The sequence below is a fragment of the Canis lupus genome, chromosome 7 (assembly GCF_003254725.2).
Source record: "Canis lupus dingo isolate Sandy chromosome 7, ASM325472v2, whole genome shotgun sequence".
Classification (NCBI taxonomy): domain Eukaryota; kingdom Metazoa; phylum Chordata; class Mammalia; order Carnivora; family Canidae; genus Canis; species Canis lupus.
The window spans coordinates 27466944-27611122 of record NC_064249.1 but is presented as its reverse complement, the minus strand read 5'-3'; the positions used below and the strand labels follow the sequence as shown (position 1 = coordinate 27611122).

At 36.5% G+C, this 144179-nt stretch overlaps 1 protein-coding gene and 1 pseudogene across 8 annotated transcripts; both read left to right on the top strand.

Annotated features, from left to right (window-relative positions):
- The first annotated feature begins 30185 nt into the window (after window positions 1–30185).
- On the top strand, window positions 30186–128795 carry MROH9 (maestro heat like repeat family member 9). Of its 8 annotated transcripts, none has more exons than XM_025430375.3 (22): window positions 30186–30316; window positions 32913–32989; window positions 35471–35517; window positions 46576–46655; window positions 60075–60210; window positions 60790–60876; window positions 62844–62948; window positions 84235–84370; window positions 92843–92961; window positions 96173–96322; window positions 99129–99283; window positions 101382–101547; window positions 102698–102840; window positions 103870–104007; window positions 105741–105861; window positions 113369–113506; window positions 115878–116054; window positions 120641–120793; window positions 120895–121011; window positions 121608–121710; window positions 126908–126970; window positions 128518–128795. In XM_025430375.3, the coding sequence occupies exons 2-22, from the start codon at window positions 32950–32952 to the stop codon at window positions 128715–128717; spliced, it is 2574 nt and encodes an 857-aa protein (XP_025286160.1). In that variant the 5' UTR covers window positions 30186–30316; window positions 32913–32949; the 3' UTR covers window positions 128718–128795. The 8 variants fall into 8 exon arrangements, with proteins under 8 accessions (XP_025286160.1, XP_025286159.1, XP_048968259.1 ...); XM_025430374.3 differs by having other exon boundaries at window positions 92840–92961; XM_049112302.1 differs by lacking the exon at window positions 60790–60876 and having other exon boundaries at window positions 92840–92961.
- LOC112648632 (spermine synthase-like) lies at window positions 117175–118772 on the top strand (annotated as a pseudogene).
- Window positions 128796–144179: the final 15384 nt, after the last annotated feature.

Genomic DNA, 144179 nt, shown 5'->3' with positions numbered 1-144179 from the left:
CCAACTCATACTAGAGCTTATTGGGCTTTGAGGCAGGGCTGGGCTCTTCTCTCCCTACTTTCATCTAGCATGATTGGTATAGTATACTCTAAATATAACTGAAGAACTAGCCTCATGGATAAGAGCAGTCAGCCTTCCTCAGCCACCAAGTGCAAGAAAACATACGGTCAAAACTATGGGTGAACTTTCCTTTCCAAATAAGCCAAAGCAGAAGCAGGGAATGGAGAAAAAGCAAAAGAAAAGTGTCATTTCTCTCCTCCACAAATGACTTCTCAGATTTTTCCTGGATCCTTTCCTTCTAAGATGAGTCCATGGATTGATGAAGCTGCTGTCCCTAAACAAGCAGGGCTACATTTCATGACTGCCATTCAAACTGAGACATGTAGTGAAATTGCAGATTACCTACAAAGAAATGGCAATGAAATTAAAAGCAGATTTTTAGTTCAAGCAACAGATATCAGAAGACAATGGCAATAATACATTCAAAGTACTAACGGAAAATAATTATAAATTTAGATTTTTAAAAAAACTTAGCTTAACTATTATTCAAAAGGTAAAGGGAAAACACTGTTTACTATGCAGTTTCTCACTGAAGAAAATTATCAAAGATTGTGTTTCATGACATTTTCACTTTAAGAACCAGATAGCTCTCCTAAGCCCTATGCTATAGCTCTTTCTGCTTTTTTTTTTTTTTGTGCCTCTACGCTATAGCTCTTTTCTGCTTTTTTTGTGTGCCTCTACCACAAGATAGAATCTATAGGGCAAAGGGGATATGCCCACCTTCTAGACCCTGATCTCAGTACCCAGAATGCCTAAATTCCCTGCCCAAACAGCCCTGAACCTACTTATAGATCCTGCATGGGTCTCTTTCCCTAGTTGTGTTCCAAGAGTGGAAGTTTCTACCACTGGTCACATCCCTGTGACCCAAGAGATGGCCCAGAGGTGGCTGTTTGCAAGGGTGTGGAAGGAGTTTGGATGTATCATGGGGAGAACAATAAACATGTATGGAAGGTTTTTAATTGTGTGGGATGGAGGCAGAGTGGGAGCAGAATGAGTACAAGCTGCAGAACTCAGGCCAGCAGCACACTCCCCCAAGCCATGATTTTCTGGCTTGAAAGTCCAAGAAATATGAGAAATCTGAATTTGAACCTAGACTTTGAGGTTGTTATGAAGGTATAATTGTTAAGAAGAAATTTAGAATAATAGGATATAGCACGCATTGAATCTACAAAAATCATTAGGTTTTTTACAGTTGCTGATTAATTAATCTATTGACATGGTTTTATTAATCTTCATACCTACTGTTGTTTCTTATATTCTACTCCTTCCTCTAAGTTCTCTTTCTCCTAGGCTTCCCTTAATATTTGCAGGGCCTTGAGCAAAAGTACAAATGAAGGCCCACAGATCCTATGCCTAAATATTTAACAGTTGTAAATAAAGCCTACCAATTATTAAGTAAATGATATTCTACACCAATAATGAATAACTTATATGCCATTAAAACATTTAAAGCTAGTTATACACAGTAAGACAATAGAAAGTTTAGGGTAAGCACTAAAGGAATAAAAATATTTAGTTTTGGAACTGAGAAAATAAAATAAAAGGGAAACACATGAAGCTTATTAAGCCTACACTAAAAGGAAAAAATGGAGCAAAGAAATAGTGGTAAACAGGAAAACACGAAACAAGACAGAAAGAATAAGTCCAAATTTTAATAATTAAGATAAATATAACTGCAATGAGAGCACCTATTAAAAAAGGAATGAACGGTTTGGATAAAATAAAGAATAAAATCCAGCTATCCGCTACTTATAAGACATACAATGGAAATAAAACCATGAAGGCTAAAAAATGCAATTTTGAAAAAACGATATTCCATTTAAACTCTAACACCCCTCCAAAAAGGCTTACTTTCTAATGTGAATACCAGATAACATAGAATTTAAGGAAAGATAGTTAATATAAATCAAGTGTAATACAACATAACAATATAAGGAGAAGTCAACCAAGAAGAAAGCATGTCCTCCATCAGAGTAAACCAAAAAATAAGCATGATACAGAAGATTTGAATCAAACATTACCAAGCTTGATCTAATATCCATATTTCTATTCTATATCCAGAGAAATTATTTTTCTCCCTTTAGTTAGAAAATATACATTGTTTCCAGGAACATAAAAAATACAATTAGCCACACAGCATAGAATTAAATGAAAAATTAATAAGAAAAAAATAACTAAAGTATCCTTTCTCTATGAAATTTTTTATAACTTAAAAAAAACCTCATGGTTTTAAAAGAGAATTTATAAAGAAAATAGAAATATATTCACAAGTAAATAATGATGAAAATACTGAGTTTTGTCATTTGTTAGAAAATAGCTAATGTGATGCTCACATGAAAGTAAGTAACAGAAAAGTTAACTCTATAAAAAGAATAGAAATTAGTAAAACTTAAATAGAACAATAGGGAATATCAGATAGGAGGATAGATAGATGGAATTAATTTTATAAGAATGGGATCATAGTCTTTGCAGCATTCTGAATAAAATACCCAACATTTAATTTTACCAAAAGAACACAAATAAATTCCTAAACACGAGATAAATATTTCTTCTGTATCACTTATTGGTTTTACAAATCCCTCTAATTTTAGTAGGAATATATGAAGAAAATTAAATTGACATCACTTTCTAAAAGCTACATTCCCAATATCAGACTGGTTTTCCTCTCTAATTACAATTAGTAATTGCTTACTAATGAAGCAATTATTATTGCCACATTCCCTCTAGTACCCCCACCTTACTAGTTTTGTTACTTAATTTTATTTAAGGGTTATAACACTTCTATTGTTTTGCAACCATAATTCCTACAATTGGGGTTTTTCCCCCTGTTTTTAAATGGATTCAATAGCCACCAGTATTTGTTTTTCCTTAATTTGACCAATTTTCCAATCTGGTGGTTTTAATTTCTTTGAAAATTATTTAATTGTCTGGGTTTTATTATTGAAAATTTTAGTCAAGAATCGTTCACTGAGCTCTATAGTCCTTTACTTTTTTCATATGTGAGATGTCTGCCTTTTCTCCTATTTCCTGAGTGGCAGTAGGTTGGGTTAAATATTCTAGGGTCTGACATTTGTTCCTACAAAAACTTGTAGACATGCGTCATTATATTCTGGAATTTTTTCCTCCTTTGGTGACTCACTTTTTCTGCCTAACTATCTAAAGCAATTCCTTAAAAAAAAAAAAAAATGGGGGGGTGTTGTGTGGGGCTTTTTGTTTTGTTGTTTTGTTTTTTAGTTCAGTAATTTGAAAGTAACTTAACCAAGATTCTAGACAGCACTAATTTTCTATCTTTATTTCTTAGTATGCAAAGTGCCCTCTCAAGCTAATTCTTTTTTTTTTTTTTTTTTGAATTATTTATTTATTCATGAGAGACACAAAGAGAGAGAGAGAGGCAGAGACACAGGCAGAGGGAGAAGCAGGCTTCCGGCAGGAAGCCTGACACCAGACTGGATCCTGGGTCTCGAGGATCACATCCCAGGCCAAAGGTGGCGCTAAACCGCTGAGCCACCGGGGCTGCCTTCAAGCTGTAAATTCTATTCATTCTTTATTTCAGAAAAAAAATTGTTATTATGGTATATCTTGAGTGGAAAGCTTTATCTCAGGGATGCCAACTGCCCTCCAATGCTAGATTATGTTGTTTTTCATGACTATCATCTACCCCTAATAGCTCAAATTTTTTGTCTGTGATTATTTCAACATATGCCTCCATGCCATTAAATCCAGTTTTTCACATGCCTGTTCATTTCCTTGTCCTTTCTAATTCATTTATGAATTCGGTAATGTTGTTATTAGTCCATAATCTGTTTAAATCATTCTACAACTTATTTTTTTATCTCATTCTTTTACCTCATCCTATCTTTGGGCTCATATTTTTACAAAACTATTTCCTGTTTTGAAGCATACACAGCATTATACTAGGTGAAAATGGCACAGAGGAGCAGGGGCACAGATAACATATATAAATATATATTATATAGCATAAATATAAATGTATAACACATATTATGATATATATTTTATATATAGGATTTTATGTACACAACTATTAAATCCAGATAACACAATGCTTTGTCTAAATTATTCTTAAGCACGGTAGGTTTGGAACAGACATCAAGAATTTTTCTATCGTATTTTATAATATATATAAAATTGTCATTTCTAAAAGGAAATTGAGTAATGCAATATAATTTCTATTAATTTCCTCCATTATCAGTTTATATTAATTCAGTCCAAGCCAAAGAAGCTCAGTTTAACTGAATACAACTACTTGTTCTAATCTTGGTCCACTTTTATACTAGCATAAGAAAGTAAAACTCCAGCCCTAGATAATGCAGCCAGTGTTTGCTCAAAGCACCCTCACATCCCGACTTACTCACTAGACCAGGTTTTTCTATCTCACATCCCATGGACCTTTGATCTTTGGTTTTGTGGCCCAGCTCCTATTACTTGCTTTAGATCCCTCTTTGTTTTGATAACCAATTTCAACCAGTTTCTGTGTCCTACCAATTTTAGCCTATTTCACTAATCTCTTCTTATGATCCATTCAAATTTTACCACTTGCAACTCAAAATAAGAGACATTTCAGCTAAAGACTAGTTCTAAAAAATTCCCTAGACTATGAATCTGTACTTTGACCTTCCTACCAGTGTATAATGCACTATGTTGCAATGAGACATACAATGGTAGAGAAAGACAACTTATACTGTAGACTAAAAAGGCAATGATGCCTCAACCTGTTCACCACTGTACTTCTTTGTCCCTCATTGTTACACCCATAGCTTCCCTTACTGGGTAAAGTCAGAAAGTCTAGCCCAACCTGGAACTCCTTTTATGTGTGCTGATTCTTAAACAGCTCATTGGGAGAAGCAGACACATAACTGAGGACCAGCATCAGTCCAAAATGGCTCAAAATAAATTACTTTCCAAATACTTCAAAGAGAATAAGAAGGCAGACAGACTATATGGCTGGTAAAAGTTTGGCGTCAAAGGCAGATGATGGATTTAAACCACAGTTCACTGTATTTTTATGCTTTGAGTGACGGCATAAGTGTCTTCCTGTTATTCTTGGCAAGGCAAAAAACTCCAATTTTGTCTGCGGTGTTTTTTCCCTACTTTATTATTATTTTTTAACTGTGCCAATGCAGTGTTTTCCAAAACTGAGAAAAAGCATTAAGTTATCTTCTCTATTGCTCTGGCCAAAGAGTTGTTCCTTATGATGTGTATTCTAAGACTTCAATAAACTTGATTAACCTTAAATTATGGTAATGCTCTCACTACTCTCCTGGGACATGTCTCCCAATCTAATGATTCTTATTATTAAATATTTCTTTCTGATTCTGGTTTTCCTTTCTTAATTTTCAAGATTTTTATCCATACTTCTCTGAACTACACTTGTGTATATTATGCCATAATCCTAACACAGGTTATGACTTTCACATTAAGAAAGGCTTTTAACCATTTCCTTTAGTTAATGTACTGAGAGTGGGAATAGGTATGTATAGGGGGGCAGGGTGTTACAGAATCTGAGTGAGGACTTCCCAAAACCCAAGATGTGATATATCTGTTTAAGGTCATCACTAGATGGTACCTTGAAAGGAAAATAAAACATTAAAGGCAGCTTGGTGGATAAGTGAATTAGGACAGTTCCTACTCTTAATTATGGTAGAGAGAACAGGTCATTAAGTAGGTTTAGCAATTATTGGATCTTTATTGACTGTTCTATAAGGTCTTTCCACTCTTCCTGTCCAACCCTGAATATTTTATCCTGTATGAGCTCTACTAGTCATTCTTTTCCAGTAATTATACTTTGTCCAGCCTTGTAAACTTTTGCCCTGAGAATGTGCAAGTTTACAATTTGGCCAAAGTTTCAGCATAGATTTCTGGAGTTGACAAAGAAACAGATCCACATTACCACTTCTATTCACCATCTTACTGAAGATCCCATCCAAATGACTAAGACAAGAAAAATAAATAAATGACATACATATTGGAAATGAAGTGATAAAATAGTCTTTAGTCACAAGTGACATGGAAAGTCCTAAGAAATCCTCAAACAGGGGCACCTGGGAGGCTCAGTTGTTGAGCATCTGAACCATGCCTTTAATTCAGGGCATGATCCCAGGGTCCTCTGTTCAAGTGCCTCATCAGGCTCGCTGTGGGAAGCCTGGTTCTTCCTGTGCCTATGTCTCTGCCTCTCTCTGTGTGTCTCTCGTAAATAAATGAATAAAATCTTTTTAAAAAAAGAAGAAAAAAAGAAATCCTCAAACAATCTGTTATAACTAATATATAAATTTAGCAAAGTCACTGGATATAAAGCCAATATACAAAAATTTAATTTTCATTCTATATACTAACAATGAAATTTGAAAAGTAAAATTAAGAAAACAACATTTACAATAGCTTCCAACAATATACTATACTTAGAGCCAAATTTAGTGATATATATTCAAAATCTATATATGCAAAACTATAAATACTGCTGAAGTTAAAGAGCTAAATAAATGTTGAGATATACCATGTTCTAGATTAAAAGACTTGATATTGTTATGATATCCATCCTCTTGAAATTAACCTATCAATTCTAAGTTTTAGCAGCCAAAATCAACAGACTCTTTTTTTTTTAAGATTTTATTTATTTATTCATGACAGACACAGAGATAGAGAGGCAGAGACACAGGCAGAGGGAGAAGCAGACTCCATGCAGGGAGCCCGATGTGGGACTTGATCCCGGGTCTCCAGGATCACACTCCAGGCTGAAGGTGGCGCCAAACCGCTGGGCCACGGGGGCTGCCCTGCTCTTTTTTTTTTTTTTTTTTTAATGAAATTGGCAAAATCTTTATAAAATCTATAGGAAAATGCAAAGGACCAAGAGTAGTTAAAGTAATCTTGAAAAAGAATAAACTTGAAGGACACACACTGATGATTTCAAGACAATATAAAGCTACAATAATATGTTATAGTAGCATAAAGAGTGTGATAGTAGCATAAAGATAGGTAAATAAGATAATGAAACAAAATAAAGAATTCAGAAAGAAATCCATGGGACACCTGGGTGGCTTAGTCAGTTGAGTGACCAGCTCTTGATTTCGACTCAGGTCATGATCTCAGGGTTGTGAGATCAAGGCCCCATCCCACCCCATCCCCCACCCTCCTAGCAGCATCAGGGGGCTGTATGCTCAGCAGGGAGTCTGCTTCTTTCTCTCTGTCTCCCTGCTTCCCCTGCTCATGCTCTTTCTTTCTAAAAATAAATAAATCTTAAAAAGAAAGAAAGAGAGAAAAGAAAGAAGCCCATATTTTTACTTTTTTATTGACTTTTTAAAACTAAGAATCCAAAGCAATTCAATGGGGGAAAGAAAGTCTTTTCAACACATGGTATTGGACCAATTGGCTACCTGTATGAAAATAAATGAGCCTCAGCTTACACCTCACATGTTACATAAACAATTATTTTGAGATGGATCTTAGACTTTTTAAATATAAAAATCAAGAGGTGCCTGGGTGACTCAGTCAGTTAAACATCTGACTTTGGCTCAGGTCATGATCTCAGGATCCTAGGATTGAGCTGCATGTCCCACAGGGCTCCATGCTCAGCAGGGAGTCTGCTTCTTCCTCTCCCTCTGCCCCTCCCCATGCTTGTGCTTTCTCTCCCTCCCTTTCATAAATAAATAAAATCTTTTTAAAAAATTAAAAAATATGTGTATATGTCAAGCACATAGTTTCTAGAAAAAAAGGCAAAATACCTTCACAGTGTTGATGTAGCAATAATTTCCTAGATATGACCTAGTAAACACTAATTATAAAAGAAAAAAATGTTAAATCAACTTCAGCAAAATTAAACATTTTGAAAGATTGTTAAGGCAATCTGAATATAAGTTACAGACTGGGAGAAAATATATTATATATATCCCTTTTTAATATATTAATTTTAATATAAATATTAATTTATATGTATATACACTTTTAAAAGGATATAATGCTTGAACAAATATTTTATAGGGAAATATACAAATGGCCAACTTGCATATGAAAAAGTACAAATTACTCTAGATCAGTCATGGAGGCAAAAGCAAATTAAAATCACAATGGGATACCAATTGATACTCAATAGAGTGTCTAAAATTAAAGAGTGATAACACCAAGTATCGATGAAGATATGGAATAATCAAACCTCTAATACACTGCTGGTGGGAATATTATATGATAAAACCACTTAGGAAACATTCTGACAGTCTTTGAAAAAGTTAAATATATACTTATCTATGATCCATCAGTCCCACTTTTTTGGTACTTCCCCAGCAGAAATGGAAACATATTTTAGAAAATGAATCTTCAAAGCAACTTTATTCATAATAGCTAAAAATTGAAAACACTCTGAAGTCCATTAACAGATGAATGAACAGGGCAGCCCCCGTGGCGCAGCGGTTTAGCGCCGCCTGCAGCCCGGGGCCTGATCCTAGACACCCGAGATAGAGTCCCACATCGGGCTTCTTACATGGAGCCTGCTTCTCCCTCTGCCTGTCTCTCTCTCTCTCTCTCTCTCTCTCTCTCTCTCTCATAAATAAAATCTTTAAAAAATATATATATATATATAGGCTACATGGGTGTATGCATTCGAGCAAACTCCAGCCCTTAAAATCTGTGCATTTTACTTGTTACGAATTATAATTTCATTTTTTTAAAAAAAGATTTTATTTATTTATTCATGAGAGACATAGAAAGAGGCAGAGACAGACAGAGGGAGAAGCAGGCTGCCTGTGGGAAGCCTGATGTAAGACTCAACCCCAAGATCCCAGAATCATGCCCTGAGCTGAAGGCAGACGTTCACTGAGCCACCCAGGTGCCCCTATACTTTCATTAAAAAAAAAAGATTTACAATGAAAAAAAAATTCATACTATAATTTTGTTCATTGATGCCATTTCTTCCTAAATGCCTACCTCTTATTTTTCCACTCCTGATGAGTACTTGAGTACGAAATTAAACATTTATTGACAAGACTAGTGGCTATATTTACTTAACTACAAGGATATATTGAGTACCAGTGCCAGGCATTGTTATATGTCCTAGAAATACAGCAATGAATTTTTTCCCAAGAATCAGCCTAGAGCCTTCTTATTTCCAAAGAAGGCAATCTAACAGGGGCTGAAAGCCAGGGGAAGAGGAGAGAGGTACATGCCAACCAGAGGAACTCTTAAGGGAATTCATTAAGGGAACTCTTGGTAGTGAAGATTAGAATTTTGATTATTAAATAAAATTAGACAAAGTAATTACTAAAATAAGTTTCATGAATAAAGGATCCCATTTGAGAGTAACTAAAAAAGTCATGGGAACTGCACTGGATTTCACTCAAGAAGTGGGGAACAGCAAACCCCAGAAAAACAATTGTATCTAGTAGTATGGGTAAAAAATAAAGATTCTGTTGTGCTGGTGTCTGCATTGATGATAATGGCAGTTGACTTATTTATTTTGTACTGTATTGAGATCTACTCCTTCAACATAGCAATTATGTTTCTGTTCATTCTTCACAGCAGTACTATTCAAAAAACTGTAATAATGAAAATATTCTAGAGCTGAGCTGTCCAATTTGGTAGCCACTAGCAATACATGGCTATTGGGCACTTGACAAATGTGGCTTACTGAGGAACTGGTTTTTTTATTGTATTTAGTTTTATTAATTTATATTTAAAAAAAATAAAAAAATAAATTTAAATAGTCAAATTTGGCTAATGGCTACCATATTAGTCAAGTTACCCTCAAAGATAGAAGTGTATTGTTTGATATACCTACAACACCCAATAGACCCCAAAGGCATTAAGTTCTCTGTAAAAGGTTGCCTTGACTCTAGAAAGTGAATCGGTACACTTTTTTTTTCTTTCTCCATGCGAATATACTTGACCTTTTTTTTTTGGATAGTATACCTTTTTAACCTCTGGATCTCAGTCTCAGGGAAGCTCGTGGCTTTTCTGTCCTCATTCCCTATGAAGCCACTGGGCTTCATCGATAAGGAGTCAAACATTCTTGTAACACTCATTTGTTCCTTCAGTGATTTCTGTGTGTGCCTAAGATGCAGGGATCAAAATGGGTATAGCCCCACCTTCAGGGAATTTACTTCCTACCTCTGAAGACTTCTGCCCAGAGAGCCCCATGCAAAACCAGATCTAGCAATACTACTCTTAATCTCAAGGAAAAACCTGTATTCTTCCCTTTCTACTACTTTATTCCCACTCCTTTCTTTTTCTTGGTATCCACACCTTCGGGCTTGTCTTCATGGATTTAATTTTTCTTTGCAGTAGTATAATCTAGAGTAACATTTCTGTCAGCTTTTTACTAAACATTCAGTTCATAAAACCATTAGCTTTTTATTAACTTGAAATTCAGTCATTAGAATTTTAAATAACCAAAACTCCTAATATTAATAATCATTTGTTATAATTACTATTTTATTTCAGGGGTATTATTTACAAATCTTGTCAGCCCATGTGTTCAACCATTGATCAATAAAGATAGCCTGATTCATAGGTCAGTTGATTTCTCCTGAATGTAATGTAGCCCAGTAGATAAAAATAGGGTTCCCATGATTAGAATGTTTGGTTTCAAAACTACTTACTGACTGACCATAAATAACTTAGAGAAGTGCTTCATTTTTTAATCTATAAAATATAGAATCAATCTCATAAAAGAAATATGAAGATTAAGTGAGATAATGCATGTAGTATCAAGAAAAGCCCAGGGTCCATTAGCATGAAGCATCATTTTATCACATGCTCCTTTTCTTCCTCTCTTAGTCTACTAAATTAGAAAAAAGAATCAACTCACAGATTATTAGGAATAAGCATTTATTGACATTCTCAGATAGTTCTGGATATTCATATTCAACCTTGAACCCAAGGACACTGAAAAGATTTCTCACTGAAATCAGTGCTGTGTGACATTGCCAAGTCAGACAGCTTCATTTGAAGTAGGGAAGAAAAAAATGCTTCAACTTCTGAGATTAAGGCAAATAGTTTCCTAATATGATTTTTTTGTTTCCATATAGCTGTGGAAAGCATGTCTTAGTTCTCTCTTGCATGTGTTACTTCGTTTGTCATGTTTTTCTTAGTTCTTAACAAATCATTGGTTTCTTTCTCCAAAGAATAAGGAAATCCCCAAATGTGGAATAATCAAGAGGTTTGTAACTGACCATAGGGTCAGCTTAGTCTTCTTTTAAAAATCCTAAAATCTCATCCTCAACAATGAAAATGCTGATAATGCATTATATGGCCCCACACTAACAGGTTCTGGCCACATATATGCTGAGTATGTTGCAGAAATACATCACCTGAGCAAGTATTTGGCAATTCTAAAATTGGCATAATAGAATTTCCAACCTCAAGAAGAAAGTTTTAATATCATTCCTCATCTCAGAACTTCTAAGTTGAGAACTTTAACTTGGAAGCCAAGGAACTTCAGTGTGTAGGACCAGTGCTGTGGTAGGTACTTCTCAGTGCCCTGCACAGAATGCTGAAAAGACACATGCCAGTCACTGTGGTTGAATCATGTCTCTATCCACACTTCAGGACTTCCATCAGTACTTTCATCAAGATCATGTAACATTTTGCTAACTATTAGCCACTCTGGGGGAAATACAATAATCATAAAGATACAGAGAAACAGCATTCTCTAGTAAGTTTCAGTGAAGTTATTGTAGTTTATCTAATTGTTCATTTTGTGATTTCCATAAACACCTAAAGCATTAGTGCTGGCTGTCTCAATGATTCAGGATTTAGAAATGGAGACTCTAAAGAAACAAAGACTTATGACAGACTCCTTGATTCGCCATTCCACCTGTGAGACTTCTCTGTTGTGTGCTCTCACAGCCCTATAAAACATGCATACAGCATATCACATTTGTATAATTATTTAATTTTTTTCTTTCCCACTATACTAGGACCCCAAAGGGAATGGAGACTATTTTGTTTGGTGTTGTGTAGCCAGTGACTGGCAGAGTACTGAGATCTTGCATATATAGTGAGATCTCAAGTCATATTTCTTGAACATATAAATGAGTAAGCCAGTCCAAATTGTAATAAAAAGGTAAGATAAAAATTTAATATGAAAACTAAGCTAAACATCTTTCATGTCTTATAATAGTTAATGAGTTGTCAAAAGACTGGCATACCAATGTTAACATTTCAACATTCTTTTTTATTTTACTGTTTGCCTTTTCCAAAATTCCAACATATGCATCTTACAGTAACTAATTTAAGTTGTACATTGCTTGAGAAACCAAAGGTGAGACGCATTTGTCAACCACATAAAGATAGGCAGAAAGATGTGTAGACTCTACCTTGAACTAATAGTTCATAAAGGGAGATTCTTTTTTGTATCAGAATTCCAGCTAGCAAATGTAGAATGAATGACATAATTAGAAATCACCATCTTGCAAACCTTAATGAAATAGTGGATGTAATCAATGGTTATCAGTGGATATTAAAATCATTAGACAAAAAACTAAAGGGAACCATTTAACAGAATGACTCCGGCTGACAACACCAGAACCCACCCATTTGAATATAACAAAAAGAAAAATGGCCAGGAATGTTATGGCTACTTGTGTGATACATAAAACATTCAGAATACATCTGCGAAGTATTCTTACTGAAAATAAAATTTGCATCTTATCAAACCTCTAGATCAAATTTCTAGTTTACGGGAACTGTAGGCTTCAGAGGAACATGTTAGTGACAACACAGAATGCAATGAACATATCCAGACCATAGGAAATTCTACAGAATAAACAGACCAGTTTCCTCCACAAGGATATGACAAGGGGGAGAACAGAGGAAGGAGAAATCTATGGTTTGAAGGAAATTTAAAAGATATATCAATTGAATGCAAATGTAAATGCTTTTGGGTTCTGATCTGAACAAACTGTAAAACAACAAATTTTAAACAGTTATCAGGCAATCAAAAAAGTTTGAACACTGACTAAATATTAGATCATATTAAGGACTTATGCGTTAATTAATTTAAGTATGAAATGGTATTGGTGGGAATCTTTTACAGATATCCACTGAAGTATTTATGGAGGAAAGATATGATACATGGGATTTGTTTCAAAATAATCTGGCTGGAGAAGGTAAAGGATGTACAAATAAAATATGTCTTGTCGTTTCTGATACTTATCGAAGTTGAGGACACATGTAGAGAGATTTATAATGTTCTTGCTACTTTTATATATGTTTTAATATTTACATAATAAACAGTGCAAAATGAGAGGGAAAAAACAAGCAAAAATGTATTTTGAATACAACACAGGGTTGTGGTTGAGAGTGCAGCTCTCTGCTACTTATCAGCTGAGTGAACACAATGAATATTTAAAAAAAAAACCACTTGTTCCTCAGTTTCCTCCTCCATTCAATGCAGGCAATAATAGAACTTGCCTAACAAAATTGCCAAGATTCAACGTATTAATACATGTAAAGTACTTAGAACTGTGACAGATACACAGTATCTAATACATGTTAAATATTTAAAGAGAAGTCATCCTAACAGGAATTAATTTGGAAACTCAGCTGGAAAACACTAATTATTTGGTAGTAGCTTTGTAAAGTCTTGAAATGAGTGTGATTTTGAGACCAAATGTAAGCACAGCAAAAGAAAATTGGGCTTAGATCTGCAAAGGTGGGGAAAGTGTATAATGGAGATTCTTGCCAATTCTTTTCTGTTGACCCCAAACCAAAGATAGGACAATTTTCATAAAGTTACAGAGCTGTGTAACTGGGATCTACTTTTTTCATCTCGTTGAGGAGAAAATGAGGGCCAGAGAGGTCAAGTAATGTGTTAAAAATCACATAGCTGGCATTTAAACTGCCCATAGAACTCAGATCTCAAGATCCTAGTAAGTCAAGTTATGTGTTTCTTATATTCCAGCATTGTATCTGTAGGAAAAGTCCATTCAACCATGAATCCAGTTATGACTAGAGCTACAAGCTATTTAATTCTGGGGTTTCCATAAATATTGAAAAACAGAGAAAGCAGTGTGGTGGGGCTGAGGAGGGCTAAAGCAGACACCAGAGTATCATTCCCTGGTTAGTAAGAAATGGAATCATTCCCTACCATTCATCTCTTTGTTTTGCAAGGCCAAGTTTCCAAATGATTTAATAATTCAAACCCTACACACTAGTACCTAAAATCTACATCTCTAGTTTCCAGGGCGCCTGGGTGGCTCAGTGGTTGAGTGTCTGCCTTTGGCTCAAGGCATGATCCCGGGGTTCTGGGATCGAGTCCTGCATTGGGCTCCCTGCCCAGTGTCTCCATCTGCCTGTGTCTCTGCCTCTGCGTGTGTGTGTGTGTGTGTGTGTGTGTGTGTGTCATGAATAAATAAATAAGATCTTTAAAATATATATATATCCCTTAAAAAAAAAAGATCTCTAGTTCCCTTCATGGCCAATGAGACCCCCTCAGAAGGGTCACTCCAAGAACTCAATAATGACAGTGGCATGGATTATTTTTGAGGTCTGTTTGGAGGCATCTGAAAATATCATTCAATTGCCTTGAAATAAAAGAAACATTTGTTTTATTTGAGAGTGTCCTAACTGTTCACAGGGAACATCCAAAGTAAGCATATTCTTTCCCAAAAGCAGTTTTCAAAAAGGGTGTATATTTCTTGCATTGCCAAGAACAAAGCTTTAATCTGTGAGGCACTTGAGAGCTAAAGTGTATTTCAAAGACATTTTAAACTTATCTGTTAATAGGTCAGTTCTTCTTGGGAAATTCCAGTGGCTGAATTAAAGAAATGTTCACAAGGAACTTAAAAATTGAGGTCATTATTCAAAATATTGTCTTTAAAATGTACTGTTGATCAAAATGGGCCTTTAGAAAGGTGAATCAACCCTTTTTATGTCTCCTCACCATGTAAATCGTTGATGGGAAAGAAAACTATGAACCAGTTACTGCTTTTAGATACCATCTACACACAAGGAAACACTTCATAAACTAAGCATATTTTCAACAAAGTAGTTTAGTGTCTTCAAAACATTTCTCTGTAGCTAATATCCTTGCAAAAGTACCACTATTATAATAATTATTTAACTTACCTATAATCCCCCTGACATCATGCCTTTCCATGTGACTTTTCACATATTTGTAGCTATTCTTTGTTACTATACAAAAATTTAATAAGCTGTAATTTCTTAAAGGTTACTTGCAATGTGGGATCTGAAATCATACCAACAAACTTTTCATGCCCTATTACATTAAAATCCATTTGTCTTCTTGAACTGTGAGGAGATCTTTCACTCATGCCTGATTTTGTAACATCATATGTTGGTAATTTGAAACATACTGATTTACTGAGTTATTCGGATCTTCCAAATGTTGACACAAAATCACATTTATTAATATCACCACCAATTTCATCAGAAAAGCCTTTATGTATTGGGAAGCTGTCAAAGTCATGGTGGTAGACAAAATTTTCCAAGATTCTAATTTTCTTTTTATACCTTTAATTTTATCATTGGCAACAGATACTTGTTTTCCCTGAAGTGACAAACTTACTTCATTTCTTCTTGAGAAAATGTTTGCCAAATACTCAAGTCTGAATAACCAGTGTTAAAAAAGAAACAGACACAAAATGGAGTCACTTGTGCTAAGCCAATGTCACCAAACCAAGACTAAATGCCTAATTTAATTGCAATTTCAGCCTCCCACCTCACCCCCAGGAATATAATTTTAACTAGTCAGTCTGGAATTCCCTGATCAGCACCAGTAAAATAATCCATCTAATAGTCCCTTTTGTCTTCCCAGAAAAGGTGACCTGACCCAAAATAATCCTTTTTTTTCCCCCATTTTTTTCATTTATTATTTCCTTATCCCACCTCCCCACCCCCTTAATTTTTTTTTCCTGTAGCTCTTTCGAGCTCCTTTCCATTTTCTAGATAGGATGCTGCCTAATTCATGAATTCTTAAATAAAGCCAATTTGATCTTTAAATTTATTCAGCTGAATTTTTTTTAACAATAGTGTGTGATTACCTCCTTCAAGTAAAGCAACAACAAAAAGTTTCATGAATAAAGTGGAGAGTTCAGCTTACAACTCAATCACATGTGTACTTTTCCTTAAAAATAAGAATTCATCTTATTTCATTATCTAGCAGAAGTGCTTTTGTATGCTTTACATTTCATTAAACAGAATATTGACAGGACATGTACTGGCTGTACTTGTTTGTTGTTTACTGTGAATGTGTACAGTGGTGGTGTATACAGTGGTGAATACAGTGATTGCTGGAACAGTGTAGTGTCACTGTATTGATTATGCTTTTGCACATTAAGTGCATTATTATGAAAATAGCTTTGATCTTTTGTAAGCCCCTGATAGGGTCCCAGAGGCTTACAAATCACCTATTGATGACATCTTGAAAACTGCTGCCCTATGGATATTAATTCTGACAGACTATAATCTGAAATAAAAATGTAATAAAGGAAGACTACAGAAGAGGCAAGAAGGAAAAGGCTCTGAAAAAAGAGCTTAATTCCTATTTGGGTTGGGTCAAAAGTAATCTTTAATGGAAGATAGAGGAGAGTATCATAAGGGCAGAATTCAAACCTGATCCTATAGTTCAGTGGTAAATGAAGAAATGAAATGAATAAAAACCTAATACAAAATAAGAAATTACATTAAATACAATAAAAGCATTTTACATCTGAAATGTGAAAAATAAATTTGGAATATCCCTATTATTACTTCCTTTCTACCATAGGACTAATTTTGATTGGACAATATTTCACTAGACAAATTTAGGAAAGACTCTAAGTTCTCTTACCTTATACAAGAATGATTATTTCTCTCTCTCTCTTTTTAGAGTTGCACTTTAACATTTCAAAGAAATGTAAAATCTGTGCCTCTTAGATTTTGGATAGCAACTTGGATAGCATCTTTATTACTAAGCTCATAACTGAAATTTTCCGAAAGTGATATAATGGTTGAAGTCAACTTAGGTGCAAATGCAACTAGTTTGATACCATAGGTATGTAGGTCACCTGGAAAGTACATTTTTGCACATTGATGCAGTAAATATTCATCAAGAAAACTTGGTTTTGAAGAGTTCTCAGATAAAACTTTGTTGGGCAGGTAATTACTTCCTATTTTTTTGAAACTATTTACTGGTTGTCTTTTCTAAGTGTAAAACTAAAGCTTTTTCCTCATAGAACATGTAGAAAGTGTTTTACATTTTTTTAGGACAAAAAAATAAAAGGAAAGAAAAAGGGGGGAAACACATAAATAAATCATCCTTAATGTCATGTCCATTTTGTAACTTACGGGGCTTTTTTTAGAGAAAAATACACATTCACTGTAAAAAGAATCATGTGAAATTTACTAATAAAAGTTGGCATATGGAAATAAGAATCATTACAAAAGTGGTAACCACTATAAACTTCCCTTTCTTTTTCCCTCCCTCTTGTTAAACCAGTTAGTCTGAATTCAGTAGAAATACAAGCATAAATAGTTTTTATATTCTTTCCTCATCATTGCTGGCTAGTTCCAGCTTTATGTCCTATCTCATGCTGATATATAGGAGAGGACACAAAGCTTTGCATTTTAATCTCACTGCTGGTGTGGACTTCAGAGACTTCAGAGACTCCTGCCCCCAGGGTCCAGCATTGGGCCTCGAGTCTACTGGATGGTCACACCCTCTTCATCCTTTGCCACTCCTTCCCAACTGCAGTCATTGTTAATGTTCTTTCCCTGTATTTTTGTCCTTGCTTGCTTTTTCTCCATATGAAAGGTTAATATTATCTAAGTATTTTTCTTATTTCTTTAAAAATTCTTTGAGCATAATTTTAATGCCTACATATTAAACTGTCATATGATTGTTCTATACCTTTCCATTATTGTTGTATTCAATTTGTTCTTATTAATCTGACTTCCATACATCAGATTCTTTTTTAAAACATGTGTACTTACTCTGTGTTGAAACCCCATAGCACCTTTTTTGTAAACCACCTCTTCCCCATAGAATTCTACTATGGCTGCAAAGATTTTAGTTGAGTGTTGTGTAAAAAAGAATTTGGCTGGTGTTTGTCCCTGGTCCCCGGGAGTGATCCTCCAAACATTTGGAATTTTCTTAGTGATAGGAGTGTCTGTTATTCATGATGAATCCCTGGGAACTACTCTGAGTTTATGCTAACAACATGACTCCACCACTCATGGTGGGCCCCTAGATAGTTTCTGGCCTTGCCAGGAAAACCAACTATGTTACTAGAGGGTGGAAGGAAGGGAAGAGTGGTTAGAGATGTAGTTCAATAACATGCTCAATGATTCAGTTAGTCTATGTAATGAAACCCCAATAAAACTCTGAGCATAGAAGCTCAGTTGAGTTTCCTTGTTGATACACATCGATGTAGGGAGATTCTTCTGTAGTGTTCAGTGCAACAGAGACATCAAGAGTGATGTGTGGTGCAATTGTCACCAGCTAGACCCCAAAGATCTGGCCTTTACTGCCCACCTGCTTGTCCTCACTAACCCTTGTCTTATATTGTCCCCTAAGCTCTTCTTTCTGGCTTTTTTCTTAACTCAGTGAAATAAAATCTGAACCCCCCCCCCCCAGGTGCAGTGCAACTGCACTGATAAGACCTCCTGCAGACACAGACCACTAAGACCAATTGAGCTAAACATGACTTGTGACTGTGCCTGTGCAGATGGACCATGGACTGACCTCTGGCATGACCTACAATTACCTTTACCTCATGATAATGCTAAATCCCCACCCAAGGAGGGGCCTCAGCCTCTTTTACATAACATGCAATGCATTTATAGGCATGTCTTCTTAAGGCACATGGTGACCTTATGCCCACTTCTACGTAGGATGACAAGGCTTTCCTACATAAATACTCATCCTAACCCTAAACAGAGGGAACCCATTTATCCTCTCTCAGGGAGTCACAGCTTTGGAAGCTGTTCCCTGTGATCTCCTTATTTGCTGCAAATACAAGTTTTCTTTGCGTGACAACCCAACCTGGTGTGGTTTCTGACCCACCAGGGAGCAAACTCATGTTGATTCAGCTACACAACATGTCCATTCCTTTAGATATGCCAATTATGAAGATCTTTGGCCAAGCTTATCAAGAAAAATTATAAGTGAGTGAGGTAAAACACAGGTTGAGAAGCATTTGAGAATCAAAGTATGGATAGTATGAGTTAATTTTCCTAGAAGCTTAGTTGCAGGGGAGAAGGTAAAATAAGTAGAGAGACAGAGGTTAAGGAAGGGTCTTTGAATGGAGAGTTGTGCATGTTTATACCCTGCCTGGAAGGCAATCATTGAGAAAGAATACAAAAGAGAGAAGATGCTCGATGATTCAACTTCTCTAAAGTGGACATTGGGATAGGGTCCAGGTAGTTGAATTGATTTAGGAAAGGAGGTAGGACAACACTTCTCTGAGATAGTCGAGTGCCTTTCTCTATAAGTGTTCATCAGATCAAGTTTATTCACTGTCATTCAATAGATTACTTAATTCAGTCCAGGAGACCATAATTCAATTCCTGATTACAAGGGCTACTACCAGTAAATTATTGTGAAAGAGGACTTCAGCTGCCTCTATTGTGACCTTGTTTCTTTCTTCTTTCCAGATTGTGTCTTGGCTCAGGTGGAAGGCCCTGAGGGCAAAGCATCCCCAGATGGGATGGGAACCAAAACTACCCCTGAACCAGCAAGATCCTGCCCTTGATTGACTCTAAGACAGTGAGAGATTTGACTTTGATTGTCTGCATGTACTCACCTTTGCCTCACATTTTCCTTATATCAACCTGGAAGTATTTTCAGCATGTTGGAGAGTCTTTGAGGCACTAGTCTGCTGTCTTCGCACTGTTGACCTCCCTGAAATAAATTCCTACCTCATTTCACCACCACTCATCTCTTTGCCTTTGGATTTTGTTAGTGGTGAGCAGCCAAACCTGGTCTGTTTGGGACCCCAGGAGCCAAGTACTCTTGCACTCCCTGTGCCCTCACGACCATTTTAGTTGTTACTGACAATCTACTCAGTCAGATGAGGTGATTTGTGCATCCTCCTAGGCCTGGAGCTCGTCATCATCTCCAGCATGGTTCTGGTAGTCTGTCTTCACCAAACTAATTCCTAGTTGCTTAGAGCTACCAGGACATTCTGATTTCCTGTTGAGTCCTATTAAGTATGGGGACCAACAAAGCAAATTATCTAGCTGAGATCTATTTACCCCATGAAGCTACATTCCAGTAATTTTCGTAGGAAATATCATGTCCTCTTTATGAGTGTGCTATCTGAGATAGGCAGGTCTAGGAACTTCTTCTCTTGGTAAATGGAATCATGTTTTAAAGGCCCACTGGAAATAGTCTTGGAAAACACTGTGATGAGTTAAGTGTAAATGAATCAGTAATATAAAGATAAGATTTCCCTGGAAATATAAATGGGCTGAAAAATGAAGGAGGGAAAAATTTCCACCCAGGTCCTTAAGAAAGCATTGGAATGTGTTGCCAAGAAATAGCAACCTGTTTTTCCAACACAAATGCCATTTGAATTCTCTGCCTTTCCTTTTCAGGTACCTGACAAAAAATGTTTTGTTGTCAGTTGCTTTATTCTACCCTGAAGTATGACTTTATTAATTCAACTAACCAGGATCCAGTCCTTCTTCCCATTACATAAACTAAGGGGGCACCTCAAGTCTTATAAGACCAGCTGATAAAGCAATGGAAGGCAGGAGGCTCTTGGGAAGTACTGAAATTCTGATGAGCCTTTGCTCACCAGCTTCTCAAAGGGCAGTACGAAATCCTGTTACCACCCAAAGTTAAGAAGAAGTTTCCATCACTGATAAAGCTTGCTTTTCTTGAGGTAATAGGGCACAAGATGTGCCCTTGATCTACTGGCTTACTTGCACCATTCTTACTAAGCATGAGAGCCTTCCTTTCCCAGATACTGTAATAATAGAATTCTGAGCTTCAGTAATTAAGTGTATCAATTAGTTTTTGTGATGTAACAAATCACACCAAATGTAGCAGCTTAAAAGAGCAAGATTTGAGATTTCTCAATACTGATTATTTGTCAATCCTATGGGCTGCCTGTGAGGTTCTCCAGGTCTGAGTTGTCTTGGCTGGGGCTTGAGGGTCTAGGATGGCCTCACTTACATTTCTGGATTGTGGAAAATTTCTATTGTCTGATCTTACATTTTTATATTGCCAAATTATGTATATTAAGTACCCATTAATTTTTTAATATGGAGAACTATTTTTGTCTTCTTTATTTTTCTTTAAAAAGTGTTTATATAATTAGAGTCATGATGTACATTGTTTGGCATTATGATTTTATTTACTAAAAAAATCACATTTTTAGAGTTTCCCTATCTTCAAAAATTCTCCAAAACAAGATTTTAATAGCTGCATAGTATTCTTTAATTTTAGGTATGCCTCACAATCAAGGTAGCCATCTTTCTTCTATTGATACTTACATTAATCCTATGTTTTACTGTATAAATCATATTGTGGTGAAGGCCTATGTAAATGAGATTTTGAATAAGTCTCTATCTCTTTTAGATCTTTTGAAGTGTGATTGTTGTGTCACAAAGTAGGAACTCTTCCAAGGGTCTGGATTTATGTCTCCTGATTTAGCGACAAGAACGCCCAAACGTGTTACCACAGTACTGAGTGAGATCATCTGAGTGCAGCCCCATCCCCTGCTCTTCTGCAGTGCTGCCGGAAATAAATGTTTTGACAAGCAAAAAAGAAGGAGGAGGAAGGCTTTGTAGTAATTTTCATCATTTTGATTATTGATCAGTTTGAGAACATAGAATATCTTTGTTGGCTTTTTTTTTTTTTTTCAATAAATTGTATCTTTGTGACCTTTGACTTTTTCATACTGGATTTTACTCCTTAAAGCACTGATTTGTCAAACCTCTTTAGATAAGACTATAGATCCATGCTTGTCGTATCTATGATACATTTCTTTCTAGTTTGTTATTCACATTTTGTTTTTGATATTTCAAATGTGTAGGTGCAAAATCTATTGATATTATACCTTTTGATTTTTTCCCCTTTATTTTTACACTCAGATCTTTTTCTATTCAGAGGTCAGAAATTTGCTCATATTTTCTGCTTTTATTTTTTTAGACATTTATCTCTTTAATCCAACTTAAATTTCTTTCACTGTCCTGTGTGAGTTTAAGTTCTAATTTGATTCTCCCCTGAATAATCAGTTTTGCCTGTACTCTTTGTGGTCTAATCTATACCATCTCTAGAGGCTTGTGATGCATTCTATATCATAAAATTGATTTATCACATCCTGTTGTCTACTCAGCATCTCTACTAGGACATCTGCATAATTAATGTAGAAAAACTGATCTCGTATTCTTCTACACCATCCTTTCTCCCCTCCATTCCAGGCTTCCCTGTTTTACAGAACGGCACATACATCCTTCTATTTGCTCATAACTTCTCTTTCTCTCACACCTCCACATCTAATCCATCAGCTAATACAATAGCCCTGTGCTGAAAACAGTCAGAATCCAACTGCTGCTCCTATCCACAATGCTTCCACTCTGGTCCAGCACTATCACCTCTTCCTTAAATTATTAAGAACACCTATGTGTTTCTGTGTTAAGCTAACTTCAGACTCTTCTCCAAGTAGCATCAGAATGATTATGTCGAATCATGTCCTTACTCTATCCAAAGCTCCCAATGGATTCCTGATGAATCTTCAGTCTCTATGTATTTATGCTTATAATCTTATCAAAGTGTTCTTGAATGTATTCATTCTATTAATGGTCAGGATAAACAACAACAACAATTCTAGGTGTCTAAGCATATCATATTTTTGAGAGTCATTTTTTGTTTGTTTTTACTGAATTTAGAAGAGTTTCTATGTTTTCTATTTACTTTTGAAATTTGGTAGTATAAAAGACCAGGAAAAAATTATTATGCAGTGTCCTGTGCCTTATATTTTACAAAGAGCTTTTTAAAAATAAACATTTGGTCCCAAGAATATCACAGATTTAAAAACTTTCATTGGAGAATCCTGAGCCCCTTCACAATACTTCTCAAATTTTACTATATAATGGGCAAAATTGTGTGTTACAATTGTTTAGGACGTTCCTCTTTTTTTCCCCCATTTCCCAATATAAGAATTTCATTCTAAATTCCATAATCTGTCCTAAGGAGTACCATGTCTAAATAAAAATGCTATATAAATAGCCCCCTCACCCTCCTTCCAAATTAAAGCCTATTGTTTGGGGAATTCTCTTCAGTGTGAAGGTAGGAAGTTTCTGTTTGCTTGTTTGTTTTGTTTTGATTTGATTTACCAAAACTTTCATAACTCTCTGTTAAAGTCTTAAGGAAATTTTTTCATTAATTAAAGCAAAGTCTAAAATAACTAAATGAAATAACAAATACAATGGAACTAAACTATAATGTACACGCCATAGATAGTGCCAACATGCTGCTTACTAGTTGGTTTTTCCATTAGGTATAGTTTTCCTCCAAGCATTATTTTTAGCTTCATATATTTATCATTCCTATAATTAAATGCTAGGGAATAAAAAAATCAGACTAGTTCCTGTTCATCTTAACCATGTCCCTTCTATTTTGAAACATGACCAAAATAATAAAATATAAAATAAAATAAAATGGAAAATAAAGAGAAAAAAGGGAGAACTAGAAGGGAGAAAACAAAGAAGTTTCTTTGAGATAGTGTATAAATGTGAGAAAGGTGGACTTTTTATAGCTTTCATTAATTTAAAAAAAAATGCCTCTCCTCCCTCCTTCCTGCTCCTTCAAATGTCCACCATTCAACCTAAAAAGTAGTGGTTCTCTAGTTCCTAAGCTGTGCTCTTAAGGCTCACCATGAAATAGTGTCAAAAGGTGTTTTATTCTATGAACAATTTTCTGACAAATCCATGTTATCATAAATGTGTAATATAAAATTACAACCATGAAAGTGTTACTTTGGAAAAATAAGCTGTAAGTCTGATTGGTTGTTTAAAACTTCTTCCAGTAATAATGCTTGTTATTTATTCATTTATTTTGTCAAACAGATAACCAACAATGACACTAAAGATTTCAGTGAGATTTATGAAAGAATAATTTTAAAACGAGGGAAATTTTCTCCACCTTTTATCAGCAAATTAGGAAAAACACTTTTGTTGTTCAATTGGTGGCTGTATTTATTAGCAAAACCTTTCCTAAAATTATATCTCACTTAGTTGTGTATTTCTCTGTTATGATTTTGTCTGCATGTGACAAAACCTTAGAACAGAAGATTAGAATATATTTGTTTATGAGTACAGTCCAGAGGTACACTGTGCAAGGCTGCCAAGTAAGCTCTATGATCAAAGCCCTCAGCACAGGGCTTCCACCTCATTGTCCAGTCTGCAATTATCATGCACACAGTAGAAAAGAGGGGGAAAAAAAGACAAACAAAGAAAGCCTCTTAATTTACAAATGGCTCCAAGAGTTTTTACATGGACCATGATAAGGAGGCTGGGAAATGTAATCTCTTTATTCCAAGCAGCAATATGCTTATCTAAAATTTGGGAATTCTATTATTGTAGGAGAAAATGCCATAGCATTTAATACATTAAAGGAAAGAAAGTATATAAATGAAATTTTTTAAATATGTTAAAGAAAATAAAGTATAAGAAAAACTGAGGGAGAATGGCCTGCCAGAAAAAAATGCTTAGCTTTTGGGAAGTGCAATCAATTGCTTGTAGTAGGAGTCTCTGAATAGCTTCAAAGCCCTATTCAAAGAAACTTGACTGTCCTCCTCATCTCTCCTTGTTTCCCTGCCCTGCCCAATCCACGTTAGGGGGTCATGGAGAAGCTCAAAGAGAAAGAGAAGCAGCATATTTTACCCCCACTTGGAGTCAGCCAGACCAATACCAGCCCTAGTTTGGAGGAGGAGAAAGTCGTGATTTTGATTGAAATAAGTTATTACATGAAAACGGACAGTTTTAATTGCTAAGCTGTGAAAGTAAAGTGATTATGCAAGATCAAAAATATCATAGATGTGCCCGGGGACTTTTTCCAGGAGCAGAGAAAGAGCTTTTCTTCTGAAAAAAGCTTAAAAGAATGATGAGAAATAAAAGCAAAGATCGTTTGTTATTGTATCCCATGAGTATTGCTTGTACAAAGCGGTGGTTACAATAACTACCTCGCAGAATTTTTCACGAAGATTATGTAAAAAAGGAATATAAGAAAGTTGCAGAGAACAAGGCTTAGAGAGTCACTAAATAAATGTTGATTTCCCTCCCTTGATTCCTGCTATTCCTTCCACAAATATGCACTGAATTCATACTACTTGCCAGTTATGGTTTTCAGAATGAAGACACAGGAGGGGAAAAAATTTAAAGCAAACAGGAGAAGTGGATTTGAAAAAGAAAAATCTTTAGCTCACATCTCTTGTCTAAAGAGAATTCTTGATGTATCTGCCTCATACCACCTTGGGGCAGCTGTTGAAATTTTAGACACAAGCCCCAGGAGGGACTCCAGCACTTGAAGCTTGGAGTTTTAACCTCATTTTATGAACAGTCATCATATAACATATTACTTGAGTTGTGAGATCATGTAGTTATTTTTCTGTTAAAAGGTAACACCAACCCAAGTGGGTCCACACACAGATATGAAAGTGAGGGTCTGAAAGCATTCCCTAGGGGTATCCAGCTGGAGAGAGGCCTTTTTCCATTTTCTCACCTAAAAGCATAATTTCAGTTTTCTCCATTAACATGGTGAATTTCACTTGCCTATTCTGCTGTCCCAGTTATAATCGCTAGTGCCTTCAAATTTTATCTTTAGTGACACCTAGTGGTTCCACTTTGTAATGAGAACACTCTGGCTTTGATCCTTTCTCAGGCTGAATTCATAAGCCAAGAGAGGCTAGGCTTGGGGTTGATTTTTCACCTTTAACCTCTTCAGCGTCAATGTGAGAAAAAATGTCTTTGTATCATGGAAATTCAGATTCTCCCACTTCCTACTTGTAAAATAGAATGATATTCCTGCTCCCACATCACGGATAGAATGTCAAAAATATCTGAAGAGAGGTACTATGTTCTTTCAAGTGGCTGTAATTGTAAAGCAGCTCACTTTCCTACCTTTGGAAGCTATGAAAGTGTTACAAATTAACACTATGGGGGGAAAGAGAAGCAACACCAAATGTTTCCTTTCCCTGGTTGGAGAAGAAACATGCTCTGGAGATTTTTAGAGGAAGAAATCCAATGATTCATTTTTCTGTCTGGTTTGAACTTGTAATTAGTTAAGAGCAAAATGAAAGCAGAATTTGTCATTCCAGATTTGAAAGCCATTTCAAAATCACTTTATAACAGACCCAATTGTGGTTCGACAGTTATCTTACTCTTGTCTTTTGTTTTCTCTCAACCCATAGATTACAAAGAAGTTGGACAGAGTTAAATGAATGCCCAGAGAACAGAATTCATTCTATTATGACTTCTTTCTTCCTAACTTTTACATAGGAAAAAAAAGCACAAAATACTATAACATACACTCATGTGTCCCCATTTTTTAATATAAAATAAAGAAAATATTATGGGGAAAGTTGGTCTAATTTTTTTCCTTCATTCCAATCCCATTTCCCATCGCTGTCATGCATATGGTATTTATCCTCCCAACCAATGTTTTGTAGAAACAATTTGTTCTCTGTGTATGCACCCATCAAAAATGTTATTCAGGCTTGTTTTAATTATATAAATGTTATTGTACTGTAGATATCATTCTTCATTTTGTTTTTTATAGCTATCCACGTATGAATATATAATCTTAGTCCATTGTTTTAATTGCTGAATTCCATTGTATGAAGAGATCACAATTTATTTGTCCATTCTCTTTACTGTAAGAAAGTTGTTTCCAACTTTTTTCCTATTGAAAATAGTGCTGTTCAAGCACTTTTGTAATAGTGGAGTATGGACTTCTAAAATGCTGTTCCTCCATAAAAGCAACAAGAATACTGGCAAAATTGTCAAAATCAACTTTTTTTGAATTTGAGGAACCAAAGGCTTGAAATTATCTAAGGAGTGTTTATTTAAAAAAAAAAAAAGATTGAAAATGAACAACCTCAAAATCACAGTAGCTGTGAAAATCAGAAACCTAGACACTGCTTGAAAGGACAGAATAGGTTTTTAGCTTTCCCCAAATCCTCCAAGGAACCATCACTGTTTGACTTGTTTGCAATCCCCCTGAAAAGTACTGTATATTTCACAGGGCTCGTCTCTTACCCGACTCAAGCTCCTTCAGTACAAGCAGCTATATTTATAGCAGCAAAAAAGCAAAAGGATCTCAAATCAATAACTTAACTTTCTACTTTTAAAACTAGACTAAAAACAAGCAAACTTATCCAAAACTAGCAGAAAGAAAGAAACAATAAAGATTAAGGTGAACATAAATGAAATAGACGTTAGAGGAAGAAAGTAATTATTGAAACCAAAGCTTTGTCATTTGGAAAGACAGCAAACTGACAAACCTTTAGGTATATCGCCCAAAGAAGAAAGTCAGATAAGTAAGTGGTGAAAGGCTGTGGCTATCAACCTTCTAGAAATTGAAATGACTATAAGGGAATATTCTAAATAGTTGTATGACAACAAATTAAAAAACAGATAAAATGGACAGATTTCTACAGAGACACAAACTATCAAAACTACTCAAGAAATATGGGGCATTTGAGCGGCTCAGTTGGTTAAGCATCTGCCATCAGCTCAGGTTATAATCCCAGGATCCTGGGATAGAGCTCCACATCATCCTCCTGCTCAGCGTGGAGTCTGCATTCCCCTCTTCATCTGCCTCTCCCCCTACTCATGCTCTCCCTCGAATAAATGAATAAAATCTTTTAAAAAATTTCTCAAGGAGAAGAAAAAAATTGAATAGAACTATAACAAGAGGTTAAATTAATAATCAAAAAACTTCCCACAAAGAAAATCTCAGAACCAGATGGCAAACTCCACCAAGCATTTATTTTTTTAATATATTTTATTTATTTATTCATGAGAGAAAGAGAGAGAGAGGCAGGCAGAGACACAGGCAAAGGGAGAAGCAGGGTCAATGCAGGGAGCCCGATGCAAGACTCGATCCGTGGACCATGGGATCACACCCTGAGCCAAAGGCAGACGCTCAACCGCTGAGCCACCCTGGCGTCCCTCCACCAAGCATTTAAAGATAAATCAACATCAATTCTTTATAAACTCTTCCAAAAAAAAAAAAAAGAAGAAGAAGAAGATTGAACATTGTTTAACTCATTCTATGAGCCCAACATTACTTTGATACCAAAACCAAAGACATCTCAGGAAAAGAAAGCTACAGATCGATCTCTTATGCACACAGATATAAAAAACCCTCCACAAAATGGTAGCAAACTGAAACTAGCAACACATAAAAAAGATTATATATCATGATCAAGTGGAGTTTATTTTAAAAATGCAATGTTGATTTGCCATCTAAAAATCAGTTAATGCAAAACTCCAAGTGTTGTCAAGCTCTTGGGGAAATTGGAACCCTCAGACATTGCTGATGAGACTCTGAAATGGTGAAGCCACCTTGGAAAACAATTTGGTAGTTCAAAACATTAAAAATAAAGTTACCATATGAACTAGGAACTCTCCTTCTCAGGTATCTACCCAATAGAAATAAAAGCATATGTTCACACAAAACCTTCTACATAAATGTTCATAACAGCATTATTCATAAAAACCAAAAAGTACAAAAGAACTCAAATCTACATTAATTGGTAAATGGATAAACAAAATGTGGCATATCCATATGATGGAATATTAGTCAGCCATACAAAGGAATGAAGTAGTGAAACATGCTACAACACGGATACATTTTGTTTTTGGTTTTGTTTTGTTTTGTTTTGTTTTGTTTTATAATAAATTTATTTTTTATTGGTGTTCAATTTACCAACATACAGAATAACACCCAGTGCTCATCCCGTCAAGTGCCCCCCTCAGTGCCCGTCACCCATTCACCCCCACCCCCGCCCTCCTCCCCTTCCACCACCCCTAGTTCATTTCCCAGAGTTAGGAGTCTTTATATTTTGTCTCCCTTTCTGATATTTCCCACACATTTCTTCTCCCTTCCCTTATATTCCCTTTCACTATTATTTATATTCCCCAAATGAATGAGAACATACAATGTTTATCCTTCTAACACGGATACATTTTGAAAACATTATGCTAAGTGAATGAAGCCAGTCACAAAAGGCTATGTGTTGTGTGATTCCATTTACATGAAATGTCCAGAATAGGCAAATCCATGAAGACAAAAAATAGATTAGTGACAAGCAGGTACTGGGGGAAGAAGATAGTAACTGCTATTCTCTTGGGATTGATAAAAATATTCTAAAATTAGATAGTCTGGAGGGTTGCTTGATTCTGTAAATATATTTAAAACTAATGAATTGCAAACTTTTTGAAAATGAATTTTATGGAATATGAATTTTATCTTAAACTTTATTTTTATTATTTGTTGTGAAATGATACTGGTTTGCATTTTGATGACTTTAAGGCAGCTTAAGCATCTCTTAATGTTAATTGGTAAGTTTTCCCCTTCTGTGAATTTTTTAAAACATTTTATTTATTTTTTCATGAGACACACACACAGAGGCAGAGACACAGGCAGAGGGAGAAACAGGCTCCATGCAGGAAGCCTGACACGGGACTTGATCCCAGGTCCCCAGGATCACACCCTGGGCTGGAGGCAGTGCTAAACCGCTGAGCCACCCGGGCTGCCCCCTTCTGTGAATTTTTTTTTTTTTTTTTTTTTTTTTTTTTTTTTTTTATTTATGATAGTCACAGAGAGAGAGAGAGAGGCAGAGACATAGGCAGAGGGAGAAGCAGGCTCCATGCACCGGGAGCCTGATGTGGGATTCGATCCCGGGTCTCCAGGATCGCGCCCTGGGCCAAAGGCAGGCGCCAAACCACTGCGCCACCCAGGGATCCCCCTTCTGTGAATTTTTATTCATGTTCTTTGCCCATCTTCTATTGGCCTACTGGTTTGTAAAACTACCTTTCACTGTTGGTAACGTATGAACCAGAAGCTTTCCTCTTCAGCAGTGACAGGTGAGCATGAGTGGCCACTTGGGCATGTCAGTACTTTCTAGACATTCCAGAGTGGAATCTCTGAAATATATGGTTACCATGACAAATGACAACATCTCATAAGATTCCTTTAGTTGATAGAGTGTTTTACCTTTGACTAAGAGATAAAGTACTTGAGTTTCTTTTCACTACTGTGCCTCATCGACAATTACAGAGAAGCTATACATAAGTAAGTACTATTTCTCCTATTAATCCTCCAAGCAATCAAAAGTCTGTCTTCTTTCTAAAGTGACTACTTTTCTTTGTTTTTATTGTTAAAAGAAAGAATTCTGCATGCATTAGGCTTTACCTCACCATATGCCCTCTTCTAAAGTTCTTACCAAATTTGCTGATTGGAAGAGTTCATCTTTGTTAATTGACCTCCTGACTTAATGTCTATCATCCTTTCCACCATCTGCCTATATCTATTTTCTTTTGCAGGCATTTGAGCACCTATGTTACCTAATGGTCATCTATCAGTTGACACTCACCAAAGTTTGGTCTCACCCCAAGCCCTCAAAGCCTAAGACTGAACTCTCCTCCATAAAACATTTCATATTCTTCAGTTAAGCTGAATCAAGGATTCAGGAAACAAATCCATCATGTGTCAAAAAGCATCAATAAAAAAATGCTAATCATTGTTTATTTATTAAAATAAACCATACACACATAGAAACACAGACAAAATTTATAACAAGGAGAAAATTCTAGATCTGTCCTAAAATTTACTTATGTTGTGTGTCTAATCCTGTGAGAATTTTAAGGAGCAAATTTTCGTTAAAGCTAAGTCTTTGGTAGGGTAGACCAGGAGTATTCACCTAGGAAAATACAAAATATTTGAAGATAACAATGAAAATACTCCATTAACAAAAAAAGAGCTAAGTAGTGAGTACATACATCATCTCTGGAATGAGGCTTTTGTTCACATGTTTGGATCCAGAGACACCTCCCTGGGAATGAATAATCTTTCATTCTTGTTCTGAACCAAGGATAAGATGGAAAGGCTGAACTAAAAGAGAGTCACAAAGATAAGCCATTGCTGCAGATGGGTTAGGATGGATGAGATAAATTCTGCAGTAGCTGTGAAGTCACCAGGGTCAAATAAACAGCTGGGGAAGAATAAGGCTAAAAGAGCAAATTTACACACACAATTTTGGGTCAGGAAGAAGATTCCTCCACATGAAAGGCCAGCAAACACTTCATCTGAGGATAGTTCATTTTATTCAATAATGAGTAATAATTAAAAAAGAATCAATAGAAGATGTAAACAAATATTTTACAAGATAACAGCAGGAAAATAATATAAAAATAAATGTCAAGTAATTTTAGAAAAATATTTTCACAGAACATATGAAAAAGCCTTTATAATTTAATGAAATAATTTTATCTATAAATATGATCTCAAAATAGGAATATAATAATTTAGGGAACAATAGTCCAACTCAGAAAAGAAGTGGATGAGAAAAAAATATTCTACAAAAACAAAGGGCATGCCGGAAATAGTACAAAAAAACATTGCTTAAAACACAATAAGGAGCATGAAGGACAAGATTGAGGTCTAGTAGAAAGATTTTTAAAAAGAAATCAAAACTAAGTATAATTGGTATCACTAAAGAAGAGAACCAAAATAATAGAAGAAACTATTTAAATAAAAATTTTAATAAAACTTTCCATGATTGAAAAGAAGGCTATGACCCTAGAGAAATTAACTCACAATCAACAGTGAGTTATATCCTAGTAAAATTACCAATTTTCAAAGATAAATAAAGAATTGGAAATCTGGGAAAAAGAAAAATGTAGGCCTCTTTTTCAATCAGATTCAATTCACCTATTAAAGAGAAGAAACAGGGATCCCTGGGTGGCGCGGTGGTTTGGCGCCTGCCTTTGGCCCAGGGCGCGATCCTGGAGACCCGGGATCGAATCCCACATCGGGCTCCCGGTGCATGGAGCCTGCTTCTCCCTCTGCCTGTGTCTCTGCCTGTGTGTGTGTCTCTCTCTCTCTGTGACTATAATAAATAAATAAATAAATAAATAAATAAATAAATAAATAAATAAATGAAACAATTCAACTCACTTTGGTCTTTCCATAGCACTTCCAGGTGACAGTGGAGCCATGCCTCTAAAATCATTGAGGAAGACATTTTGGCCTGAGAATTTATGCCCAGCCAGATTTTAATTCAAATAAATGAGTGTAAAAACATTTTTTAATGTGAGAGAACTCAAGGAATGTGGTTCCCTTCTTCAACAGATTTTAACCCAACTGATGATGAGCTGAATGGACAAGGCAGGGCAGTATACAGTGAATCTAGCTCATGCAGGGCTAAGGCATAAAGGAAAGTGAAGATTATTATTTAAAAATTGAATGTAAATATTATAAATTTTGAAAATATAGAAATGATAGCATAACATAAAATATAGGACAAAATTTTTAAAGCAACACATAACAAAAATATTTATAACTCATAATGAAGATAAATAATTATAAACATCTACATAAGAAGAATTTTAAGATGTCCTCCCAATATTCCTGTATTTCAGTATCCGTGTCTTCAATAAATCCCTCCCTTTGAAGCTGTAAAGGTAAGGGAGGATGTGGGCTGTATCTCTAGCTGGGAGGATATGCCCATGTTCCATAATATGGCAAAAGGAATTTTACAGATGTAATGAAGGCTACTAGTAGCTGACTTTGAGTTAGTGTGGAACAGTGTAGCATCAAAACCATAAGGCAAAACTAAACTATAAGAAAGTTACTGGTTTATGTACTAATACAAAATACTCTTTTGCAGTATTAGTAGTAGAAGACTATAATTCACTTTTGTCAGCATGAAAACAAGAAAGAATTTAAGACATAGTAAAGACAAAGGTAAGTGTGTGTATGTGTTTGCATGTTGTGGAGAAAGATCCATTTATCAATCTGTAGCCATAAAAATAGAGAATATATCTTTTATCTCTAAAGCCCACATAAAGGACTATTCACAAAAGATAACCGCATTAGGCTAGAAATTTCTGTATAAGTTCCAAAATGTAGAAATAGCAAAAATATGCTCTAGTTACAAAGCAAAACATTAGAAAGTAATAATGAACTTATGAAACAACCCCCCAAAAAACCCTACCATTTTTCATCTAAACTATTCTATTTTAAACAATTATTGGGTCAAAGAGGAAATTGATACAGAAATTACAGTATTGATAATACAGCATCACAGGACCTAGACCATGCAGCCAAAACAGTGCACAGAAAAAGATCCATAAGGTTAAATATTTAGACTACCAGAAAGAATGAAAATATTTGAATCAAATATCCAAAACAGGAAGTTAGAAAAAAATAAACAACAACAAAAAAATGAATCCAAGGAAGGCAGTAAGAAAGAAGACATACATAAAGACAAAGCTGAATTTCTGATTTAATAAGGAAATAATGAGACTAATAAGTTCAAATTTTGATACTTTCTCATGATGACAAAGACATTCACTTCTATGACATGCTTTCCAAAAACCTATATTCCCAGTCTCATCATGAGGAAAACACCAGATAAACATAAATCAAGGGATAGTCTGCAAAATACCTAAGTACCCTTCAAAACTGTCAAGGTCATGAACAAGGGAAGATGGTGAAACACTTACAGATCAGTGGAAACTAGGAGGCCCAAGGGCCGAATGCAGTGTGGGATCCTGGCTTGTATACTGAAACAGAAAAACCGGAGAAATCCAAATAAAATGTATAGTCCAGTGAATGCCAGAGTACTAGTATTTGTTTCTTAATTTTGCAAAAGCCCCATGGTTATGTAAGATGTTAACATTAGAGGAAGCTGTGTGAAGGGTATATGGGATCTCTGTGCTAGTTTTGCACATTTTCTTTAAATCTAAAATTATTCCCCGAAAATATTTTAAAGAACTTCAAAAGACCTAGCAAATCTAGGCAGAGCAATTAAAATGAAAGAAATACAAGTGATCATCAAAGGGCTAACTCCTCAGACAAACAAACAAAAGCTTTCTAGGTCCTAAAGTTTCTATAAAAGACTTTTACCAAACATTTCAGTAACTGATAACTCCAATCTTTGTATTTTTAAGATTTTATTTATTCTTTCATTCATTCATTCATTCATTCATTCATTCATTTGAGAGAGAAAGACAGAGCATGAGCAGGATGGAGGGGGTGTGGTAGAGGGGAGAAGCAGAGCAGACTCCCCACTGACCGGAGAGTCCAACAGAGGGCTCGATCCCAGAACCCTGAGATAATGACCTCAGCTGAAGGCAGATGCCCAATTGGCATCCCCGATAACTCTAATCTAACTAATCACTCTAATAACATAGAGAGATTTTAAAAAGCACTCACATTCTTTCCCATGAAGTAAATAATTTAAAAATAAGATAATTTTTTCCTTTATAATTTTAGTATAGATATTTCTATTTTCTAAAAATACTGGGTGGTATATCCAGTAATGGCAAATAATGGTAGAAATCTGTCTCATTCTTGACTTCAATGAGAATACTTCTAGTTATTTCCTTATTACATTTGGTTCTAGCATTTGTATTTACATATCACATCAAGAAATTAACCACATAGTTACATTACTAAGAATTGTTATCAAGTATAACTTGGGGTGCCTCAGTGGCTCAATCATTTAAGCATCCGACTTCTGATTTCAGCTCAGATCATGATCTCAAGGTTGAGAGACTGAGCCTGGCTTCGGGCTCTGTGCTGAGCATGGAGCCTGCTTAAGATTCTCTCCTTCTTTAAAAAAAAGAAAAGAAAAGAATAGACTTAAAATTTTATCAGATATTTTTTGCCTCCACAAAAATAATCATGTAAATTTTCTTCTTTTTAAAGCAATTAACATTAATTGTATTATATGTTCCCTTTTATTGAACCACCCCTATATTTTTGGAATAAATACCACCTGGTTATAGTTCATTATTTTTTTAAAAGATTTTATTTGTTAGAGAAAGAGAGAGAGCACAGGAAGGGGGAGCAGTGGGAGTGGGAAGTGGGAGAAGGAAGCTCCCCACTAAGAAGGGAGCATGGCATGGGACTCCATCCCAGGACCACAGAATCATGACCTGAGCCAAAGACAGACACTTAAACCACTGAGCCACCCAGGGGACCAGTTTGTTATTCTTTTTATGTGGTTCTGTATTCTGTTTGCTAATCTTTTTGTTATGTTGTTCTATAGCATTCATTAGGAATTTATCTAAAGTTTTAGTGTACTTGTGTGTACACATACTATCCTTCTTAGGCTTTGCCATCAAAGTCATACTAACTTTAAATTTAGGGATTTGTCACAATAAGGTGATGGAAGATTAAGCTGATTCCCTTTTAACTAGTCTTCTTCTCTCTGACTAGAAACTGGTCTCCAGACTCTGCAGTCCAGTGTGAAATGGCATCACATAGTAAGTGATATTCTGTAAGACATGATTGCAACTGAAATCTCTTGGGTTAAAAAAATAATAATTTGTTCATTGTCCCTACTATGGGGATATCATAATTAGTGTTTAAAATGTATGTTTGGGCAGCCCCGGTGGCTCAGTGGTTTAGAGCCACCTTCAGCCTCAGGCGTGATTCTGGAGACCCAAGATAGAGTTCCGCGTCAGGTTCCCTTCATGGAGCCTGCTCCTCCCTCTGCCTGTGTCTCTGCCTCTCTTTCTCTCTCATGAATAAATAAATAAAATCTTTTTAAAAAATAAATAAAAATAAAATGCATTTGTTTGGGACAAGGAAAAAAGGCAGTTTTATTAAAAACTGCTTTTGATTTTTTCTTCCCTGCAAAATCATATTCTTGCTCACCCTAATGTGTTCCTGGAAATGAGTTCAACATGAATTCAAAAGGATGAAGGTTTTGACCAACCATCCCACTGCTTCTCTCCACCTTCCCATCTTTTAACTGATCTGCTACAATAGACTCATATCCTTCCTTCCATCATCACTGTGGAAACCATTCCCTCCAAACTAGATCAGAAGTAATGCCATGAGGAAACAGAAAAAGAAAAATGTTATTCCCAATTCACATCCACATCCTAGAGAAATAAAGATGAGACGATGAAGGGAGCTGTGAGAGAAGGAACCCCTTCCCCACTCCAATTATAGAGACTAACACATACATAGCATTTATAACATGTTAGGCATGCTCTAAGTGCTTTATTTATTTTTTCTTTTTTTCCTTTTTTTTTCTAAGTGCTTTAAATAAATAACTCATTCAATCACTAACCTCCATGGTAAGTACTACTGTTACCCCACTTGGCAATTGAAGAAACTAAGGGCAGGAAATGATCCGCCCATAGTCGTATAGCTACCAAATGGCAAAGCCAGGATACAGACTCATGGAATTGGGTTCTAGGGTGGCCAGCCTAAGTATCAAACTATACTGTATCACCCCTGCAACCAAGAATTTTTCCTGCCCTGGGGATCAAGGAGAACCTTTGAATAAAATTATCAAGATTTTAAATAAATATATTCAGTATTAATAATTTGGTAAAGTTGTTCAAATAACCAAAAGAGATAGAAAACTCAGGGAATCAGACTTAGATGCCAATAAGTGAGACCACTTTCTAGGAGGGAATCTAGGGTAAAGGATTGGCAGAGAAGAGAGGGATAGAGCACAGTGGCAGCAGTTACAGGAAAAATAGAACCATGGCACATTTATCAAAACTAAGAAATTAATGGTACAATTGTATTAACTAAACCATAGATGATTTCATTTGGATTGTGCCTGTTTTACCTGTTCCAGGATCCAATCCGGGATCCCACACTGCATTTGGCTATTAGGTCTCCTAGTTTCCCCTGATCTGTAACTGTTTTACCATCTTTCCTTGTTCATGATCTGACAGTTTTGAAGGGTACTGGTCAGGAATTTTATAAGAAGTCCATTGATTTGAATTTATTTGGTATTTTTCACATGATTACCCTGGAAATATGGGTTTGGAGGGAAATATCACAGAGATAAAGTGTCTGCATATTCCATCACTGGAATGATGTCCAGGAAACCAACAATTAATTGTAGACTCAGGGGCTGGGAACTACGATATGGAAGGTGAGGCAAAACTTGTAGACTCTTCCCACTGTTTACCCTTTTGTACTATATATGTGCATATATTACTTTTTAAAATCTTTAAATAAATAGGATATCATGCTTTAAAATTTTATTCAAAGAGATACTTGCATAGATAATCTAAGTTTCGTCAGTGGGTCAAATAATGTATTTGTCCCTAAATGTGAAATCCATCTCTTGCTCTTATACAGGGGTTCTTTACTATACATGTCTGTAAATGCTCCTCACTCCCAAACTCCCAATTTTATCTTAATTTTTACCTTCGTTTTCTCTTAGCTTTTATTTATTTTTATATCATTGGATATTTTTCTTTATATCTAAGCCCCTTTATTTCCTTGTGCAGAGCTGGAATCTTAATTAATAAATTAGTGGAGGGGATCCCTGAGTGGCTCAACAGTTTAGTGCCTGCCTTTGGCCCAGGGCGTGATCCTGGAGTCCCCGGATTGAGACAGGCTCCCTGCATGGATCCTGCTTCTCCCTCTGCCTGTGTCTCTACCTCTCTCTCTGTGTGTGTCTCTCTTGAATAAATAAATAAAATATTAAAAGAATAAATAAATAAATTACTGGAGAGCAAGATATTTTCCTATGTAAATTTGAAGCTTTTTTTTTCTTTTGCTAGTAGAGATTACAAAGTGAAGATCTTCTATCAGTTAGAGATGACCATGACAAATTTTGATGTACTGAGATATATACACTATTGGAGAAATAAAATAGTCCAAAGAGGATGATTGCCAACAGGATGATGAGGAGTTTTATTGAATATACGAAGTATATAGAAAATTTGAAAAGTCTAAAGAGTTAACTTGTGGTATTTCAATTAGTTTATTAGATCCACCAATTTGTCTCTGGAGTCATTGTAGGAATTTTAACAAAGCAGCTGCAGAACCTGCAGAATAAGAACATGATTCTATGAAGGTTAAAATCACACTACAATTTTGGGTTTTAACTTGTTTTTCAGAAGCAGGGTCTATATTTCTCTTAGCTCTGGAAAAGATCAAAGTTCAGAAACCAAATTATTCAAGAGAATGACAGACTTGGGTTGGAAATAGTCAAATATAGAAAAAAGAAGAAAAAGAGAAGAAAGAAAGAAAAAGAAAGAAAGAAAGAAAGAAAGAAGAAAGAAAGAAAGAAAGAAAGAAAGAAGAAAGAAAGAAAGAAAGAAGAAAGAAAGAAAGAAAGAAGAAAGAAAAAAAGAAAGAAAGAAAGACAAAGAAAGAAAGAAAGAAAGAAGAAGAAGAAAAGAAAGAAAGAAAGAAAGAAGAAAGAAAAAAAGAAAGAAGAAAGAAAGAAAGAAAGGAAGGAAGGAAGGAAGGAAGGAAGGAAAAAGAAAGCAAGAAAGAAGAAAGAAAGAAAGAAAGAAAGAAAGAAAGAAAGAAAGAAAGAAAAGAGAAATAAAGGTTAGATGGCTCTTGGGATACAAAACAAACTTGCTTGATGTAGATGTCGGGGTGTGAGCCTAAGTTGAGTTCCCACTAGGATTCAAGCATGTCTGGACTACTACTCCCATTGAGGCAGAACAGAATGAAGATGCCTGCAAGAAAAGAGCACATCTTAAATGAAGATTTTCAAAGTAGTGGCTCAAGAACAGGGGCTGGTGGAAGAGGGGAGGAGAGGCTCTCACTGAGGCAGTTGCTGAGTCCTAGGATGATGGGGATGCTGTGAGAGAGAAAGGCAACAAGCAGCTGGAAAGAGTAAGAGTAAATAAGGTTGCCTGTGGCTCTTGCTGTAAAGCCAGAGCACCTTTTGTGGATCTCTCTTGATAATGGCTATCAGCAGCCATGGGACGCTATCAGCACTTACTAACAGCAGCACCAATGCCTTTGACAGATGGCAGCAACCACCTCAGCACAATCTTGTGGCTTCCACAGGGATGGGCAATGTCATCACAGCACAGCAGCAAAAGGGAGTTATCGCACTTTTAAACTACTTAGACAGCTCAAATATAGAAAAGAAATCTTTCTATATCTAATTAGATAAACCTATCCAACTGTTTCTTTTTCAAAAATTTATCAGCGAATTTTACTATGTTATATTCCCAGATCAACTTTGGAGTATCCTTGTGGAATTTCTCCCAGAATTTCTTTGGCATTTTAATTAGGATTGCACTAAATTTACAGATTAGTTTATAGAGAATTTACTTCTTTAAATTATTGTCACATCATCTGGCACATGTATTTTTTTTTCTTTCCACTTACTGGAATCTTCATGTAGACCTTATACATTTCTTGATCATTTATATAGGGGTATTTTATAGACTTTATGGTTACTGAGTGTAGAATATACATATGATTTATAAATTTTCTCTCAGCACACTTATCTTTTCCTTAACTGTATCTTTTGAAGAGCAAAAGGTTTTAGTATTAATCAAGTCTAATGTATAATTTTTTTTCTTCTGTTGACTGTGCTCTGCAGCCATATCTAAGAAAACTGCTAAACTAAAAATGACAACAATTTTATCCTATCTTTTCTTCTGAAGTTTTTATAGTTTTGGCACTTACATTTAGGTCTATCATCCATCTTGATTTATTGTTGTGTAGGCATGAGATAATATAGATTTGTGTTTTTAAATATGAATATCCATTGTCCCACTCTTATTTTTAACATATAGTCTCATAGCATTGTTGCAAAACAATGTGACCTGCACAATTTCTATCTCTGAGATCTTAAGTTTCCTTTGTGAAGTGGATATATGATAAGTTTTAGAATTTCTTATGGTTTTCTGAAAGTAGAATACTCTCATTTTTAAAATACATGCAAAATAGATGGGTAAAAAAATTACCATCTTCAAAATAGCCATCACCAATTATGACTCCAGCCATTTCTGTAGAATACAAATAATTTTCTCTAAAAAATATTTTGAAGGTATAATTTACAGGGTTTTTTTTCTGTTATCCAGTATTACCAATGAAAAACCTGATCATGATCTGATTCTCTAGTTTTTGTCATCTGTTTTCTCACTGGAAGCCTTGAAGGTTATCTTTATCTTGGGTAAATTGAAATTTCATAACAACTTGTATTTTGTATTCAAATATACTAGATAGTTATGTTTCAATCTAAAGACTCCAAGAAGTTATTTTGCATTACTGATTGAGCAATATTCTTTCTTATGTGTCCTGCATTCTTTCTTTCTGGAACTTCTATTAGTAACATACTAATTGTAACATTTTAAGACATCCCAAGATCTCATGGCTTTAAATTTTTGGACTCTCCACTATCAGTTACACATGAAAACATACCGAAGAATCAATTTAGGACAGAACCAAAGTGTTTCTCCATATGAAAGGATTGAGGTGTGTGTATTAGTGAACTGGCACATCAGAATGCTAACTGACAAGACAATTTCAATAATGCTCTAGGACTGTTTGAGAAGAGATTAATGCCTTGGGTAGTCATATAATTCAAATGTAGTTCTGTGGTTCATTCTAACTGCTATCTTCAATTGTCCCTAGTAAGAGTAAAAAGAAATCTGGAAGTTTTTAAAATGTTTGCATATTAATTTAATCACTGAACCAACACACACTAGTTTTTCAGGTGTCACTGGACTACTTGTTGGAATATTTGTGGTTCTTCAGGGGTTAGATTTGCTATTACCACTTCTAACTTGACCAGATAACATTGAGTGATGAGTATAATAACACTTTTTCTGATCATTGAAGATTTATTAGATTAAAGAGGAAACTTTCCATATTGAATAGAAAAGCAGTTTGGTAATATGATCTATCTAGAAGTATTAGTGTTCATAGATACCATTAGTATAATCAAAGTGGAAAACATAAGGCATAAGAGATGGCAAATTAAAGTCATAGATGGACTAGGGAAAGTCAACTTGAAATTGTTCCAAAATAAGTGCCCGTTCCATAGCCCTTTCTAAAATGTGGGCATAAACAAAGTGTCTGCAATTACCAGATGACTAAATTTTATCAATTACTTGGAGTTAAAGTATTCTGTTCCAATGGATATCACAGGAAACTTGTGAATAATTTTTATATTATTATGATAATCATTAATGACCAACCCAAGAGTCTAAACCAAGTTTAAACTAGGGATATGTTACAGAAAGGAGTCATAAGGAGCCTTCAAAAAATGAGAATAATCAGTGATATTCATCCTCTTGAACTGTTGGAGTTGATGTGAACATGATGGTTTTCATGATATGTTTCACTCAGTTTCTTTTTTTATATTACTAAGAATACTACCTATTACAAGTTCTGAGGGCTTAAAGATTATGTTAAAGAGATGAGAGGGAGAGAAAACAGTAAATTGTATCAGCAGAATTCTATCAGATATTGAGACAGATATGTGTGAACATAGGGCTTCACAATAGGCTGTCACCAGCAAGTTTTGGAATGCATGAATGAGGCAACATTGAGACTTGGACTTGAAACAGTATTTTTACTAACCAGTACCAAATAGATATTACTATTGTGCTATTGGACACACTAACTGGTTATGATGTCCATGTATACTTGAGCTTAAAAATAAAACTTTGCTGACCCCAATCAAAGAAAGTGGAATTCCTCTCCATTTAGGAAGTCAGGGAAATTTGAGTCTCTGTGTTTGTAGAGGTCCTCTACTTTTACAGTCATGCTGTAACTTTTGAGTTATCTCAAGAGAGTATAGTCTCCATCAACAAGGCAATTCACCAGAAATGCTCACTGATCTGTTTAGGGTAGAGGAATCAAAGAAAGCACAGGGAACAGAAGTCCACCTGAGAAGAATGTTTAAAAGAAAGCTATGAGGTCTCTAGGCATAGAACGTCAAGGTCTTTTCAGTGAGTATTAATATTTTACACCAGAATCAGCCAAAAGTCAGGTACTGCACCAAGTACACATCGTTGTGAATGAAAATTAAGTGTTTTGCCACAATGCAACCTTGCTTTTTTCAGAGTCTCATGTGTTGACTTTGGTCTTGTAGAAAGGAAAAGTAAACCTTGGCTATGAATACCTTTTTCTTTGTCCATTTGTGTATAGATTCATTGGTGCCTGAAGATATCTGAGGACCCCAGATCCAAATGTGAGACCCAAACTCCATGCATCAGCATAGTGAACCTGCCTATCTGGGCAGCAACCTTGTACTGAACTTTTCCCACCTAAGTCATCAATGGCTTTCATGGCTCCAAGTCCAAAAGATATTTTTCTGTCGTCTTCTTGCAGGACCTTTAAGCAGCATTTGACACTGTTACCAGTCACTATGTGTCTCTTAAATCTCTATTTCCCCTTCCAATAGGTTAACCAATCCTATTCTGTTGCAGTCTCTTTTCTACTGGGTAACATTAGCCTTAATTGTTCTTGTCACAACCACTTTATCTTGTTCAATCAAGTCTACAAATCTGCCCTGTGATCTTGTCCCTCCTTTGGTTAAATGAGATGAGTGGTAAATCTTTAGGCCTCACAAAAGGACTTGTCCTGATTGGCCTCTCTGGCTCCACAACTTAACCACTGTCCTTACTCTCTTTGCTCTAGCCTTCTTTCATGTCTTCCTAATGCAGTTCTCAATTCTGGCTTCATATTAGAATTACATGTGGAGCTTTAAATACAAAACAAAACAAAAACTACTCTTAGGGCCATACCTCTAGAGATTTTGATTCCCTGGTGTGGGATGAGTTCTGGCATCTGTATTTTTAGATTTTCGAAGATATCCTAATTTTAAGGCTCAGCCAGGGTTGAGAACCACTTCTCTAATGCACCTTTTCTCAACTCAAGTTCTTAGCACATACTGTCCCCCTGTTTGAAAAACTCTTCCTCCACTCTCCCCACCCCCATAATCTCTAGGTTGAAATTAAAAGTTGTTTTTAAAGTGAAATTTCCTGGATATCCTTTGCTAGTTAGCTTCCCTTAATAATCCCTATGATTTGCCTTTTAGACATCACAATTTCTGTTATTTGTTTTAAGTTTGCTTTCCCATAAGATTAAAGGCAAAAATTATCTGTTTTTTCCCTGTTCTAGCTCCACTGACTAACATGTAATAAAAACTAAAAAAAAAATTAAAAACAAAAAAATCTGATGGTTAATTGAAAATGTCTGTGTCCTGGGAAATCAGCCTTGGTTAGATATTAAATAACTATTTAGTCCCCAATCTTTCCATAATAAGATTCTTGGCTGAGAAGGAAGATTTATAAGGATGGCAAGGACTTTTTGATGAGAAAGTGTATATTTGGGGTAACATCTTGAGCCTAGACCGTGTTTATCATAAGATCCTAATACATCTGGAGAATTGGTGTTGTAGGCCTTTCAGGAGTGTCTGAAAATGAGGGCCCCACATCTTCCTGGAAGCTTTCTAAGGAAAGAAAGTTGAGGCACAAAACTAGCTTAAAGAGAATGATCCATGAAGAAAGATTGGAGCAATTCTATATAGAGCCCATTAAACTTTTTCAAGGATTTCTCTCACTAATCTTCCTAGGAGTGTAAATCATAAACAAGTAAAAACTAAAAGAACCAGAATCCTGAGAAAGCACAGTGTGGTTACACTAGTTCTGATGGCTTCTGCAGTAGTGGAAAATAATTCAACTGGCTTTGGGAGTCAGGGATGAATTAGCTCTGGGTGTAGCCTTCAGCTCTCTTAATATTTGGCCTTGGCATGATTGGGGGAATGTGAGAACACCAGCAAAAATGTCACTACCTTCAGTAAAACACCAACACAAACAGGAGGCTGAAGGGGTAAGGGCATTGAATATTCATACCCTCAATTCAGATTCCTCATCTCTCTGCACTTTGGTGTTTCACTATTGTCAAAGAGAGGAGGATTCTAGTGAGCTAGAAATGAAGGAAAAGTTGCAGACTAACATAATAGTCTATAGGACCCTGTCCATGGTTCCGTTTGAGCATTCACAGGATTGTGGGAATTACTAGAAGGGAGTTCAAATTCCCTCAGAATAATGATTATTATGATAATACCATTTCCCCCCAGGCTAAGGTGGCATCAGAAACACATAATATATGTGATTTGAAACATCTGAGGTTTAAGGAACCTAGTCAAATAGGCATGACTCCAATTTTTCTGGCCAAGAATGACAACAGATATTGAACAAAAATGTCAATGATATAAGATATATATAAAAAGCAGATGGTCAGCTTAAAGAAGAAAGCCAAAATAATATATATGGAAGCTTAAGGCCCACCAGGCTGGTCCTAGAACCTAGTATTATGAAACATATTACAAAGTACATATTTCCAGGTTTTGACTATTTTATCATTTACTATGGGTTTCCAATGAAGAGCCATTGTGATTAAAGAGTAATTGAAAATGAGATGGAGGAGAACCTATCCATATAATAGAAGTTAAAGCCAGCGTAATAATCATTATTCCCCAGAGGAGATACTGAAAAATTTCTGAGAACCCTGATGAGCATGTTATGTACCCTGAACAATAACAAAAAACCTATTTGGGGAAAGCAGGTGAAATTCCTGGCCAATTCCTATAACTTTCTAGACTTACACCACTACAAAACCAGTTTATAGATGTTAGACAATCCTTATCACTTGCTGATGTACGCACTGGTTTTTGGCATTACATTAACATTAGTGGTACGATGGTACAGGCAAACCATGTCCAAAACAAAGAAGGGATGTGCTGTAAATTAGTTAGTCAACAAAAAATGGGATGCCAAAGTAATACGAGCAGAACAATAACCTGATGAAGGAGTTGTGATAACATTTTTGGCTCCATGAAAAAAAAATAGAAGCTAGCTAACACATGGGAAGCAGAGGTCCGTGTTACTATAGATCTAGTAACTGACAATTTATTACTGTGAAGCAAGCTCCAGGATTGAGAGAAAATAGTTCACTTAAAAAGTGCTTCTCAATCCTGACTGTTCATCACAATCACCTGGAGGCCTTGGTTTTGTTTTTTTGTTTTTTTTTTTAATGTCTGGTCTTGAATCCAGACCTATTAATTCTCTGGAGATGTTGCTAAGGAATCAAAATCAATGTTTTTTAGCCCCTCTGCATACAGCCAGGGTTGGGACCCAGTGATTAGATTTGATATATCCCAAATTGATTTCCAAGGACTAAAGCCCAGTTACAACTTTGTGGGGAAAAGTTCCCATTGAGGCAATAGTCCCAAAAAATCATTGCTTAGATAGAGACAGGATGTTCAGTTTGTCACTGCCCAGAGAAATGAGTACTAGTGTATTTCTGGCCAAATTGAAAGAAAATAGTGACAAGGACAAAAATGTCAAATTTCAAACTAGACAAATCACCATTTATTGTTCCATGTCACAGTGAGAGTTGTCCACCATACAAGTTTTATATTCTCTAAGTAATGATAACATGCAATATGGTAATAAGCAACATAGCAAAGAATTATCACAATTTTAGATATGAATATAAATATTTTAGAGAAAGAGTTTCCCCGGGTGGCTCAGATAGTTGACAGTCCAACTCTTGGTTTTCAGATGGCCACCTTCTCCTTGCATCCTCACGTGGCAGAAAGAGAGAAAGCAAGCTCTCTTTCATCTCATAAGGGCATGAGCCCCATCTTGGGGTTTTACTCTCATGACCTCATCTAAACCTTATTATCTCCCAAAGGTCCATCTCCAAATACCAACACATTGGGGATTAGGGTTTCAACATATGGCTAGGAGGGGATACAACATGCACTCCAAAATGTGTGCTTAATAAGCAGGTAGTCCTATCCTTTGGAATAGCTTTTGCATCCCACAAAGGTAAGACATAGATCCCACAGGGCAATCAATGCTGGAGTCAGAGGAGCAGCACTGAACAGATAGGAAAGGGCTTGTGTTAGGGTGATAAGTGGATCAGTGGCAGGTATTTGCATATTCATTAGAGGGAATAAATGCCCTTAGAAATAGCATTATTCTACAGCAGTATAAAAGAGAACTTTGACTTATTTCAGAAGTACAGACTAAGAATTTCCACAAACAGCACTATTGGGTCTGTTGCAAAAAGGTGACATTGCAACAGATGCTTGCATAAACAAAGCTAGGATGCACACAAGAAAAGAGATGCTCTTCCACTAGGCTTCCCCTAGTGTCTTCAATAAAGAATTCTAAAGTCTTAATGGAATCTCATTGACTATCACTGATAAGTTTAAATAGCTGTACCGTGACCTGTACATGGTTCTCATTTTATAGCATGAGACATTCTTCATTAAGGCCTGACTTAAATCATCTTGTTGGTATTTTTTATCAAGAGACTCCACTGAAGAATATAGCTAACAAAATTTTGTCTGGAAATGCTAATTATAGAAGCACAGCAGTTGGCTGTAAAAGGCTGCCATTAAGCCAAGATGCTATTGTGGATTTCAGTTAGGGTTTTTCTCAACATTACAAAATTTTGGACTTATATTCCAGTCCAGTTTGGTCTCTTTAGTCTCACAGGAGTGACAACATTGATTCTTTTTTTTTTTTCTTTTTTTTTTTCTTTTCTTTTTCTGATCCTTCCAGGTGAACAGCGCTCCGAGCCTATGGGATGCAATCTCAAGACTGTTAAGTGACCAAGCCATGGTCCTCTCCCTGAACTCCAGGTACAATAAGCTCGAACACTCTCCCATTTCACTGACTAAATATCTCTAAAATGCAACAGAGAAAAATCAACAATTGTGAAAAACAGAAAATTACTCCAAATTCCACTATCCTAATTTAGCAGCTACTGTTTTTCTTTCTCATATTCTTCAATTCTTAAATATTTTACAGATAAACAGATAATCTAATTATTGTACAATAATAAGCAGATTTACTGTAATATTTTTCCTTTTGGCATTGTGTCTTAAGTTTTTATCTTTCTACATACTCATATTTTCATTTGAATGGCAATATAATATTACCCAATTTTGAAATGTTCTAAATTATATTTTATTTTACCAATATTATGATAATCATCTTTACACATAAATGGTCATATCTTCTCTGAAATACGTTTTTGAAATAGCATTCTGTGGGTGAGGTTACTGATTTAGATAATAGGCAACTACAAAAATGCCCTGCTGCTGGAAATGCTAACTGGTCAACAGTCCCAGCCACTGCCTGTGTAGATCCACCAGCACGACCACCCAGGCAGCATAGTGGGACAGTCAGTTTCAGCGAGTGACTTTGAATCTAGGAAACCCGTCAACCTGGCTAAACCCTTCTTGGAACTTGCTGTAGTCTAAGATACTTTCTTCCCTAACGCTCCTTCCTTCCTTCTTTCCTTCTCTTAGAAATCTTATGCACCTCTAATCCTGTCTTGGCATCTGTTACCCATGCACTCAAACTAATGTAGATGGAATGAAAATATTCTTAGAGCTTTTAATAAGGAGTCAGTTTGTTGTCCAGAAAAACCTCACTAACAATAAATACTTCTTCAAAGCCTAGTCACCAGAAAATATAGATATATACATATATTTTCTATTTCACTGATTTAATAGGTTCAGAATTGTACCTCATTGTATTTTTAACTTGTATTTCTTTCAAAAAAAAGCAAAATTCAATATTTTCTGTATATTTATATATTAATTTTCTCATGTGGGAATTTTCTTGTGGTCTTTGCTACTTCATTAGAATTTTAGTGGTGACATATACTTAGTAAGCTTCTCATGGCATTTTTATGGTTTTAAAATTTTAATTCTTTTTTTATGTTGTCAGAATTGGCTTTAGTGTCATTGCTGTATATTTTTTCTTTCACCTTTTTGTATGACATCTGATATAAAATTAATTCTACTCACACTTTACTATTATGACTTTCTCCTGGTTTTATTACTCGATTTTTGTTACTGTTTAGGCTATAACAGATTTTTTTTTTATGTTACAAACTAATTTAAATTATCTTCACAATTCCATTATACAAACCAGAAGTCTACAAACTTGGCCCATTTAGCCATAGCTACGTCCTGCTATTTTTGCAGCATCCTGGTTTGTACATTCTGAGAAATCAGAATGTTTTTTCCTTTTTTTTTTTTTTTTTTTTTTTGAGAGAAAGGGAGTGTGAGTGGGGAGGGATGAGGCAGAGAGAGAGAGAGAGAATCCTAAGCGGGCTTCATGCTGAGAACAGAGCCCCACAGGGGTATCTATCTCACAACCCTAAAATCATGACCTGAACTGAAATCAAGAGTAGGATGCTTAGCTGACTGAGCCACCCCACCCAGGCACCCCTTGTTTTTTACATTTTTAAATAGTTGAGGGAGATTAAAAGAAGAAAGATATTTCACAACATGCAAATGCTATATGAAATTCAAATTCCAGGGTCAGTAAACAAATTTTTGTTGAAACAGACATATTTATGTATTTATTCATGCATTGTCTATGACTGCTTTTGCATTATGATGGCAGACCTGAGCAGACAGAGACCATTTGGTTAGCAAAGCCTAGTATACTTATTATCTAGACCATCACAGAAAATGTTTGCTAATCCCAATACAGATAATGATTATTTAAAATGCTTCATTTCCAAAGACTTGCTTAAACTCTGAATGTTTTTTTAAAAATATTTGTCTGTATAATGGAATAGTTATGAATTTAAGGGTTCCAAGCTGTTCTTGAATATCTTGATGGCAGTGGTGGATCCACTAAATACACACACACACACACACACACACACACACACACACATAAGCACAAATAAAACAGGAAACCTAAACAAGATGGGTGTATTGAATCAATAATATCAATATCCTGGTGGTCTTTGTAGAATGTTACCACTGGGGAAAACTGGGAAAGCATATTGGATGTTTCTTTGTATTATTTCTTACAACAGCATGTAAATTTACAAATAGCTCAATAAAATTTTAATTAAAAAGAGAGCTCTAAGAATGTTTGTATTCTGACCCATCATGAAATAGTGTCATAATAAATTAGTGCCACATTTGGCCAGGTAGGGGAGGTAGAGCATTTATCCAGGTATTTTCTATTCCCATATTAGGTATTCTCTAGAATTTATATTCTCTTCCATTGTTTAGAATTTTGTTGTGGTGCCACCACTAAACTGTTTTGATTTAGTGCTGTTTTGTAATAGATTTTATTATCTGATTGAACTGGATCTTCCTTATTTTCTTGATAATTTTCAGCACAGTAACCTGGGATAATCCCTCCAATTTATTTTTCTAAGTGGAAGGTAAATGTATTTTATCAACTGCTGATGAAAATATCCTGAAATTTTAATTTCATTGTCAGAGTTTGTAGAATAATTTGAGAATAATTGACATTTATAAGTAATCTTTCCATTTATAAACCTATCTTTCTAATTACTCAAGTTCTGTTTTCTATTCTCTAAAAGTATGAGGATTTTTTGGTATAGATTCTGCATATTACTAGACTAATTTCTTAGTTATATTGTATTTTGGTTCCTCCATCCTCATGTTATTGTTTGGACAGCAATTTCTGATATACTAGGAATCATATGGGATCTTTTGGGGGGTATATTTATCCAGTGTTTGAGCTCACTGAACTATTTTTATTAGACCATGTCTTATTTGAAAAACAACAAACTCTAACACAATATTTCAAAATAGGAAATTGAACCCTTATGTTGTTCCTGTTTTTAATAAAAACTCTTACACTACTTCTCAATTAGCGAAATGTTGGTTTAAATAAAACCTTTCAAAAAACTATTCAAACTATTCATTTTTCCTTAAAAAATGATGTTGATATTTATTACATACTTTTTCAAGATAGGTTAAGACATGAGTTTTAATTTAATCTATTATAGGTATGTGCTAATTAATAGTTTTTAGGATATTGGGCCATCCTTACATTCTGATGATAAATCATAATTGGTGGTTTTAAAAAATATTATGAAAATTTAAACTTTATACTCATAAATGAAATTAATTTTTATTATTGCAATTCCAGTAACCATAGTAACATAGGTAACATACAATGTTATGTTAGTTTCAGGTGTACAATCTAGTGAGTGATTCAGCAGTTTCATATATTACTTGAAGTTCATCAAGATAAGCGTACTCTTAATCCCTGTCATCTATTTCACTCATCTCCTCACCCACCTCCTCTCTAATAACTATCTTTAACCAGACTCTGTGTAGTTAAGAGTATGTTTTTTTGGTTTGTCTTTTTCCCCCCTTTGTACATTTGTTTTGTTTCTTAAGTTCCACATATAAATGAAATCATATGACACTTGTCTTTTTCTGACTGGCTTATTTTGCTTAACATTATACTCCTTAGATCAATTTGTGTTGTTGCAAATGAGAAGATTTCATTCTTTTTATGGCTGAATAATATTACATTGTATATATACACCATTTCTTCTTTATCCATTCCAAAATGGACACTTGGGCGGCTTCCACAATTGGTCTATTGTAAATACTGTTACTATAAACATAGGGGTACATATACCCCTTTGAATTAGTGTTTTCATATTCTTTGGGTAAAGACTCAGTAGCATGATTACCGGATTGTAGGGTAGGGTAGTTCTATTACTAAGTTTCTGAAGGACCTCTATACCACCTTCCACTGTGGCTATACCAGTTTGCATTACCACCAACAGTGCAAAAGTGTTCCTTTTTCTGCATATCCTTGCCAAAGCCTGTTGTTTCTTGTTGATTTTAGCCATTCTGACAGGTGGGAGGCGATATCTCATTGTGGTTTTGATTTGCACGTCCCTGATGATGAGTGATGTTGAGCATCGTTTCATTTGCTGACCATCTGGAAGTCTTCTTTGAAGAAATGTCTGTGTCGTCAGCCCATATCTTTGTTTTTTGGGTGTTGACTTTCATAAATTCTTTATATATTTTGGACGCTAACCCTTTATCAGACATGTCATTTGCAAATATCTTCTCCCATTCCATAGGTTGTCATTTCATTTTGTTGGTTTTCTCCTTTGTTGTGCAGAAGCTTTTTTTATTTTAATGAAGTCCCAGTAGTTTATTTTTGCTTTTGTCTTCCTTGCCTCAGGAAGCATATCTAGAAAGATGTTGGATGGCCAAAGCCAGAAATTACTGCCTGTGTTCCCTTCTAGGATGTTTGTGGTTTCAGGTCTCACATTTAGATCCTTAATCCATTTGGAGTTTATTGTTATGTATGGTATAAGAAAGTGGTCAGTTTTATTACTTTGTATGCAGCTATCCAGTTTTCTCAACATGTTTGATGAAGAAATTGTCTTTTTCCCATTGCGTATTTTTGCCCCCCTTTGTTAAAGGTTAATTGGCTATATAATTGTGGTTTATTTCTGGGTTTCCTATTCTGTTCCATTGATCTATGTGTGTTTTTGTGCCAGTACCATATTGTTTTGATTACTACAGCTTTGAAATATAAAGTAAGTCCAGAATTGTGATGTCTCCAGTTTTGTTTTTCTTTTTAAATTTCTTTTAACAATGTTTTATAGTTTTCAGAGCATAAGTCTTTCACTTTTTTGATTAGGTTTATTTCTAGGTATCATATTTTTGTGCAGTTGTAAATGGGGTGATTTTCTTAATTTCTTTTTCTGCAGCTTAATTATTGGCATTTAGAAATGCAACAGATTTCTGTAAATCAGTTTTGTGCCCTGTGACTTTACTGATTTGTTTATTAGTTCTAGCAGTCTTTTGGTAGGGTTTTTTGGATTTTTCCTTTTTTTTTTTTTTTTTGGATTTTTCTATATATAGTATCATGTTATCTGCAAATAGTGAATAGTGAAACATCAATTTGGATGTCTTTTTTTTTTTTTTTTTTTTTTTTTTTTTTGCTGTCTGATTGCTGTGGCTAGGACTTCCAGTACTATGTTGAATAAAAGTGGTGAAAATGAGCATCCTTGTCTTCTTCCTAATCTTAGGGGAAAAGCTCTGTTTCTCCCCGGTAAGGATTATGCTGCTATGGGTTTTTCATAGATGGCCTTTAACATGTTGAGGTATGTTCCCTCTAGACTTACTTTGTTGAGGGCTTGTATCATGAGCGGATATTGTACTTTGTCAAATTATTTTGGGGCATCTATTGAAATGATTATGTGTCTCTTATCCTTTGTCTTATTGATGTATCACATTGATACATGTGATATTGAACTACCCTTGCATCCTGTGAATGGATCCCTCTTGATTGTGGTGAGTGATATTTCTAATATTGGATTCCATTTGCTAGTATTTTATTTAGGATTTTTTCATCCATGCTCCTCAGACTTATTGGCCTGTAGTTCTCTTTTTTGTGGTATCTTTATCTGGTTTTGTATCAGGTTAATGCTAGCCTCATAGAATGAATTTGGAAGTTTTCCTTCCTCTTCTGTTTTTTGGAAAAGTCTGAGAAGAGGCATTAACTTTTTTAAATGTCCAGTAGAATTCACCTGTGAAGCTATCTGGTCCTGGACTTTTGTTTGTTGGGAGTTTTTTTTTACTGCTGACTCAACTTCATTGCTTGCTATCAACTGATCAAGTGTTCTATTTCTTTCTGTTTCAGTTTTGGTAGTTTATATGTTTCTAGGAATTTATACATTTCTTTCAAGTTGTCCAATTTGTTGGAATATAATTTTTTATAATATTCTCTTATATTTATTTATATTTTTTGGTGTTGGTTGTTATTTCACCTCTCTGATTTTTGATTCTACTATTTGAGTCTATTCTCTTTTCTTTTTGATAAGTCTAGCTAGAGGTTTATCAATTTTATCGATTTTTTCCAAGAACCTGATTTCATTAATCTGTTTTTTTTTTCATTAATCTGTTCTATCATGGTTTTAGTTTCTATTTCACTTATTTCTGCTCTATTCTTTCCTTCTACTTGTTTTATATTTTGTTAGTTGTTTTTTTTCCTTAGTTCCTTTAGGCGTAGGTTAGACTGTTTGAGATTTTTCTTGCATCTTGAGGTAGATCTGTACTGCTATGTACTTGCCTTTTCTGCATCCAATGATTTGCTGCATCCAGTGATTTGGACCATTGTGTTTTCATTTTCATTTCTCTCCATGTAATTTTTTATATCTTTGATTTCCTGGTTGACCCATTCATTGCTTATTTAGTAACATGTTATTTAACATCCATGTTTTGATGCTCTTTCCAGATATTTTCATGTGGTTGATTTCTAGTTTCATGCATGATGGTGAGAAAAAAAATGCACGGTATGACTTCAATCTTTTTGAATTTGTTAAGACTTGTTTCATGGCCTAATATTTGATCCATTATGAAGAATGTTCCATGTGCACTTAAAAAGAATGTGTATTCTGGGGCGCCTGGGTGGCTCAGTTGGTTAAGTATCCAACCCATGATGTCAGCTCAGGTCATGATTACAGGGAAGTGGGATTGAGCCCCATGTCAGACTCTGTGCTGAGCAGGGAGCCTGCTTGGGATTATGTCTCTCCCTCTCTTTCTGCCCCTAGCTACCCCTACTTGTACATACTCTGTCTCTCTCCTCTCTCTTTCTCTAAAAAAATTTAAAAATAATGTGTATTCTGCTATTTTAGGATGCAGTGTTCTGAATATATCTGTTAATTTTATCTGGTCCAGTGTGCTATTCAAAACCGCTGTTTCCTTGTTGATTTTCTGTTTGGATGATCTGCGCATTGATTTAAGTGGGGGGGGTGTTAAAGTCCTCTACTATTGTTGTATTACTATCTATTAGTTCCTTTATGCTTGTTATTAACTGTTTTATATATTTGGGTGCTCTCATGTTGGATGCACAAGTATTTACAAATGTTAGATATTCTTGTTTGTCCATTTTATTATTATATAGTGCCTTTCTTTGTCTTTCATTATACTTTTGTCATTAATTCTATTTTTTCCAAAGAGAAAAGCCTTAACTATGGCTAGCCTGGCTTTCTTGTGACATCCATCTGCATGATAAATGTTTCTGCATCCCTTTGCTTTCAATCTGCAGGTGGCTTTAGGTGTAAAATGAGTCTTTTGTAGACAGCATATAGATAGATCTTGTTTTTAAATTCATTCCATCAACCTATATCTTTTATTTGGTGCATTTAGTCCATTTATATTCCAAGTAATAATACATATTTATTGCCATTTTGTTACTTGTTTTGTGGTAGTTTTTGTAACTCTTCTTTGACCCTTTCTTCTCTTGCTCTCCTCTCTCACAGATTGTGGCTTTCTTTAGTGATATACTTAGATTCCTTGGTTCTTTATTTTTTGCAGATATATTATTGGTTTTTGATTTGTATATAATATTTTCTGCATATACCAGTCTATATTAAGTTGATGGTCACTTAAGTTTGAGCCCACCCTTTACTCTTTTCCCTAGCACCCATTTCGTATATGGTATATAATTTACATCCTTTTATTTTGTGAGTCCCTTGGCTGATTTTTAAGGGTATACTTATTTTTACTGCTTCTGTCCTTCCTACTTTTCTTACTCCTACTCATGGTCTTTCCTTTACACTCATTCAGTCTTCTTTAAATTTCCTGTAAGCCTGGTTTAGTGGTCATGAACTCCTTTAGTTTTTGTTTGTCTGGGAAACATCTTATCTCTCCTCCTCTTCTGAATTATAGCCTTGCTGGATAAAATATTCTTGGGTGCAGATTTTTTCCTTTCACCACTTTGAATAGATCATGTTACTCCTTTCTGGCCTTCAAGGTTTCTGCTGGAAAATCTGTTGATAGCCTTATGGAGTTTCACTTATATAACTGTCTTCTTTTCTATTGCCTTTAAAATTTTCTCTTTATCACTAGTTCTTGCCATTTTAATTATTATGTGTCTTGGCATGGACCTCCTTGGGTTGATTTTGTTGGGGAATCTCTGTGCCTCCTTGGATCTACATGTTTTCTTCTCTGGATTAGAGAACTTTTCAGCTACTATTTCTTCAAATAAATTTTGTGTTCCCTTTTCTCTCCCTCTTCTGGGGGATCCCTATGAGAATGTTATTATGCTCGATGGAGTTGCTGAGTTCCCTAAGTCTATTCTCATTCTGCATATTTTTTTCTCTCACCTGCTCAACTTGATTACTTTCCATTACTCTATCCTCCAAGTCGTTAATTCATTCCCCTGCTTTCTCTAACCTGCTATTTATTCCATCTAGTATATTTTTAATTTCAATCATTGTGTTCTTTATCTTTGATAGGTTCTATGTTAAGAGTTCATTCATGTTCTCCACTCTTTTCTCAGGTTCAGTGAGTATCTTTATGGTCATTACTTTACATCCTCTCACCAACATACTACTTATATCTATTTTCCTTGTGTCTCTTTTTGTGGTTTTGTCCTGTTATTTTATTCAGGACATATTCCTCTGTCTCCTCATTTTGTCTAACTCTCACTGTTTCTCTGTGGTAGGAAAGTCAGCTATGTCTCCTGTTCTTGTAAGTAATGGCCTTATGAAGAAGAGGGCCTAAGGTGCCCTGCAGTGCAGTGTCTCTTGTTCACCAGAACCTGTGTCTCCTGGGTGTGTTGCATGTGTTCTGCTGTTGTGTCTTGGCCCCTTCTCCCTTCAGTTTGGTCATTTCTAGTGGCTCTTTCCCTGTTTTGGACAATGGCTTGTTCCTGTGGTGTTAGTAGACCACTCTGGGGTCACCTTGGCTCTTAACTGAATCAAACCAGGCATTTGTCAGAGATGCAGTAGCACCAAACTGCAGGACACTTTCCCTGTGTTGCCCCCTGAGCAATTTTTTCTGATGGGTAGGGTCTGCAATCAGACCAATGGTCTGCCCTCACCTCCTGCTGGGGCTGCCCTATGACTGGTACATGTGGTTATCTTCCCCTCACCCCAGGACAGGAGTCACTTTGGAGTGATGCTGGCCATTTCTGGCACTGTTTGTACTTCCGGGCTTGTTGGCCCCTGTTTGAATAGGCCAAGAGCATTTTGAAGTGGATGTGCCACCATTAGTGGGATGGAATGACTGGGGTGGGGCTCACAGTTTTAGAAAGGGGTGCATTAGTCTTTCATGGGGCTGCTGCCACCAGGGGGACTGAGGCCTCACAAAGTGCATGGGTCAGAAGATGCAGTGTTGGCAAGGTTTGTGCCTGTCTTCTAGGGGAGGGGACAAACAGCACGAAGACTGAGAAAAGCATGACTGGAAAAGGAAGATCCACTGAAGCTGGGGGGGTGGGGGGAGTTTCTTAGTGTAAGCAAATTAGGTAGTGATGCCTGCACAGTGCTGGTTCCTTCAAGTGTCTGTGTGTTTATGCTGCAGGGTTTATCCTTCCAGAGGAGGGAAATTGGACCTGCTAGCTCCTTTGTTTCTGAAGAAGTCCCTTAGGGATCCTGCCAGTTCCTTTGTCCCTGAAAAGTCCCCCAGTGATTTATGTCCTCCAGGACATGTTCTGAGATTAGTAAATAACACTCCCTCCCATCTGCCCCAGGCATTTTTCAAACTGCTGCTTTTATACTGCAACTCCATGGGCTATTCATCTGCTATCCCTTTAAGGGCAGTGACTCTGCTTCCCATTACCCTCCAGGCTCTCCCAGAACCAAAACTGCTGATTTTCAAAATTCCAGGCTTTAAGCCCCACTGGTTGTAAGAACTCATGAAATTCCATACCTCAAGTTTTCAAAGCCAAATATATTCCCTGTGGGGACTCCCCAGTGTTAGGGTCTGTTTCTCTCCTCTATATCTACAAGTTCTGTCCTTCCACCAGATGGCCTGTGGTCTATTTAGCTCCCTGTCACATCTCCACCTTTCCTATCCTCTTATATGTGGCCCCTTTACCTCTAGTGTTGAGTTTGTTCAGCCAGTCTTTTTCTGGGTTATTTATGCTGATGTAGATATTATCTATTTGCATCTGTGGAACAATGTGATCTTAGGGTCCTCCTATTCTATCATCTTCCCAGCCTCTCTGGAATTAGTCAATATTTTTGAAATTGTCTTTTATTATAACTCAGTTTAAATAACCAGGTATAACCAGATCCCTGATTACCATTCATTGGTTCTTCTGAATATATAAGCTCATTTATTATTTTGTTTTGAGGTATGTGTATGTGTGTGTGTATCTTGCCTAGTTGAATTAACTAGAATTTACAAAATAGTATTATGCAAAGACAGATAGTAGGTACTCATGAAGACTTTATGTAATAAAATAATACTTTATTTACCAGATAATACTGAAGTATGAAAAAATCTGTAAGAAATTGTATGAAATTAAAGGAAAACTACTATGTCAAACAGACCAAGCTTCTGCTGATCAGCTCTAACATTCCAGATTTTGTGACTTTGAAGTTACTTAACTTCTCAATGCCTCAGATTCCTTGTCTGCAAATTGAGGATAATGAAAGTATTTACCTCTTAGTATCACCATGAAGATGTATTGAAATAATGCATGCAGAGCAAATAAAATATGTAGTGCCTGGTGCTAAAGTCCTCAGTATCAGTGCTTCTTAAACCTGTTTTAATTCTCCTTTAGGAATCTGATGAAACTTTTGGACTACCCTTTCTTCCAAAATACACACAGACACAGAAACAAAATTTGGCATATTATTTTATAGGGTTCATGAAAAGGCAGACCCTGGATTAGAATCGCCTGTTTCATATTTTTAGCTTTCTTTTGGATCTACCTAAATGTATTTAAAAAAAAAAAACCCAGATAATAGTTTTCCTTTAATTAAAAAAATATTATAGATTTTGCTTTTTGTACTTTGGCCAAATATTATGTGGTATATACAGCTTCACACAAGTTATATCCTCATATATATCTGTGTAATATAATAATATAAATCAGTTTTATTTGTTTTTATTAAATCCATATAATAGCTGACTTCTTTTTTCGACTACTGCAGTCTTTCTTCACATTTATTTTCTTCTTCCTCTTTTTTTATCTTTTTAAAATCTTTATTTAAATTTGCCAGCAAGGATCATTATACTTATTATTTTCCCTTTCCTCATTTTATAATTATTCATCTTGCTTATACCCTTTATTTCTTTGATTACTTTTTTAGTAGCTTTGAAATCTTGTTACATGATCAGTTTGCCATTTTCCTATCATTTTATTTATTTTTTAAGATTTTATTTATTTGAGAGAAAGGGAGAGTGAGTGAGAGAGAGGAAAGAGAATCTGAAGCAGACTCTGCACTGAACACCTAGACAAACAAGTTGAGGGACTTAATCCCTCAACTGCATCATGACCTGAGCCAAAACCAAGAGTTGGATGCTTAACTGAGCCACTCAGTTGCCCCTTATTTTAAATGAGAAAAATTCTGATAGTATTTAAGTTTTTTCAACTATCTCGAATTTTCTCATTTTTAACATAGATTTCTCTTGTGATCGAGAATAAAACATATATCCTTTTATATTTTGAATTTTTTTTACAGCTTGTAAAAAACCTTTTACAAATATGATAAGTATTTGTTAGTACTCCATGGTTATTGAAAAAGATAATTAAATTCTCTCATTTAATATAATTTATTTATACCTCTTTATCAATTTTAGTAAAGACCTCTTCTTTTGCAGAATTTTTAATTTTTACCTGACAAATGCTGATAATTGAATGCTTCATCTCCTATAACTGTGTTTGTTTCTCTCTTATCTTTAGTTAGTTTCTTTAATAATTTCTATTTCTCCTTGTATTTTTAATAATTTGAGACTGTAACTTTTAATAATTATTTTTAAATAATTAAACTTTTTAAACAGTTAACTATTTCTTTTATTATTTTAAATCATTGTATATATCTCTTAACATTCTTTCATTTGAATTAAACATTTTGTCATATTAAAATGTCCCTCTTGATTTATTTGTGATCATGTTTAATACAATTTCCCCATACTTTTATTAGGAGACATCTACTTTGTTCTGTTCAATTGTGAATCTTCAAATTATACTTGTAAAAACGTGTATTGCTCTTTGCAGATGATGGTATAGTAATTTAGTGAGGAGTGCTTATTCTTTCTTCTCAAGATCTTTTTTTATCACTGGTTGTGCATCCTAGAATATATATAAAAAAAATTTACACTGAAATTCTTAATTCTAAGATGTCACTTATTATAAAACAGATTAGTAATTTAATAACTACTCTTTTTAAAAAATTATATGTGGATCCAAAAAAAATAATGTATCCTTGCTGGCAATTGTTGACCCATAGATTTGCATGTATCTTTCTTTAATATCACCAGTGTCTGACACTCAACCTTCCTCACATTTAAAATTTGAAGATCTGCTGCCCATCAGCAGTTAGAGAACCATGCTACTTTCTTAATCTTTATTCATGACCTGGAGTGTTTTAGCATTTTTTAGGACTATCAGTATGATTTCAGAGTAATTTGAGAGACAATATTTTTCTATTTCTTCAAAAATCTTAATTTTGCATTTTCCTAAACCAAGCTATTTATCTCTAAAAGTTAAATAAATATCTTCCCCTGAAAATTCTACTGGAAGCCCTGACATATAGTTGTTCAGAATCTGATAATTCATTAAAGCCATGAATATGTCAAATTAATCTTCCCAAGATATGAAAATTATCTAATATATTCTAAGACATTCCATTTCAAACAGTGGATATTAGACTCTTTGATTTTTCTGTCCAGTAGAGAAAAGATATTCTGAGTCCAGCACAAAATTTTCTACCTTACCATTTATATCACTGTCTTTAAAAAAAAAAAAATATATTTCACCTCAAAAAAAAAAAAAAAAATTGGGAAGGACTGTTATCCAGATCACACATCTCTAAGAAATAACAACTATGTCATAACTTATCTTTCCAACTGCTGATGGGCAGATTTCTTTTGCCAAGAACTGGAGGATGCATCCCAATAATATCAGAAATATTAAAATGTGAGAAACACAGTATCACGGTTTAGAGAAAATGTGGCAGTAATATATTTCAACTAAAGTTCAGCATGGCTTTGTGGGCTTGCTTGGAAATGTAACCACTTTTTACTATTATGTCTTTGGAGAAGTATATTCTGGTTTCTAAATAACTGATTACAGATGATTTTTAAGAAGAAATTCATTCCTTTATATTTAAAGCACAATTGTCATTTTTATGAGAATATTTAAAACTCACATGTTATATGAAGTTTAGCAATAGGCCTCATTTTCTAGTACATTCTCTCTTACACAAGAAAAAGCCACTAAACTCAGGTTATATTTGCTCTCTCCTCTATTTAATAATTATACCTTTTTCTTACCAGCTTTGTAGATCCCTTACTGCAATTTGAATCCCAACTGAATATAATAGAGTCATCCTTTAAAATGGTATTTGCTATACCAAGTCTTGAGAAAGTGAGAGAAATGGGAACCAGTGAAGATGACAAAGAGGACTTGGAAGTGAGTCTTTGCTTCCCTAAATTATTATGAGACATTGTTGTGCACCACAGCAATCTGGAAGAATGCCCCACCACAGGTCATAATTTTTGTTGTTATCTCCTTCACCCCTTTTAGATGCAATAAATTAATAATATATTCCAGCATTAATCTATACCCTAGACTCCTTGTGAATTTTACAACTCATGGGATTTAACGGATTATAAAGGAGATATAGGAACAAATGAGTGAAGAGATTTTTGGTTGTTTTAGCAAGGATAACAGTGTATGGGCAAATGCTGCAAAAAAGGAAATGGGAGTAGAGAAAGACGGAGAGAGGAGTAGCCCTACAGAAAGGTCAACAACATCTCTGGTCTCTATTTCCAGAGCACAGCTACACAATGTATCTGTTCCATAAGTTGGAATTGCAATTCACAGCACATGGTACTGAGAGAAGTCCCATATCTATAGCTACCTCTCTCCTTTCTTACCTTCAGTTTGCAGGGCAAACACAGGACTCCAGGACACAAAACTATAGACTTTGAGTAAAATTATATCTAATTTTATCTGGCTGCTGGTCATATAATTTTTTTGTTTTTTCAGAATTTATATCAAAGTATTTTAAACATGTTTGAGGAAACTCTTCTGATCTTAGTGTCTAAAGACTTCTACAAACTGCAAATCTTAAAGGTAAAGGGAAAATAAGCAGTTTTGTTTTCTTGTCTTAAATCTAAAGAGCTCACTATATTTCACTTATTATTTCCCCTTTCCCAAACTTATATCTTCTTCAAGTATCTAGTGGCTGAATCTTTTTTCTTTTCCTCCCAAGTTGTATAATTATTCCCAAAATGAAATCACTTCCCTTTATTTGAATTACAGAGACATACTTTAAAGAATTCAATTTTGGGAAGATGGCATCAACAGAATAATTAAAAACCCAAATATATTATGTGGCAATGTAAGAGTGACTACAATATGGGTTAGGAGAGAAGAGAGGGTGACTGGCTTGAACTACCTACAGATCTGTGTAAAAAAAAAAAAAACAAACTATACTTTGATAGTGTCTATATGCTTGCTTCTTCCCCAAAAACTCTGGACCTAAATAATCCCATGAGCATCCTATCTTCATGGATACCATGGTATCAGAGGAAAGCCTAACAACTGTCCAAACCCCCATTTATATCCAGATCTCACTGTGTTTTCAACATCCCAGGCAGAGACAGGAGACTGCTCAGGATTTCTTATGATCTTCAACTGTTTCTAACATGATGGCATCAAGGGCACTTGTCTGGAAATACTGGGAAAACAGATTGATTTACTTTACCAGGAGCATTATGAGTTTGTGCAAATCATAAAATACATTCAAGTAAAGAAGTAGAATTGGTATCTATGAAGACAAGAAGGAATGTGAGGGAAAATAAAATATACCAAGTTAATTTGTGCCTAATTTGAGTCAAGTATTTTCTGTGCATTTAAAAAACTTAACCTCACAACACTTTAAAGTAGTTATTATCTCATTATTGCAACCATCTCCCCATGCATGGTCTTTCAACCAATAAACCATTGGTTTTGAGCACTTACTCTACATCAGACACTAAACTGAATACTTCATATATTGGTTGTCTCATTTAATCCTTAAAATAACCCTTTGAGGAAGTTACTATTATTTTCCCCCATTTTACTGCAAGAAAATAGAACTGGAAAGAGGAACAATAATGCATACAAGGCTAGTGAATGGGAGAGCTACTCTAACTTAGTAACCTGTTACTTAACTATGTTGTTCTTATACTTTCCATGACTAGAAACTCACCCAATTCTTGAAAAGAGCTGAAAAACCAGTCCCAGAAAAGGTACAGGGTGAACTCCCTGGGATTTAGAGACTCTTCTGCCCCAGGAAATGGACTTCAGAGCAGTTTTATACAATGGGAGCAAGTAGAAGAGAGAATATGTAGCATAAATACCATGGACTCCAACAGAGTGCCTTAAGAAATTTGTTAGTGGTTGTTGGCATATGAAGCATATGCAGTCTTTTTCCCTTCCCAAGCTTGTAAATATGTCCCTGCATCTGAAGGTTTAGAACAAATAGAAGTTACAGCAAGATGGAGTTGAATCAAAATTAGCAAGAACTTTCTAACTGAGCTGCCTCCAGGAATATTCTCTGCAACCATGAGCCAGAAAATATCTGAGTGTTGAATCTGCAGAGGAAATTCTGGAGTAAGATAACATTTCAAGATCAGATGACATTTCAATTCTTTTTTAAAACTGAAAATAAAATCCTGTAATTAGAGATAGAAGATATGTACTTTCAAAGAAAAAAAAAAAGGAGAAGCAGTTTACAATCTCATCATAGCCTCCTATTAAACTGTCCATGTTGACTGACAGAGTGACTTATAATGCATATCATTAGTAAATATTTGTTGTATAGAATTAAATGACATACAACACAGATACAGTTACTACAGTAGATGAAGTAATATACTAGATAGCTTGTAGTATACAACTTGCTTGCTGTCATCTTTTTGAGATAAATGTAGGTTAGATGTGAAACAATCAGGAGCCCACAAGGACCTTTCAGTTGGTGGAGTTGGGGACTAAACGGAAAGGACTTGTAGAGATGGAAATACCATGCTCTAGGATGATTCTTATGTTTTCCACAGGACATGATTATATGGATGAATGAAGATACTTCGTACCTGCAGGAAAGAGTTATGATGATCATCAGCAGTGTGCTAAGCTTTGCATCCAAGAAAGTCAAGAGATATGTAAGTCACAGAGTGCAGTCATGCCACCTGCTTCTGAAGACTGCATTTCTATAGTGCTACTTTCCAAGTGTTGGGTCTTGAGAACTCTAAGTGCCTGCGTGGTATGAGCATGCTGGAAGGTTGGGATATTAAGAGAAGGGCCAATATACTACATGATTTTATGTCAATCAGAGCAGAGTCTCTCAAACAATTGATTAAGCCTCTTTTTACTTTCCACAAACAGAATGTGTCAAAATTTTTGCTGGCCTTCTAGATTCTCTGTGGATCACGATCAATGTTATTCACAATCTTATAAATCCTTCTATCCCTACTTTCTTTCTTTTTTTTTTTAAAGATTTTATTTATTTATTCTTGAGAGTCACAGAGAGAGGCAGAGACATAGACAGAGGGAGAAGAATGGTCCTCATAGGGACCCCAATGTGGAACTCGATCCTGGAACCCAGGATCATGCCCTGAGCCAAAGGCAGATGCTCAACTGCTGAGCCACCCAGGTGTCCCATCCCACCTTCCTTCTTATTTATCCTTTTTCTAAAATATTTTTGAACCATTATATATTTATTTGAAATGTATGCAAGTAATTCCTGGGTCCTCTCATTGTAAAACTTGCTAGAGATAAAGAAGTTTTCTTCTACCCTACTTTCTACCCTAATCTCCTCCCTAGCATGCTACTGTGATATGGGTCCTGCCAGACAGCCATCTACGTACACATCCACATACATGCATATACTGAGATAAACAGCTTTTTACTTAGTGTTTCTTTATTAAAAATCACCTTATATTTACACCTGTTTCTGCAATTTGATTTTTTTCACTGAACAGTATGTTCCTCAGATACTTTCATAGCAATATATCTAGATTTATCTCATTCTTTTAGCCAAAGCATAAACTCATAGTTTTAATGTATTGTAACCTCCTTTGATGGACATTCAAATATATTTCGGATTTTTCTACTTCAAACAATGTACAAAAGATCATCTTTGTTCAAGTACATATGTACTTAGAAATCCTTAGAAAGATAATAGATCAAAGACTATGAATACATGATAGTTTTAGCACTACAAAATTATCTCCAGTTTATATTCCTGTGGATATTAGAGTGATCATTTCCCTTCACCTTACCAACACTGCAAAGTTATTGAACTTTCTAATTGTTACCTTCAGACGGAGAACAAATAGGCATCTCATAATTGCCAATATTTGCTGAAGTTTTCTATAGTTTTAATAACATCATTGCCTCCCTTCTAAAAAATCTTACTATCTGTGAACATTTCTCTCTTACATGGATACTGTGTACCCAGCCTATTTTGCAACTCACCCCTTTATAAAAAAAAAAAACACACATTTTATTTATTTATAGAGACAGAGACACAGGCAGAGGGAGAAACAGGCATCATACAGAGAGTCTGACAGGGGACTCGATCTGGGATCTCCAGGATCACGCCTGGGCTACAGGCGGCGCTAAAACCACTGTGCCATCAGGGCTGCCCATTTGTAGTTCAGCCTTAACTGTGACTTTTAAACATACACTTCTAATTGCTTATTTGATAGTTTGAATCATTTCAGGAGTTCAGAATAAAGGGGATCAGAAACATACATTCATAACATCTTCATATACTCATTTTCTACTACTTATACAAAAAATAAATGTATAAATCCACATCTGCGACAGAAGGCTCTCATAAATTGAAGGTTCCTGCCTACAACACATTTGTTTAAGGAAGCCAAGTAGGATAACCTATTACTTTGTTCCGCAATGTTCATTTAGTGCCACCAGGTGGAAGCACAACCAACATTTTCCAGAACATGGAAGCTAAGCTTCCACCAGTTCATCAAAGTCAAGAAAGCATAAAACTTAAGTTAACTGTCTCTTTATGATAATGTCCTTGAAAGATGGTTAAGTCCATGAAATTAATGGAGGAGAGAGGTCAAATAAATGAAATAAAACAGTTGAGTGTATGATTAAATTAAAAACTAAGCTTCCATTAGGACGCCTGAATGGCTCAGTGGTTGAGCATCTACCTTCAGCTCAGGGCATGGTCCTGGGGTCCTGGAATCGAGTTTTGCATCGGGGTCCCTGCATGGAGCCTGCTTCTCCTCCCTCTGCCCATGTCTCTGCCTCTCTCTCTGTGGGTCTCATGAATAAATAAACAAAATCTTAAAAAAAAAGAAAAAAAGGGGGATCCCTGGGTGGCGCAGTGGTTTGGTGCCTGCCTTTGGCCCAGGGCGCGATCCTGGAGATCCGGGATCGAGTCCCGCGTCGGGCTCCCGGTGCATGGAGCCTGCTTCTCCCTCTGCCTGTGTCTCTGCCTCTCTCTCTCTCTCTCTGTGTGTGACTATCATAAATAAATAAAGAAAAAATATATATACTAAAAAGAAAACACCTAAGCTTCCCACAAGCTTCGTCTGTGTACCTCTACATCTGACATAGTGTAGATAATCAGTGAAGATTTGTTTTGCTCTTCTCTAATTATATGTAACTACCTATTCTGTTTTCAGGTGCTGTCCATTCACCAGAAACACTTTTTTAATTTATTTATTTATTTATTTATTTATTTTTACAAATTACGCTAGCCTATGTTTTCTAGAGTCTCAGGGACCCTTGTCCTATTGAACAATCTTGACTACCAATTGTATTCTATCAAAAATACTTTTTAGTGTAGTAATTCCCCTTATATGACCTATGTGCTATCAAAGTGAAAAAAAAAAACTTCTATGCTCAAAGAATATTTGTTCCTTTATATATATTTAAACTATAAATTTTCAGACAGGCAAAGAAATGTGAGCTAACCATGTCATTTTATTAACTGAAAGATTTTCCCTGGGTTTGTTCCTTTGACACATCAACATTTAAAATATGGGTGAGAGTTAAGGAGGAAGATGACAGTGGAGTTGGAGGACCCTAGGCTTGCCTTGTTGCATGAATACAAGTAGGTAATTATCAAATCATCCTAAATATCCCATAAATAAACCTGAAGACTGGCAGAACAAACTCCACAACTAAAGGTAGAGAAGAATCCAAATCAAAGATGGTAGGAAATGTGGACACATGGCTTGAGAGAGAAATCATTAATGCTGTGGTTGGGAGAAGGGCAAGAGATAGACTAGCACAAAGGGAAGCACACAGAGTTGATTCCCCAGAGCAATTGGCTTGGAAAGCAAGAGGGGCCAAATTTCCTAAGTTTTTGCAACCACTGGGGCTTAAAGGAGTTGTAAAAGTCAGCAGGCTTAGAGAGCTTAGTTGAGATAGTACTGCTGTTAGAGAGAAGGCAGGAAAAACAACCTGTGGACATAGAGTGTGAAAACAGTGATATTAAGAGCACTTGAGACACAGTGGGGAGGTTATTTGCTCTTCTCTGAATATGTTCCAGAGAGGCAGCATTCATTCCTCCAAGAACAAAGAAACTCTCCCTCCTCTCAGCATTAACACAGAACCATATGCAGAAACCAGCACAGCACCAATACTAGCTACCTAAACTATCTATAAGCTACCTTGCTTATACCAAGCCCTGACCCCCTCCCTCTCTCCATGTTTCAGTAGAGCCACCCTTCCCAATCACACTTGCCTCAGTCCCAGCCCAGCAGGTCTCCTTTCCCAGAAAAATGGCCCAAACCCCTGGCCACACTGAGTCTCTTGACACAGGAGTTTTGCAGTGCCTTGGTTCTGGTAGTCATGGCAACAAGTCTCATCTTACAAGCAGACCAGAGCACACCTAGTTAAAACTTGTCATATTCATGCCAGGAACCAAACATTCCCCACAATAGGCAAAGAGGGCCTCTGCAAACACCTGGTCTGAAGGATAAAGTGGCCAGAACACAACAGCAAAGTGCACACACATACATTGGAGATACTCCCTGAATCAAAAAGCCCTGGGAAAGAGGGGACACTACACTGCAGAGCACCATAGGACCTGTTCTTCATAAGGCCATTACCCTCAAGAACAGGAGGCATAGCTGACTGTTCTAATGCACAGAAACAGATACAGAGACTTAGACAAAATGAAAAGATTGAGGAATTAATCCCAAATAAAAGAACAGGACCAGCCCACAGCCAGATGTAAGTAAAAAACATATAAATGACATACCTGATAGAGAATTTAAAGTAATGATCATAAAGACACTTACTAGAGAAGAGAGTGGAAAGCACCAATGAGACTATTAACACAGAGATAAAGAATTATATTACATAGATAAAGGGCTCAGTAGATGAAATCAGAAATATGACTGATGAACAGCAAGCTGGAAGAAGCAGAGGAACAAATCAATGATCTAGGAGACAGAGTAATGGAAAATAATCAAGCTGAAAAAAAGAGAGAGAAAAGAATTGTGCAAAATAAGAATCCATCAAACATAACATTCATATTGTAGGAGTCCCAGAAGAAGAAAAGAAGAAAAAAGCGGGAAGAAATTTTATTTGAAAAAATAAAATCTGAAAAGTCCTCAGGAAGGAAACAGATATCCAGATCCCCCAACAAAATCAACAAAAGCAGATTCACACCAAGATATGTTGTAATTAAAATGGCAAAATACAGTGATTAAGAAAAAAAAATTGAAGCAGCAGGACAAAAGACATTAGGCAGTTACAAGGGAAAGCCCATGAGGCTGGCAGGAGATTTTTCAACATAAACATGACAGGCCAGAAGACAGTGGCATCATATATTCAAAGTGATGAATGGGAAATATCTGCAGCCAAGAATATTCTATCCAGCAGGGCTGTCATTCAAAATAGAAGGAGAGATAGAGAGTTTCCTGAAAAATAAAAACTAAAGGAGTTCATGACCACTAAATCAGCCCTGGAAGAAATACTAAAGGGTAATCTGTGAGTAAAAAGCAAAGGCCAATAAAAAGACGGGAAACACAAAAGCAATAAAAATTAACATTTCTGTAAAAAATATCAGCCAAAAATGTAAAATCTGATAACATATACCTAAAAAGTGGGGAGAAGAGGAGAAAACAATGGGTTCAAATTTAAGCAACCATCAACCTAATGTAGACTTCTATATATGGAAGAGCTTATAATACAAACCTAAGGGTAACCATATGTCAAAAACTACGAATAAACGTGCAAAAATAAAGAAAAAATCCAAATATATCACTAAAGAAAACCAGCAAACTATAATAGAAGACAAGAAAGGATCAGAGAAAATTTTCATAATCAACCACAATACAGATAACAAAATTGTAATAAATACATATATATCATAATTACTTTGAATGTAAATAGATAAAATGCTCCAATCAAAAGACATAGACTAGCAGAATAGATAAAACAAAACAAAAAAAGCTCCATTTATATGCTTCCTACAAGATACTAATTTCAGACCTGAAAACACCGGCATATTGAAAGCAAGGGAATAGAAAAACATTTATCAAGCTAATGGACATCAAAAGAAAGAGTAAGAGGAAAAATCTACGAATTTCTACCGAAAATCTACAAATTCGGCCTGAGATTTAAAGAGAGACCAGCTGGAACGCTACAGTGAGAAGAGTTGGCGCTTCTATCAAGGTAGGAAGTCGGGGAAAAAGAAATAAAGAAACAAAAGGCCTCCAAGGGGGAGGGACCCCGCGAGGAGCCGGGCTGAGGCCGGGGCGAGTGTCCCCAGGACAGGAGAGCCCCGTCCCGGAGGAGCAGGAGCTGCACCGACCTTCCCGGGCGGAAAGGGGCTCGCAGGGAGGTGGAGCAGGACCCAGGAGGGCGGGGGTGCCCTCGGGCTCCCTGGGACACTAACAGACACCTGCGCCCGGGAGAGTGCGCCGAGCTCCCTAAGGGCTGCAGCGCGCACCGCGGGACCCGGAGCAGCTCGGAGGGGCTCGGGGGCGGCTCCACGGAGGGGGCTGCGGGGCGGGAGCAGCTCGGGGGGGCTCGGGGGCGGCTCCGCGGAGGGGGCTGCGGGGCGGGAGCGCGAATCCAACAGCGCAGGCTCCGGAGCACAGGGCACCGGGACACCCCAGGATCCGGCCTCCCCAGGGACAGGCAGAGGCCGGGAGGGCCCAGGACAGCGAGGACGCTCCTGCCCCAGCTGAGCAGATCAGCAGCCCCGCCCGGAGCCTCCAGGCCCTGCAGACGGAGAGCTCCGGAGTTCCTGCGGGGGCTGAATGCAGGGCTCCAGAGCTGGCCCAGCCACTGCGGTTGTTCCTCCTGGGGCCTCACGGGGTAAACAACCCCCACTGAGCCCTGCACCAGGCAGGGGCAGAGCAGCTCCCCCAAGTGCTAACACCTGAAAATCAGCACAACAGGCCCCTCCCCCAGAAGACCAGTCAGACAGACCAGTTCCAGGGGAAGCCAAGGGACTTAAAATATACAGAATCAGAAGATACTCCCCCGTGTGTTTTTTTTGTTTGTTTGTTTGATTTTGGTTTCTGTTTTTTTTTTTTGTTTTGTTTTGTTTTGCTTTTTGATTTGTTTGCTTCCCCAACCCCTTTTTAAAATTTCTTTCTTGGTCAACTAATATTCGATAAAGGAGGAAAGACTATCCATTGGAAGAAAGACAGTCTCTTCAATAAATGGTGATGGGAAAATTGGACATCCACATGCAGAAGAATGAAACTAGACCACTCTCTTTCACCATACACAAAGATGAACTCAAAATGGATGAATGATCTAAATGTGAGACAAGATTCCATCAAAATCGTAGAGGAGAACACAGGCAACACCCTTTTTGAACTCGGCCACAGTAACTTCTTGCAAGATACATCCATGAAGGCAAAAGAAACAAAAGCAAAAATGAACTATTGGGACTTCATCAAGATAAGAAGCTTTTGCACAGCAAAGGATACAGTCAACAAAACTAAGAGACAACCTACAGAATGGGAGAAGATATTTGCAAATGACATATCAGATAAAGGGATAGTTTCCAAGATCTATAAAGAACTTATTAAACTCAACAGCAGAGAAACAAACAATCCAATCATGAAATGGGCAAAAGACATGAACAGAAATCTCACAGAGGAAGACATAGACATGGCCAACATGCATATGAGAAAATGCTCTGCATCACTTGCCATCAGGGAAATACAAATCAAAACCACAATGAGATACCACCTCACACCAGCGAGAATGGGGCAAATTAACAAGGCAGGAAACCACAAATGTTGGAGAGGATGTGGAGAAAGGGGAACCCTCTTACACTGTTGGTGGGAATGTGAACTGGTGCAGCCACTCTGGAAAACTGTGTGGAGGTTCCTCAAAGAGTTAAAAATATACCTGCCTTACGACCCAGCAATTGCACTGTGGGGATTTACCCCAAAGATACAAATGCAATGAAACGCCGGGACACCTGAACCCCGATGTTTATAGCAGCAATGGCCACGATAGCCAAACTGGGGAAGGAGCCTCGGTGTCCAACGAAAGATGAATGGATAAAGAAGATGTGGTTTATGTATACAATGGAATATTACTCAGCTATTAGAAATGACAAATACCCACCATTTGCTTCAATGTGGATGGAACTGGAGGGTATTATGCTGAGTGAAGTAAGTCAGTCGGAGAAGGACAAACATTATATGTTCTCATTCATTTGGGGAATATAAATAATAGTGAAAGGGAATATAAGGGAAGGGAGAAAAAATGTGTGGGAAATATCAGAAAGGGAGACAGAACGTAAAGACTGCTAACTCTGGGAAACGAACTAGGGGTGGTAGAAGGGGAGAAGGGCGGGGGGTGGGAGTGAATGGGTGACGGGCACTGGGGTTTATTCTGTATGTTAGTAAATTGAACACCAATAAAAATAAATTAAAAAAAATAATAAAATTTCTTTCTTTTTTTTCTCTTTTTCTTCTCTTTTTTCTTTTTTTTCTTCCTTTTTTTCTTTTTTCTTTTTCTCTTTTCTTTCCTTCTTTCTCTCCTCTCTTTTTCTCCTTTCCCAATACAACTTGCTTTTTGGCCACTCTGCACTGAGCAAACTGACTAGAAGGAAAACCTCACCTCAAAAGAAAGAATCAGAAACAGTCCTCTCTCCCACAGAGTTACAAAATCAGGATTACAATTCAATGTCAGAAAGCCAATTCAAAGGCACTATTATACAGCTACTGGTGGCTCTAGAAAAAAGCATAAAGGACTCAAGAGACTTCATGACTGCAGAATTTAAATCCAATCAGGCAAAAATTAAAAGTCAATTGAATGAGATGCAATCCAAACTAGAAGTCCTAACGACGAGGTTTAACGAGGTGGAAGAACGAGTGAGTGACATAGAAGACAAGTTGATGGCAAAGAGGGAAACTGAGGAAAAAAGAGACAAACAAAAGACCATGAAGATAGATTAAGGGAAATAAACGACAGCCTGAGGAAGAAAAACCTACGTTTAGTTGGGGTTCCCGAGGGCGCCGAAAGGGCCAGAAGGCCAGAATATGTATTTGAACAAATCCTAGCTGAAAACTTTCCTAATCTGGGAAGGGAAACAGACATTCAGATCCAGGAAATAGAGAGACCCCCCCCCCCCAAATCAATAAAAACGGTTCAACACCTCGACATTTAATAGTTAAGCTTGTAAATTCCAAAGATAATGAGAAGATCCTTAAAGCAGCAAGAAACAAAAAATCCCTGACTTTTATAGGGAGGAGTATTAGGGTAACAGCAGACCTCTCCACAGAGACCTGGCAGGCCAGAAAGGGCTGGCAGGATATATTCAGGGTCCTAAATGAGAAGAACATGCAACCAAGAATACTTTATCCAGCAAGGCTCTCATTCAAAATGGAAGGAGAGATAAAGAGCTTCCAAGACAGGCAGGAACTGAAAGAATATGTGACCTCCAAACCAGCTCTGCAAGAAATTTTAAGGGGGACTCTTAAAATTCCCCTTTAAGAAGAAGTTCGGTGGAACAATCCACAAAAACAAGGACTGAATAGATATCATGATGACACTAAACTCATATCTTTCAATAGTAACTCTGAACGTGAATGCGCTTAATGACCCCATCAAAAGGCGCAGGGTTTCAGACTGGATAAAAAAGCAGGACCCACCTATTTGCTGTCTACAAGAGACTCATTTTAGACAGAAGGACACCTACAGCCTGAAAATAAAAGGTTGGAGAACCATTTACCATTCAAATGGTCCTCAAAAGAAAGCAGGGGTAGCCATCCTTATATCAGATAAACTAAAATTTACCCTGAAGACTGTAGTGAGAGATGAAGAGGGACACTATATCATACATAAAGGATCTATCCAACAAGAGGACTTAACAATCCTCAATATATATGCCCCGAATGTGGGAGCTGCCAAATATATAAATCAATTATAACCAAAGTGAATAAATACTTAGATAATAATACACTTATACTTGGTGACTTCAATCTAGCTCTTTCTATACTCGATAGGTCTTCTAAGCACAACATCTCCAAAGAAACGAGAGCTTTAAATGATACACTGGACCGAGATGGATTTCACAGATATCTACAGAGCTTTACATCCAAACTCAACTGAATACACATTCTTCTCAAGTGCACATGAACTTTCTTCAGAATAGACCACATACTGGGTCACAAATCGGGTCTGAACCGGTACCAAAAGATTGGGATCGTCCCCTGCATATTCTCAGACCATAATGCCTTGAAATTAGAACTAAATCACAACAAGAAGTTTTGAAGGACCTCAAACACGTGGAGGTTAAGGACCATCCTGCTAAAAGATGAAAGGGTCAACCAGGAAATTAAGGAAGAATTAAAAAGATTCATGGAAACTAATGAGAATGAAGATACAACCGTTCAAAATCTTTGGGATGCAGCAAAAGCAGTCCTGAGGGGGAAATACATCGCAATACAAGCATCCATTCAAAAACTGGAAAGAACTCAAATACAAAAGCTAACCTTACACATAAAGGAGCTAGAGAAAAAACAGCAAATAGATCCTACACCCAGGAGAAGAAGAGAGTTAATAAAGATTCGAGCAGAACTCAATGAAATTGAGACCAGAAGAGCTATGGAACACATCAACAGAACCAGGAGTTGGTTCTTTGAAAGAATTAATAAGATAGATAAACCATTAGCCAGCCTTATTAAAAAGAAGAGGGAGAAGACTCAAATTAATAAAATCATGAATGAGAAAGAAGAGATCACTACCAACACCAAGGAAATACAAACGATTTTAAAAACACATGATGAACAGCTATAAGCCAATAAATTAGGCAATCTAGAAGAAATGGATGCATTCCTGGAAAGCCACAAACTACCAAAACTGGAACAGGAAGAAATAGAAAACCTGAACAGGTTTTCAAAAACCTCCCAAGACACAAGAGTCCAGGGCCAGATGGCTTCCCAGGGGAATTCTATCAAACGTTTAAAGAAGAAATCATACCTATTCTACTAAAGCTGTTTGGAAAGATAGAAAGAGATGGAGTACTTCCAAATTCGTTCTATGAGGCCAGCATCACCTTAATTCCAAAACCAGACAAAGACCCTACCAAAAAGGAGAATTACAGACCAATATCCCTGATGAACATGATGCAAAAATTCTCAACAAGATACTAGCCAATAGGATCCAACAATACATTAAGAAAATTATTCACCATGACCAAGTAGGATTTATCCCCGGGATACAAGGCTGGTTCAACACTCGTAAAACAATCAGTGTGATTCATCATATCAGCAAGAGAAAAACCAAGAACCATATGATCCTCTCATTAGATTCAGAGAAAGCATTTGACAAAATACACCATCCATTCCTGATCAAAACTCTTCAGAGTGTAGGGATAGAGGGAACATTCCTCAACATCTTAAAAGCCATCTACGAAAAGCCCACAGCACATATCATTCTCAATGGGGAAGCACTGGGAGCCTTTCCCGTAAGATCAGGAACAAGACAGGGATGTCCACTCTCATCACTGCTATTCAACATAGTACTGGAAGTCCTAGCCTCAGCAATCAGACAACAAAAAGACATTAAAGGCATTCAAATTGGCAAAGAAGAAGTCAAACTCTCCCTCTTCGCTGATGACATGATGCTCTACATAGAAAACCCAAAAGCCTCCACCCCAAGATTGCTAGAACTCATATAGCAATTTGGTACCATGGCAGGATACAAAATCAATGCCCAGAAGTCAGTGGCATTTCTATACACTAACAATGAGACTGAAGAAAGAGAAATTAAGGAGTCAATCCCATTTACAATTGCACCCAAAAGCATAAGATACCTAGGAATAAACCTAACCAAAGAGGTAAAGGATCTATACCCTCAAAACTATAGAACACTTCTGAAAGAAATTGAGGAAGACACAAAGAGATGGAAAAATATCCCATGCTCATGGATTGGCAGAATTAATATTGTGAAAATGTCAATGTTACCCAGGGCAATTTACACGTTTAATGCAATCCCTATCAAAATACCATGGACTTTCTTCAGAGAGTTAGAACAAATTATTTTAAGATTTGTGTGGAATCAGAAAAGACCCCGAATAGCCAGGGGAATTTTAAAAAAGAATACCATATTTGGGGGCATCACAAAGCCAGATTTCAGGTTGTACTACAAAGCTGTGGTCATCAAGACAGTGTGGTACTGGCACAAAAACAGACACATAGATCAATGGAACAGAATAGAGAACCCAGAAGTGGACCCTCAACTTTATGGTCAACTAATATTCGATAAAGGAGGAAAGACTATCCATTGGAAGAAAGACAGTCTCTTCAATAAATGGTGATGGGAAAATTGGACATCCACATGCAGAAGAATGAAACTAGACCACTCTCTTTCACCATACACAAAGATGAACTCAAAATGGATGAAAGATCTAAATGTGAGACAAGATTCCATCAAAATCGTAGAGGAGAACACAGGCAACACCCTTTTTGAACTCGGCCACAGTAACTTCTTGCAAGATACATCCATGAAGGCAAAAGAAACAAAAGCAACAATGAACTATTGGGACTTCTTCAAGATAAGAAGCTTTTGCACAGCAAAGGATACAGTCAACAAAACTAAAAGACAACCTACAGAATGGGAGAAGATATTTGCAAATGACATATCAGATAAAGGGATAGTTTCCAAGATCTATAAAGAACTTATTAAACTCTACAAACAATCCAATCATGAAATGGGCAAAAGACATGAAGAGAAATCTCACAGAGGAAGACATAGACATGGCCAACATGCACATGAGAAAATGCTCTGCATCACTTGCCATCAGGGAAATACAAATCAAAACCACAATGAGATACCACCTCACACCAGTGAGAATGGGGCAAATTAACAAGGCAGGAAACAACAAACTGTTGGAGAAGATGCAGAGAAAAGGGAACCCTCTTACACTGTTGGTGGGAATGTGAACTGGTGCAGCCACTCTCGAAAACTGTGTGGAGGTTCCTCAAAGAGTTAAAAATAGACCTGCCCTACGACCCAGCAATTGCACTGTTGGGGATTTACCCCAAAGAAACAGATGCAATAAAATGCCGGGACACCTGCACCCCGATGTTTCTAGCAGCAATGTCCACAATAGCTAAACTGTGGAAGGAGCCTCAGTGTCCATCAAAAGATGAATGGATAAAGAAGATGTGGTCTATGTATACAATGGAATATTACTCAGCCATTAGAAACGACAAATACCCACCATTTGCTTTGACGTGGATGGAACTGGAGGGTATTATGCTGAGTGAAGTAAGTCAATCGGAGAAAGACAAACATTATATGTTCTCATTCATTTGGGGAATATAAATAATAGCGAAAGGGAATATAAGGGAAGGGAGAAGAAATGTGTGACAAATATCAGAAAGGGAGACAGAACATAAAGACTCCTAACTCTGGGAAATGAACTAGGGGTGGTGGAAGGGGAGGAGCATGGGGGGTGGGGGTGAATGGGTGACGGGCACTGAAGGGGGCACTTGACGGGATGAGCACCAGGTGTTATTCTGTATGTTGGTAAATTGAACACCAATAAAAAATAAATTTATTAAAAAAAAGAAAGAGTAGCAAAACGTATATTGGACAAACTAGACTTTAAAACAGACTGTAAGAAGAGACAAAGGAGAGCACTATATAATAATACAACAGACAATCCAACAAGATACAACAATTGTAAATATTTATGCACCCAACATGGGAGCACTCAAATACATAAAACAATTAATGGCAAGCATAAAAGAATTAACTGATAATAATATAATAATAGTAAGGGACTTCACCACCCCATTTACATTAATGAACAGATCATCCAAACAGAAAATCAACATGGAAACAGTGGTTTTGACTGACTCACAAGATCAGAAGAATATAAAAGATACTCAGAGCACTCATTCTAAAACAGCAGAATATACTTACTTTTAGTGAACAGAACACTTCTCTCAAATAGATCACATACTAGAGCATGAAAAAAGCCTCAATAAGTTAAAAAAGACCAAAGTTATACCATGTATCTTTTCTGACCACAACATTATGAAACTAGAAATTGACCACAAGAAAAAAATCTGGAAAGACCACAAATAAATGGAAGTCAAATAACATTCAACTAAACAAAGAATGGATTAAGCAGGAACTAAAAGAAGAAAATTTAAAATTACATGGAAACAAATGAAAATGAAAGCACATGGTTCAAAACCTTTGGGATGCAGCAAATGCAGTTCTAAGAGGGGAGTTTATAACAATATAGGCCTACCTCAAGAAGTAAGAGAAATCTCAAATAAACAACCTAACCTTTTACCTAAGGAGCTAGAAAAAGAACAACAAACAAAACCTAAAACTAGCAGAAGAAAGGAAATAATAAATGTTAGAGCAGGAATAAGTAATATAGAATTTAAAGAAAAGAACCCCCCCAAAAAAAACATCAATAAAACCAGGAGCTGGTTCTCTGAAGAAATCAATAAAATTGATCAACCTCTAGCCAGACTCTGTGGGAAAAGAAAAAGAGAAAAGACTCAAATACATAAAATCACAAATGAGAGAACCATAACCACAGAAAAATAAAGACTATTATTAAAAATGATATGCCAACAAATTGGACAACATAGAAGAAGTGAATAAATTCCTATAAACATATCAACTACCAAAACTGAAACAGGAATAAATAGAAAATTTGAACAGGCTGATTATCAGCAATGAAATTGAATTGGTAATAAAAATACTCACAACAAACAAAAGTCCAGGACAAGATAGGTAATTCTACAAAACATTTAAAGAAGAGTTAAAGCCTAGTCTTCTCAAACTATTTCAAAAAAGCAAAAGAGGAAAGAAAACTTCCAAATTCATCCTATGAGGCCAGCGTTACCGTGAAATGGAAACCAGATAAAGACACCACAAAATAAGAGAACTACAGATCATCTCTGATGATTATAGATCCAAAATCCTCAACAAAATATTACCAAAAGGAATCCACCAATACATTCTAAAAAATCGTTCACCACAATCAAGTGGAATTTATTCCCAGGTTGCAAGCGTGATTCAATATTCACAAATCAATGTGATACATCACATCAATAAAAGAAAGGATAAGAACCAAATGATCATTTCAATAGATGCAGGAAAAGCATTTGACAAAGTACAATATCTATTCATGATTAAAAAAAAAAAAAAACTCTCAACAAAGTAGGTCTAGAAGGAACATACCTCAACATAATAAAAGCCATCTATGAAAAGCCCACAGCTAAAATCATCCTTACTGAGGAAAAACAGAGAGCTTTTCTTTTAAGATCAGTAATAAGACAAGGATGTCCATTCTCACCACTTTTATTCAACATAGTACCTGAAGTCCTAACCACAGCAATCAGAAAACAAAAAGAAATAAAAGGCATCCAAATTGGTGAGGAAAAAGTGAGGCTTTCACTATTTGCAGATGACATGATACTATGTATAGAACACCGCCCCCCCCCCAAAAAAAAAACCACCAAAAAACTGCTAGAACTGATAAACAAATTCAGTAAACTCACAGAATATCTGTTGCATTTCTATATGCCAATAATTAAGCAGCAAAAAAAAGAAATTAAGAAAACAATCCCATTTATAATTTCACCAAAAGTAAGATACCTAGAAATAAACTTACCAAAGAGGTTAAAGACCTGTACTCTGAAAATTATAAAACATTGTGAAAGAAGTTGAAGATGACACAAAGAAATGGAAAGATGGATTGGAAAAACAAATATTGTTAGAAGGTCTATCTACCCAAAGAACAAATATTGTTGAAAGGTCTATACTACCCAAAGCATGTTCATGGATTAGAAGACAAATATTGTTAAAAGGTCTGTACTACCCAAAGCAATCCACAGATTTCATGCAATCTCTATGAAAATACCACCACCATTTTTCATAGAACTAGAACAAATAATCCTATAATCTGTATGGAAGCACAAAAAAAACTCCAAAAGCCAAAGCAATCTTGAAAAAGAAAAACAAAGCTGGAGACATTGCAATTCTGGACTTAACTTATATTACAAAGCTGTTAGTAATCAAAACAGTGTGGTACTGGCACAAAAGCACACACATGATCAATAGAACATAATAGAAAACCCAGAAATAAACCTACAATTATATGGTCAATTAATCTTTACAAAAGAGGCAAAAATATGCAATGGGTAAAGACAATGTCTTCAACAATGGTGTTGGGAAAACTGGACAGCAACATGCAAAAGAATGAAACTGACCACTTGATTATACCATACACAATAATAAACTCAAAATGGATTAAGGATCTCAATGTGAGATCCGAAACCACGAAAATCCTAGAATCTCTTCTAGAATGTTTTCTACACAGACAGTAACTTCTTTGACATTGGCCATAGCAACTTTTTTCTGGATAGATTCCTTTGAAGCAAGGGAAACAAAAGCAAAAATAAACTACTGGGTCTACATCAAAATAAAAATCTTTGCACAGCGAAGGAAACAATCAAAACTAAAAGACAATCTACTGAATGGGAGAAGATATTTGCAAATGACATATCTGATAAGGTGTTAGTATCCAAAACATACAAAGAACTTGTAAAACTCAACACTCAAAAGGCATATAATCCAATTAAAATATGGGAAGAAAATATGAATAGACATTTCTCTGAAGAAAACACTCATATGGCCAACAGACACATGAAAAGATGCTCCTCATCCCTTATCAAGGAAATGTAAATCAAAACTACAAAGAGCTATCTGTCAGAATAGCTAAAATCAAAACCACAAGAAACAATAGGTTTTGGCAAGGATGTGGAGAAAAAGGATCCTCTGGCACTGTTGGTGGGAGTGCATACTGGTGCAGCCACTCTGAAAAACAGTATGAAGCTTCCTTAAGAAGTTAAATATAGAAATATCCAATGATCTAGGAACTGGACTACTGGATACTTACCCAAAGAATACAAAAATACTAATTCAAAGGGATGCATGCAGCCTTATGTTTATCAAGCAGTATTATTTACAGTAGCCAAGATATGGAAACAGCCCAAATGTCCATCAACTGATAAACAGATAAAGAAGATGTGATATAATATATCCAATGGAATATTACTCAGCCATATAAAAGAATGAATCTTGCCATTTGCAACTACAAGGATGGAGTTAGAAAGTATAACACTAAGCAGAATAAGTCAGTCAAAGAAGGACAAATGCCATATGATTTCACTCATATGTGGAATTTAAGAAACAAAACAAATGAACAAAGGGGGAAAGAAAGAGAGGGAGACACAAACCAAGAAACAGACTCTTAACTATAGAGAATAAACTGATGGTTACCAGATGGGAGGCATGTGGGGATATGGGTTAAATACTAATGGGGACTAAGGAGTGCAGTTGTCCTGATGAGCACTGGATGGTGTATGGAACTGTTGAATCACTGTATTGTACTCCTGAAACTAATATAATACTGTATGTTTACTAACTGGAATTGAAATTTTAAAAGTAAATAAAAAGATGGGTGGAGTGTTTCTACTCAAAGCTAACAGATTGTCCACATGCCTTTTTCTCCTCTGCCTCTAAAGTTCTCACAAAATGGTAGTAGTTACATTTGTGAGATTAATGAACATCTTCAATGGACTAGTGATGTCAATAAACTTCTGGATGATAGAAAATACAGAAAATGGTAACTGACAAAGCCTAGCATAGGAAGCTAAAAGGCAGATGCGCTTGAACATTAGGATGGGGTATAGCTTTTCAGGAAGCAGTTTGCCTTGTGCAGCCCTGGAGAAGTTGGAGCTATGGAAGCCCAGTAATGATGAAGGGTGAGAGACAATGGAAGGCTAAAAATATACGCATTAACTGAAAGGATTCATTGAAAGCTTATATAGAAGAATCTCTATTGCCTTCCATCCACCTTAACATACACACTATATTCTACAGGGACATGGTCCATTAGCAGGCAAAATTTGAGTTTTTCTCAAAATGTTTAGAAAATCCCCAACAAAATCCTTGATTATATTGTTTAGATGTATTTCAGCATGACTCCAAGCTTCCCCACATAACCACTCTAATGTAAAGCCCACTTGTTGACAAGTCTTCCTCACATACATAACCCTACCAAGAAGGATTACATTTTTAAGTATGACTAGATAACCAAGATTTGCCAGACATTTGATTAAACCTTCCCAATATAAGAGTCAGCCCAAGATAAATAAAGATAAAAACATGATTATCAAAAATAGAGAGGTAATTCAGGGCACAGGTGAGACTTTAGTCTCAAAAAGAGTAGAGAAGACATATTGATATAGCAAAAGAAAATATAACTAGAGTGATCATGGCCTAGGCATTGGACAATTTTACTTAGTCACAATAACAAGACCACATTATTGATTTTCAACTTTTAGAGTCAATCTATAGATCAATCACAAAAAAACTCAAATAAGTTACTAAATACAATGCAAATGCTATAAACTTAACAAAACAAAAACAAAAATGCAGTGAATAGTTTTGTGGTTCTTCAACAAGTTAAATATAGAATTACATATGACCCAGCAATCCTAGGTAAATAGCCAACAGAATTTAAAACAGTTGTTCAAACAAAAGCTTATATACAAATATTCATCATAGCACAATTCACAATATTCAAGAAGTGCAAACAGCCTAAATGTCCATCAGCAAAGTGAATGGACAAATAAAATGTAGTATATTCATACAATGGAATATCACTCAGCCAGAAAGATACATGAATTCAGATCTATACTGCAAGATTAATAAAACTTGAAAACATTACACTTAGTGAAAGAAACTAGGCACAAGGGATGCCTGGGTGTCTCAACAGTTGAGTGTCTGCCTTTGGTTCAGGGTGTGATCCTAGAGTCCCGGGATGGAGTCCCACAACAAACTCTCTGCATGGAGCCTGCTTCTCCCTCTGCTTGTGTCTCTGCGTCTCTCTCTCTCTCTCTCTCTCTCTCTCTCTATATATATATATATATATATATATATATATATATGTCTCTTGTGAATAAATAAATCTTTAAAAAAAATCTTTAAAGAAAAAAAAAACTAGCACAAAAAGCTTTGATTCCCAAAGAATCAGTTAAAAAACTTAGGAGTGATTGCCGCTGGAATTTAGCACCTAAAGCTATTATTATTGTTATTGTTGTATGATTTCATTTCATGAAAGAGCAGAATAAGCAAATCCACAGACAATGAAAGCAGCTCTGAGGTTGCCAGGAACTAGGAGGACAGAGGATAAGGAATGACTGGTTAATAGTATATGGTTTTCATTGACATGATGAAAAGATTTAAAGCTAGAGGGGTGCTTGGTTGGCTCAGTCAGTTAAGCATCAGACCCTTGGTCATGAAATTGAGCCCCACACTGGGCTCTGAGCTCAGCACTAAGCCTGCTTAAGATTCTTTCTTTCCCTCTCCCTCTGTGTCTCCTCCCCCTGCTCATGCTCTCTCTCTCTCTCAGAAAAAAAAGAAAAAGATTTAGAGCTAGAGAAAGGTGATGGTTGCTCAACATTGTGAATGAACCTAATGTCACCGAGTTATGTACTTTGAAATTTTAAAATGGTAAATTTTAAGTTGTGTCTATTTTTTTGCCACAAAAAATGCAAAATAAAGTACAAGCAAAAGAAGTAGGGAAGTAGAAAAAGTGACAGAAGAAAGTTGAAGGGAAATAAGAGTGCTTCAAAACACCTACTTTATAAAGTGGAGGATCAACAAGATCTGCAAGTTATGAAGACATAAAAGTATTACTATATTACAAAAACAAACAAAAAAAGAAATGACTAAAAATATAATACAAATAACTGGTAATATGCAATATTGAGAGGACTGTGGCAAAGTGGAAGGATGTAATTAAACTAAACCCTAATTTATCATAGCAAGGAAGAGATAAGCAATATCCTAAACTGATATTAGAATAGAAATGGAAGTCTGTTATGAGAGGTAAAGAGGTGACTTCCCAAAGAATCAGTTAAAAAACTTAGGAGTGATTGCCGCTGGAATTTAGCACCTAAAGCTATTATTATTGTTAAGATGAGGAACTGGAGGGACCAGATCTACAAGGAAGGAATCCAGTAAGAAAGGGTCAGAAAACCAAGCAGAAATATTTAGGCTTGGAATGAATACTGAGAAGCTACTTTTCTCCAGAATTGACTCTTTTTTTTTTTTCTTTCAGCCCTTGGATATATTTTCTATAAAAACAGAGTCATATTGTATTGGAAGTTTCCAAAGTCTTATGTTGGAGAGGGTGTAGCTATGAGTGGCATACTTCTGAGAGGGCTGTGTAGTGCATTATCAGTCTGCTCCACAGTTCATATAGCCTTCTTCCTATCTTGTCCTACCCAAGGTCATGTTCCCCATCCTCCTCAAACATGCCATACAATCTAGACATGGCCACACCTACAATAGAGACCACACCTATGCAGACGTGATCTAGCAAACAGTAGACAGACCACTGATAGCTTCATTTTACAAAAACACCTGGTAAGAATTGCACAAACACAAGTTCTTGAGAATGGATAATCAGAAAGGCAATTTGAGGGAAAATTATAATACAATAAGACTTTAGGGGCAATCTCCTATAAATTGTGCCCAACGTCTATGAACTGAGCTAACAGAAGTATTCCTCCATCATAGCCAATACAGAAACACAACGTTTTGCTCTTTTTCCTTAGACCTACAGTGCAATGGTGATTCTTAAAATCTTGCCATTCAATGGAAAAAGAAGGTTGGAATGCAACTCCAAAGTGAAGAATACCCAAGGAAAGGAAACATGTTTCCCTAGAGCCTAGAGTAGAGGCAACCTATACTGCTTCTAGATTCTCCTAAGTCATAGACTCCTAGAATAAAGAGACACCATGGCCAGCCTTATAAATAAATAAATAAATAAATAAATAAATAAATAAATAAGCAGAAAGAATCAGAGAATATCCACAGAAGAAAAAGTTTATCTGCCCTTCTACTGAGACCATCATTCTCAGTATCCTGTTCACTTATGCCCTTGACCCATGACCCAGGTCATTTCACATTCTTCTTTAGGAATAACTTTGTGGGCACATGTGTGTATGTATGTGTGTATGTGTGTAAGATTGAGAGAGAGGTTGGTCAAGCAACGTGAGAAATAGAAACAAAAAGACATATGAGACAGGAAAAGAGAAGGAGAAGGAGGTCTTAGAATCAATCCTCCCAGTGGGCTGACTTGAACTCTTTTACCACCAACATTTGCTCTAATCCTCAAAGCATCTATTTAGGAAAAGTAATCACCTGTCTTAGAAACAAGAAGGCCTACTAGTTTACCAAATACATTTAAACAGAGTTCTTTTTGTTTAAAAAAAATGGTAATGGTACTCAAACCTTCACAAAAGCAGAATGTCTCTTCCATCTCTCTTTTCTTCCTGACAACTGAATCAAGATGAAAATCTAAATATCTGAGCAGCCTGTGTGTCAAGGAAATTGTAGGAGGAAATACACAAATGTTGTAATAGTAGCTTTGACATCTAGAAGTAAATGCTCTGAGTTTTAAAAAATGAATTTCTCTGGGAAGAATCAGAACAATTCCAGGAGGAAAAGTTAACATTTCTCCAGTGGTTTACAAAGTCATCTGAAGTGTATCATATATAAAGAAAAAAGCATGGAAGTTTTTGGGTATCCATCCCCTGCCTCAATATCCTTGGAATTTGCTACCTGAAAATTACTACTTGATTAATGGAGTAGAAACTAGCATTTCTTGATTTGCTATTATTTCGAAGCACTTTGCTAAGAACTTTTTTTTGTCATAAATAGTCTCCACAATAACTATTATAAAGTAGCATTTGTTATCCACATTTCATAGATGAGGAAACTGAGGCTCAGTAACAAATTTGAATATAGATTTTGTAAATTCTGAAACTCATCCTCTAATCCTAACCTGATATATACTAGAGGATCGGATGCAGACATTTAATGTTGACCATGCATAACAAATGCATTTTTCTCCTTTGTTTTCCCACCTAGGCAAGTATTGATGCTCCATGTTTGGGTGTCCTGGCAGCAGAATTGTCTCTTCTGTGTTTTCATAATGATCCCTTAATCACACATCAAGCATCCTTGGGAATGTGTTACCTACTCTGGATTGCAAAGTGTCAGAATGGTAAGAATGATTTACCATCTCCTCTAATAGATACTAAGAATCTGTCCCTAATTATTCTATTTGTGGGTCTCAAGAAGGCTCTATGTCTGTAGATTTCTAAATCCTTCCCCAAGATCTATAGTTCCACTTTTTAAAATGTATTTTGTAATCTTTTTAGAATTATCAAAATATGCCAGTAGTGGTAGAAGTGGTTCTTAAAGATCTATAAGGCACTTGACTTAGATTAGTGTTGGATGTTAATGGTAGGGACAAGAATGCTGTGGGGAAGAAGGGAAGAAAAAAAGAAGAAAGGCTACTAAGAAGAAAGGACTTTCTAAAAAGAGGCATGTTTTTCCCCTCTAATGGACATCAAATAGAATACTCAGATTCTTGCTTCCATGGTTGGGAAAAATTAGCCCAACACTAAAATAAATACTGCTCTGGCCAGTCTAACGAGGCATAAAAGCAAGTCCTGAAGGTACCAAACTATTTCCAAATAAGTTAAACAGAGAAAATATCTATCCTCTCATAATACCTAACTATTAAATATATAAATATAAATACATATATTTGTTCTCAAGGCATTGAACATCAGATAACAAAGGACAATGATTCCTGAGAGATGGGAACAAATGAATAAATGAGATGGGGATTACAATTGCCTGAGCTTACCACCTAAAGTTTTTAGGCTCTTACCTAGTGGTCTCACCAAGTTAAATATACAGAATTAGGAATTCAGAGAGGTCAAGATAGCTAGGGTTTACAGGTCTGAATACCAGAGATGAGTGCACAGAGAACTGCAGAGATCTGCAGAGGGTTCCTCTTAACCATTCAGGTGTGAAGTGATCAGAGCATGCTTGTGAGGAAACTATCTGAGGCTGGGGGGACTGATTAGAGAGAAAAACCCAACAAACTCATAAAGGTTGGGAATAGTACCTATGACTATTAGTCAGAATTTAAAACTTCATAATTGATAAGTAATGAGGTAGAGTACTCAAAGGGTTTTGTTTCATTGGAAGGAAAAAATTATCTCTAGATGAAATTGTCTTAGTACCACTTAATGAAGCTTAAAAACAAGATCTAAAAAGATCAAGTGATCTCCAAATACTTTAAATGCTCATCAGACTAAAGCTCACTACTGACTACTCCCAGGAATACAAAAATTCCTGCACTCAATAAGTTAAAATTCACAGTGTCAGACTTCCAGTAAAAATTACTAGGTATGCAAAAGAAGCAGATTACAAGCCATAATGAGGAGAAACATGAATCAAAACTGACACAGAAATAATCCAGATGATAGAATTAGTAGACAGAGACAATAAAAACAATTATTGTAATATATTCCAATTACTTAAGGATTCAGAGAAAAAGATGAGCATGTTAAGTAAAGATATAAAAAAATTTCTGTGGGATCCCTGGGTGGCTCAGTGGTTTAGCACCGCCTTCAGCCCAGGACGTGATCCTGGAGACCCAGGATGAAGTCTCACGTCAGGCTCCCTGCATGGAGCCTGCTTCTCCCTCTGCCTGTGTCTCTGCCTCTCTCTCTCTCTCTCTCTGTGTCTCTCATGAATAAATACATAAAATCTTTAAAAAAAAGGAAAATTTTCTAAAAGACTTCAATTGAACCTCTGGAGATGAAAACTACAATATCTGAAATGAAGAGCACTCCAGCAGACATCAACTGTATAATTTTAAGAGAGCCAGAGGAAAAAAAAAAGACACATTTCATCCAGAGGAACAAAGTAAATTTCTCATCAGAAACAATAAAAGCCATAGGCAATGGAGCAGCCTCCCAATGTACTGAAAGAAAAAAAAATCTGTCTGGAATTCTTTAGCCAGCAAAAATTCTTTTAAAAACAAAAGTGAAATAAAGACATGTTTAGATATACAAGAGCTGCTAGAATTCACCAGCAGATCTGCACTATGAGAAATATTAAAATAAATACTTTGGGGGGGAGGGGCAAGATGGGGGAAGAGTAGGGTCTCCAAATCACCTGTCCCCACCAAATTACCTAGAAAACCTTCAAATTATCCTGAAAATCTATGAATTCGGCCTGAGATTTAAAGAGAGACCAGCTGGAACGCTACAGTGAGAAGAGTTGGCGCTTCTATCAAGGTAGGAAGTCGGGGAAAAAGAAATAAAGAAACAAAAGGCCTCCAAGGGGGAGGGGCCCCGCCAGGAGCCGGGCTGAGGCCGGGGCGAGTGTCCCCAGGACAGGAGAGCCCCGTCCCGGAGACGCAGGAGCTGCACCGACCTTCCCGGGTGGAAAGGGGCTCGCAGGGAGTTGGAGCAGGACCCAGAAGGGAGGGGATGCCCTCGGGCTCCCCGGGACAGTAACAGCAACTGCGCGCCCAGGAGAGTGCGCCGAGCTCCCTAAGGGCTGCAGCGCGCACGGCGGGACCCGGAGCAGCTCGGAGGGGCTCGGGGGCGGCTCTGCGGAGGGGGCTGCGGGGCGGGAGCACGAATCCAACAGCGCAGGCCCCGGAGCACAGGGCGCCGGGACACAGCCCAGGATCCGGCCTCCCCCCGGGACAGGCAGAGGCTGGGAGGGCCCAGGACAGCGAGGACGCTCCTGCCCCGAGCTGAGCAGATCAGCGGCCCTGCCCGGCGCCTCCAGGCCCTGCAGACGGAGAGCTCTGGAGTTACTGCGGGGGCTGACTCCAGGGCTCCAGAGCTGCCGCAGCCACTGCAGTTGTTCCTCCTGAGGCCTCATGGGGTAAACAACCCCCACTGAGCCCTGCACCAGGCAGGGGCAGAGCAGCTCCCCCAACTGCTCACACCTGAAAAATAGCACAACAGGCCCCTCCCCCAGAAGACCAGCTAGACGGACCAGTTCCAGGGGAAGCCAAGGGACTTAAAGTACACAGAATCAGAAGATACTCCCTTGTGGTTTTTTTTTGTTGTTGTTTTGTTTTGTTTTGTTTCGGTTTGTTTTGCTTTTTGATTGTTTCCTTCCCCCAACCTTTTTTTTCCTTTCTTTCTTTTTCTTTCTCTTTTTCTTCTTTTTTTTTTCTTCCTTTTTTCTTTTTTCTCTTTCTCTTTTCTTTCCTTCTTTCTCTCCTCTCTTTTTCTCCTTTTCCCAATACAACTCGCTTTTGGCCACTCTGCACTGAGCAAAATGACTAGAAGGAAAACCTCACCTCAAAAGAAAGAATCAGAAACAGTCCTCTCTCCCACAGAGTTACAAAATCTGGATTACAATTCAATGTCAGAAAGCCAATTCAGAGGCACTATTATACAGCTACTGGTGGCTCTAGAAAAAAGCATAAAGGACTCAAGAGACTTCATGACTGCAGAATTTAGAGCTAATCAGGCAGAAATTAAAAATCAATTGAATGAGATGCAATCCAAACTAAAAGTCCTAACGATGAGGGTTAACGAGGTGGAAGAACGAGTGAGTGACATAGAAGACAAATTGATGGCAAAGAGAGAAACTGAGGAAAAAAGAGACAAACAAAAGACCATGAAGATAGATTAAGTGAAATAAACGACAGCCTGAGGAAGAAAAACCTATGTTTAATTGGGGTTCCCGAGGGCGCCAAAAGGGCCAGAGGGCCAGAATATGTATTTGAACAAATCCTAGCTGAAAACTTTCCTAATCTCGGAAGGGAAACAGACATTCAGATCCAGGAAATAGAGAGATCCCCCCTAAAATCAATAAAAACTGTTCAACACCTCGACATTTAATAGTGAAGCTTGCAAATTCCAAAGATAATGAGAAGATCCTTAAAGCAGCAAGAGACAAGAAATCCCTGACTTTTATGGGGAGGAGTATTAGGGTAACAGCAGACCTCTCCACAGAGACCTGGCAGGCCAGAAAGGGCTGGCAGGATATATTCAGGGTCCTAAATGAGAAGAACATGCAACCAAGAATACTATATCCAGCAAGGCTCTCATTCAAAATGGAAGGAGAGATAAAGAGCTTCCAAGACAGGCAGGAACTGAAAGAATATGTGACCTCCAAACCAGCTCTGCAAGAAATTTTAAGGGGGACTCTTAAAATTCCCCTTTAAGAAGAAGTTCGGTGGAACAATCCACAAAAACAAGGACTGAATAGATATCATGATGACACTAAACTCATATCTTTCAATAGTAACTCTGAATGTGAATGCGCTTAATGACCCATCAAAAGGCGCATGGTGTCAGACTGGATAAAAAAGCAGGACCCATCTATTTGCTGTCTACAAGAGACTCATTTGAGACAGAAGGACACCTATAGCCTGAAAATAAAAGGTTGGAGAACCATTTACCATTCAAATGGTCCTCAAAAGAAAGCAGGGGTAGCCATCCTTATATCAGATAAACTAAAATTTACCCTGAAGACTGTAGTGAGAGATGAAGAGGGACACTATATCATACATAAAGGATCTATCCAACAAGAGGACTTAACAATCCTTAATATATATGCCCCGAATGTGGGAGCTGCCAAATATATAAATCAATTATTAACCAAAGTGAAGAAATACTTAGATAATAATACACTTATACTTGGTGACTTCAATCTAGCAAAATGAACTATTGGGACTTCATCAAGATAAGAAGCTTTTGCACAGCAAAGGATACAGTCAACAAAACTAAAAGACAACCTACAGAATGGGAGAAGATATTTGCAAATGACATATCAGATAAAGGGATAGTTTCCAAGATCTATAAAGAACTTATTAAACTCAACACCAAAGAAACAAACAATCCAATTATGAAATGGGCAAAAGACATGAAGAGAAATCTCACAGAGGAAGACATAGAGCCAACATGCACTTGAGAAAATGCTCTGCATCATTTGCCATCAGGGAAATACAAATCAAAACCACAATGAGATACCACCTCACACCAGTGAAAATGGGGAAAATTAACAAGGCAGGAAACCACAAATGTTGGAGAGGATGTGGAGAAAGGGGAACCCTCTTACACTGTTGGTGGGAATGTGAACTGGTGCAGCCACTCTGGAAAACTGTGTGGAGGTTCCTCAAACAGTTAAAAATAGACATGCCCTACGACCCAGCAATTGCACTGTGGGGATTTACCCCAAAGATACAGATGCAGTGAAACGCTGGGACACCTGCACTCCGATGTTTCTAGCAGCAATGGCCACAATAGCCAAGCTGTGGAAGGAGCCTCAGTGTCCATCGAAAGATGAGTGGATAAAGAAGATGTGGTTTATGTATACAATGGAATATTACTCAGCTATTAGAAATGACAAATACCCACCATTTGCTTCAACGTGGATGGAACTGGAGGGTATTATGCTGAGTGAAGTAACTCAGTCGGAGAAGGACAACATTATATGTTCTCATTCATTTGGGGAATATAAATAATAGTGAAAGGGAATATAAGGGAAGGGAGAAGAAATGTGTGGGAAATATCAGAAAGGGAGACAGAAGGTAAAGACTCCTAACTCTGGGAAATGAACTAGGGGTGGTGGAAGGGGAGGAGGGCGGGGGTGGTGGTGACTGGGCAGTGAGGTGGGCACTTGATGGGATGAGCACTGGGTGTTATTCTGTACTTCGGCAAAGTGAACATCAATAAAAAATAAATTTATTATTAAATAAATAAATAAATAAATAAAATAAATAAAATAAAATAAATACTTCAAGAAAAAATTCCCAGGTGAAAATCTAGATCTACATAAAAGAATGAAGAGTAATGGAGTACAACTATGTAGGTATAAACTATAATTCTTTTATCATTATTTAAATCTTTTAAAATGATAATCACCTGTTTAAGGCAAAAAATAACATAATATAAATGAAAAAGAGGGTCATTTCATAATGATAAAAGGATCAGTTAATTAATAAGACATAACAATTCTAAACACATATGTCCATAAAAACAGAAATGTGTACAAATTAAAAATCAAAATACATTAAACAAAAATGGATAGAGCTGAAGAAGATCTGGAATTACAGTCAGAGAATTCAGTAACCCTCTCTCAATAATTTATAACACAGAAAATTATTAAAGATATAGACTTGAACCAACTTGATCTAACATTTATAGAATACTCCACTAATAATGGAAAAATGAACATTCTCAAGAGAAAACAAAATTTACCAACATAGAGCATATTTAAGCCATAAATCAAGTCTTAAGAAAGCAAATTCCTTCAATCATACAAAATATATTCTCTGCCCAAAATGGAATTAAATTAGAAATAAAACCCAGAAAGATATCTGGAAAATTCAAAATATTTGGAAACTAGGTAATCCACTTCTAAAAAGCCCATGAATCAAAAAAAAAAAAAAAGACATAAAAATGGAAATTGAAAGCATTTTGAGCAAAAATGAAAATATAATACCCATAAAGAAAACTCCAGACTGAAATGATCTAGCAAACACTTAAAGAAACTATACCAACCCTATACAAATTCTTCCAGAAATTAAAGAATGAGGGAATACTTGCCCATTCAGTGAGGCTAGCAACATTCTGATACCAAAAGCACATAAAGACATTATAAGAAACACAAAAAACAAAAAAACTACAGGCCAATGTTCCTCAAGAACACAGGTACAAAAATTTATAAATAGATCCACATATATATGGTCAAATGGTTTTCGATAAAAGTTCAAAGGAAGTTCAGTGAAGAAAGAGTAAATATCAGTAAATGGTCCTGGAAAAATTGGTTATATATATATGCAGAAGAAAAGAATTTGACCTGTATCTGATACATAATGCAAAAGCTAATTCAAAATGGACCCATAAGACTAAACATAAAATCTAAAACTATGTAACTAGAAGTCCTTGTACCTTGAGTTAGCCAAAGTTTTTTTTTCTTTTTCCTTTATTTCTTCCTTTCTTCTTTTCTTCCTTTCTTTCTTTTGTTCATGCTTTTTTTTCCCCCAGGGGAGAGGGCAGCAAGGGAGAGAGGCAGAAGGAGAGGGAGAGAATCCATACTGAGTATGGAGCCTATCTCAGGGCTTGAGGTCATGACCTGAGCCCAAATCAAGAGTGAGATGCTTAACTGACTGAGCCACTCAAGTGCCCCAAAGATTTCTTAAACACACCACCAAAAGCCTGCCCTATAAATTTTAAAAATGAAAAATTAAGTATTTCTGCTCTTTGAAAGACACTGTTAAGAGAATAGATAAGCCACACACTGGTAGAAGATTTTTGCAAGTTACTTATCTGATAAAAGGCCTGTATCCAGAATTTAAAAGTGAATACTAAGTAAGAAAAAAGACAACAAATTTAAAAATATATTAAATTTGAACTATTTGAATCATTTCACCAAAGAAGCACAGATGGCAAGGATGCACACCAAAAGATGTTCAATATTTGGTCATAAAAGGCATTTAACTTAAAAACTGCAATGAAACCCCACTATATACCCATTAAAATGTCTAAAATTGGAACGCCAACCATACCATATATTATTAAAGATGTGAAGCAACCAGAACTCTCACACATTGCTAAAGGGAATGTGAAATGACACAGCTTTGGAGAATAATTTGGCAGTATCCTAAAAAGATAAACACACATCTATCAAATGATCCAGTCATTCCATAACTTAGGATTTACCTAAGAGAAATGAAAGCAGATATTCGCACCAAGACTTGTACACACATGTTGACAGCACTTTTATTTGGAAAAGCCAAAAACTGGAAACAACCCAAATGTCTATCAGTAGGCAGATGGATTAGCAGATGATGGTATATACATGCAATGGAATAGTATTCATCAGTAAAACAGGAATGAACTGTTGATACATACAACTTGGGTGAATCACAAAATAATTCTGCTGAGGGAAAAATGCCAAACAACAGAGGAGTACATGCTATATGAATCCACTTATATAAAATTAGAAAATAGGAAATTAAAAAAAATAAAATAGGAAATACAAACTTGACAAAGCTGATAACAGAAAGCAGATCTGTGGTTGCCTTTAGATCAGGGGTGGGTACAAGGGAGCAGGTGTGAAGAAGGGAATGAATATGATTGGGCTTTCTTATTTTTTATTTATTTATTTTTTATTGCAGTAATGTTTTCATTGGTATATACATATATAAAAACTTACCAAATTGTACATTTTAAATAAACTGTCAAATCTCTACAGAGCTGTTAACAAACAAATGAAATTATTGAAATTCACCTTCTCCGGAATTAAAGACATATGCCCCTGAAGTTTTCATTGAGAGCTTCTGGCTTTCCTGATATATAACTTCAACTCTTTGCAAAATACCTCCAAGTCTATTCTTCTACCAATAAACACTCCAATGTAATGACAGCCTTCCCAGTCACTCAGTGATGCATTTGATGGACTAAATGTATTCAATACATGCTCAACATGTTAAAATTATCTATGTCTTTCATTTGTATTCCACAGAGGCCTCATTTAAACACTTTATTCGATGTGATTAAACTATTAACAGAGAGTTAAATGTTCAGAACACTTTAGATCTCCAGAATTGGGTAGGAAGGAGAAATTGGAAATAGCAATGTCATAGAAGGAACTAATGATCAAATAAGAACCTTAAACTCTTTTTCTTAATAAGCAGATATTGAAGAAATTAAATCTACAATGTGTAATTCTGGAAATCATGGCCTCCTACCTGTTCCCTCTGATACAGAATTCCTACTAATGGACTTGCAACAAGACAAAACTAAAATTACCCAGGTAACTTGCCCCCTACTTTATCCTATGGCTTTTATTTCATGTGTATTATTACTTTTAGTGGCAACTTATTTCATCAGTCTATATTTTTAATAAATTTTTTCCATGTTTGTAAAGTTCAGTGAAGCACAGAGTAAGTAATATGTAGAGTATTTGGCTTCTTGATTTTCATCTCTATGAATAAGAATAATGCCTGTTATTCCTGAATATTGCAATTTATATTATTTTATGGAATCCTTACAGAATGCAAATGATAGAAGTGTTTTCTAGTTTTATACTTCTTTTTGTTTGATTAATAAATATCCACTAAAGAAGGGAAACTTCTGGTTATGTAGCAAACTTAATAAAGTCACCAATTAACAGGCTTTTCAATAGTATTATAATTTACTCAGCAAACATCAAAATAATCTGCTTTAGATTTTGTTTTTAAAAACCCATTAAATTAAAAAGAATTTAAGTTAAAATGATAAATCTCAGTAGCAAGTAAATAGTTTTTACATTGATCCAACCCTGGGGAATACCATGAGGTTCTGTATACTCTCTCACTTTCTTCAAAGTATCCATATGCTTGAAAGATCACCCAGCTCTGCAGCCTAGGTTGGGCTGTCCCAACAAATGGCCTTCTAGCCACACGTATTGAGCCAATAGCTCACCAGAGCTGCTGGGAAGCCCTTCAGGCTAGCGTGGGAGAGTCTTATGGTTCCTCCTAAAATTACAAACATAAAGCAGTGTCTTCTCCCATGGCTGAGATAGAATTATGGAAGGCTGAGAAGATGTAGAAGTGATACATCTGACATTATATGGTCAAAAATACTGCAGGTGTCTTAAATACACGTCTACATGATAGTGCATTTTTCCAAAATCAAGCATTTTTTCTTACCCATCTCCCCTCAAAAATAACGAGCCTGGTTGACTATGAAATTGTCCATTTACATAGAAAAAACAAGCATCCATCTAGGTATACTAGAAAATTGTTCTACATCCTTCCATCCTTCCATCCTCCACTCCAGTGCCTGGAATTGGAATCCTGAGCGCCATGATTGAGCTAGTGAGTGGAGGACTGGATGCCTCCTTAGAGCGCCTTCCAAATGGTTCATGAGGCTAGCTACCACCAATTTCAAGTTGGTGTTCTGCCTTTTCTGAGTTTAATGTCCTTTGGATTTGGAAATCCTGGGACTTGAGGAGGGGGCCCTGGGTCCTTGCATTCATGACCTGCTATTTAGTTGCCACTTGTGAGACCAAAGCAGGCCAGTCTTGGCCCTGTTTGCAAGACCAATAGCTGGAAAACCCTGAAATTGGGATTTTCAGAGGTAAATTGGAACAGGTGGGTTGAGGATACAAGATTGTAGTAAGAATCTTGTAAGAACCAAGAAGACCATAGCCAAAGACAAAGTCCAAAGGATACAAATAGGAGGATAAGCATCAAGGTTTTTAGCCAAGAGGGCTAGAAACAAAACACCATGAAATGAAAAGATGGAATTTTTTTTTAAAAAGCAATTTACAGATTAAGAGACTGTTCTTTTATATAGTGACCAGTTATAAGAAAGGACATTGTCTCAATGTCCTAGGGATGCCTGGGTGGCTCGGTGGTTGAACATCCACCTTTGTCTCAGGTTGTGATCCCCAGATCCTGAGATCCAGTCCCACATCAGACTCCCTGCAGCAAGTCTGCTTCTCCCTCTGCCTATGTCTCTGTTTCTGTGTGTCTCTCATGAATAAATAAACAAAACTGAAAAAAAAAGTATCACAGACTAAACCAAAAAAAAGTGTTTATACCAAATAAACTACTAATCTCACTCATGGAAATTTATAGAAAGGAAAAAACTCAAAATAATATATATTTTTATGAGAAGAGACTCTTCCCAGATGTATGATTTATTTTTTTAAAAAACTGTGTGTAAAACAGAAAAATAGATGATTAATTGTGGAATATCAAGTTAATACTCTATCATGCAGCCACTACAATGAGTAGCATCAAGAATATGTAATAATGAAAAAAATAGCAAGAAACAAAAGGAAGTATGGGTGCTTGCTAAAGAAGCTAGCTGGTCCCATGGGATTGGTATATTTCCAAAGAGTTACCCATAGATCACATTTTATAGGCAATCCCTGTCATTTGATGTAGTCTACTGTCATACCTGTACCTTCACATGACAGAAACTTCTAACGGTAGTTCTAATTTTCACTAGAAATTGCTTCTTCTACAACTTTTAAATAGACATTAAAGTAATTTTATTAAATAAACAAATAGTTAAATAGAATATTCCCCCATTTCAGTGTTTTTTTAAATTCAACATATCATATAATTAAATCCGTCTTCCTTAAAGAAAGGCAAGCTATTTGTGATACTCAATCCACCTCACCAAGCCCCTAGTGACTTTCCTTTAGCTTTCTTCCATAGCATTCCAAAAATACCACCTTTTACCCCCCTGCCCAATAGGAAGGAGCCTGGTGGCCACCCATTCTCACTCAGACCTGCACTATTGACCAAAAGGAGCTATGCTCTATCCTTTTAATAAAGATGTAGATAAGCTTTCATTGGCAAGATTGAGTACCTTCTATACTTGGGGAAATGACTTATGTGTCTGAGTCTGTATGTGTTTATAATATAAATGTAATGTATACATATATATTCATGTATATTAAAGGAAAGAATGTTACTCATTCATCTCTATTAACTGAGAGATCCATAATCATGCAATTTTGTTCATATTTTATGGTCTATGGGTATTCCTCTTTTATTTTTTTATTTTATTCAAACAGCTGAATTGGTGTAAAATCAATATTACAAGGTTCCTTTTATTTATTTATTTATTTATTTATGTTTATTTATTTATTTATTTTATTTATTTATATTTTTTTAACAAGGTTCTTTTAATTGTAATACCATGATTCTTCATTTGTTTCCTAGCCTGGCCCCAAAGCTGACTTATTCAGATAAAAATGTTCTAACTGCCTTAAAAATCAGAAGAAAAAAGTAGATGTAATTCTACTTGAATTATAGCCATCTCAGTAACAATACAGTTGTAAAATGTGATATTTAACATTTTTGAATGGAGGAAGTGGGCCATAACAGCAAAGATGCCTAAGGCCCATAAAAATCTTGTGGTCCTACCTGGCCCTGGAGCTTCCTCCAGGATGGTTGAATTTAGTTGTCTTTCTCATGTTGTTGTAGGTAAGGCCTGAAGTCATGGTTCTCCCCTTTTGGTTTCAGTATGTAGGACAAACCCTAAAGCCATCCTTGCTGACTGACTTTGTGTGGAGTCTCCTGATGAGACTCTCTTCATCCAATTGTGTAACTGCATTCGAGGCGTCAACCATGCTGAAAATGACTCTGGAATATCATGCCCATAAGGTCACCATGGTAAGATACTTGACAATGAGCAAGGGAACACAGATTTTATTCTCTAAAGTGTTCCTGTTGCTTTTGTTATAGGCCTATTTCTTTTCTTTTTTATTTCTTGCTATTGTTCATTATGTTACTTTAATCAAATGAGGCGCTTTTTTGTGAAATATTTCAAGCATGCAGAAAAGTTTAGAAAATTATGTCATGAACTACGACCTACCAATCATACCAAATCATAGTACCTTGATACATTTGCAACTGTTTTTTTTTTTAAAGAATACATTAGTGACAGTAAACTAGTATAGTTATAATTGAAATCTTTTGTGTAATGACTAAGGGAAGTTTTCAAGGACCCTCAGCTTGCTGTAGTGCTGGCTACATAATTTGTGGGGCCAAGTGCAAATGAATATAGGGCTTCCTGTTCAAAACATAGGGAAAAAGTGCCATTAAATATACAAACATATGAAAGATATTTCCTTTTCCTCTACAGTCTCTTTCAATTTGTCACAGCATTTTTATTTTCTATTTAATGTCTTTCTAAGTTATACATATAAATATGAGCATTTAATTCAACAAAATAATGCAACTTACATTTCATAGCTCACACAGGAATATGTTTTTCTTCTTACCAAAAGAACAGAAACACTACACAAAACTAAATTGTTTTTATTTTACTTCTTGTCATTCACACATTCTATTAACACCTTCTATCCTCAGTTTATCGATGAGTCATCATTTTCCACTTAGATGGTTGAGGGTTCAATAAATGCTTATCTTATACTCACTTTGAAGTCCCTCTGACTCCTATGCTCATGGGTCCACTGGAATTCTGTGCACTTCCATGTGCACTTAATGAGTGCTGCATGTGAATGGGGCTACACACAGGAATTACAGCTGATGCCTGCTCATATACATGCTCCATTGTCCCATTGGGCTTCACTTACCAAACACAAGCTCAAAGATAAAAATTTGAAGATGGCGACAGCAAAGCTTTGAACCTTCTGAGTGCAGAACCCTGTGCAAATGTAGAGATCACATACTCATGAAACCAGCCCTGATGGGGTTGGGCTGAACTCCCAGATCCCAGTCCTGACACACAGTGTTATGTAATTGAAAATAAAATAAGAGCTTATACTCAAATTCACAGAGCAGGAAAGAGGAAGTAAAGCTTTCTATAGACCTCCCAATGAGGCTACAGATGGGAGGATTCCCAAAGGCAAGCACGACCCAGGGAGAAGCTGGAAGGCAACAGTCTATTTCTTGACCAATTCAAGTTCTCTCATCTATTGAGAAAGAGAGGCTGGATGAAGGCTGTAGAGAGGAAGAGAAGCCTGACAGAAAGCTAGATGTGTAAAACTAGCCTCTGCACAGTAAAATTATTGAATACAGAGAAAGCAACTGAATGAAGATGGAAATTCAGCAACTTTTACTCCACCTCAGCTCCCACAAACAACTGAAGTACTGAATACAGTGGATTCTTGTCTTAAACTGGATTGGATTCTAAAATCAGGTATAAAAGGGGGGTGTCTGAGTGGCTCAATTGGTTAAGGGTCCACTCTTGGTTTTGGCTCAGGTCGTGATCTGGAATCTGTGAGATCCAGCCACACAGAGCTTCTCACTCAGTGTGGAGTCTGTTTGAGATTCTTGCCCCTCCTTCCTTCCCCCACTGTTCCTCCTCCTGCTCACATCACTCTCTCTCTCTCTAAAACTAAATAAATAAGATATTTTTTAATAAAATAAAATCAGTTATAATGGAAAATTGTTCATGGTTAAAATTATCCCTGAAAAAAAAACCTAAATTGCATATATAGTATATGGGCTTATAATCTCTAAATAAATCTAACACAGCAAGTCTTCTTTTAGGAATTAAAGCAGATCATAATTGCTGTACTTGAGTGTACAGTAACATAGTTGGCTTGTTTTGGGACATGCTGCATGGAAAAGAAAAGAGGATAAGAAGAAAGAGCTCTAAACCCATAGTTAAAAAGTCAATGGAGAAGAACAATGTTTAATGTCCACAATTTTGTGTTCACCTTGGAGCATATGCAGCACAAGGAATGTCCTGCACTCTTAACACTTCAGTTATTTTATTTTATTTTTTTTGCTTGGAGTTGGGGGTTGGTCTAGATAACTAACTGTATATGAGACAATTGCAATTGAATGTAAATTATATCAACCAACATTTCAGCTTATGATCTCTGAGGAATATTTTCAAAATAGTGAAGTTTTCTGGTTAGATGAATGTTAAATATATAGCCACTAATTTGAGACAAATTTCAGGTCTGGCTAGTAATCTCCTTGTTCAAGAATGAATATAAAGGGGAAAAAATAAAACTGACATAGGGCCTATGACTAGAATTTGCAAGAGTATGTGACCCAGCGTTTACCATTCTGGACCATTCTTCCAACACATAGTTTAACCATTCCATATGTAGATTCAAGTCTTCTTTAACTTTCAGAAAGGTTTTTTGAAATTCCATTGTTATTCTGCTCCATAATTTTGACTTCCTTCTTAAAGGATTTGAATTATACATGTTCTCTATACCGAGCTTTTATGTCTTATATAATGAAGTCTACCTTCCCCAAATAATTTTTTTTAAAAAACTGGGTATTTTCCCAATATCAATAAATGCATAGGCTTACTTCTCATCAAAACAAATATTTTACATTGTGTAGTCATACATATAAATATGCTTTCCTCTAGTGCTTATTTGTGTGTTAATTGCTGCCTTGGCCATTCTGAGGAGGGCTGAATTCTTAGATCCAAGAAATCCTTGGTTTAGAGGTGGCCATGGAACAAAAGACTCTGAAATTATTTTTCCAGGTGTCTAAGATTGTGGATGCTATTTATAAGCAATTGTGTGAACATTCTTCTCATGTCATGAGGCATACTTTGTTGCGGGTCATCACCTTGTTGATACGTTCTTCACCGAAGAAGGTTATCTTTCAACTTATGGATTACCCAATCCCAGCAGACAAGTAAGACACCCTTACACCTTCCACAAGGGTCTCCAGAATATGACAGAGCTGGAAAGAGTTAGGGTCACTTCTTTTTTTCTGAAAAAGGATGTCTATTTTTGTACAACATAGGATGATCATAAAGTTTAAATAACATCATGCATTTTATTTATATTCTCATACAACACCTACACAGAGTAAACACCACTGACAAATGATCATGGTCACTATTATTTATGTGATACTTTAAATTGTGTTCTACTGCATATTCCATAGGAACAAGCCTCTCCTCAAAGTAATGATGGATTTTTTGCCATAAGTGATAAAATTTATAGTGCTTTTTTCTCATTTATAAAAAACAGATGTAAGGTATTTCTATCCACCAACAAAATAATGAAACATTAGAAGTAGCTGTTCCTTAGCTATTTATCTGAAATTCATGATCCAGGATCACAGAAAATATTAAGGAGAAAAGAATACCAATGTGAGCTTAAGGGACAGTATGAGCCTAACTCACATTAGAAGAGGGTAGTAAATGACAGCACTTCATTTCTATCATTTGTACCTTGAGAAGGAAGGTAATACTTCTCTACTATTAACAGTATAAAAGGAAGGAAATTACATTAAGAAAAAGATTCAGGCTTTGAAAACAAATGGGTCTGAATTCCTTCTCAGCCACACAAATTTCTAAACACCTTGGTCCTCAGTTTGTCTGTGAGATGAGAAAAATTCTTTATCTATAAAGCAATTATATAAGTTAACATCTGTAAAGGCATATCAAAACCCATAAAATGTTAAACCAATTATGTGACTGACCTTTTTTTCCAACTGAAAGCTTATATTAATTTGGGAGGCTCACAAATACAAAGCATTTTACTACTCAGAAAATTCCAAAATTAAAAATCTTTATAAGACTCAGTGTTTTCTCATTCAGGAATTAAGCACCCATTGTATGTAAAATATTACCAGCCTTCAAGCATTTTTTTGAGAGAGAATGGCCCATGGATTAAAGTTGCCAGTGAATTCAATATAAACAATATGAAATGAGGAGGTATAGAAAGCAAGCACAATTAGAGTTAAATTAAAATAGTCATCAGCAGATCCTCTGCAATAGTAGGTGAGGTTTGAGGTAGACTAAAAGACTAGGATTTGCAGTTGAGCTAAATCAGAGAAACGGAGAGACTGTCTGATCAGCTAACAGGTATGATCAAGAGGTAAAGGAATGAGACAGGGTATATGAGACTTGATGTCCATGTGGTTCTAAGCATAGTTCTAAAGTTGAGCCGAAAAGGCAGGAGCAGTGGGGTAATGGGTTCTGAAGACCTGGTATGTCTGTGTCCCAGAGGACCAGGCCTCCCTTAGGAACCTAAATGCAGAGACACTATAAAATAGGGCTCAGAACCCAGCACAGATTAATAAGGTATCGGGAATTTACCCACACAAAGGTGTCTAGCAGTTTTTAAGATGAGCACAAAAAAAAAAAAAAAAAAAAAAAAAGTCCCAAACAGTGGCCAGAAAGGAGCTAGGGGACTGGAGGTTGAGAAGCCAGGATTCTAGTAACATCAGTGTCACTAATTAAATGTGTGACAGTTCACAAAAGGGACCACTCCTCTGAGTTCAATTTAAATTAATTTTCTAATTTTTAAATTTATATAATTTTTTGCTTAGTATTTCTACCTATTTGGTTTTTTTAAGTTGATATATGTATTTATATATTAATCTGTATTTCTATACCAGTTTTTAAATATTTTATTATTCCTTGATGAACAAGGTCACAAGGTGGGAAGATCAGAGCTTGGAATGGAGAAAACTTACCCATTCTTGACAGTGACCTGGACAGATATTTAAATGTGCTAAGAAATGAACTTGCAGACTTGCAGACTGTATTTTCTGTAAGATCTCATCTAAATTCTTCCTCTGTTTTCAAGGACAAGAGATTAATGGGATTATTTGGAAATGAGCATATCAGTTTGGTTTAGACTTGTCTGCAATTTCTGTGCTACATAAACATGTAAAATCAAGACTTTTCCCAATTCACAACACAGTATAAGTAGGAAATTAATAACCTGATTCTCACTATGTGTGTGTGTGGGGGGGGCTGCGGGGGCTGTGTTTGCAGCACTTTGCTACTGATGTGGCAGGCAGCAGGCTCTGAGTCAAGGATGGCCCCTCATGTGCTGAAGACAATCTTGTTGATACTGAAAGGAAAGCCTGGAGAAATGCAGGACAGCCTAATGGAAAGAAGACGTTTCTCCCTAGATACTACTAATATGATGCCTGTAGCGGTAAGTAATACCATGAGTGTTTCTCTGTCCTGGTGTTTTTCTGATCATGAAAACCCCTATCTACCCACAGAATCAGTCATATTTCTTGACACTGTTCTGCTTTCATCCATTCATTCTTATTGCTTTCATTCATTCATACTTATTGAGTGCCTACTATATGCCATACCCTGATCAGAAAGCTTACATTCTGGTAAAAGACACAATAAACAAACAAACAAAAAATGTGTCATGTGTCAGATGATATAAAGCTGAGAAGTGACATAAAGTGATGTGAAGAAAAGGAAGTGGCAGGGAGGATTTAGGAAAGTTGGTCAAGGAAGGCCTTTCTGCTAAGGCAACATCCAGTCAGAGAATAAAGGAGTGGTCCTTGCAAATATCTGGGCAAGAGAGTTCCAGACAGAGAGAAGGACAAAAGCTCTGCAATGATGGGAACTTGCCTGCTACATCAGCGACTACAAGGAAACCAAAAGAAGAGAACGGAACAAGGATGGAAGTTCAGAGATGGTGTCAGAGAGTAGCCACCAGATGGACCTTACAGACTTTCATAGGCATGTGAAGGCCTAATGTCATTTGTGCCCACCATTTCATATTTCCTGAGGACTAAAATCACTGCTTCTGGAAGTAAATTCTAGTCTTACAGAGATATAATAGGAAGAAAATGGGTAGTGTTCCACAAATGTGAGGTGGTCGGATGTGTTTCTCTGATGTGGTGGGTGGGTATTGAAGTGGTCAGTGGACCAAATGATTGTTAGTGATCTAGCCTGCCTCCTCTTAAATATCTCACTGGCCTGAATTGTTCAAGCATAGGGAGGACCTGGGTTAGTGGTAGGACTATTCTTCATGGCCACATATGAAGGGGACATTGGGATGTATACTGTCCTTTAGAACCAGCTGGCTTCCCACTGGTTTGGCAGCCAAGAGTTGTTGATAGTGCTTTGGGAGCTTATTGCCATAGAATACTGGGCACTGTTCCTGGTTCAAAATGGACTTAGTAGCGGTTACAGAATGAATGAATACACATTCACACTAGAGGCTTCCTTCCAGGAGGAATTGCAAAGGGGTTGCAGTTCCTCCTTCCCCATTTCACTAAGGCTGACAGGGTTTAGAGACAGGTGGCTCCTTTATTGACTTCTTTTTCCTTCTCTTATAGGCATCCCAGGCTCTGTGCACATTGCTGCCTATTAGTTCTTACAAGAGAGCGGTGGCCGAGTTTTTCCCCCAGCTCTTGATGGCTCTCATGCTTCAACTCTTCTACAGCAGTGACCTGAGACTGATGATTAAGGACAGGCTGTTGTGAGATCATATCAGTTATTTTAATTTCAATAAGAAATAAGCTTCTAGCTGTCAACTATTTCTAGTCCCTTGGTTTCATGTGGAACTCTTTATAATTATATGCAATGCATTCGTTTATTACAGTTATCTTTCCTCTGAAGGGTGAAAGGCCTTTAGAACCCCTAAGTAGCAATAAGTTAGCTAGGACCTTCCCTGAGTGTGTGCAGAGTGTACAAAGAACCACTCCCACAGAACATGGTTTATTCTTGCCAGAGGGAGGCTACTAAGGGGAGAGAGAGCTGGCCGGAGCATTAGATCCAAAGCCAGACACATGCTAGCTCTGCCACCTACTGTCTGACAGTGATTTCTCTGGGTAATTGTATGTGAGAGATTAAAATAATGTTTACAAATGTCCTCTGGGAACTTCAAAGTTGTTTTGTGGTTGATGATGTAATCTGTGGGCTTAAGATGGCACACAGTCAATCTGTCCACATAAGGCAAGATTCAGCTCTCTCCTTTCACCCAAAACAGTATAGTTAGCTTTGCTGTCCTCCGGAGAAATCTGGACCCACTGCCTGCTATTTGCCTTCATCAGGGGTGGACTTCTAAGCCGAGCGGAACTCCAAAGCACAATCCATACCATTAAGATATTTAATCCATTCTCTGTCTTTCAAGTAGACACACATCAAATCATCCCACACAGATGAGAATATATCTATTTATTTAAAGCGTCCAAAAAAAGAAAAGCAGCAGGCACTTTTAGCAAATTATCACATCATTTAACATCTTTTAATAAGCTTTATGCTTATAAACTAATAAGCTGATCAATGATTAATCTTAGGTTTTACACGGTACCATTTCAGTTGAACCCTAAATCCTATGTATTGTTGACCAGGGAAGATGAAGAGCACTGAAAGTTGTTTTCCTTTGAAACATTCCCTTCCCCAAAACCAGCATCCTGCCCAAGATGAAATGAAAAGTCAGGTCTCACGTACTTAGTGACATAAAGGCCACTGTCAAGTGTGACTCTGCTCTTCTTTGGGGCCTTAGCTATGCACGGGATGCCCTGAGAGTTCTGCTGAATTGTTCTGGACTGCAAAAGGTGGATATGGCTCTAAAGAAAAAGAACTGCTGGAACCAGTTTTCCCAAGTGCTGTCTCACCATCACAGGGTTTATCTTGTTGCCAAGTAAGAAGAGGGGCTCTGCATGGGGTTCACTGTCTCTGTCTCACCTTCTCCAATTTTCTTGAGCCATGTGTGAACACAGTCAATATCCACGCCAACTTCCCTCTCTCTTCTAATGATCTGAATTGCCATTTGATTTCTAGTTCTTCCCTTATTTTAGGGATTTATTACTTACTGGGATAGTTTTCTCTTTCTTTGTCCTCCTACTTGATACAGATGCCCAATTTTCCTCCCTCCAAAGAACAGGTTTCTCTTTCAAATATGGAGAACTAGAGGTAAATCTGCTTTTTCTTTCCTCTGCTTTTAGCTTATTCCTGCTTTGTAGGTATCAGACAGTTATAGATGTGTTCCCGCTTTAAAGAGGTTCAGTAAAAATCTGTTTGCAATGAGACAAATAAATTTGAAAATATATTGAAAGAGAACTTTTATTTTTCTTGTAGTAGAAAAGATTTGTTTGTTTGTTTTTCTAGTTAACTCCTTACCAAATGGCAAGTTTCTGATTATAGGGATTAGATTTTCTTTTTTTTTTTTTTAAGATTTTATTTATTTATTCATGAGAGACACACACAGAGAGAGAGAGAGAGAGAGGGAGAGAAACAGGCAGAGGGAGAAGCAGGCTCCACGCAGGGAGCCTGACATGGGACCCGATCCCAGGTCTCCAGGATCACGCCCTGGGCTGAAGGCAGCCCTAAACCGCTGAGCCACCCGGGCTGCCTGGGATTAGATTTTCTGATGAAGAATCGAGATACACAGACTTGACAACATAATAGGCCATTTGAAGTTATGACCAATGCAGGAAGTACAGTCTATATGGTCTCTGGGCCCCTCATGCATTTCAAGTGGCAACTAACTCGCACACAGATTTCAGGAACATCTTATTTTATAAAAGTATGGTACATCTGCACCCCACAAATGGCCACTAGTTAAGAGTCACAATATCCTTAGTACCTTTGGATCTTCTTACTTAAAATGTGGTCCTCAGACCAGCAGTAACAACATCATCTAGAAGGTAAAAATAGAAGGCAAATAGAATCTCATGGCCCACTCCAGTCCCACTGAATCAGAATCTGTACTTTAGCAAGATCCCTGGGTAATTTGTACACACATTAAAATCTGAGAAGCATTGGTTTAAAATACCAACCTAGAGTCTTAAAATGAAATCTGTCACATCAGCTTTTCCAGTCCTGCCACTAGGCATCTGATCCAGGCCAGCATGTCAGGACAACTGTGAGACTGGCCATTGCCCAGAGTGGCTTAGGAATCAGAACTCATTAATTCTCCTGAGTAACATAGGATAGTCCCAAACCCTCTTTTCCATTATATCATTCAAAGGAAAGACTTGGTCTAAAACCATGATGGTGATCTATGCAGCCATCTTGGATTGCCAAGATATTTATTTTGCACTATTTATTTTCTCTCCTTGGTCAGGCAGGAGCTTATGGTATTACAAGGCATTCTGTTGTGGAGCACAGGAAAGGAAAGATAGGAGAGAGGAGTGATATTAAGGAAAGAGATATAATCAGTGATCCAAGTCTATATAATAGAGTCTGGAGTCTGAATAGAATCAGAATGGGGCAACAGTTTACCTTGAATTAGGGAATATTAGAAAATATCTATTTATCTGGGTGGTACAAAATATGAGGATAATGATTCTCTCTTTACGACCATTAGCAGCTGCTAATGCAGGAAGATCTTTTATCTTCTTTGCTAATACAGTGCCTTATTCTCCTTTACAGAACTCTCAGTGACTATAACTTCCCACAGTTTCCAGAGACCTTGCATTATCTCTACAAGCTCTCAGTGGAAGGTCCTAGACGGTCAGAAGACAGTGTCATCATAGTAATATTCTTCACTGAAGTGAGTTTTATTGGAAGACTGCAAACAACCAGGTTCTCATTCCTTATCCAAACTTAAGTCCACCCTCCAATCATTTATCTCCCTCTCTTAATATTATCAAGAGTTGAGAAAATTAAAAATAACTTTTGTCATGTCCTGGATGTGGATTTGCACAAACACTAATTATTTAATACCAGTTCATATATATCTGCATGCTTGTTAAAATAAATCAAGGAATACTCCAAGTGTACCTAAAGTTTACTTAAAGATAATAGGTAACATCTGGGATCTGAATGATATATATCAGACTAGGGGAAGAAAAAGGAATGGTCCAAATAATGGAGTAAAATTAAGATATAGAACTACAGTAATGTTTATATGAATATTACACCATGTATTAGAATGCTATACTAGAGCCAAGCAAATTGAGGAAGTCCTTTTCCTTACATAAGGAATGTAGAAAGTTTTATAAGTTGAAATTCTCTGAGTCAAATATGAATGTTTCCATAGAGGTAATATATCATAAAGTATCAATCTAAAGTGCCATGCCAAATATTCTAAAAAATTTGGCATAATTTGAAACATCGTAGTCAGTGAAACAGCTAATAAACTATAAAAGACTGACCCATTCACTACACTACTTACTTCTAGAGTTTTCAGAAAGATACATAACTTAGTTTAACCAATATCTGCACTAGCAAATCACTAATGTTTCCAACCCTGCCTAATCCATTTGAATCTCTCATTATTTTTATTATGTTATGCACTATTTTTTCATTATATTGTCCTTTAACTATATACAAACATTAAACAGGTCTTAATATGACATACATAATTGCTCCCATAAAATGATACATTCAAAAGAATTTACAAAGGACATAAGATTTACATAGGCATTATTACTGTGACAGATGATGTTTAATGAACCCTAATTGCCTCTCTTAACATGAATGTAGTGCTTCCTGCTCTTGAAGAGTGGCATACCTGTCCTTCTAAGAACTGAGCAATGACCACCTTGTTCCACTACTTTCTCTAAATGGAGCATCTGGGCAATCCTCAATGGCTCAGTTCTCCATAAGGTCACTTGGCCTTTTTTTTTTAATATATTTTTTTAAAGATTTTACTTATTTATTCATGATAGACAGAGAGAGAGAGAGAGAGGCAGAGACACAGGCAGAGGGAGAAGTAGGCTCCATGCCTGGAGCCCGACACGGGACTCCATCCTGGGACTCCAGGATCACTCCCTGGCGAAAGGCAGGCACCAAACTGCTGAGCCACCCAGAGATCCCCTCACTTGGTCTTTAGGTGTTCTAAGCACACAACCTATGTATTTTACCTTAGTTTAGTCTTGTTAGCCAGCAATAGTCAACATAGTACTATCGATGCTTATGCCATGTATTTAGATGTGTTTTTTCTAGTTTTCTACTGATATAAGTAAGAGTAGAGTTTACATCTTTGTGCCTAAATCTTCTTTCTTTTAGTATTTTAGATTATTTCCCTCTAATAGGGAAATATCACACTATCCACACTTAGATAATACAGTCTAATGCTCTAATAGATTCCAAGAATCTGAAATAATAACTAAAGAGCATAAATATTCTCAAGGTTAAGGATTTTTATTGCCAGACTGATTTCTGAAAGGTAGAGCCAACCAGCACTCCCTATTCAGTTCACAAGAGCACTCTCCCCACTGCACTCTTGCCACTATTGATGAGCTTTCAGTTTGAGAGGTAGATGTGATGTCTTGTGGGTGATTTGATCTGTCCTTAATTTTTTACATTTTCAGAGAGGTTGAACATTTAAAAAATATAATTATTCATAAATTAGATTTCCATAATCTAAGTAATTTGATCTTTTCTTTGCCCATTTGCTTATTATAGTGTTTTTCTCTCTCACACACATATACAGAAATTTGTGAAGGATATTAAGTACATTATACCTTTGTTTATAATACCTGTTGAGAATCAGTACCCAGTCTTTTGTTTGCCTTTTAATTTTTTTTATGGAATGTGATCTTTTTTCATAAAAATTTAGCATTAAAAAATCAACTATGGCCGAAGAGTTGATAAATATTCATTTATAATGCATTCATATTTATATATTTTTTAATGAATTCTTACATGTAATGTTGTTTCCTATGACATTTACATGGTATATCATGAGGTACACCGTAGTCTTTCACTGAAACTAAAGTTTTCATTAAATAATTAACTTCCTCTCCCAGCATCATTTAATTAGTAAGCCTTAAATTCACTACCCACTGGTGACACTACCTTTATTATTAGTTTCATATACAAACATGCAAACACACACCCACACTAGGATCTGCCCTTGAGTATACTGTTAGGTTCCATTTATTTTTTCATTCCAGTGGAAGTATCACACTTGAATTATGGCAGTTTGCAAAAAAAATGTTAATACCTTGCAAAGCACCTTTCCCTCAACTCTCTTCAAAATACCTTTAGTCTTTCCTACATGTTTATCCTCCTAGTCGCATTTTAAAATAATTTTGCCAGGTTTAAAAGAAAAAAACCTTTCACTGAAACTATGATTGCAGTTAAAGCTATAAGCTTCTCAGGAATGTTTGGTATTTTTATGTTTTCACTTCTTTTTTTAATTTAATATTTTGTCATATTCATATAAATGTTACATATTAATTTGGGGATTATTAGTTTATATTATTTTAAACTGTTATTGCAAATGTATTCTTTTTGGGGGGGTTCTCAAATTTATCTTTATTACGTATCAGTATTGGTATAGGTTTTCATGTTTGTTTTGTTTTGTTGGGATAGCTCCCACACAATGTTACAGTAGTTTTAGGTATACAGTATAGTGATTCAACAACTCCATACATTATGCTGTGCTCACCACCAGTGCAGCTACCATCTGTCACTGCACAACACTATTACAATACCCTTGACTATATTCCCAGTGCTGTACCTTTTATTTCCATGACTTATTCATTCCATAATTGGAAGCTTGTAACTCTCGCTCTCCTTTACCCACTTTGCCCATCCCTTTACCCCTCTTCTTTCTGGCAATCATCGGTTTGTTCTCTGCATTTATGAATCTGATTTTGCTTTATGTTTATTCATTTGTTTTGGTTTTTAGATTTCAGTTATGAGTGAAAATATGATATTTGTCTTTCTCTGTCTGACTTCACTCAGCATTATACCCTCTAGGTTCATTCATGTTGTTGCAAATGACATGATCTTATCTTTTTATGGCTGAATAATATTCCACTGTACATGCATACCACAATTTCTTTACCTTTTCAACTGTAGATGAGTACTTGGGTTGCTTCCTTATCTTGGCAATTGTAAATAATGTTGCTATAAACAAGGGTACATGTATTGGTGGGAATGCAAGCTGGTGCTGCCACCTTGGAAAAGAGTATGGAGGTTCCTCAAAAAGCTGAAAACAGAACTATCCTTTGATCCAGGAATTGCACTACTAGGTATTTACCCCAAAGATAAAGTGCAGTGATCTGAAGGGGCACCTGCACCCCAATATTTATAATAGCAATGACCATTATAACCAAACTGTGGGAAGCCCAGAAGTCAATTGACAGATGAATGGATAAAGGTGTGATATATGTACACATGGAATATTACTCAGCTATCAAAAAATGAAATCTTGACATTTGCAACTATGTGTGGATGGAACCAGAGTATTATGCAAACAAAATAAGTCAGTCAGAGAAAGACAATTATCATATGATTTCACTCACATGTGGAATTTAAGAAAGAAACCAGAGGATCATAGTGGAAGAGAGAACAAAATAAACCAAGATGAAATCAGAGAAGGAATAAATTCATAAGAGACTAAATTGTAGGAAACAAACTGAGGGTCGCTGGAGGGGAGGGGGTGGGGGGCAGGACATTAAGGAGGGCATGTGATGTAATGAGCACTGGGTGTTATATAAGACTGATGAATCACTGACCTCTACCTCTGAAACTAGTAATATGTTAATTGAATTTAAATTTTAAAAATGAATTAGTGTTTTTGTTTCCTTCAGATAAATGCCCAGTAATGAAATTATTGAATCATATGATATTTCTATCTTTAATTTTCTGAGGAATCTCCATACTGTTCCCCAAATATAGCCTTTTTCATTCCATTTTCAAGCTCATTATTGCTGGATGTTCAGGAAAATTAAACTGTATTATCTTAAATGGGACAAACTTTTTTGTGCTCTAATAATAATTATAATAATATTTTTGTTAATTCTTAAGTTCTCCAGGCATATGATCCTGATGTATGAAAAACAATAGATAACATATTATTACCTCTGGTCAAATTATTTTGCTGAATTGTATATTTTTGCCATGGCCTTTAAAGTTCCATTTTGTGAATAGTCTGACCTCTCCTTTGTCCATGTATTTATGACCTTAGTGTTTTTTTCAGTGAATTGGATGGTTCCCTATCTATGTCTCTCCCTCAGATATAAACACACACACATGCACACACGCACACACACACACACATTTGTGAAGGATATCAAGTAGCTTATGAACATAGTGCTTTGACTATATATATCCTTAGTGAAATATAGTCTAAGGATTAAAAAAATCTACAAAAAAATCCCCCCTTTTACTGAGGAGTTTTATGGATATTGTATATTGATGACATAATTTTAAGACTATAGCATGCTTTATATAACAGAAAGCAGACAAGCAAATATATTAATACTATTGGCACCAAGTTTTTCCAAGCAAAAGAAAGATGAGGCAAACATAAAACTGTAAAAAGTTAATATGAACTCTGATATATTAAATTTGAATTGAATATATCAACATTGTCAAAAATAACTCGTGACTAAAAAATAAAATAAAATAACTCTTAGTTCAAGTAAAGGCCAAGAAGGCATGATATTCCAATAAAAATTAATACATTCTCATACTCATTTCTAAATGGTTGCCAAATATCATTACTTGCTAAAAGGAACCTTGTACCCTCGAAGAAATGGCTCGTTTCAAGGGCAAGAAAAATATAAGATAAGCCTAGGACATCTAGTTTTTCCACAAGCAAAAAGGTGTTCAGAGATAGATGGGTCATGTCAAAAGGACACGAGAACCAAGTTGAAGGGGCTCCTATTGACCAAATTTTAGTATCAAAAGAAGGGATAACTGCAAATAATTGTAATAGTTTGGAAAAAATTTTTTTAATGCTTGAGTTCTTGCTGAGACTCAAATTTGGAGAGCTAGAAGAGAGAGAGACCAAGAAACAGATGCCAGCCAGTAAACATAGAGGGAAGGCTAGACATGGAACACTACCATGCAAGTCCCAGTGTGATAACTAAATAAAAAATATTATCAACAGATTTTAAAACCATTGAGTAAAAGATTGTTGGAAAAGGATATTCACATAGTACTAAATTATCACCCACAGATTAGTAACTAGTTCTAAATGGAAAATATGCCTTTACGTTTTGATGTATGGTGATCACTCAAAAAAAACTAACTTTGATAATATTTGGAAGGAACATAGCAATGATGATCAGTCTTCCATTGTTCCTAATCGATTTCAATTATCTAATTTTCTTTGCCTCATGACTGGGACAAAGTCCTGGCATCTGTAATATAGAAAAGCAGCCCCAAAAGATCCAAATGACAAGTATCCAACATTCTTGTAAACTTTTTAACCTCTTTCACACCCTTTTACTCACTGCTCATTTTATTTCTACTTTTTTGTATTATGTTGATCAAAATTGGTCTATTTGCATGCTTTTCTTTTTCTAAGCACAGGCATTAGACTTATAAATTCCATGGTTTTTCTGTTTCCCAAGTCCATAACCTCTGTTTCTACTTTTATTATTTTTTATACCAATTTTCTTTAACATGATCTCATTTCTTATGATGTTTTATTTCTTGCAATTTCAGGAAATAAAAAATTTATTCATTTTTAACATTTACTTTTAAATAAAGTCAAGTTATGCATTTACTTCTAACCACAGTGTAAACATCTATTTCATTTTTATTGTTCTGCAGTAATTTTTTTTGTATGTTTGATTTCCTCTGTGATTTATAATTTTGATCTACAAAATAGAGGAGAATTCTCTTAAGTTAGGGCTTATAGACTCCTTTTTCCACTTAAATTTTCTTTTTGGTTTCTTCTTTTATTATATACACCATGGTTTTTTTTTTTTTAAAGATTTCATTTATTTATTCATGAGAGACACACAGAGAGAGAGAGGCAGAGGGAGAAGCAGGCTCCATGCAGGGAGCCCAATGCGGGACTCAATCCCAGATCTCCAGGATCATACCCTGGGCTGAAGGCAGTGCTAAACCGCTGAGCTACTCGGGCTTCCCAACACCATGATTTTTTAAAGGTGCTTTTTAAATTATTTGCTTTAGGGAAGTTATTGATTTTTTATCTTTGATCAAAATCTTTTTTTGATTTCAAAAATCTTTTTATGATCTTCTCTAAAGATAACTTTAGGGAACTTATTGATTAATTTTTGTGAAAGTTGTTTGGAATGTTGAAAAGGATATATGATCTGTCCTCCCCTCTCACTTTTGCTTCCTTGCTCTCTATTTTTCTGTGTACTTGTTCTGTCTTCATGATATTTTAAATTATTGAAATCTTTTTTTTTTTTATAAAACTTTCACTTGTGTTTCTAAGACATTTTAAAAATATGTATATTTTGGCTGCTAGTTACTAGATTCATAAAAAGCTCATAGTAATCACATCTTCATTTTGAGTATTAGCTGTGAAAGACTAAAACTCCATAACCCGGCCTCCACATCATGGCCCATCTGCCCTGCCTAGTACCAATCACAATTAGCAACTCTCTTTTCATTAGTATAGTATAGTATAGAATCATTGTATAGTATCAGTCTTTCTTGCTAGTCTATAAACCCCACAAGATTATGAATTGGGACTGTTTTGCTTACTACTATATTCCCATTTACTAGCATAATGCCTGGCCCATAGTAGGCATAGCCTTCTAGTACATAAACATTCACTGACAAGGAACTCACCCACCCAACTATACTCTGGGAGAAGGAGGTAATTTAAATTGAGTCACTAAGTTTCCAGCAATGGAGAGAAAAAAACAATTTTTAAGTATATACTTAACTGCTAACAATAGGGGTTGGGGTACTGACTCCCATGCCATCAAAAATCCTCATATAACTTTTAACTCCCCCAAAGCCTAACTACTAACAACATAAACAACACATATTCTGTATGTTATATGAATTACATATTGTATTCTTACAACAAAGTAAGCTAGAGAAAAGAAAATGTTGCTTTAAAAAATCAGAGGAAGAGTAATACATTTATAATACTGTGGTATAAAATATCCTCATATAAGTGGACCCATGCAGCTCAAACCTTGTGTTGTTCAAGGGTCAACTGTAGATATATACAGATATATATGCATGTATTTCCTATTATGACTGCTACTTCTCCTTCCAGAGAATACAGGAAATATGGGTATGATACATATAATTTTTATGACTGAAGCAGAAATTGTGCATTGGCCTTTACTCTGCTTATAAACATATTGACTCTCTTCTTTCAGCTTCTGAATAACTTCTTCAAAGACCCATTCCCAGAAGAATTTTTGGTTCTCTTCAGAAACTGGGTCAATGATCCCAATCCTGCAGTTAGCAAGCTGAGCCTTCAGAAAATTGCCAGTATGGCGCCAGTTATCAATAAGGCACGTGAGTGTGTGATTTGTGAATGCCATCACCATCAAAGGCAATCTGAGATTTGATAGTGCTCAAGATCCTTACTGTTAAAACATTGATATTTCTCAGTTTCTCTAAGGCTAAAACAATTACAAATCCTGATGTTTTATCAATAAAAAAACTGGTTGAAGGGCAGCCCAGGTGGCTCAGTGGTTTAGTGCCGCCTTCAGCCCAGGGCGTGATCCTGGAGACTGGGATCGGGTCCCATGTCAGGCCCCCTGCATGGGGCCTGCTTCTTCCTCTGCCTGTGTCTCTGCTCTCTCTCTCTCTCTCTCCTCTCTGTGTATTCTCATGAATAAATAAATAAAATCTTAAAAAAAAAAAAGAAAGAAAACTGGTTGAATGAAAGGTGTGGTAAGTAGATTCAGTAGATTAATCACTGTGTGTTTATATTCTTCCTAGAAAATCATTCATTGCCCCTGGAACGGACCGCCATTGCCCTACACAAACTCTGCTTAGAGTCTAAACAACACACATAAGTTAATTTCCCCTCCAACATACACATCTGACACATTAATTCCTATCCCAGAGCACTTGCTCAAGCTTTTTCTTCCACTCACAGCATGCTCTTCCTCTGCTCAAACATATTCACATTTGTCTCCTTTATCAGCTCAAGTCAAATTCTGCTGAATATTCTGATTTGGCAATCCCATCTTTCTCAGAGCCACACCCACTATGAGCATTTGCTTATACAATACTCTAGAACAATAGTTCTCTATCTATGATACTTGAACCAGCAGTATTAGCATCTCCCAGAAACTTGCTAAAAATATAAATTGTCAGACCCTACCCCAGGTCTGTGGAATCAGAAATCATGGAGATGGGGCCCACCAACTTGTGTTTTTGAAAGTCCTCCAGGTGATTCTAATAGTTCAAACTTGAGAACCACTGTCTTACTCTCTTGCCTAGTGAGTCATGTGAATACTTCTTGACTTCCAAGAAGACTGGATCTAAGCATGTTTTATAATTCTCTTATAAATTCTTTTTTTAAAACCTTTTATTTAAAGTCCAATTAATTAGCATACAGTGTAATATTAGTTTCAGGTGAAACTAATTTAGTGATTCAACACTTTCATACATCACACATGCTCATCACTAGTGCCCTCCTTAATCCCCATCACCTATTTCACCTGTCCCAGCATAATTTACATAATGGAGTTATGCTGATTCCATAAATCATTGTTGGATTAATAATAAATTTAATAATAAATCCTTGTTTATCTATTAAGCATTGTTTCTGAAAGCTAAAAGCCTGTCACTGGGCACCCATTTTGCATTTAGAATGAAATGAGCCATTGTCCGCTTGCTTTAAATAAATCACAGAAGTCAGTGTACATTCTTTTAGTAATAAGAGTTATTTATTGCATTGTCTAGTGTTCTTCCCAATGTTATTAACAACTGAAAGAAGATTCTGTGTCAAGTTTACGTAGGAGAATAAAAGAGCAACAGTGATCTGGGTTGAGGTCACATACTATCTATTGGTAAAAACAAATTTTCAGCCAGACAGAAGGCCTCTGGCTATTATTTTGGCAAATAGTATTTGTTTATTTCTTTTACTTCTTTTCTTTCCATCCTTTTTTTCTCTTCTTTGGTGTCTTTTTTTCACCTTGCTTTATATTCTGTTGTTTCTGATCTGCAATTGACTGCCATGACCTGGCTCTCAAGTTCACACGTCACCAACACCTGGTTCAGAGATTATACTGCGTGTGGTGTGCTGGTGAATGCTTAACACCTAGCTGTCTGGAAATAATACTAATTGCTCTGGTGTATTCTCATCATGGCTGGTTTCAAGCTATCAAAGGGACATCATTAAACATAGAACTGGGGAGAGATGCATGGTAGTGCATTACTATGTAATATTCTTGCGATACAGATATAATACATGTAAATAACAACAAGGGTATATAAGAGTAAAATGGAGCAAAAGAAATAGGAACTGACAAGTTTCAAATATTTATTACTTTGTTTTATTTCTTTCTAGACTTCTAAAACTTATTTTTAATGGTGACTTTTTCATTTTAACTCCAGTGTAGTTAACCTACAGTGTTATATTAGTTTCAGGCATACCATGTAGTGACTCAACAATTCTATATATTCCTCAAGGCTCCTCAAGATCAGCGAACTCTTAATCCCCTTCACCTGTTTCACCCATCCCCCACGCACCTCCCCTCTGGTAGCCATCGGTTTGTTCTCTATAAGTCTGTTCTAACAATCAGCTTACAAAATTCTTGACAATTGATTTCTGAGAGAGAAGCCGAGCACAGAACTGCACGCTGCCCAAACTCAGACGTGTGTGTTTCCTCATTCCAAAATCCAACTATTTTCCTCTTTTATATATAGGTAGAAAATGTCCGCAGCTTATTAATATCCATCTTAGATGCCTTCTTTTCAAAAGACAAGACTGTTATAATTTGGGCCTTACTCACCCTTCGAAAACTTTTAGGAAAACTGAACAAGGTTACCTATTCCTCTTTGTCTACTAGAATTGCTTCCAGCTACTATCCTCTGATGGATCATGTGAGTTACTACAATTAGATATGTAAAATTATTAAGTTTTATAGTTAATCTGAAGCCCCAGCTGAAACAATGATACTACATTTCAGAATAAATCAACAGAGGATAGTTATTTTGTTCAGAGCTACCATTTCTTCTCCAGAGGCAATATTAGTCAAATAAGTACTGTCTATATAGTTATACACATATGCACACACACACACACACACACACACACACGTAACTATTCTATGAGAACCTAGAAAAGTTTGTCCATGAGAAAGGAGAATCAAAGAGTAGCCTCTGTCTTTGGATGAAAGAGGAATTGTAGCTTAGGGGCTAAATCTTACCTAACCCTAGATCTGGACTGCCTGGGTTCAAATCCCTATTCTGGCTCCTCCTAGCTGCAAAATCTAAAGCAAGTGATTCAGTTTCTTACTGCTTCAGTCTTCCCACCTATAAAATAGAGAGAGTAGCAGGTATATTATGGGCATTAGAGATGACTTGTGTAATGCCCCCAAAGTGTTTGTTATTATCCTATAAAACTCGAATTAAAAGGTCTTTCATCAAAAAGTTGTGGATTTTGAAAACATGTTTTATATGGTGAATGTATTCCAGAAATGTTGGCTGATAGTAACATATTTTAATAAGCAAAGACACTTTGGTATGCCATATGGAATATTTATTTTTTAAAGGATTTTATTCATTTATTCATGAGAGACAGAGACAGAGAGAGAGGCAGAGACACAGGCAGAGGGAGAAGCAGGCTGCATGCAGGGAGCCTGACGAGGGACTTGATGCTGAGACTCCAGGATCGCACCCTGGGCTAAAGGTGGCACTAAACTGCTAAGCCACTGGGGCTGCCCAGGAATATTTATTTTTAAAGAATTCTATAGTGAATTGTTTGTGAATCAGAGAATTATTTTATACCAAATTATTTTCCCCAAATTTGTAGGTACTTAATTATTCAGAATTCATTGAAGAAGGGCACAATATTATTAAGCTATAGAAAGAAATAATTTAATGGTAAGAATTATTTTCAAAAGGATGTAATGATAATAGTGATAATAATGGTGGCTGGATTTATTGAGCATTTACTAAGGACTAGTCACTATTCTAAGGGACTTACATGCACTATCTCACATAATTCTCTAAACAAGTCTATTACTATCATCCAGTTTACATACAAAGAAAATGAAGCAAAGAGAAGTGAATATTTGGCCAAGTTCATACAGCTAAGAAGTAGTTAGAATATCCATGTAAAAAATTATTTTCAAAAGGAAATCACTTAGGGGAAAAAAAAAACATAAACTAAACTCAATAAATAATCAAACCACACCAAATGAAAAGAAACAAAATCAGAGAGAAGAGAAAATTACCAAACATCAATTTACCTTAAGTCATTCCTTGGAGGTAGAGTGTTTGAAAAATATTAGGATATTAATGAAACTATAATACTGTGTTTTTTTCATATGAAAAGAAAAACAAATGATAGACATGCAGCCTCCAGTCTCTGGCGGCGGCCTCCCTCAGGCACCACAAAGGACTTTGCCACCCTAGAGCACTAGGACCACATACACGATGGACTTCAAGCTCTACACTAAAGCTGATGGTGAAACCATTCCAAAAGGCCGCCAGTCCATTTTCCAGGAGTGAGGGATGACGGAGTCAGTACACACCTGGCAAGACCACAGTTATTTAGAGACCTACATAAACAAAAATGGCAGCTTTACTAATTTGAGAATTTACCTACATGGATTGATACTGTCAGACCTTCAGAGTTATCACCAAGTCTTTTGAAAACACAGAAGAAAGAATGAAAGAATTGAGTCAAAACAGTAGTGGACGGGTGAAGCGGTTCCAGGAGCAGCGATCTAGAGATTCTGGCCCACCGCTGATGGTCACCTGGTTGAGTAAGACATAGATGAAGTGGTGTATGATGGAGAATCACCTTATGAAAACATTAAAATCCTACGATTGAAGCAATTTGGAAATCTCCTCATCCTTAGTGGGGATGTTACTCTGGCAGAGAGTGATTTGGGTATACCCAGGCCATCTGTGCAGTGGGAAAAGACTAAAGTGGCAAAGAGGCACTGATTCCCGGGGGACAGAAATGGGGCATATTAGATGAAATAGTCAAACCAAAACCAAAGATGGTCACTATGGTAGAGATTGCTCAGAAGGATCAATGTAAGAAGTACATGAGTGGGAAAAATTAGAGAGGGAGACAAACCATGGGAGACTCCTAACTGGGAAAGGAACAAAGGGTTGAGGAAGGAGAGGTTGGCAGGGCTTTGGGGTAACTGGGTGATGGGCAATGAGGTGGGCACTTGATGGGATAAGCACTGGGTGTTATACCATATGTTGGGAAATCGAACTTCAATAAAAACAAATGGAAAAAAAAATGTGGTGATGTCTTACACAATCTTAAAGGAGATTGCTCTTAGATTCTAATAGAAAACTGTATTCCAGTATCCAAGAGATAAACCAAAGAAGGGAGAGAGTTTGATTATGTGATTAATGGTTTGACAACCGTTCCAATCCCCATATCTTCAGAAGAAGATCCCACAGTTTCTCAGACTGATACTTGACCTCTCAGTGAAAGTACTGAAACAAGATGGGAAATATTTTACAGAGGCTGTCAGTTTGAGGGAAGCCCTGCCACTCTATGAAGAACAGAGCAGGCATCTGTATTGTCCTGTGAAATTCTCTAAGGAGTTCCTATGTTACTTCAAACTTAGACTGGTGGGTATTTTACACTGTTTGGAAGAAAGCTAAACCTTAAAGACCAGTATTCCTGAATTATGTGTGCTACAAATAGCCTTCCAGACCTTCATATGCTGTACATGATATCAAAATGAGTCAGGCAATTGATTGTGAATTCCTTCAAATTTTCCTTTTTTAAAAATTATTTATTTATTTGTTTATTTATTTTAATTATTATTTAATTAAATATTTGCACTGAACCCCTAGAATGTGCTTTTCAATACTTTTTTTGTAAGGGGGAAGTGTTTTTTGTTTTTGTTTTGGTAGACTTCATATTTGATTGTTTGGAGGAATTAATATCATTGTTTTGTTCTGGAGGAAAGTTCTTAATATTTACCAAAAAGATGACTTAGATATTAAAATGTGGTGCTTATAAGAAAGAAATGAAAAAACTATGAATATTGCTATTCATATCATTACTTTGATTAAAATTGCAAATGAGGGGATGCCTGGGTGGCTCAGTGGTTGAGCGTCTAACCTTAGACTCAGGTTGTGATCCTGGAGTCCCGGGATGGAGTCCCACATCAGGCTCCCTGCATAGAGCCTGCTTCTCTCTCTGCTATGTCTCTGCCTCTGTGTGTGTGTCTCTCATGAATAAATAAATAAATAAAATCTTAAACAATAAAATTGCAAATGAGAAAAAATTAAGAAAAATAATAACTTGCTCAAGCATAACTCAATCTTTGAGGGATGAAACTGGGATTTCAGCAGGTGTGGGGCACTTTAAAGCTCTTTCCACTAGTCCAGATAGGCTTTCGATGGTTAGCATATCTTACTGTAGCCCAATGATACAAACAGCTCACAGATGAATGCATCTTGCAGGTGTCATAATTTTGACTCTCAAATAATATAAGTCCAATATTTTTAAACTGAAAGATTTCTCACAGAAATCTGAATTGTAAATGAAATTCCAGAAGGTTTGAGAATATTGGAGCCCACAAACCTACTTGGCAACAATCTGCAGGAACTGGGTGCCTTCTCTGAGAGAGGTCAGAGCTTTCCTTTGTCTTAGCCTCCCTCATTTCCATGCTTTGTTTAAATGCCAGCTTTGCTCATTTACATCAGCTTTCCAGTGCCTAGGACGTGATTTGATGATGACTGCTTTAGGTTTTCACTTTGATCCGCTTTGATATACTTTCTTATGTCCCCTGGGAAGGGACATATATAGCCATTTGTATTTTGTTGGGAATATATCTGATATATTCCTGAGAACAAAAAGGGAAAAAATTTAATGAACCCATGAACATTTCCTAAAAACTAAAAAGTGGTATTATATTTTTAAAAATTAATCTCTAACTTCCAGTTTTTCTCTTCTAGCTCTTTATAATCCCATAACTTTCCTATCTGACATAAGCAAGCTCTTAGAAACCTAGTTCTACGCCAGTATGTAAAGAGCTCCCATTGCTATTCAATGGCAGTCTGCAAAGACCTCCAGTATTCGAATACACCATATTACCATACTTTAAGTACCTTTATAGAAATTACTTCCAAGATATATGGATTATCCCATTTTATATTTTTAGGACATTATTAAATACTGCCTTCTTAAATTTAAGAAACACTGTTCACGGGGAATTTTTATAACACATTCTGAATTTTGGTAAGCACATCTTTATTTTTTTAATAAGGAGCTGACTGCTTAGACCAAGGTGAATCTTTTATAAAAATAGATGATAATAATAATTATATATATGTATGTACATATATCTACATGGAATATATATATATACATGTAAATATATTTAAACATATACACAAAAATGAGATACAGATTTCCCACTGCATAAAGAAAAAACCTCTCATGATATCTTCCAATGAAGCCTTTTTCTGTGTGCATATTCTAGAGTAATGGAGGCATTCGGAGTATGGCCATTTACCACTTTGGTGAATTACTCAAGGATATGAGTCCGTACCCATGGATACTGAATGATATGGTTACTGGAGGCTTGGTGCCTCTGATCCTGTTTTTGGAGGACACAGAGATAAGAGTAGCTAAAGTGAGTCCTGCAATCTTGTTTGTCTTAGTTCTGCAGAAAATTGCAGTGTTTTATGTAACATCAGATGGACAGATCCTCAGTTATCTTTTTCTACTTCACAGGCATGTAAATACACATTGAAAATCTGTGCCTCAGAATTAAATTGGTCAACATCGTATTTGCTCAAGGACAAACATCACAATTTTGAGCTGGTGGTGCTCAACATCTGTAACAATCTCGTAAGTAACCCCGCAGTGCTTACTACCATAAGAGTTACAGAAATAGTTCTAAAGGAGATCCCAAGGGATGAAAGGTTTGGCAGGGACAAGAGTGGATCCCAGAGAAGGACTGTGAAGATAACATGTGAGTAATTACAGTTAGGGCTTAAGACCAGAAAAAAATTAAATTTTCTACTTCCTCTTCTCTGACATTGATCATTTCTAATTTTCTTTCTACAACTCACCTGCTTTGATGTATGGATGCTTATAAAGGTAGGAACAGCATTTCAGATCACCAAAAGCAAAACTGGGATTACTTTGCCACCATTTCTGAAAACTAGTACGAACTGCAGTGATAGACAAGTGGGAATGGAGGAATGCTTAATAAAGGTTGGAAACACAAAGTTGGGCTTGGGAATCATATAATCAACTGAATAACATCAACAAACAAAAAAGTAAAGAGATTTCTATCCCCTAGTTTTAAATTGGTCCTGATTTGGTATAAGCAACCAAGCTCTTTTTTCTGGAAGCTTCTCCAGAGGGAGCAAATGTGCGTTTTCCAATAATTCCCTCATTTTCCCTCATTTTATTTGTATTTTCTCTCATTTTATTCTCAGCTTATTTCTCATGAAAGCTACATTACAAATTTGATATCTGATACCTTGGGATTCCTGAGAAGCTCCCGAATATATCTGAGAAGAGCATCAGTTATTTTAATAGGTAAGGAAAATTCAATCCTCATTGTCTAATTTCCTTAAAAGGTACAGAATGGGGTAGCAGCTGAAAGTCTTTCTTAAAAAATATAAATTTTCTTTATGATGGACAGCACCTACCATGATGATATCTATGAATAGAAGTTAATGCATATGATTAGAACAAAGTTCTATTTTATAATGCAGTGAGTATTGCTGTGTGATAAAATTATTATACAAAGTGTATCCAACAGGATGAATCTCAAATTTTAAGATAGTGGCAAGCTATTACTAATTATCTCCCTTCACTGCTTAAAAATCACTACCCCAAAAATAAGAATATGAAAAATACAAATACCATCTTTAATAAAATATGAACGTCTGTAACCACAAACTACAACACATGAGGAAATGCTAACAAATCCAACAGTTTTTTTAAATGTTGTGGGGAAGGGAAATGCAGGATTATTCCAACAGAAGACAACTAAACTTTTTGATCTTGAGCAAACCTGACCAGAACGTTTTTTCCCATTAGATTCTCACCATAAAGATCAAAATTAATAAACCTTTATTTGGAATGACAGGAAGTGATTCCCAATTTGATAATGACCCTTTCCTTGACCCTATTTGGCATTATGGAGTGGCAGGGCCACCAAGAACTGAGGAAATACAGTCATGTTGTATTATAGAGAGGAGTCTGTCAGTCTAGGTAGAAGACAAACTAAACTATGATCATCACTACAGCTCCTCATCTATGTTGATCTTAGAGAAGTAAGGGAACACAACATACAGAAAACCCTGTGTCATAAGAGCTTTATTTCAAACCAGAAAGAGTTCCTGATCTCCTGGATCCTACCCTGAACTTTCCACAAACACTCCTCTGTCTATAATATTGCAAAACCCAAAAATAAGTAATTTAAAAAAGCATTATCTGGGCAACCCTGGTGGCCCAGTGGTTTGGCACCACCTTCGGCCCGGGGTGTGATCCTGGAGACCTGGGATCGAGTCCCTTGTCAGGCTCCCTGCATGGAGCCTGCTTCTCCCTCTGCTTGTGACTCTGCCTTTCTCTCTCTCTCTCTCTCTCTCTCTCTCTTTGTCATAAAGAAAAAAAAAGCATTTTCTTTCTACAGAGATATTTTCAGGGGGGAAGTGGAGGAAAAAAGAAAAAGGAAAGTTTAGAAAATGTTTCTGCAGATCAGATAAAAATCCTAATGTATATTTCCATGAATCCAAACATTTTTTTTATATAAAGATCTAAGATATAGTTACAAACACACACAAATATATGATGAGATAATGGTAGCTCAGGAAAAATAAGCTTCCCGTGTATGAGGGGAAGCATAAGAAAAAATATGTAAGCGTTGTTAAAAAGTACACTATGACCAGCAAAAGAGAAAATATATATTGTTGATAACCTAGTAAAAGACAAGGGGTACAGGGCTGAGAAATGCTAGCAAAGGGAATGAAAACCAGCAAAAAACAGTTTGAAAAATTAAGGGACAGTAAAAGATATGGAAGATAAATAAAAGACATCAGTCATCATGAGGGAAATTCAAATAAAAACCACAATGAGATACCACCTCACACCTGTCAGAATGGCTAAAACTAACAACTCAGGAAACAATAGGATGTGGAATAAAGGGAACTCTTTTGTACTGTTGGTGGGAATGCAAAATGATGCAGCTACTCTGAAAAACAATATGGAGGTTACTCAAAAAGTTAAAAACCAAACTACCCTATGACACAGCAATTGCACTATGAGGTATTTATCCAAAGGATACAAAAATGGTGATTCAAAGGGCACATGCATCCCAATGTTTATAGCAGCGCTATCAACAATAGTCAAATTACAGGAAAGAGCCCAAATGTCCATCAATTGATGAATGGATAAAGATTTTATATATATGTGTGTGTGTGTGTGTGTGTGTGTGTGTATATATATATATATATAAAATAAAGTATGTATAAAATATATAAAATAAAGTATATATAATATATATGTAAAATATATAATAAAATATTTTTATATATGCAATGGAATATTACTTAGTGATCAAAAAGAATGAAATCTTGCTATTTACAACAATGTGGATGGAACTAGAGTGTATTATGCTAAGCAAAGTAAGTCAGATAAAGGCAAATATCATATGATTATGATTTTTGTATTAAAAATGAAGTTCCACTCATGGAATTTAAGAAACAAAACAGATGAACATAAGGCAAGGGAAGGAAAAATAAAATAGATAAAAACAGAGAGGAAGACAAATCATAAGAGATTCTTAAATATAGGAAACAAACTGAGGGTTGCTGGAGAGGAGATGGGTGGGAGCAAGGGGTAACTGGGTGATGGGCATTAAAGAGGGCACTTGTAATGAGCACAGGGTGTTTATATATAAGTGATGAATCATTAAATTCTACTTCTGAAATACTACATTATATGCTAACTTGAATTTAAATTAAAAAGAAATGCATAGGGATGCCTGGGTGGCTCAGCAGCTGAGCATCTGCCTTCAGCCCGGGGCATGATCCTGGAGTCCCTGGATTGAGTCCCACAGTCAGGATTCTTGCATGGAGCCTGCTTCTCCCTCTGTCTAGGTCTCTGCCTCTATCTCTCTCTCTGTGTCTCTCATGAATAAATAAATAAAATCTTTAAAACAAAAAGAAATGCAAATGCGCATAAATGATATCCTGGAAGAAGAAAAATTATTAGAACAGAAAAAGGATTCAAATATAATTTAAGAAATAAAAAAAGACTTGATTAAATACACTGAAGTGGTAAATAATTTTTCAAGACACATTTTATACAGAATACAACTTTAAGACATTTCCTAATAAAGTTATGGAACTTCACAGTTAATGAATTCTTGAGCATTTTGGGAAGACAAAAAAGTCATCTATAAATCACAAAATAGTAAATCTGTCATTAGTAAATCGTCAGTATTCAACCCTAAAATACAGTAGACTTGTGTCTACAAAATCCTAAGTAGAAAGAAAAGGGGAGAGAGGAAAGAAGAAGAAAGGAAGGGAAGACGGGTGAAAGGAAAGAAAGCAAGAAAGAAAGAGTCCCAGGGGTAGGTAGGGAGATGAGCAAGGAAGGAAGAAATATGGACAGACTGAAGGAAGGAAGGGAGATTCAGAAAGAAACTAAAATATACACAATATTTCTATGAAATAAAAACTTGCAAATACTACTGAAAGACATGAATAAGATTGAATAAATAGAAAGGTGTAAATATTTTGGGGAAAGAAAGAATCAAAATTTAAAATGTACATGGAATCTATGCACAGAATGAAATGCCAATTAAAATATCAATAGCGGGTGCCTGGGTGGCTCAGTTGGTTAAGCATCTGCCTTCAGCTCAGGTCTTGATCTCAGGGTCCTGGGATTGAGCCCTGCCAGGAGAAATCCCTGCACAGCGAGGAGTCTGCTTCTCCTTCTCCCTCTGTGTTCTCTCCCTCTTCCTCCCTCTCTCTCTCTCAAATAAATAAAATCATAAATAAATAAATAAATAAATAAATAAATAAATAAATAAATATCAGTAGGGCTTTCTTTTCTCAAAAGTGACATATTGATTCTAAAATTAATGTAGAATTTAACACACAAGAATATCTGGTAAATTCTGACAAAAAAAAGAGACAGAGACAGAGAGGACTAGCTGTATCAGTTATTAATATAGCTACGGTGCTTAAAATCACAGGGAATGAATAGAAAAACAAATAGAACAAAATACCATCCAGAAATAACCATAAAAACATGCAATACTTTAAAATGAATCATTGGCTTCAACGATGAAAATATAGAATATTCCTTATACAGCTTAGGGACACCTGGTGAACCATCTGGAATTTTAAAAATTTATTTTATGCCTATCTTACTTCTTACTTTAAATAAATTCGAGATAGTCAAAGGCTCAAATGTTGAAAATAAAACCATAATAATGACAAGCAAAATTAGAATAGTGTGGGAGAATTTGCTTTATAATCATGCAGTGAGGGGCACCTGGGTGGCCCAGTGGTTGAGCATCTGCCTTTGGCTTAGGTTGTGATCCCAGGGTCCTGGGATTGAGTCCCATATCAGGCTACTCACAGAGAGCCTGTTTCTCCCTCTGCCTATGTCTCCGCCTCTCTCTGTGTCCCTCATGAATAAACAAATAAAATCTTTTTAAAAAAATAATGTAGTGGGTAGATCTTTCCAAGGTAAAAAGTCAAATCTAGGAACCAGAAGAAAAGATTGACCATCTATGAAAAAAGTAAATATTTCTACGGGGAAAAACCACTATAAACAGAGTGAAAAACCAAACTGAGATGAAATACTTATGACACCACAAATGAAGGGTGGTTCTTCCTTACAATCATAAGAAAAGACAACTCATTAGAAATATGGACACTGAACATGATAAAATTATTTGGCTCAGAAACGTGAAATTTTCATAACTTCATCCAAAAAAGTGATGCACATTGAAATGATGAAATGTTTCCATTCATCAAATTGACAAAGATGATAGAATGAAGCCAGAACACTGACCCCAACACAACTTATAAGTGACTCTGCACAGCAGTAGGGAAAGGACAGATTTTCTTTTAATGGTACTGGGTTAATTACACAGGTATATGAAAAATATTGACTCCTACTTTATGCAGCATAATTACAATTAAGTCTACAATCCCAATGAGTAAAAGGTAAAACAATAAAGCTTCTAGAGGAAAATATAGGTAGGACATCAATATGACCTTGAAACAGCAAAGATTTCCTATCCAGACTCCAAAATTCACTAACCCTAAATAAAGAGATGGTGAATGGACTGCATTAAAATTAGAGCTTCTGTTATATATATATAATACTATAATGTATATAATATATTAGGAAAAATACAAATGGAAAAGTTTAGCCCCAAAGTAGAAGGAGATATTTATGTCATGTAACATTTTAAAAAGATTAGTATGATTAGTATCCTGAATAAAAATGCCTACAGATGTATAAATAAAAGACAACTCAATATAAAAACAGGCAAGAGAATAGACTAATTATGATTTGTGCACATTTATACACATAAATATATCCCAATAAAGAGTTTCATTAAATAATAATTATTTGATAGCACTGAAAGATGTATTAAGGATAATCTAGAGATGCTTTGCTTTGGAGAAAGCTATAAAGGAAGCCAGATAGAGGATGCATTTTCATAATGTATTTTGGGGTAACTTTATTTTTACTTTGTGCACAGGGTACTTGACAAAATTAGGCAGCCATTTACTGCTCAGAGAAGAAATTGAAGTCATGCTTGATGGTAAGTGTTGAAGTTATGGTGAAATCTGTATATATAAATCTAAGTGAATTCACTATTTGTGATTCAGTTCACATATATGTTCTGTAATGGTATGAGGGATGGGAAGAGGAGAGTAAGGGTGAATCAATGGAAGGACTAGGTTAGAGGGCATCTTTTCTTCTTTTCCCTCCCTGGTTCCTTTCCCGTTCCTTTTCTTCCCTTCCTTTCTGTGTATGTGTGCACTTAAATCTAACTATCCCTCTCATTATTTGAGACCTAACTATTATCCTAGAACCTTTAAAAACTACAGAGTTGAAGATTTATTCACTCATTCACCTATCCAACAAATATTTTTCTGGCATTTACTATGTGACAGCACTATTCCAGCTGTGGAGCATATAGCAGCAAATAAAGCAAAGTCCCTTCCCTCAGAGAATTTTAGAGGACAGCAATGCACACTTGCGCCAGAGGGAATGAAAGAAGGAAAATGTTTGCTCTCAAAATGTCTGAATCTTTGGCATCTCTCTCTAAGCCTCTATATCCTCCCCAGGATCAGAGGTAGAAAATGGTAGCAGCCTTCCTTCCTTCCTTTTTGTGTGTGTGTCATAGACTTTATTTTTTGGAGAAGGTTTAGATTTAGAGCAAAACTGAGAGGAAGGTACACAGATTTCCCAGATGCCTTCTGCCCCCACATACACACCTCCCCACCATGGCATGTTTGTTACAACTGATGAACCTACACTGACACATCATTATTCTCTTTTCTTTTCCACTTGCTAACTAACCCATTCACTCGTTTATTTGATACATACTTATTGACTGCCTGCAAACTCTAAGCACGGAAATTCTGCCTCCATGTTCCTCAGAATCTTTTTCTTCTTTCTCTCCTCCTTCACTTCCTTCTCCTTTTCCTCTCTCTTTACCACATCTGTCCTGATTTCCTCTCTCTATTTCTTTTTGTTAAGAAGAAAATAACTCCCACAAGCCCCATAACTGGATAGAATGATATTAGCATTTTGGTATATCTATTATCTCAGATATATTTAAAGAATAAAAGCTATTAGATGTTTATTTTTTAACTATCATAAGTGTTGTATAACTCTTTCACTTCTTCATATATGTTCATGCCAAGAGACATGGGTTCATGTTAACATGTGTGCTATTTCATTTTATGATATGCCTAATTCTTACATGGTTCCCTGTTGCTGAACATTGAGACTGATTCCAACTTTTTTTCATTATTATGAGCACTATTGAACCTCTTCATGAATATATATATATGATATAATATATATATTATATATATTTACTCAGCGCATGATAGGCATTTGTTAAATATTTTGTGAGTATTCCTGTTTTGTTTTGTTTTTGCTTTTGTTTTTGTTTTATCGAGGTCTGGTGGGGATAGTGGATAAAACTTCCTGGATGCTTCTAGTCAAAATAATGAAAATTGGGGGGTCAAGAGAAGAGAAGGAGAGACTCTGAAAGGTTGTAGTGCTCTGAAAGGTTGTAGTGCTTCTAGACCAGGAGAGAGATGTCTTGAACTAAAGACCTTTCTGCTCTTACAGCTATTGACCCAGTGCTTCGAGATGAAGACCCTGTGATCAGGGAGTTGGCAGAAATTACCTACAGAGACTTTAAGGAAATGTCCCTTAAATTGACCTCCTCAAATTTTAAACAAATCTTCCGAAGACTATTTAGCCTTATATACTTAAAAAAATTGAAGCCTCTTTATAACTGGCCTGACAACCTGGCAGACAGTCTCTGAAGATTAAGGAAACCAAGAATGACAAGGAACTCCTTCCAGATGTGAATTATGACTTATTTGGTAAAGAATGAGAAGTTATTCTCTGACTTGAAGCATATTTCAGAAGAGAAATGATTTTCCTTTCCCTCTTGATAACTTGAGTCTATATGCACATGCTTTTCTGAAGGGTGCTAAAAGCCTTTCCTGTTACTTAATTCTCTATTCAAATATAGAAATCCATTGCCTTTCTATATTTGACAATGATCAGAGGACTTACTTCATCAAACCCACTAATAAAATTGAAAAGTATATAAGCAAAGTGTTTGATGAGAAGCGCTTGGATTTAGATCCAATCAGTAAGCATCTATTGAACACTGGTACTATGCTAGGCAGTGGGGACATTTGGATAATATAAACAAGGTTCCTGTTATCAGGCCACAGTCTAGTGATACACACTGTGGCTATTTCCCTCCTGCTGGGACAAATACTGCCTAGAGTAGTATTCACAAAGGAAGAAATAGAACTTGAATGGAAGGAGGAGGGAAATGTATTCCAGGTGGAGTCACTGAGGCAAGAAAAGTGTTGAGGGGAAACTGGAGACTTTGTCATGGACGCAGGTAGGCAAGGCAAAAACAGGGAGTCCTGAGGCCTGAAGGGAAGATGATCCCATGCTAATCACTTTAAACTTTTTGAAATAAAAATTGGGTAACTTGTCATAGTGGTGACCCATTGCCCTCAGGATCTAGTCTAACACTGTCCTGACCCATCAGAAAGTCCTCAGTGATCTTGCTTGACCTGTGGCTTAGGCTCATCTTTCACTCCTCTCATCATAATCTCCTCTCAGCCTGCTCTCCCTCTCTAACATCAACTCCTCCAGTCACAGGAAATTACTTGTAGTTAGATGAAAGCCCCCAATGATTCAAGTGTTTTGTATTTTTAATGCGTCAACTTGCATTGCATGTGTGTTTTCACTTCTCTGCGGGCCCACCTCGCTGGTGTAGGGCAGCAACCACTGCATCTGCCCTGGGGTCCTCCTTTAGCTTCTCTGACTTCTGAGCCAGTAGTTTTAGTTCTGTTGACAAAGGATACCAGCTTCTCCTATGAGAAACGCACATCATCAACACCATCAATGGTAAAGGCCATAGGAGATTAACACAGTTCCAAGATTGTGGGCTCTATCCTGTCCTCTCCTATCCCCACTTTGCATTCCCCTTCCTTTACCAACTGCATGCCCTACAGACTTCAAGCTCCAGCACCAATGTGAAGACAACAGCCTTGCAAATACTACTTAGGCTGCAATTGCTTGCAGTCAAATCCCTGATTCTGCCTCTCTAGTTGATCCTTGGCTCATGTATCTGAGATGCATTTTCCAGACCCCTTTGATCAAGTAGGTGAGTGTTGCTCCTATTTTTTGCCTTAATGTTCTGTGTAGCTTTCATTGTATTTACCAGCCTATAGTGAAATTACTAATTTTTTCTTTTCCTGCTCCACAAAATTGAAGGTACTTTTTAAAATTTCATTTATTTATTCATGAGAGACAGAGAGAGAGAGAGAGAAAGAGAGAGAGAGGCAGAGGGAGAAGCAGGCTCCATGCAGGGAGCCTGACATGGGATTCGATCCCAGGTCTCCAGGACCACAACCAGGGCTGAAGGCGGTGCTAAACCACTGAGCCACCCAGGTTGCCCAAAATTGAAGGTTCTTAAAGGCAAATGTTGCTTTTTACACAGCATTGGTTATGTACTCTGGAACCTCAGTGCCTGACACCTAATGGATGCTTAATGAATACATGCCAAATGAATGAAATGCTAACAGGACATATCCTTGTGCTTCAATAAAAATGTTCAGATATTAATGAGTGTTATTTAATATTAAAAAATAATGAAAGAATGGATAATTTTAATTTACCCTTTAATCCATATTACCTCAAAGTACTCAGATATTCCAGATCTCATTTTTCAAAATCAGGGCAAATTTCCTTGCTCATCTTCTGAACTATCAGAATGCCTAAGTGTTATAGGCTTACTAGTAACCTTCCTAAAGTTTCCAATTCCTGATCCCCAGAATCAATGAGTATGTTACCTGACATGGCAAAAGGAACTTTATAAAAACATGATTAATTAAAGGATCCTGAGATGGAGAGATTATACTGGATTACCCAGGAGGCTGAATATATATATATATATATATATATATATATATATATATATATAAAAGGACTTTATAAGGGAAGGTAGGAGGTCAGAGAGGAAAGAGATTTTTGGAGATTCAACACGCTTTGAAGATAGAAGTAGGGAACAGGAAACAAAGAATGCAACTCTAGAAGCTGAAAAAGGCAAGGGAAATGGATTTCCTTCTAGAGCCTCCAGAGGGAGAACAATCCAACCAACACCTTGATTTTGGCCCTATGTAACCCATTTTGAACATGTGAGTCTCAAAACTGTAAGATAATAAGTTGATATTGTTTTAAGCCACTAAGTTTGTGCTAAATCTGACAGAGCAGAAATAGAAAACTAAGATCCCTGGATTTCTACAAACAAAACAAAACAAAATATAACCCTCCCCACTCCAAAAAACAAACAGAGCAATGAGTATAATGAAATTTATACAAAATTTGAGGTTTGAAGTTTCTGTAAAAGATATGCTATCCTGTGATATTTATATATTAGACAAATTCTTTAAAGTCTGTCAGGTCACCCCCATCCTCAATCTCAATCTACTGTGCAGCCTCCTGGTTCTCTTTCCACTTTCTCCCTCCCATCTCTTCTACCCTCTAGAGTCTCCTGATTCCCCAGGAACTATGAGCTCTTTTCACTTTGTTTTGTGAATTGACTCTCTATAGTTTCCAACTCCAACCTGGATACCCTGATCTTCCATATGTTCTGAAGACATAAAGGAATATCTTAAAAAGATCCTACTTTCTTGAGGGCAAGTTGTAGTTATAAATAGCATGTTTCTCGTCGTCATATGTCTATGTTATTCCCACTATCTTTTGGCTTCTCCATGGGAATAGTTAACGTGACCTTTAATGCTATGTAGGATGTAGCTTTGCATCATTGGCCACGTTCCTAAAGCACTCACCCCTCACTCCCTGCTCTCCATAACCACTGGCCTTCTCAATACTTTATGACCCCTGCATTAGGGCTTTCACTCATGCTCTTCCTATGCCTGAAACACAGTGCTTTCATCATTACCCAGTCAGTTCTTTCCCATCTTTCAAGCACCAGCTCAAAATCAATTTGAGAGTTCCACAGAACCCCCTATGCTTTTGTAGCACTAACCACAATAACTTGGATAATTAACGAGGATAATAATCAGGATAATTATGGAACAAATTAATGGAAAAGGTAATTTATTTTATGATTAGCTGCCTACACTCTGATCCCTTTGCTAAAATGTAAGCTCTGTAAAGCCATGAATCATGTCTACTTGGTCAGCCCATATCCACGGGGGCTTGGCACATAATATTTAATATATATTTATTACATGGATGAATGAATGATTGAATTAATTAATAAACACATAACCAGGTTTTCTGATACTAGGTGGGAACATATGTTGGTAATAATGCTTAAGAGTAGAGTCAGCCCTGAAAGAAAAAAAAAAAAGAGTAGAGTCAGTCAGAGCTTGACCAGGCACATTGTTGTAGCCCATATACTGGTATAGAGAAATGGACTACCATTTTTTGCACACCTGCTATGTGATGGGCACTTTGTTATGATTATTTTATTTTTTCTTCACAATAACCCTGGGAAAGAGATATTTTTGCCCCATTGTACAGACAAGGCACTACCATACACTCTTGTTAGCTTTGATATCCATGTAGCTGGAGAGGATGCAAGAAATCCCCAGTGAGGTCACTATTCCAGAAATGGCAACTGGCCTCTATTTTGTACAACAAAATAATGGTGGTGCCTGGTCAGGGAAGAAAATATCCTCCTACGGAGATCTCTTCTCTAACTCTCAATGTGTTCCCATAGCATACTCTGCCTACTTTCCTCAAACAAAGTAATAATAATAGATTATAAAATTGACTGACTGCTATATGCCAGACACTGTACAAAGTGCTTTACTTGCACAATTCAAATTTATTCTTCCAAATATCTTAATGGTTGGCTATTATTACTGCTTCAATTTTACCCATAAGGAATCTGAGTCTCAGAAATGTTATGTAAATCATCACCACCTTAGGGGAGAGGTAGGTAGTGTATTTGACCTCAGGGACTCCATACCCAGGGTTCTTAATCATTACACCATTGTATTTGCCTTTTATGGATCTATTTTTTTTTATTGGAGTTCAATTTGCCAACATATAGCATAACACCCAGTGCTCATCCCATCAAGTGCCCCCTCATCCCATCAAGTGTCCGTCACCCAGTCACCCCCACTCCCCGCCCACCTCCCTTTCCACCACCCCTTGTTCGTTTCCCAGAGTTAGGAGTCTCTCATGCTCTGTCTATTTTTCCCACTGACTATAAACCCTGGTTATATACTAGAATCATTTGGACTGTTTTGTTTTGTTTTATTTTTTTTTTAAATAACAACAAGAAGACTTCAATGTAGACCATTTACATCAGAATCCTTGTGCCTGAGGCCTGGACACCAGTGTTTTTTAAGAATCCAGGTGGATTTAGAGGGAAGATAGTCCTATAAACCAACGTAACAGTTCATCCTGGAGATTGGATGTAGACATTTCTGTATCCCAGCATCCAGCACTGTATCTGACATGTGGAGAAAAACCTCATAAAATTTATCTATAATTTATTGCACAGTAGAAACTAGTTAGACAGGAACCAATCATTTATAAATAAACATTAAGTGTCTAGTGCAAGCAAGCATTGTACTGGGGAATGAGGATATAAATTAAGCATTTCCAGATACATGACTCTAATAAGATATTGCCATTGCCCTATCCTTCCACAATAGGGTGAGTAGCAGGGGAAGAGAGTCTATTTCCCTGTAAAAAGAAAAAGTATCTAAATTCTAAATAGTTACTGTTTAGACCATCATAGTCAGGATTCTAAACATCTGACAAAGTAAACATTAGAAGTTTAATATACTTACATTAATTTGTTTATTTTCCAATATATTTTTCTTTCTTTGCAATATCCAAATAGACATTGATGCAAAGTTAATAAATTGTGAATCAAGTCCATAGTCTTTTTTTTTTTAGATTTTATTTATTTACTCATGAAAGACACAGAGAGAGGCAGAGACATAGGCAGAGGGAGAAGCAGGTTCCATGCAGGAAGCCTGATGTGGGACTTGATCCCGGGACTCCAGGATCATGCCTTGGGGGGAAGGCAGGTGCTAAACCACTGAGCTACCCAGGTCTTGAGACAGTGACACCTTGCAATAGTCATTGGGTAGTTAGGAAGGCACATTTGGTAAAGAACAGATTTTTTGGCAAAGAAGTATCATGGTGGTCCTAAAACCTTTCAGCAATCAATGGGAACCACTACTACAATGTCTTTCTCTTGGAAAAATAATAGAACCTACACTTGAATTGAGAAGACATGGGGTTGAGTCTTGTCTTCTCTGCTTACTAACTCCATGCTGTAAGTAATTCATTTCAGATTCTTTTTCTGTGAAATAGGTTAATATTCTCTAAGCAAACTCAGGATTATTATGAAGCTTTAATTATATATGACCACCTTATAAAATATTGTATATAAATATAAATCATTGGTCAGTAAAGACCATGTCTCTATTACCCCTAATTTGGATTTCTGAGTTTATAGGTTATTCCTGGAAGTCTCTCATCTGGGAAAGATGTTCTCTTCAGTCCACCCCTACCACCACCCCAACCCTTCTTCAGGCTGTGAACACTAAGAGAATCAACAGCTGGATGACCTACCACAGCAGAAGTCATCTCCAGATTGTAAGCCCTCAGTTGGCATCTAATTGATTTGGGGTTCATCACTAGAAATCTTGTTCTGCTTATAGGATTTGCCAGGGAAAACCCACACACCTCATTTTCCTAATAAGTCTTCAGTGAGTCCCTGTTGTTCTCGGCATAAAATTCTAACTCCTAAACTTGGCAAACCTTCCCTCTCCCAGCCCTGCTTACTTCTCAAACCTTATTAGGTCCCAGCTTCCTCTGGTTAGGTATGCTGCTGTCATAAGGAACCACTTCCAACCACTTCCATGTTGTCCCAACAAGATGATCAGGAGCGAAGACTTTAGAATCAGGCAACCTGGACTACACCACCTTGTCAGTTGTGTGGTTGACACCTTTGTGTCTCAGCTTCCTCCTCTATAAAATGGGGACAATTATTGTACCTAGCTCTTAAAGTTTGAGGACATTAACTTACCCTGAGATAATAAGTATAGACCACTTCGGTGCACTAGTAGTTAATCATTCATAAACATTACTAATTTTATTATTGTCCCTGCCCTTATAATCTTCTTCTTCCTCTTTCCTCCTATAATAATAGCATCAAGAGCTTCCATTTATCACAAGCCTACTGATTTCAAGTACTTCCCCCAGGAATTTTAAACATAGTATTTTTATATTTTACTTATTATTACAACTCTCATATTACCGTGACTTTACAGATGTAAAAATGAAGGCTCAGAAAAATCAAGTGATTTCAGCCTGCTTCATCTGAATCATGGTTTTATTTCACTAATTCCCACTTCATTTGAGGATTCAGCTAATTCTTCACCTCTTCCTACCTTGGCTTCCTAAGACAAGATGAAGTGTCCTTTTGTGCATCTAGACAGAGGCACAATATTACAGCAGATTTTTACTGCTGCATTCAAATGTTTTGTCCACTAGATAAGAGTCCCTTGAGAAAAGAAATCTCTTTTTATTCATTTCTGTGTACATGGCATAGTGTCTGGCTCAATGAAAGAGTGAGTGTAGAATAAAGCAATGAGACAACCCTTAGGCCTGAGGAGAGAGTTCTGCCAAAGTAGTAGGAATTTGTGAGTACCCCGTGCCATCTTGAAATGAAAAGGAAGCTTTAGCTCACTTGACAGCAGCAATTCCCTTTGGTCTGATGCCCCTGAGCTAGGTCCTAGGGCCTACACCTGCCATCTGGAGTCAAGAAGGCATGTCAGTTAATCCCAACTCATCTTCTGTCTTGGCAGCCAGTCTTCTCTGAAATATAGTCAAGAGAGGAAGAAATAAAAGAAGACAAAATCAGAGAGGGAGACAAACCCTAAGACTCTTAATCATAGGAGACAAACTGAGGGTTGCTAGAGGGGAGTGGGGTGGGGGGACAGGCTGATGGGTATTAAAGAGGGCACATGATGTAATGAGCACTGGGTATTATATAAGACTGATGAATCACTGGCCTTTACCTCTGAAACCAATAATACATTGTAGGTAACTAGTTGAATTTAAATAAAATTTTAAAAAACAAAACATATTCAAAGCCTTGCACATTTGAAGTGGAACTGACAAATGCAAAGTGTACTGGTCCACAGACAAGTTAATTCATATAAATTTTAACTCCTGCAATCCTTACAATAATAATTTAAGGCAAACTTTATTATCTCAAGCTTGCAGATGAAGAAAGTATCTAAGATTTGACTAGGGTCAGAGAAATAGTGCCAGCCAGTGCAGGATTCACACAGAGCTCTGCAGGATTCCACAGAGCTGGCTTCTCCCAGAACATGGAGGCAGGTTCTCTGGCCTTCTCCTCTAGCAGATGTGACATACTGTTCCTGGGCCTAAAATGCAAAAGTAGCCGGTATGGTATGTTAGTTAACAAGTCAATGGTAACTGAACACTGGGATTCTTAGGGAAAAAAAAATTCATAACAGTGTGTCTATAAAAAGTAAAAGAAAAAAGGGGGAAACAAACCAAATGCCCATCAACAGGTAAATGAATAAACAAAATATGGTTTATCCACACAATGGAATATTATCCAGCCACTAAAAAAACGGAGTACTGATACATGTTATAACATGGATGAATCTTAAAAATATTATACTAAGTGAAAGAAGCCAGACACAAAGACCACATATTGTACAATTCCAATTATATGAAATATTGGAACAGATAAATCCACAGAGACAATGCAGATTCATGGTGTCCAGGGGCAGGGAGCAGGGAGAAATAGGGAGTAATGGCTTAATGGACATAGGGTTTCCTTTTGGAGTGATGAACATTTTCTAGAACTAGACAGATGGTTACACAAAATTATGAAAAATTATGAATGTCCTAAATGCCACTGAATTGTACAATTTTAAATAACTTTAGGTTGTGTGAATTTTACCTCAGTTTATTGTTTTTAAAGAGTGATAGAAAATAGCCCCACCCTCCCTGAGCACTAGAAACACTGACCTGATATCCTGACCAAGACTACTACCCTCTCTGAATTATAATCTGCAGACATAGTGACGCTTTTGGCCTCTGCTACAATGTCCATGACTCCCACCCTATCTGTGATGGCATGGCCTAGGAGGAATCTCTCCCAAATCTCCCTCCTGCTATGCGACCTTAGGTGAACTTAGCCTAGGCTGCAAGTAGCTATAATCATGGCTTCAGTGTGTCCTTATGAGGCCTGCAGATCAACCAGTGAATGTATTTGGTGAATGGTGTCAGTCTGCAAGTGAGGTCTCAAAGCCCAGACAAGCTACTTTCTATGGTTGTGGACACACTGCAGGGAATTGTTTCCCTATTCAAGCTGTACCTATCATGGTAACTGAGATATCTTCTTTCTTTTTCAAAGACAGGAAACAAAGTATAACTTCTGAATATAGAGTTATATGGTGGTGAAGTATGTGAGGAAGATCTTGGGAAATTATTTCAAAGCAAAGGAAAGCACTCTATGGTGGAGAATGCCCCCACTTAGGCACATGGTTTCTCAGCCGGAGACAGGTCCCTTTGAGACTAGAGGTGGCCTAAGTTCTCACCAATGGAAGGTGAACAGAAAGAAACTGTACAGCTTTTGCATCACTTGCTTAAGAGGAAATCCTGTCCCCTCGTCATCTACTCTATCTCTTCCTGCTGGCTGAATGCGGTGGTGGAACTCACCCTCAACCTTGGAGACAGTTATATGTTCTTTGGAGTATGGCAGAGGTCCCCACCAGCCTGGGTACCTGGATGGCTATTCAGAGTAGATCTTCCCATCCTGGACTTTTACATTACACAGAATTAGCAACTATCTATTTTAGTCTTTGCATTTACAAATCTCTTTATTGCAGTGACTTAGTTTTCACTCTAATTAACAAAGGCGCACTCCAAACACCCAATTCCCACAGCCTGAAATTATACTTTCAAATCTTTAACGTCTCTGTTAAAATGTCAGTGCTGTACCTTAAGGATTATTGTAAGGAAATACTACTCATCAATTGTGTCTTCAAATAAATGAGTTTAAGGGCTCCTTTCTGGAGGAGAATAAAGAACATGTCTTCCATTCTACCCAGAACAAACCCCTTCCATGAGGAAGACAAAAGTCTCATCCAGTTATTGCCCTCAGCTCCAATTCTGTGACCTCTGGGTAACACAGCTGCTCCTTAGGCACAGATTCCCATAGTCTGGTCCAATATACAATGGCACAATTCTTGCATTGCACTGACAAGAGTGGATCTGATCCAGTTTTTTTGTATCGTGTTGAAAATGGACAATTCTATAAAATCTTGGATTTAATTTTTTTAATTTTTTTAAAAGATTTTATTTATTTATTCATGAGAGACACAAAGAGAGAGAGGTAGAGACAGGTAGAGGGAGAAGAGTGGGAGAAGCAGGCTCCATGCAGGGAGCCCGACGTGGGACTTGATCCCAGGACTCCAGAATCAGCCCTGGACTGAAGGCAGGCACTAAACCGCTGAACCACCTAGGGATCTCCAAAGCTTGGATTTTATTGGTATAATCAGTTTAATAATAGAATTTGTAGCAGTGACTTGATCCGTAACAATTCCTTTACCCTTTCTGGTACATAGTAAAAGGGAGATTTCCCAGTCCCCTTTGTAGTTAGGTTATCAAGTGCCAGTCAAATACTAATGACAGTGATGAATGTCACTCACTTCTGTGTCTAGGTGGTTAAACCATTAGATATGCTTGCTTTTCCTTTTCTACATCAAAAGTCATTTGTTAAAGATAATGGCAATATGAAAGGTCCTTGGATCCTTAAGTCACTATTTGGAGGACAACTTCCCAGACAAGGCATCTAACCCACATTATGTGAAAAATATACTTTTAAATAAACCATTGGATTTCCAAGGTTGTATATTCCCAAAGTATACCCTAATTATGTTGACTAACTCAGCATCTCCTGTGGAATTTAGATGTATGAGCAAATGTTCACATATAATAACTTCTTACAAATCAAGCAATATATTACTTGAGACATAGGGTCTTCGTAACAAACATTTTTATGTACAATTTTCATATTTCCCTATCTTTGTGTTATATCCTCAGTATACACATTTGGTATTTCCTTAAAGTGTTATGTGTTTCAAAATATCCATTTACCATTTTGTTTTTTTTTTTTTTTTTTTTTTTTCCATTTACCATTTTGAATATTACATTCCCTTTAATAAATCATCACTGTCTTTCAACAAGTATACAAAGTGAGAATTCTCAAACTTTTAAAAAATTACTTATTTTTTTAAAGATTTTATTTGCTTATTCTTGAGAGACACAGAGAGAGAGAGAGGGAGAAAGAGAGAGAAAGATAGGCAGAGGGAGAAGCAGTCTACCCACAAGGAGCCTGATGCAGGACTCGATCCCAGACCCTGGGATCACGCCCTGAGCCGAAGGCAGACACTCAACCAACCACCCAGGCGCTGAGCCACCCAGGCATGCAGTTACTTGTCATTTTAATAAAATTCTTTCTATGGGCAAAACAAACAAAAAAACACTTCAGTGTTTTTCAGAGTAGATAATAGTCCTGCAACGTTAGCTCTTCAGCGGTTCTCGCAGATCACAATGATTTATGTGTTTAGTTTATCAATCCATAATTAAAACAATTTTATTTAATCATCTTCTAGACTAGTGTTTATCACTGGACATGCCACACCTCTATGTCTATTTTCAGTATTATCTGAAAATGACCATTTTTATTTTTATTTCATTTGATTGAATACTCCCAAGCATTCATATGAATGGAGGTTGATGCAGGCTGTTGCTAGAACCTCCGCTGGGTCTGTTGTCCAGACAGCTACCCATGGATTCTCAGTGTCACCTGAGGTTTTTCACAGCTCCAGAAATGAGACTCCTGAGATAATAGAAGGAAGCTATATCACTCTTTTATGTCTTATCCTTGGAAATCACAAAATGCTACTTTTGCTGTAACCATAAGCAACCCAGATGCTTGGGGAAGGAACTTAGAACCTATCATTCAGTAGGAGGGGCGTTTTGTTAGATTGTAAGAAGAGCATGGAGGATTGGGAATAATGTTGCATCATTCAGGGAAAACATTATCTGCTACCATCTCACAGTTTATAGCCTTGCAGAGTTAAGAAAGCTGACTGCTACTGTACTTCAAATGGAAGGCATTACAAACAGAGGCTTAGGAGATAAAATCAGTGCTACTATTATATACAAGCAGAAAGCTTCTGTTGCAGATAGAATTTGCCCTTTTCTAAAATTTCCTCACAGTAGGAGCCATCTAAAAAGATAGAATGGAAACTTGTAGGAAAAAGATGAGAATTTTCACATGTAAGATACATTGTCTTCATAAGATCTTTGGCTATTGTTTTCTTATGTGTGGAAATGACTAGAAGCAAACAGACAGTAGGCCTGAAAATTTAGATAGAAGAAATTGGTTAAAGGAGGCCCAAGCCTGGCCTGTAAAAGCTTTTAAGTGCTACAGTGATCTCAGTGCACTCAAACTCTCATGAAAATAAGTGGACTTCAAAGCTGGACAAACTCCTAGAAGTGCATCCATCATAATTCTTGCCTTGGAGTGGAAAGATCCAGGTTCACAGAGGACGATGGGCAAGGGCAATTCTCCCAGAAAGCAGAATTGAATTGGGAGTTTGCATTTGTTAGGGATTATCTAACCAATGAACTTACCTGTGCTAGGGCCCGGAGTCCTCATCATATCCACCAGGCCAAATTTAATGATAGCTATGTACAAATGACCACCACATTTCCCATCCTTCCTTTTTTTTGACTGATAGTTTCTTATTACATTTACCTGTTCCCTCTTCACTGTTGTATATTGAATGGTTAGAGGCAGATGACCTTTCTGTCTTCCTGGAATGTGGTCACTCTATTGGAAAGAAAAGAGCCACCAAGTGTGACTGCCATGAAAAGCAAAAAGACAAAAGGAGCCTGAGCCCTGGTAGATCATTAAAGCCATGCATTAACTCTGCATTCGCAACTCTTGTTAGATAAGGAAAATTTACATCCTTTTTTAGCTATCGTTTTTAATCTCTGTTACTTGCAATCTATTATAATTAGACTGGTCTAATGCAATCCTGACTGGTACAGGATTGTATTCTAGTCTAGTAATCAAGTCATAATCAATATTTATTGGTGCAATCCTAAGGCTAGCCCTCATTTTATGTGCCAAAACAAAAGAAGAAAATATTCTACCAAACAGAACTGTAAGATGATATTGATTGTAAGACACATACCCATCACAATGATGTTAAGTATGACCCAATTAAACACATTATGTAGAGTTAGAGTTTAAACCATTTGCTTAAAAATAAAATAATCAAACATATTGTCATAAACATAACACATTTAGGAAAGATACAAAAAGGCACTAATGGTGATGATCTCTGGGGAGTAGAAATAAAGAGTATATGGTAGGAAAGTTTATTTTTGCATTTTACTTTCTATAGTTCTGAGCATGTATTATTTTTATGAGTAATATAAGCCAGAAGGAGAGCACTATGAGGGTGAACATTTAACTTTACCCACCTCTGTTGCTCCAAATCTGTGCCTGTTGGTTAACAGGCACTCAAAAATATTTTTATCAGATGAAATTTTTTTAAGATTTTATTTACTTATTTGAAAGAGAGAGAGAGAAAGCATGAGCTAGGAGAGAGGAAGAGGGGGAGGAACAAGCAGACTCCCCTGCTGAGCAGGGAGTTCTACTTGGGGCTGGATCCCAGGAATATTGGATCATGACCTGAACCAAAGACAGACAACCAACTAAGCCACCCAGGAGCCCCAGATCAATGATTTTTTAAAAATAAATCAGTGTCACTAAAAAGGAAATAAAGAAATTACTATGGTATGTATGTTAGTGAAATTCATAAATTAAATCCTAACCCCCATATATTAAATCCTAACTTCTAGTGTGAGGGTATTAGGAGGTGGAGCCTTTGGAGGTCATGAGAGTTGAGCCCTTACAGAAGACTCCACAGAATTCCCCAGCCCCTGCAGCCACGTAAAGACACAATACAAAGTCTGCTACCTGGAAGAGGTAGCTCATGACCGTGCTGGAATCCTGACACCAGACTTCAAAACTCTGAAACTGTGAGAAATAAATGTCTGTTGCTTTTAAGCCACCCAGTTTGTGCTGCTTTGTTATAGCAACCTGAACAGACTGAGACAGAAATCATCTGCTCTCTTATCATTAGTCTACAAGCTTGATAGGGATTGTGTCCTTTTGTCATCAAATCCCCAGCACTTTGTGCAATGCTTGGTCCATAATAGGAACTAGATAAATATTTTAGGAATTTAAAAATGTTATGCAGAGGTATTTAAGCTCGTTATGTTGAAGATGAAGTAGTGATATGGAGCAGTGGCATGATTTAATCAAACTATCAGGGAAAACATTGGTTTGGTGGCAATATGCGGGAGATGGGAGGGGGGTGGTTATAGTAAGGAAGATGAGCCTCACTGACACAGCGTACCACAGTTGAGGTCATGTGGGCTTCTATCTAACCTGACCTGGGAAAGAGAAGTGGACCTTTACATTTTCCTTGCACTTTGAATATTTCAAAATACAATATTACACTTACTACAAAAAGCGATATCCCTCTTTATTCTCCCAACCCAGTGAGACTAGGGTAAAATGCACAAAGTACACCCTCAAAAAGTTCAGCTAGCTTCCTTCAGCTGCCCAATGCTCAGCTGCAGAGCTGCAGTAGGATTCAGCAGTTTTTTTCTAATCCTTTGGCTTCACTAGACTCTGCTGATTCCTTTCTAAGAAAACCTCTCTGGCCCTCTTCTCCCTCCACCTCACCATGACATAGAAAAATAAATCTACAACTACAAAACTACAGCTTGGAAGGAGAATGGTAAGAAATATTCTTTCTAGAGGTCCTTTGTCAAAGAACATGGGAACCACAATTTTATAATTATATATTGTTTGGAATTGGACTACCTCTTAGAAATATGTTTTTGAGGATAGAAGCACTCAGCTATCCTACAATGTCAGGGAATTTAATTCCTGATATTCAGGAGTCTTATTTCTTTACAACTTGATTTCAGTTCATGCCTTCCTCCCTTTTATTCTCTCTTTCACCACCTACGAATATGAATATGTTCGAGAATAGATTCCTTCACCAACTATCAGCTACAGAGGAAAGTGTTCCATTAAGGGGTTATAATTGTAGCCAAGAGTAGCAAAAAATAGAGTGAACAAATGGAAGAAAAACCCTAGTAATAGGAGTTATCTGGACCAACTGTGGTTAACAAACATGATGCACATCACAATAAATAAGCTAAGAAAGACTGCTTCACAATGTTCTTTTAGAAGATACAGAGTCTATATGGCAATGAGGCCTAATATACATGCAATATTATTTGCAGAAGTCATTATATAATGTATTGAAATCTGGAAGTATTTTAGGTCATTCCTTGCTTATAAAATGTCCATCACTTTACAGATGTGTTTACTAAAAAGAAACATAAACTAATTCCAGCAATGAAATATTTTCTACTTCAGAAAAGTTTAAAATAAGCACAATCTTGAATTCAGAGGATATTACAGGTATTTCAAACACTTAAGTCCTTACTAAATAAAATAGTTTTAAAAAACACTATTTTCTGATAATAAAAACATCAACTTCTAAAAGTTCCTTGTAATTTTTTAATTTGTTAAGCCACAATTACAAAGTAACAGACACTTGCTTGGCTCTGCAGTTTCCATTTGTTTCCCATACTTCCTCCCCAGAGTATGCTTCTGTACCTAAAATGATCACAGTAAACTTTCATGGGGCTCATCTGTAAAAAAAAAGAAACAACAAGCCCCCAAATGGAGTAAGTTGCCCCCGGGACAGCAAACCAAAAACCACAGTTTCAACTCATTTCAGGAATGTGATCTTTTTTTTTTTTATTATTTAAATTCAATTTGCCAACATATAGTATAACACCCAATGCTCATCTCACCACATTCCCTTCTTAATGCCTGTCACTCAATTACCCTATTCCCCCATCCACTTCTCCTTCTCCAACTGATTGTTTGTTTCCCAGAGTTAGGAGTCTCTTGTGCTTTGTCTTCCTCTATCATTTTTTTCCCACTCAGTTTCCACTCCTTCACTTACAGTCCCTTTAACTGTTTCTTTTATTCTATATATGAGCAAAACCATATGATAATTGTCTTTCTCCAATTGGCTTATTTC

Coding starts and splice junctions, on each gene's coding strand:
- MROH9 (XM_025430374.3), top strand. CDS start 32,950: ATGAAAACAAGAAAGAATTTAAGACATAGTAAAGACAAAG. Junction 96,323..99,128: donor ATGCCCATAAGGTCACCATG/GTAAGATACTTG, acceptor TTATTTTTCCAG/GTGTCTAAGATTGTGGATGC. Junction 104,008..105,740: donor AGGGTTTATCTTGTTGCCAA/GTAAGAAGAGGG, acceptor TCTCCTTTACAG/AACTCTCAGTGACTATAACT.